Genomic DNA, 142,670 nt, shown 5'->3' on the forward strand with positions numbered 1-142,670 from the left:
TTAAATTCAGGCCTTGTGTGATTTCTGACGCTGTGGGAGAGACCTCAGCAAAACTGGATTCAATAATACTGCATTTAAATAATTGTAGCGTGATGGTGTGTGCTTAAATATTAAAAATACTCCAGGCACCCAATTGTACTTAGTTCTCCTAACCTGCCAATATGAAATACTGCCTGTTTATTTTTGATGGGTGAGGGAATGCCAAAGCATTGGATTTCACAGAAGGAAGACATCAATTAATAGTATTTACTGAGCACCTACTGATTGCAGAGCATTGTATTAAAAGCCCTTGGGAGAGTACAAGAGAAATTTGAGTCACAGTGAGTCCGTTGGCATTAGAGGAGCAAAGTGTACAGGCTGCGTTGTAATAGGAAATCAGGGGGAAAGGTAGGAGGAGGCAGGGTGATTGAGCACTTTCAAGCCGAGGGTAAGGAGTTTCTGTTTGATGCAGAGTTGGATGGACAACCATTGGAAGGTTTTTTTTTTCTTTCAGAAGTGGGGAAACGTGGCTTGTGTGGTTTTGTAGAAAAATGATCCAGGCAGCGGAGTGAAGTATGGGACTGGAGCAGAGAGAGACAGGAGGCAGGGAGGTCAGCAAGGAGGCTGATAAAGTATTCAATCAATCAATCAATCGTATTTATTGAGCGCTTACTATGTGCAGAGCACTGTACTAAGCGCTTGGGAAGTACAAATTGGCATCACATAGAGACAGTCCCTACCCAACAGTGGGCTCACAGTCTAAAAGATGGATTCAAGATGGATGTATTCAAGATGTATTCAAGATGTATTCAAGATGTATTCAAGATGGATTAAGGCACATGCTTGGATTAAGGTAGTAGCAGTTTGGATGGAGAGGAAAGGACGGATTCTAGTGATGTCGTGAAGGTTGAACCAGAAGGATTTGGTGACAGTGAATATGTCGGTTGAATGAGAGAGGTGAGTCGAGGATAATGCCAAGGTTATGAGCTTGTGAGACAGGGAGGACAGTGCTGCTGTCTACAGCGACTGGAAAGTCAGGAGGAGGACAGAGTTTGGGTGGGAAGATAAGGAATTCTTTTTTGAACATGTTCAGTTGAAGGTGATGGCAGGACAACCAAGTAGAGATGTCCTGAAGGCAGGAGAAAGTGCAAGACTGCAGAGAGGGAGAGAGATCAGGGCTGGAGATGGAGATTTGGGAATCATCCGCCTAGAGGTGGAAGTTGAAGCCATGGGAGCGAATGAGTTCCCCAAGGGAGTGAGTGTAGATGGAGAATAGAAGGGGACCCAGAACTGAACCTTGAGGGATTTCCACAATTAGGGAGTGGGAGGCAGAGGAGGGGGCCCCCAAAAGAGCCTGAGAACGAGCTGCCAGAGTGATGGGAGGAGAACCCAGAGAGGACAGCGTCAGTGAAGCCCAAGGTGAATAATGTTTCCAGGAGAAAGGGAGCGGTCGATAACGTTGGACACAATTGCAAGGTCAAGGCGGATTAGTGTGGAGTAGAGGCGGTTGGATTTGGCAAGAAGATCATTTGTGATCTGTCCTACCTCTGGCCCGCATCTCCCTCCCTCTTTGTATCTGACAGACGATCGCTCTCCCCAACTTTAAAGCATTATTGAAAGCACATCTCCAAGAGGCCTTCCCTGATTAAACTCTCATTTCCTTTTCTCCCCCTCCCTTCTGCAACCCCCTTGCCTTCAGATTTGCACCCTTAATTCACCCCTCCCTCAATCCCACAACACTTTTGTGCTTATCTGTAAATTATGTATTTTAATTTCTGTCTTCCCATCTAGATTGTGAGCTTGTTGTGGGTAGGGAGTGTGTCTACCAACTCTGTTGTATTCTTCCAAGCGCTTAGTATGGTGCCCTGCACACAGTAAGCACTCGATAAATATGATCGATTGATAGTAGGCATGATCCCTACGCTTGAGAAGTAGAAAGGGAGACTGACACAAAAATAATTACAGATAGGAGGAAGTTGTAGGTTCCGAGGATATGTACGTAAGTGCTCTGGGGCTGTAGGGTGTGTGGGTAAGAGGGAGGGGCAAGTCCCCAGTGCTTAGGTGGCATGGACTTGCTAAAATGACCGTAGGAGGGTCGGAAAGATGAGTGACTAATCACCTTTTGGAGGAGGTGTTATGTGTAGACATACAGGACGCGAGAAACAAACACAGATCAGTTCAGCTGATGATGCTTTGCGAAGTTCCCAGAGGGAGCGTTTTAAGCTATAGGTTATATAGCTGCCACTGGGCTCTCAACTGTTTGCATTACTACTCGAAGTAGCAGTAGTAGCCATCTGCCGTACAGAATTTCTCCTTAGCATTCCTGTTGGTGTGTCATGTGCAATCAATCAATCCGTGGTATTTATCAAACACTTTGAATTGTGCAGAGCACTGTAGTAAGAGCTCCAAAGCCTTCTCCCCACCTTTAAAGCCTTTTTGAGGTCCCATCTCCACCAAGAGGACTTCTCCTATTAAGCCTTCTTTTCTTTGGCTCCTTCTCCCTTCTGCGGTGTCTGCCCGTTTGGATCTCTGACTTTTGAGGGACTCGATATTCACCCCACCCTCAGCCCCACAGCACTTACATACCTATCGATAAATTAGATATTATAAATTATGTATGTCAATGTCCATCTCCCCCTTTAGACTGTAAACTTGTTGTGGGCAGGGAACGTGTCTACTGACTCTGTTGAACTATCCCAAGCACTTAGTCCAGTGCTCTGCACAGAGTGTGCACTCAGTAAATGCCGTGGCCCTTGTATGAGGGATTCCAAGGCTAGGCGTGTTGTCCGTAGCCTTGTGAAGTGAAAACATCTCCAGAGAATCACAAACCTTTGCCACTAGCTTCAAAATTACGCATTATATTCTCAAACGTGGCTAAGTAGACTGGTACAGAACTTGACCCCACTGTCTAATGGGAAGTGATCAGAGAAGGCCCCCTCAAACCTGACGGGGCCGGCCTCGCATTGCTAAAATCCTGATTAAACTTCCAAGTGCAGTGGAGTGTTTTTAATGGATGTCAGGGCGCGGGGCTGCTGCTGCCGGGGTCAGATGGGTTTGAGTCTAAAAATAGGAGCTAGGGAAGTTGGTGTCATTCTCGGAATGGTTTCTGGATCTGGTACCGAGCAGAGATCGTGCCTGCTGTGGCCTCTTGGGGTTTGTAATCACTTAGAAATGCTGGGACCACCTGGTCCTGATCAGGACCCTATCATTTTTTAAAAAAATGGTATTTGTTAAGCGTTTGCTATGTGCCAGGTACTGTATTAAGTGCTGGGGTAGATGCAATCTAATAATAGTGGTATTTAAGTGCTTACTATGTTCCTGGCAGTGTACTAGCACTGCAACAGATGATACAAGCTAATCAGGTTGGACACAGTCCACATCCCCCATTCGTTCATTCATTTGGTTGTATTTATTGAGCGCTTACTGCATGCAGAGCACTGTACAAAGCGCTTGGAAGGTACGATTCAGCAATAAAGACAGACAGTCCCTGCCCTCACCGGGCAGCTCACGATCTTAATCCCCATTTTACAGATGAGGTAACAGGCTCAGGTTTGTGAAGCCCCTTGCCCAAGGTAACATGGCAGACAAATGGCGGGGCCGGGATTAGAACCCAGATCATCTGACTCCCAGGCCGGTACTCTATCCATGAGGCCACCCTGCTCCTCACTCTGTCTAGCGAGTAGGCTTCCCAGCAGGCGAGAGCAAAGGCATCCCAAGAAAATTTCCAGTCAGCTTTCTCAGCTCTTGTAGAAGTCACCGTGTGAAGTGTGTCATTGGCTTGTGCCGTGGGAAAGACCCCACAGGGGAGAATTAGACATGGTCCCTGTCCCTCGGGAGCTCACTGTCTCAAATTCTTCTTGAAGGTAGTGACGGTGATGAAACCTTTAAAGTCCTGGGAATTTTCTCAGTATTCTTTATGTGGAGAGCCAGCAGACAACTAAGCAGGACATCACTTTTCCTCAGAAGCACCCCAGTTCGTTCATTCATTGTATTTCTTGAACGCTTACTGTGTGCCGAGCACTGTACTAAGTGCTCGGGAAGTACAATTCAACAACAAAGACAATCCCTTCCCACAACGGGCTCACAGTCCTGTCAAGTAATGGTGACTGGCACTTTAGTAAGCACTTGACGAATACTATTTTTTTTTTAATGGTAACATTGGATTATGAAAACTGCCAAGGCCAGGGATTATTCTTTGTTTGTCTTTTAACTTGGGGATGGAAATGTAATGCTTAACCATGGTATGAAATGCAGAAGAGTTCCAGGGAATGAACGAGCTAAGTGTGGTCATTTATTGAGCACTTAATGTATGCAGAACACTGTAGTAAACACTTGGGAGAGGAATATACAACAAAAATGTGACTGGTTTTGTGTACCCTGACAGGTCTGTTGCTGAGTAGCTGGCTGAGAAAATCAAAACAAATTCATTCGGTCGTATTTATTGAGCAATTGCTGTGTGCAGAGCGCTGTACTAAGCGCTTGGAAAGTACAATTCAGCAATAACGAGAGACAGTCCCTTCTCACACCGGGCTTACTTGGCCGTTGGCACCAGCCTATTCAATATCACCTTTGCTTCAGTCAGTGGTATTTATTGAGCACTTGTTATATGCAGAGCACAGTAGAGTAGATTTGATAGGCGTGTTCCCTGCCCGCACCGAGCTTCACCACAGAGCATCCTAATGTTTTGTGTGGCGAGCAGAAGCCACCCCTTATGGAATACAATGGTTGTTGGCCTTGGGCTGTGAACCCAGTAGCCCATGCCCTGAGTCAAACCAGGCTTTCTGATGAAGGATCGATCTCTCAAGGAAACAGGTGCGAAGGATATTTTCTCCTGGGGTGGTCGTTTCTCATCTCGCAAACCAAGGTTTCACAATTAGGCAGTACTTTAAATGCCATTATTATTATTATTATTATTATTATTATTATTATTATTATTATTGTTGTTGTTGTTGTTGTTGTTGTTGTTGTTGTTGTTAAGGATTCCAAACCTTAACATAGGTATGTGAGCAATACCTATAACAAGAAGCAGCGTGGCTTAGTGGAAGGAGCCCGGGCCTGGAAGCCGGAATCTGGGACCCCTGTCCCTCAGGAGCTCACTGTCTCAAATTCTTCTTGAAGGTAGTGATGGTGATGAAACTTTTAAAATCCTGGGACATTTTCTCAGTATTCTGGAGGTGGAGAGTCAGGCCATTGGTGGGAGGGCAGGTGGGGGATTAGTTAGGGAGAACCTCCTGAAGAGAGGTCGTTTTTTCAGAGGGCTTTCGGGGAGGGGAGGGCTCTGGTTTGGCTAAGAAAACGGTGGTCACAGAGAAGCAGCTGTGGCTTAGTGGAAAGATCATGGGCTTTGGAGTCAGAGGTCATGGGTTCGAATCCCAGCTCTGCCACTTGTCAGCTGTGTGACTTTGGGCAAGTCACTTAACTTCTCTGGGCCTCAGTTCCCTCATCTGTAAAATGGGGACTAAGACTGTGAGCCCCATGTGGGACAACCTGATAACCTTGTATCTTCCCCAGCGCTTAGAACAGTGCTTTGCACATAGTAAGCGCTTAACAAATACAATCATTATTATCTTTTAGACTGTGAGCCCACTGTTGGGTAGGGACTGTCTCTATATGTTGCCAATTTGTACTTCCCAGCGCTTAGTACAGTGCTCTGCACATAGTAAGCGCTCAATAAATACGATTGATGATGATGATGATGGTCTAGGGAGAGGAAAAGTTAGGACGGTGAATCTCAGTCAGGAGAGGTGAAAACAAGGCAGCCGCTTGGTCGTTTACTTGACAGGAACGGGTAGGTGAGAGTCTGGAGTCCTTGGCATTTTTCAGGGGTTGAATGTCATTTCTCCTTCCCAGTCTGGATTGCTGAAGGACCTGGGCATGGGGTTATAATTGCTTCCCAGTGGGCAAAACCTACAGAGAAGCTGTGAGACCTACCCCCTGAGCACCTTTAATCAGGGTTCCGGTTTCTACCCACTAGGTTGCTGGCTTCTTGCTTTAAAAAAAAATGCTTATCTGAAACCCAGGGACCGTCTGTGCCCAGTTTCCACCCTGTCCCCTTCAAGCTGTAAATGGGCAAAGGCAGGGGCGAGGTCGGAGAGGATTTAGGGCACAGAAGAGAAAGCCCATTTGACTGAAGCAGTAGACGTAACCGAATGCCACTCGTGGAGAAGTGTGGGAGTGCGGCCTCAGTAGAGGATGGGAGAGGAAATCAGATCGTAATGGGTCGGCCACAACGTCGTTGGACAGACAGTATTTATGCCGTGCCTTGAGAGCTTGGACAGAAATGGGAGCGGAGAAATGGGGTAGAGAGCTTGGTTAGACATGGGAGCAGAGAAGAGTGGTGATAGACGTTGGGTGCGGTGGAATCCCAAAGTGGATTCTGTTACCAAATACTTGGTTACAGAATTTATTTATTGACCCAATTGGCTATAAAGGTTTGTTCCAGATTTCAGAAGTCTCTGATATTGGTAAGCTCGTTATGGGCAGGGAACACGGCTGCTAATTCTGCTATCTTGTACTCTCCCAAGCTCTCAGTATGGTGCTGTGTGCGTAACAAGCGCTCAAGAAATACCGTCGATCGATCGGTGGTATTTGAGTGCTTACTGAGGGCAGAGCTTGGAAAGTACAACAGAATCAGTAGACATGTTCCCTGCCCACAAGGAGCTTACACTCGAGAGGGGGAGATGGATGTTAAAATCAGCTATAGGTATGTGCATAACACTGTGGAGCTAAGAGTGGGATGGATATCAGCGTGGCTCAGTGGAAAGAGCCCAGGTTTACGTCGTGAGTTCTAATCCTGACTCCGCCATTTGTCAGTTGTGTGACTTTGGACCAATCAATCGTATTTATTGAGCGCTTACTGTGTGCAGAGCACTGTACTAAGCGCTTGGGAGGTACAAGTTGGCAACATATAGAGACAGTCCCTACCCAACAGTGGGCTCTCAGTCTAGAAGGGGGAGACAGAGAACAAAACCAAACTTATTAACAAAATAAAATAAATAGAATAGATATGTACAAGTAAAATAAATAAATAAATAGAGTAATAAATATGTACAAACATATATACATATATACAGGTGCTGTGGGGAAGGGAGAGGAGGACGAGGGGGAGAGGAAGGAGGGGGCTCAATCTGGGAAGGCCTCCTGGAGGAAGTGAGCTCTCAGTAGGGCCTTGAAGGGAGGAAGAGAGCTAGCTTGGCGGATGGGCAGAGGGAGGGCATTCCAGGCCCGGGGGGATGACGTGGGCTGGGGGTCGACGGCGGGACAGGCGAGAACGAGGTACGGTGAGGAGATTAGCGGCCAAGGAGCGGAGGGTGCAGGGTGAGCTGTAGAAGGAGAGAAGGGAGGTGAGGTAGGAGGGGGCGAGGTGATGGACAGCCTTGAAGCCCAGAGTGAGGAGTTTCTGCTGATGCGCAGATTGATTGGTAGCCACTGGAGATTTTTGAGGAGGGGAGTAACATGCCCAGAGCGTTTCTGGACAAAGACAGTCCGGGCAGCGGTGTGAAGTATGGATTGAAGTGGGGAGAGACACGAAGATGGGAGATCGGAGAGGAGGCTGATGCAGTAGTCCAGACGGGATAGAATGAGAGCTTGAACGAGCAGGGTAGCGGTATGGATGGAGAGGAAAGGGCGGATCTTGGCAAGGTTGCGGAGCTGAGACTGGCAGGTTTTGGTGACGGCTTGGATGTGAGGGGTGAATGAGAGAGCGGAGTCGAGGATGACACCAAGGTTGCGGGCTTGTGAGACGGGAAGGATGGTAGTGCCGTCAACAGTGATGGGAAAGTCAGGGAGAGGGCAGGGTTTGGGAGGGAAGACAAGGAGTTCAGTCTTGGACATGTTCACTTCACTTCTCTGTGCCTCAGTTCCCTCATCTGTACAATGGGGATTAAGATTTGTGAGCCCCCCCTGGGACAACCCAATCACCTTGTGTGTCCCCCCCCCCCCCAGCACTTAGAACAGTGCTTTGCACATAGTAAGCACTTAACAAATGCCATTATTATATCAAGGGCTTAGAAGGTGCGGTTCCAAATGCGTAGGCGACATAAACTGGAGAGACAGGAAAATGAGGGCTAAGTCGGGAAAGGCCTCTTAGAGGAGTTATGTAGTTCATAAGGCTTTGAAGCTGGGGAGGGAGGTGGTCTCTTTGAAGGGGGTGCTGGGGGGGAGATTCCAGGCAGGATGCGGGCTAGGGGTCAGTGGCAAGACAGACGAAAGAGAGGGGTATGGTGAGTCGGTGTTGGAGAAGCAAAATGTGCAGGCTGGGTTGTGGTAAGTGGGAATACTTGCAGGTGTGATATCGCTTGATCCATAAGTATTAGTTTCAGTGTCACCTATTTGGTTTAAATGATGCTGTCGTGAGGATTTCATCTCTGTAACTGTGATGTGGAGAGATACCAGAGGATGAGTTCATTCTGCCTTCATGTTTCAAAGTGAAACATGCTGTAAACGTACGGTTATTGAAATCGTTGCAGTTGTTCCTTACTAATTGGCAGTAGAGAGTGACTGTCAAATCTTTTTAAAGGGTCCATGGTGTGAATGTTGACTACAAACACCAAGTTACAGGAAGCCGAAATGAGACATGTTTTGTATTATAGATAAAAACCTGAAAACTGAAATGAGCCACGTTTTGTATTACAGATCAGAAACCTGTAGCGGCCTGGATATTTTGCAAGAAAACTCCTTCTGAAGAACTGGAAAAATGGTACTTGGATTGTGGGTTTTTTTCTGTTCTCCGTAGATGTTCATACTTAAATTGCTGCGTTCACATGTGAGGTCTGGTTTTGTCTCGAATGGTGGTGGAGGTTTCCAGTGAACTGAGGGCCTCCCTGGCTTGATGGGAGAGTGGGGGACCCGAGAGAGTAAAATGAAGCCCTGGGGTTGGGTGGATTCTAGTAGTCGGTGGGATTTATTGAACACTTGCTGGGGCAGAGCACTGTACAAAGCATTTGGGAAAATATAACCCCACAGAGTTGGTAGGCACATTTCCCTGCCCACGACGAGCTTACAGTCTGGAGTTAGAACAACACAAAGCCATCAGGGCTAGAGGCAAGTTTGTACAATCTCCACCCACCTTACCAACCCATCCCCTGCTCCACACCTGCCCTGCCAACCCATTGCCTCCACCCCATCTGCCTAAGCAATCCATCCATGGGATTTTCGAGACCCAGGGAAGGGGGTGAGCAGCTCAGGGTCAGAGATTACGATGGGAAAATGGTATCCAAATGCTGTGTCTCCTTGGGGAGATGGGGTTTGATATGGTCACGGTGGTTTCTGGCTGGGTAGTAAATAATGTGTCCTTTTTACTTCACCCGAACCAGGAATATTGCCTAAGTGGCAGCTTCAGAATGGGCAGAAACGTAAAATAAGATGAAATGTTTCTGCAGGATGTCGGCTCTCGATCGCTCTGAATTTGTGCAGAAAACAAATCTCCACAGTGGCCCTGACATGCGCCCCTTACGATATTTGTTATTTTCTCGCCCTGTCCCCCTTTTCTACTTCTGGGAAGTCTGAGACCCATCTCAGTTTTATCTGTTTTGAAATCAGGAATGTATTGTCCTTAGAATAGGAACCTTCCTTTAAAGGGCAAGAAAATTGATTTTTTTAAAAAGTTATGAAATTTGTAAGTGCTATTATCCACAATTAACATTTGCTATTTTAAGTAGAGGAGAACATATGATACAGTTAACGGGATCAAAGTGGTAACTTTTGAGGAGTTCTAACTCTAGTTGTTGTTTTTTATTAGCTTGGCTAAGCCTACATGCAGCCCAGGTTACCAGCTAAACTGGTGTGACAGCCTATTTAAAATCAGTGACTCAACATTGTGATCACCCCGATGTCACCGAATGGCCACAGCTTGTAAAAGGTAATTTGGAAAGTTATTTCATAGTATTAGGTCTGCTCTCTCAACCTCCTGTCTCTCCCAACTTCAGTCTATATTTCACTCTGCCACCTGGATTATCTTTGTACAGAAATGCTCTGGGCAGGTCACCCTCCTGCCCTTCAAAAATCTCCAGTGGTTGCCTGTCAACCTCCATATCAAGCAGAAACTTCTCACTGTTGGCTTCAAAGCTGTCCATCACCTCGCCCCCTCCTACCTCACCTCCCTTCTCTCCTTCTACATCCCGGCCCGCACACTCCGCTCCTCTGGTGCCGCTAACCTCCTCCTCCAAGAGGCCTTCCCAGACTCAGCCCCCCTTTTCCTCATCTCCCCTTCCCCTCTGCATCACCCCAACTGTCTCCCTTTGCTTTACTCCCCTCCCCTCCCCACATGTATTCCACTTGTGAATATATGTACATATCTATCATTCTATCTATTCATATTAATGCCTGTTTATTTTGATGTGACTATAGCTATAATTCTATTTATGTTGATGATATTGATGCCTGTTTATTTGTTTTGATGTCTGTCTCCCCCCTTCTGGACTGTGAGCCCATTGTGGGCAGGGATTGTCTCTTCGTTGCTGAATTGTACTTTCCAAGCACTTAGTACAATGCTCTGCACACAGTAAGCACTCAATAAATACAATTGAATGAATGAATCTTTAATTAAACAACATTAAAAATATAGTGTAGTGACTTGCAGAAAATATCGATCTGACTGGTACAGTGTGAGGTTTTTTTGTAATGTGCTTATTTACTTCATATGCCCTTTTACTCTCCTCAAAATATAGTAGAACCATCTTCATTTCCCTTCATCAGTCAGTGATATTTGAACGCTTACTAGGTGTAGAGCAATCAGCGTTATTTATTGAGCGTTAGTATGTGCAGAACACAGTGCTAAGCGCTTGGGAAAGTACACGACAGTCGAGTTGGGAGACATGATACCTGCCTGCAGGGAGTTTGCTATCTTCTAGGGGGGAGACAGACATCACGGTAAATTTTGGATAGGAGAAAAAGAAAAGTATCAGAATATATACGTAAACCGTGTGGGGGTCGGGGGAGAATCAGTGCTTTAGGCAAACATTCCCAAGTATGTAGGGGGCCCAGAGAGGGAGGGCCGAATAGACCAAGTAAGGACTTAGTGACAGACTGCGTCCATCACACACCTACGTGCAGAAAGTGATGAAGAAATATTTTATGGAAGGAGGAAATCCCGGTGTGAGGTCTCCTCATTCCAAATAGCTCATCACGCGTGCTTTTTCGATCAGGTTTTAAGTTCGAAGTTAACTACAGTGATGGAAGCGTAATAAACCGCATCTTTGCAGATTTGGCCATTGTAATTAAAAAGAGCTGACCTTACCGTTCTCTTTGAGGGGAGGTGTAGTGGTCAGAGCAGAGGTTTGCAGGCTGACACCCAGAGCCCACAAGGACCCAGGCTCCCTGTCAGGGAGCCAGCAGGCAACGGGTTAGTCCCTGCTGTAGCTTGCCCACTGACGAGCTAGGCCATTGGCTTGGGATCCCAGTCAAAACAGAAAGGTTGGCCAGCTTTGGTTCGGAGAAGCTCGTCTTTCCGAAATGCCTGAGTGACTGCAGTCCTTGCTGGGTCGAAAGAGAGGGTTGGAATTTTTGTCACCTGCTGCTTCAATCGTTTTTGCCACAACCTGGTCAAAAGTGTCCTCTTTCCATGGGAGAAATCACAAATGCATGGTTTGCTTTGCCAAGGTCCACATCATCTGGCTTTCAAGAAGAAATGTCTCTCTGTCAAATAACTCAACTCTCCCAGCTTCTTCCAGGGATATTTGGAACTCCACGTGTGCTCCTTTAGGGCTGGGATCATGTCTAACACCTCTTTTGTAGTGTCTCCCAACCACTTAATACAGTGATGTGCACAAAGTGAGCACTAAATAAATACGATTGAATGAATGAATGAAGCATTCAGCAGTGACTCTCGATCGATTGGCCTTTGAAGTGAAATTTTTTTAAGCTGAAAACTGGAAAACTGAATGAAAACGATTGTTCAGATATTTTTCTATTATTATTCCATTTGAGCAAATATATTTTAAGAATTTTTTATCCAAAGTCGGGTAACTAGAAATTCACAGGAGTATTTATTCAGTGCTTATAGTGTGCAGAGCGCTGTACTGAGTACAGGGAAAGAGGGCACAGAGGGGAATTAGACATGGATTGTGTCCCTCAAAGGACTCGCATGCTATGAAATTGTGTTTATAAGTACTGGTTTTATATTATTTACCTTGTAAGTTGTTACCTAAATGGTAATCTTTTTCCCTCTTTCTCTAATGAAAAGAATCAAAATTTTCAAAAGCAAACCGAAGATTTATAACGGAAGAGTTCTAGAGTAGGCATCGATTTAGAAAACCCAGGTCAGGTCCAATGCAGGTAATAATAATAATTGTGGTATTTTTAAAGGCTTACTATGTGCCAAGCACTATACTGAGCGCTGGGGTAGATACAAAATCATCAAGTCCCACATGGGGCTCACAGGAGGGAGAACAGGTATTGACTCCCTATTTGGCAGAAGAAGGAACTGAGGCAACTGAGTGACTTGCCCAAGGTCCCACAGCAGACGCGTGGCGAAGCCGGGATTAGAACCCAGGTCCTCTGACTCCCAGGCCTGTGTTCTTTTCCACTGTAGGCCACTGGCTTCTCACAGATAAGTAATCAGTCAATCAGTGGTATTTATTGAGTGCTTATTGTGTGAAGAGCATTGTACTAAGCACTGGGGAGAGTTCAGTAGAGGTGGTGGACGTCATCTTTGCTCTCAAGGAGTCTCCCTTCTAAATATGATAATTTGTGAGTTAAGGGCCTCTGTCCTGTTCCCAGCTTCAGTTGTGACTGCACGTCATTCCCTCCTTGCTTGGACTTTCAGTGTATCACTTGCTTCCATTTTCCCATTTCTCTGGCTCTGTTGAACTCTCCCCACGCTTAGCATAATGCTCTGCACAGAGTATGCGCTCATCAGGTACCATCGACTGATTGACTTTTTTTCTGTAACGAGTTTTGCAGATTTTGCTGTCTGGTGAAGTACTTTTGGAATTCACTTCTCAGCGATCTTTCTGCTAACTAAGCCTGTGTTTATTTTTTGTTCTGCAAGCTCGCCTTGCCGAGTCCAGGATTTGATTTTGGCGGGTTCACGTTTACCTCCGTAAATCAGCCGATCCATGGGGTTATCAACTGAGAAGCAATCTTGGGGTTATTACCCGCAGAGCTGGTGGGACCCAGAAGTGACTTCCTTGACCATTGTAGAAAAAGTTAGAGTGAAATTAAAATGAATTTTGAACCAAACTAGGGTAGCTCTATTCCTATGAAGAACCGAGCTGGGAATCTCTTTTATATTTGTTCCTAATAGGACTTGAAAGAATGACTGCCCACCCTGGGAAGTAAACTCGTTTTTCAAAGTGCCTGAAGAGGTGATTCTAAAAAAGGCCAAGAAAAGTGGAAAGCACAGATTTGCTCATCTTTCTAGTGAGTGATCATCACGCCATTTGGATTTCAGATAAGAATAAAGGCTGATTCGAATCCTTTCACACACTTTGAAAACATATCTTTTTTTCAGTTCCAAAAAAGAGTGTTTTGTGTCTGGGCTTGCAAATACTGAAGTTATGTTTTCAGCCGAACCACATGGGATCATGGAATAGCTAAAGTTCTGTTCATTGCCACGAGTAGGATAAGAGGAAGCGGGATGAGACAAGCTAGGTTTGTGCCCTGAAAAAGAGGGCTTAGTATTTTCATATTTGCTGACATTCCATTCAGAAGCGTTATGAAAAGGATCGGTGATAGTCCTGTAACCGCTGTTGTGTTACACTCTTGTTAGTCACCAAGAATCCCATAACCAACGTAAGCTATGTATTTTCAGCCTGATTTTCAGGAAAATGCAGTACGCGTCGGGCGAGCCCTGAAAGAGTATGTTTTTCCGTCTGAAGACGTGTTTATCTGCTGGTCCCTCTAATGAGTATTTGTTTCTCTTTGGAACGAAACAGTTTGAAGACAGGTTTAAACAGTAGCGTTTGAAACGTTATTTCATTTATTTACTTTTGAAAGCAATATTTCTTTCCAGTTTGTCTTCCAAATCGATTGCATCCACTTATTTTGGAGGGAAGAGTAATAGGCTTAAATTGTCTCGATTTGCATCTTACAGATCACCAGGAGAACCTCACTCTGACGACATTGAAGCTAGCCGAATGTAAGTAGAACCAGTCACGTTATAAAGAACTCTAAAGCGCCACTCCACTGCAGGCCCTCAGACCGGAAACTCTCTTGATTCCAAAACAGTCTGATGCAACCTTCCACCTCCCCGTGGCTGGTTTGCTTACGCTGCTCACTGGAATCCATGGTCATTCATTGATTCAGTCGTGTTTTTTGAGTGCTTACTGTGTGCAGAGCAATCAATCAGTCAATCAATCGTATTTATTGAGCACTTACTGTGTGCAGAGCACTGTACTAAGCCCTTGGAAAGTACAGTTCAGCAATAAAGGGAGACAATCCCTGCCCACAAGGGCTTACAGTCTAGAGGGTCACCTCCATCTTGCCCTATGTCCCTGCTCTCCCTCTCTCACAAGCTTGGCAAAGGGCAAATAGTCACCATAGCCATCAAAACCTGGCATTAACAGACCAGCCTTGGGCAGCGGCAGGATGCCGCTTTTCTCTTGGGGAGGGTTTTCTCTGCCATTCTCCAACTCTCCCAAACCTCCGAGGTATTGCCCTGTGGTCTAAGAGGATACATCTAAACCTTTTCGGGGCTTGGGCTCAGATCTTGCAAAATGTGCGTCTCCAGAAAGTTGATCCAACCCATTATGGTCTAATGGGATTTTATTGCAATCTCTGTCAATTGGAGCTGATCCATGGAGTATGAGTGGCATAATCCTGGATCCCTTCAGCGGCCTTTCTCGTCTGGTATTCTGCTGCCAATGGTGACATCACAGAGCAAGGCCCTGGGAGTTGGAGGGCGTGGGTTCTAATCCAAGGCTCTGCCACATGCCTGCTGTGTGACCTTGGGCAAATCACTTCATCGCTCTGTGCTCCTGTTACTTCATCTGTAAAATGGGGATTAAGGCTGTGACCCCCATGCGGGACATGGACTGTGGCAAACCTGATTACCTTGCATCTACCCAAGCGCTTAGAGCAGTGCTTGGCATATAGTAAGCACTTATACCATTATCATTATTATTGTTATTATTATTATTATTATAAGATTGGAGGATCCGGGTGGCGGTTGACCTCCAGTCTCCTGGTTTTAGGGATGCACCTTGTAGCTTCCCAAACTTGCCCTTCCAACAGTCTGTTCAAACCAACCAAGGGAAACACTTGTGCAGACCTACCCTAGTAGATTCAAGAGAATCCATCCATTTATTCATTCAGTCGTACTTATTGAGTGCATACTGTGTGCAGAGCATTGCACTAAGAGCTTGGAAAGTACAATTCAGCAATAAAGAGAGACAATCCCTGCCCAACTGGGCTTACAGTCTAGAAGGGGGGAGACGGACATCAAAACAAGTAAACAGGCATCAGTAGCATCAATATGACAAAATAGAATTATAGATAGATACACAGCAGAACAAGTAAACAGGGATTAATGTAAATAAATAGAATTATAGCTATGAACATATATACACAAGGGCTGTGGGGGAGATCAAAGGGAGTGAGTCAGGGAGACGGGGAAGGTATGGGGGAAAAGGGAGGCTTAGTCTGGGAAGGCCTCTTGGAGGAGGTGAGCCTTCACTAAGGCTTTGAAGGGGGGAAGTGTGATTATCTGGGGGATTTGAGGAGGTAGGGTGTTCCAGGCCAGAGGTAGGACGTGGGCCAGGGGTTGATGGCGGGACAGGTGAGAACAAGGCCCAGTGAGAAGGTTAGCACCAGAGGAGCAGAGGGTGCGGGCTGGAATGGAGAAGGAGAGAAGGAGGTGAATTAGGAAAGGATGAGGGGATGGAGAGCTTTGAAACCAATAGTGAGGAGTATTTGCTTGATATGGAGGTTGAGAGGCAACCACTGGAGATTTTTGAGGAGGGAGGTGACATGCCCTGAACGTTTCTGTAGAAAGATAATACGGGCGGCAGAGTGAAGTGGGGAGAGACAGGAGGTTGGGAGGTCAGAAAGTAGGCTGATGCAATATTCCAGTCGGGATAGTATGAGTGACTGTACTGGGGGTGATCCATATTGGGTTACTAGAAGAAAAGTTAGGAGGTGCCAGGGATTGGGTGAAAGTTTGTGCATCCCTAACCATGAGGAATGTTGCCCAGAAGGGCATACCGTCTTACATTGCCTCCGAACAGCCTGTCATCGCTACCGACTCAAAACACCGGATCAGATGGGCCATTTTTATGTTCTTAAGGGGCCTCTTGACTGTCCCAACTGTTCTCAAATATACTGACATTTCCCTGGGCACAACTTCCTGAGGTAACAGCTTCCCTATGTTTACCACAACTTTTGACCTATTTGAAACCAACAAACAGTTGCGTGCTCCCAAGGGAACTGGCATTTCAAAAAAATCCATTGACTCTTGAAAGTAATCATCCTCTTAAAGACAACAACAAATATAACTTTTTACTCACCCTTCTGAGACATCTGGGCATCTGTATCCTTAAATGTCTTGGAGTTCCCTACCTTCAGTTCACATTCCCCCCGTCCCTAAATTCTCCCACTTTTTCTTCAATAGGGAAGAAATCCGTATTTTGCATCCTAGAAATGATAGACTGCTGCTTCTGGCCTCTAGCTCACAAAGCGAAGATGAGAAGTAGCAGCGTTAGGCTTTGGGTGCCCCCTGCCTCTGGGCAGACTAGGCTTGTGAGGGCCACCTCACTTTTTAAAAAATCATAGTTGTTAAACATTTTTTAAAAATCATATTTGTTAAGCATTTTTTTAAATCATATTTGTTAAGCACCCTACTATGTGGCACGCACTGTACTAAGCACTGGGATAGGTACAAGCTCATCAGGTTGGACACAATCCTTGTCCCACATGAGTCTCAAAGGTTTAGCCTCCATTATACAGATGAGGTAACCGAGACCCGGGGAGGTGAAGTGACTTGCCCAAGGTCATGCAGCAGACAAATGGCAGAGCTGGGATTAGAAGCCGGATCGGTCTGACTCCCAGGCCTATCCTCTGTTCACTGGGCCTCACTTCTTCTCGTTTAACTTGTCTGTGCCTCAGTTGCCTCATCAGCAGTCCTCCCTGGGGGACTGACTTCCCTGCCAAGGGGTGAGGAGGGCTTTTTTTTTTTTTACCTTTAATAATGATAATAATAATGATGGCATTTATTAAGTGCTTACTATGTGCAAAGCACTGTTCTAAGCACTCAGGAGGTTACAAGGTAATCAGGTTGTCCCACAGGGGGTTCACAGTCTTAATCCCCCTTTTACAGATGAGGTAACTGAGGCCCAGAGAAGTTAAGTGACTTGCCCAAAGTCACACAGCTGATAGTCGGCAGAGCCGGGATTTGAACCCATGACGTCTGGCTCCAAAGCCCGTGCTCTTTCCACTGAGCCATGCTGCTTCTTAATTCTGCCTTTAGATGGTATCTAAGTTGTGGTAATTTTTGATAACAGGTGAGCTTTTCATTTTCTCCCATGGGGGCTATTTCATACGGTCCAATCTTGTGTCTGCTGTAGCGCTCAGTACAGTACTAGTCACACAGATAGCTCTAAACAAGTACCATAACTATATTTCTACGTAATAATCACGGTACCCAAGTGCTTACTCTACACCAAGCACTGTATTGAGCGGTGGGGTAGATACAAGATTAACACAGGTCCCACATGAGGTTCACCATCTAAATACAGGAGGGAGAACCGGCACTGAATCCCCATTTTGCAGATGAGGTAAATGAGGCACAAAGAAGTTAAGTGACTTGTCCAAAGTCACACAGCAAGCACGCAGCAGAGCCGGGATTAGAACCCAGGTCTGCTGCTCCAAGACCCGTGCTGTTTCCACTAGGCTTTGCTAGGCTATGCTGCTTCCCACCACGTGAATGGCAAATGAGCCCTCAGAGGTATTTGAAATTTTTGGTGCGGTTTTCCCCAATGTTTTTCTCTGGGATGTAACATCCCATGATTTTTTTCTCAGTTGAATGAAAAGGAGGGATTTTATTTTTCCCTTTTCTGCTATTCGCTTAGGGAAAATTTGTCGCTGGATTGGATGATGGGAAAGAGAAATAAACCGTGTCTCCTTTCTGGTTTTAAAATAACCTGTGAGCAAATCCCATCACGAAAGGGAGGGCATGGTCTAGTGGGTTGAGCACTTGCCTGGAAGTCAGGTGACCCGGGATCGATCTTCTATGTATCCTTGGGCCGTTCATTCAACCTCTTTGACCCTCAATTTCCTTCTCTGTAAAATGGGACTAAGATGGTGAGCCTCCGCATGGGGCAGGGACTATGCCCGATTGCATAAATTTACGTCCACCCCAGTGCGTAGCACGTAGTAAGCGTGCCCACCTGGGGAATCTTGCAAGCCAGTTATCCTTCAGGCTAGGACTTCTTTGGACTTGAACATTTACTTCGGGAGCTGCTGGGAAGATGGGGACGTCCTTAGATTGCAAACCTCTGAAGGGAAAGCTAGCTAAATCCTGTTAATTAAGGGAGTGGGAAATGCCCCCTTGAAGTTTCTAGGCACTTTTCTCTTTCCACTAACTCACGTTCTTCTTCTCTGGATTGAGGTTCAGTTAACTTGTTCATATCCTCACTCCTAAAGTAATTTGATTGTGAGAGGTTGCCACTGCCCCTTGGAGGTGGTAACAAGGAAGGAAGGGTTAAGTGACCACAGCTTAATGTCCAGCCTATCTTAGAGGAAAGGGTTGACAAGACTCAGTCCTATTGCTCTGACTGTGGGCGGAGGAAGAACTGACTTTCACCTCCACATCCAACAGAAACGCCTCACCATTGCCTTTAAAGCAATCACCTTGCCCCCTCCTACCTTGCCTCGCTACTCTCCTGCTACAACCCAGCCCACACACATCACTCCTCTAAATCTAACCTTCTCACAGTACCTCCATCTCGTCCATCTCACCACTGACTTCTCGCCCACGACCTGCCCCTGGCTTGGAATGCCCTCCCTCCTCTTATCTGTCAGACAGTTTCTCTCCACTCTTTCGTGTCTGTCTCCCCCTCTAGACCGTAAGCTCATTGTGGGCAGGGAATATATCTGTTATATTGTCCTCTCCCATGTGCTTAGTACTGCGCTCTGCTCACAGTAAGCACTCAGTAAATTCAACTGACTAACCAACACTGGCTGAATCTCCTTTAGACAGTAAGAGGAGCCTGTTTAGTGCCACCTGGTTTTTATGAAGTAATGGGAATAACACTTCCCGGGCCTTAGTTTGAGGCAATGAAAAAAAATTGGAATTATGGACGGTCATTCTTTCCCCAGTGATTAGATAACATTGACTGCAACTTTGCAAAAGACTCAGGGAAGCTAGAAGAAGCAGAACACCAATTTCTTCGTCACTGTCCTCCAGAATTAGACATCGGAGTGTAGTTGGTGAAGATGGGCGTATTCAGAGTCTCAGGGCAAATCATTGGCAGAGTGTCTTAGAATGGATCTCCTAAACTCGCACGTAGTCTGGGCAATCCATCCTGCCTTCTCACCAACTGCACCCCGCCTTATCTTTGTCTAAGCAAAACCATTCCCCTCGTACCTGCCCGAGGATCTAAGTGGCTCTGTGGCTCAGAAGATACAGTTACCAAATGTTTTAGTCATCCAAGAAGACCTGGATGCAATACATTATTGCTTGGATTTGTTCATGTTTGGCACAACTACCAAAACGTGGTCAGTGTAGAGGTAATAATTGTTTATGCAGTTTGGCACAATTAGGGGTAAATGGCAGTCCTGAGCCAGGAGCATATAAAAAAGGAAAAAAGAGTGGTTGTGCCCACCCCCTACCCCCACCCACCATGTACCACCACACACACAGACATCTCTTTATTCCTGTTTCTACTCTCTTCTCCCTATTTCTCCCCATATTTTCTGCTTCCTCCCACTCACCTTCCTTCATCTTCTGGGGCCAAGAGATGCTCAGAAAGTGGTTGATTGCCCCCCTTCAACCGCCCCCCAGCAAATCTAAGCTTTTGACCCTAGGGTGGGATTACATGTCATTCACAAGATGGCAGCCGCCTTCGTTTTGACGTCACCGAAATTGGAGGGCTGATCAGTTTGGGAAAATACTGGTGTCCAATTCTATTTTAGTGAGATCCTGGGGAGATATTGGGTTATAAAGTAAATATACTGTAGTTCTAAGGAATGGGAAACTCTAATATCTGCTTGCTGTGTGTCTTGATTTGGTAATGTTGATCTTGGCTTGTAGTGTGGCTTTTGATATTCACATATTCCATCCTGGATGTGATGAAGCTGTTGAGGTTTTAATACTAGGTGCTGTGGATGTGCTTTATTAACCATGATTAATACCAGGTAACTCACAGCTTTCAGTCATTTTTCTGGGTCTAAAATGCTGTGTTTGACAAAGCAAGTTTGTTTTTGTGTTTAAGAAAAAGCAGAAGTTGCTCTGGGGTACCACAATACCGGCTGGAAATCTGGTTTTATATCTTTCTTATGTAACAGGATGTGTCATTGCTATAACTGGGCCCAGTGCGGAGTCAGTGACATTTCAGTCTGTCTGGTTCTTCTTACCTTACCAAAATCCCGCTTGGGTGCGATAAAGTTCGACCCATCATCGTTTGGTGTTGGTGTTTTTGATGATGTCAAGGTGTGGAAGATTAAATGTTTCATGTCATAGATTCAGTCAGTCAGTCGTATTGATTGAGCACTTACTGTGTGCAGAGCACTGTACTAAGCACTTGGGAAGTACAGATTGGCAACAAAGATCAGTTAGTACTTGGATCTTTCACATGATCAACTTGGCTAAAAGCCTCCTAGACAAGCTTTGTAAAGGAAAATAATAATAATTGTGCCAGCCACTGTACTAAACGCTGGGGTGGCTATAAGCAAACTGGGTTGGACACAGTCCCTGTCCCGCAAGGGGCTGACAGTCTTAGTCCCCATTTTACAGATGAGGTAACGGAGGCCCAGAGAAGTGAAGTGACTTGCCTGAGGCCACACAGCAGACATGTGGAGGAGCCGAGCTTAGAACCCATGACCTTCAGACTCCCAGGCTCATGCTGTGTTCACTGTACTGTGCTGTTCTCCCATAATAAAGAAGTTAGATTCATGACAAAACCTGTGTTACAGAGAGTGCGTGTTAAAGTTTACACGCCTTAACCAACTGCCTCTTCACAGATTTGTGAGGGCCTCAGGGGACAGGGTCACTGTCCAATTCCCACCTGTATAGTATTTCACGCCACTTAGTACAGTGCTCTATACTCAATAATCACTTCATAAATACTATTACTCCTACTTCGGACATGCACTGTTGGAAGAATGTTCGCTAATTCCCTAACAGCTTCCTATCCAAAATGCATAGCCAAAGCACATAGAGGGGCAGTGTGGCCTAGTGGAAAGAGTACGGGCCTGGGAGTCAAGACCTGGGTTCTAGTACCGGCTCCACGTCTTGCGTGCTGTATGACCTTGGGCTAGTCACTAAACTTCTCTGTGCGTCAGTCTCTTCATTTGTAAAATGAGAACAAAGGGCCTCTTCTCTCTCTTCCCTTAGATGTGTGTCCCACCTGGGACAGAGACGGTCCGACAGGATTATCTTGTGTCTACCCCAGCCCTTAGCACAGTGCTTGGCACTTAGCAAGTACCCCAATGGTGGGTGTCTTTGTTAGCCGATATCTTAGTTCTTCGGAGGAAACCAAGTACTTTGAGAAAGGCAGGGAAGAGAAGTAATTGAGAAGGTTGGGGACCATTGAATGTACTGTTTCCTACCAGTTGCCCAGCTCAACGCGCAACATAGGAAAAGACCTTCTATTGGTCTGAATAAGTTCACGCCCAAATAATCTGACAGAACACAGTTTTTTGGTTATATAGTTTAGTATTTGGGGTTTGAAGATTCCCAGTTCATCACTGTTATTCTTTGTCTTGGGCCTCATTTTAACTTCCCCAGAGGCCCGTCACATGCCAGTCACCCAGAAAATACGCTCCCAGCCTTGAGGTTGTATATTTTGCTCTTTAAGTGAGATTTCAAACGCTTTCACAGAACTCAAGTGTTCAGATGGGTCTATTGTGACATCCAGTTCCAGCCATCCCAGTTCGGAATAATAAAGCCTCCTGAAAGCCACAGGAAAGCAGGACTCTTGAGCTGCCTAAGCATACTTAGGTTCTGCTTTTGATATTTGTTTTTGATGGCAAACTCCTTCAGGGCAGACCCGTAGCCTGCATTTTCCATGTGAATCAATCCATTGGGGCATTTATCCAGCACTTACTTTGTGCAGAGCACTGGGCAAAGCAGAGTGGAGTTAGCATTATGGCTTCTTTTCAACTCCCTGCAAAAGCCACAGTCTGTTGAAATGTTATGTTCAGGAGAGCGTTGCATCTCCTTTTATTTTACTTTTTCCCCGCGGGTCTTCACAGGTAGTGCATTGGAGAGCAAAGCATCTAAGTAGTTTGTGAATTGTGTCACAGGCCTCGACAGTTTGGAGGTAGAGAAGCAGTATGGCTTAGTGGAAAGAGTATGGGCCTGGGAGTCAGGGGACCTGGGTTCTAATCCTGCCACTTGCCTGCTGTGTAACCTTGGACAAGTCTCTCCACTTTTCTGTGTCTCAGTTCCCCATCTGCAAACTGGGGGTTCAATTCCTGTTCTCCGTCCTACTTAGACTATGAGTCTCGCGTGGGACCTAATTATCTCATATCTACCCCAGTGCTTAGTGCAGTGCTTGGCACATAGTAAGTGCTTAACAAATACCATAATAATAATATTACTATTATTATTAGAGTTCTTCTGTTTCTTCGTCATGCATCGTCAAAAAACATAGTGGCTGCGTATCCTGGGCCAGTTGTAAAATTCACTTTGGGGTTATAAAGTTTGGTGGGGGCATAAGTCCTCAGTCTTGAGGTGTTTACCATCTACATTTTGCCGTGTGATTGATTACAAATATTGGTTAATAATAATATTAGTAATGATGGTATTTAAGCAGTTACCATGTGCCAAGCACTGTTCTAAGCGCTGAAGTAGATACAAGGTAATCAGATTGTCCCACATGGGGCTCTCAGTCTTAATCCCCATTTTACAGGTGAGGGAACTGAGGCACAGAGAAGTTGTGACCTGCCCAAAGTCACCCAGCTGACTTTGGCGGTGGCGGAGCCGGGATTGGAACCTACGACCTCCGACTCCCAAGCCCGGGCTCTTTCCACTAAGCAATGCTGGTTAATAGAAGAATCTGTGAACCACCAGAGCCACAGTAGAGGCTTTCTTGAAAATGCTGCTAATAGTGGGAGTTTTCTAGACCTGAGAGAATTTGGCAAAGAGTTTCTAAATCCTACTCCAGGTCACCTTTTACATAGTGGGTTTCTGCCCCGATGTGGAAACGCTGATCTTGGAAGTGCAGAGTTGAAGAGAAACTGGCCTGGTCTGGAAAGGCACCCTGGTGAAGCGCCGCTAAATGCCAAAGCCAGCCGTTCAGTGTGAATTAGGTGACGGCCCGCGCTTTTTTGTCTTCCGTCCGGCACAGCTGAGGAAGGGGCTGGCACTGGGGACTCGGTGGCTCCAGCGGGAGGTGGGACTCCCCTTGGCGGTTGGGTGGCCCTCAGAGTTGCTCGGAATCATGGCGGAGAAGGTCGGGTTCTGCCGAGGCCCCTGGTGTGCAACCGCAGGTTCTGTGTCGTCTTGCCCCACCATGGACCGATCAAAGCCTTCCCCAGGAACGGGCTACCTCCATCCCACACTTGCTCACTGCTGCAGCTGCTCCTGGGCCCAGGCGTCCCTGGAGGAAATGAAATTGGACTTGCACGCCCCCGTGGTTTCTCAGAGTGCACTCCCAAAAGATCCGCCGGGTTTCTATTTTGTAAACGATTTTGCCCTTCTCCGAGAAAGGTCTGAAAAGAAAACCCAGCAGAGGGAAGGTGAACTCACCTCTCCAGTGGAAGGAATAGAGCCGGTGGGGCTCACCCCTGATCAAAACAGCATCCCGGACCAGGCCACACCACTATCCTCTCCCTACCCGACATCTCCTGTGTGGTTGGAGGGACCAAGCCTTTACTGTTGCTCTGCCAGTCAGCCAGAGCCACTGCAGGCCTGAGGGGATCTGCCCCTCGGTGCCCTGGCACGTGGGCTGGAAGGCCGGGAGAAAACTCCCTGGGTCGCTACAGGGGGCCAGCTGTACCCCTGGCTTCTTCCTTAGGCATGTGGCCCAGCAGCAGGTGTGCAGTGCAGATCCCAGCCACTGCCAGAACACTTAGTGGGAAACCAACTTTTAGAAAATGCGACAGATGCCCGAGCCGTCATCACCTCAGGTGGAAAGCCCTCGGCGAACAGGACTCAGTTGCAGACTTGTCAGCCCACAAATCAGGAGCGTTTTAAGCAAATATATAATGTTGGCATTTGTTATGCGCTTAGTATGTTCCAAGCACTGTTCTAAGTGCTGAATAATGGTGGTATTTGTTAAGCGCTTACTATGTGCCGAGCACTGTTCTAAGCGCTGGGAGTGATACAAGGTGATCAGGTTGTCCCACGTGGGGTGCACAGTCTTAATCCCCATTTTACAGATGAGCTAACTGATGCACAGAGAAGTTACGTGGCTTGCCCAAGGTCACACAGCTGACACATGGCAGAGCCGGGATTCGAACTTATACCCCTGACTCCCAAGCCCGTGCTCTTTCCACTGAGCCACACTGCTTCTCGAATCAGTCGAAACATGTTCGTGCTGATGATTATTGTATTTATTAAGAGCTTACTATGTGTCAAGCGTCGTTCTAAGCACTGGGGCAGATACAAGATAATCAGTTGGGATCCAGTCCCTGTTCCACATGGGGCTTACAGTTCTAATCTCCATTTTTCAGATGAGGTAACTGAGGCACAGAGAAGTGAAGTGACTTGCCCAAGGTCACGCAGTGGACAAGTGGCAAAGCTGGTATTAGAATCCAGACTCATGCTTCATCGACTCAGCCATGCTGCTGTGATTGCTGACAGTTTTTAAGGGAGAAAATCTAAGCTATTTTAAGTCAAATTGTCAATAATAGTGGTATTTGCTAAGCGCTTACCATGTGCCAAGCTCTGTACACACTTTTATAAAAACACTGTACTGATTTAACTTGTAAATTTTACGTACTTTGAAGGATCCGGAATATGAACAGATTGAAGCTCAGACATGCTTTATTCAATTAAAATGTCTTACTGCGAACATTTTCAAGTTAATTTAATTTCTAATTACATCTAAGTATTACTCAGAGCTTGGACACCAAATCATGATAATGGTATCAGTTAAGTGTGTACTTTGCTAATCCGTGGAGCAGATATAAGATCATCAGTTTGGACACAGTCCCCGTCCCACATAGAGCTCACAGTTTGGAGTAATAAGTATCGAACCCCCATTTTACAGGTGACAACTGTTGGGGTAAAATATATCTTGCATTTAAGAATTCTTTCTATGTAGCATGTGGATTTTTAGGACTGTATATTATTTAACACGATTTCCACCTGTTTCATGCCCACCAAATATTTTTTTTTCCTTTTTCAAATTCTAGTTAAAGTCCCTCCCTCTCCCCCAAAAATAAAATTACATTTAAAAAAGTCAAGACCACCTTAACAGTGAAAATAGTAAGCAGAAAGTCACCCTGTGAATCAATCACTAGTATTTATTCATCATAATTCTGCCATGGTAAACACCCTCCCCGGGATTACTTAAAAGGATGGTTAGGACATTTGTATATGTTGTGACAAGTATCTATAGGATCATCAGTAAAATTAGTGTGTAATTTAGCATGTGATGGCTAGGACTGTTTTTTCTAAGTGCGTCAAAATACTTTTTTTGAGAGGTTTCTCCTCACTATTCTCTAAAGAGACAGGAGCTTCCTGGGGACACTGGCCACCATCATCAGTTTTACTTGTCTCTTGGAAGTATTCTTGTTCTCAACTCCAATGTAGAAGCCCTCTCCTCCAGTCCAAAATGCAAAGATGTCAGTAATAATAATAATAATAATAATAATAATAATAATAATAATAATTAATAGTAATAATTAGCACTTATGTGCTAAGCACTGTACTAAGTGCTAGGGAAGATACAAGGCATTCAGGCAGATCACAGCCTCTGCCCTAACCAGCGTTCACCTTCTAAGTATGTGGTTACCCAACCTTGCCAATGTCAGAAGAAACACAGATCAGTCAGTCATATTTATTAAACACTGTGTGCAAAGCACTGAGTTTAAGGCTTAGGGGAGTACAACACAACAGTGTAACAGACATGTTCCCTGCCCACTATTATTGTCATTATTATTATGACGGTATTTTGTTAAATGCTTACTATGTGCCAAGCACTGTTCTAAGCACTGGGGTAGATACAGGGTAATCAGGTTGTCCCACATAAGGCTAACAGTTTTAATCCCCATTTTGCAGATGAGGTAACTGAGGCACAGAGAAGTGAAGTGGCTTGCCCACACAGCGGAGCCGGGATTAGAACCCACATCCTCTGACTCCCAAGCCCCTGCTCTTTCCACTAAGCCACACTGCTTTTCAGTGAGTTTACAGTTTAGAGAAGGAGGATTCTTCTGCACACAGTAAGCGCACAATAAATGCGATTGAATGAGTGAATGACTCAAGAAGTTTAAATCCATCAATGGTATTCATTTAGCACCTGCTCTGTGTACAGCACTGTACTAAGCCCTGGCCAGAGTATAATTCAACAGAATTGCTGTCACATTCCCTGCCCTTAATGAGAACAAAGCCTCATTTTTTTTTATTTTAAATCTGCAAATCCAGTTTCTATTCCCCAGTTGCATATCTTCGAAAGCCAGAAAATTCCACCCCCATACAAGCGACTTAGAACCAGAAAAACGTCGGCCGCGTCCGTGCGTAACTAATTTCAGCCTTGCGGATGATCCGAATGAGCTTCGTGTTTGAGAGCTGTACTAATCTCTGCTTCCCTTTTGAACCGTTTGGTACAGGAAGCGAGCAGCTGCAAAGCATCTAATAGAACGCTACTACCACCAGTTAACCGAGGGCTGTGGAAATGAGGTCTGCACGAATGAGTTTTGTGCATCCTGCCCAACTTTCCTTCGTTTGGATAACAATGCAGCAGCCGTTAAAGCCCTGGAGCTTTATAAGATTAATGCAAAACTCTGCGATCCTCATCCCTCCAAGAAAGGGGCTAGCTCAGCTTACCTGGAAACCAACTCCCAAGCCACCCCGAACAAGTCCTGCCCTGAGAGGAGAATGAATCGGAAGGAAGCCCATGGCCCTAGAGATGACTTCAAAGGTGAGGCCTTTTCAAGCCGATTTTCATTCAGCCGTTTGTTCTGCGGTGGGGAGGGGGTTTGCAGATGAAGGTGTCCCATCCTAGGCTTGGGGTCACTCCATCCTTGTGTGGTACCCCAGGAAGAATGGCCTCAAAATCGGTCTGATTTTTTCCAAGCTGCGTCGCTTGTAATTTATCATTTTACCATCTTCTGGTCTTGGGATTTACTGCATTATTCAACATCCCCCCCCATGTAACAGTAATAATATTAATAATTATGGTATTTGTTAAGTACAGTGCCGGGCACTGTAATAAGTTCTGGAGTAGACACAAGCAAATCGGGTTGGATGCAATCCCTTGTCCCACTTGGGGCTCACAGTCTCGATCCCCATTTTACAGATGAGGTAACTGAGGCCCAGAGGAGTGAAGTGACTTGCCCAGGGTCACATAACAGACCAGTGGCAGAGTCGGGATGAGGACCCATGACCTTCTGACTCCCAGGCCCAGGCTGTAGCTCCTAGGCCATGCTGCTCCTCTTATCTCTGCTCCTCATTTGAAGGGTTCTCAGGAGCTGGTAGAGCTAAAAACAGATCCCCAGACTATGTCGTTTCCATTTATTTGGATTTGAAAATTGATGAGGCGTCACAATAATTTCTGGGTATTTGTGCTGTCAGCCCAATTATGGGGGAGGAGGTTAAATGAATTTTAAGTTCCAGGGACTTATGTCTCTCTGGTTTGCATTTCCAGGATCGACTGGGATGCTGGGATGCCCTTTCATGTATTAAGAGTGTGAGTCCCATGTGGAACAGGGACTGTGTCTAACCTGATAAACGCGTACCCACCCCAACGCTTAGAGCAGTGCTTGGCACATGGTGAGTGCTTAACAAGTGCCATAATTATTATTGTGATGATTACGCTATTACCAGTAATATTGGTATAGTTTCTCGTTATTTACTACTGTTAAATGCTCACCATGGCCTAAACGTTGGGGAAATTCTGTGGAAATCAGTTCTGATCGGGTCTGAATGAGAGAAGACGGGCACAGTGTGAAGAGAACCGTGCCTAGTGCGAATATATGTCATCGACTAAGTGACGCCGGCCAAGGGGCTCATCTTCAGGTGCCTTGCGAATTCGGGCCTGACTGGCCTCAGGCAGTTTGGCCACACCTACACCCAAATTGCTAAAGTTAGGGTGGCGGGCCTCACTCCCCACCATCAGCAGCATCGGTCGGAGAGGCGGGGGGTGGATGACGGCAGCCCACGGGCCATCCTTGGCACTTGGACTGGTTTTGGGGCGCCAATGGCAATCCCAGAGTGAAATCTGTGTGTGACAGCTCTGGCCTCTGACGGCCAAGGAAAGGTTTAAAAGAAGGTTGAACTCTGGCTTCAAGAGCAAGAACTGGGGGAGCTTCAGAAAAAAGATGAGCCGAAAGCATTTGAGACAGGTGTCATTGCGATTGTGTTCAAAACTACTTAGATAAGGTCGAAAGAAAAACGGGGCGAAGGATTGCTAAAAACGAGGCATCGACAGCCGAGTTGGTGACATCCTTGCGTTATTTCGAGCGGCAGAAATCAGCCGTGCGCATGGCATTTCCGAGCCTGAGATGGCAAGCGGGATCACCAAAAGGGGTGACATTCTCGAACCGGGGCAGCCAAGCCTCCGGAGCCCGAGAGCCGCAAACCCCAGACCTCATGGGGCCGCGAGCAGCAGGTTGCGGGGGTGGTGGAGAGCGGAAGGAGGTTTATTCATTTGATCGTTTTTGTTGAGCGCTTACTGTGTGCAGAGCACTGTACTAATCACATGGAAAGTCCAATTCAGCAGTAGAGACAGTCCCTGCCCACGCCAGGTTTATAGTCTGGAAGGTTCCCGGGGCATCCGTCCCAACCCAGGGCCAAAGGATGGGACTGGTGGCCCACTGCCGCCCACCGCCACGCTAGCGAAGCCAGAAAACTGTGGGTGAGCTGCAGCCCGAGAGAAGATGCCACAGGGGCCACCCCCATCCCGGGGCCCGGTCGAGGGAACAGCCTTGACGACACAACACAAAGAGCCGTCATTTCTGCTGAGTGGAGCGGGCTAGGAGGATGGGTGGTGGAGGAGCTCTTAAGCCCGGGGTGACTCTGTGCGAGGGGAGATATTCCAGAAAAGGAAACCTCCGGGGAGGCGACAGCTCGGGTCCACTGGGAGGAAACCATGGAAAATCAGCACTCTGTGGAACGGCCAGGGTTGAGGGTGGCAGCGGGTCTCTTGGAGCCAAGATTCCGGGAGAAAGAGTGGGTGAGAGCCCCAGGAATTTGAGATGGCAAAACGCCAGGGCGGCCAAGGTTTATCTACCCTGGTGCCCAGGTGTCAGAAGGAGTGTAGCCCTCTCCAGCAATAGTTCATCTTTGTATGCAATGACATCTTCAAGTGCAAAAGACAGATAATAATTGTGGTATTTGTTACGCGCCTACTTTGTGTCAACCAGTGTGGAGAAGCAGCGTGGCCTAGTGGATAGAGCACGGGCTTGGGAGTCTGAAGGACCTGGGTTCTAATCCCAGTTCTGCCAGTTGTCTGCCGTGTGATCTTGGTAAGTCATTCACTTCTCTGGGCCTCAGTTATCTAATGTGTAAAATGGGGATTTAGACTGTGAGTCCTTTGTAGGACAGGGACTGTGTCTGACCTGATTACCTTGTATCTACTCCAGTACTTTGAACAGTGCCTGGCACTTAGTAAGTGCTTAACAAATACCATAAAACAAACCAAAAAAAATTGTCCTCATGTTCCCAGATAGATACAACTCGATTGGATTGGACACATTTCCTATGGGCTCACCGTCTAAGCAGGAGGGAGAATAGACATTTAATCCCCATTTTAAAGATGAAGAGACTGAGAAGGCACAGGGAAGTTAACTGGCCCAAAGTCCTCAACAGAGCTGGAATTAGGAGCCAGGTCCTCTGACTCCCAAGCCCGTGTTCTTCCCGTTAGGCCACATTGCTTCTCAGGTTCACACCGTTTTTGAAGTAGGGACCCAGGTGACCACTGAGTCAAATCTGGTGGGGGGTTGGGAGGGGCCACCTGGGGATCCCATTTCCGATGATGGGGTGAAGCCAGAGAGGTAGATCCTTGGATTCACACCGGGGAAGACCCATTGCTCCTCTGCAGCCCCAGACAGCTGGCTAGGCCCATTTTCAGTGTAAAAATACAACAATAATAATTGTGCTATTCCAGTGCATACTATGTGCTAAGCACTGGGGTAGATACAAGGTAATCAGGTTGTCCCACGGAGGGCTCACAGTCTTAATCCCCATTTTACAGAGGAGGTAACTGAGGCCCAGAGAAGTTAAGTGGCTTGCCCAAGGTCACACAGCAGACAAGTGGCAGAGCAGGGATTCAAACGTGCTCTGACTCCCAAGTCCGTGCTCTTTCCACTAAGCCATGCTGCTTCTCTACCTCCTGGTCAGAGGGGCTGCAGGCAAGGAAGATTGAGAAGCAACATGACCTAATAGAAAGAGCCCGTGCCTGGGACTCGGAGGACCTGAGTTTGAATCCCTGGTCCTCCACTTGTCTTCAGTGTGCCCTTGGGCAAGCCATTTAGCTTCTCTGGGCCTCAGTTACCTTCTCTGTAATATGGGGATGAAGACTTGGAGCCTTTTATGGGAAAGGGACTGTGTCCAACCTGGTTATCTTGTAGTATCTGCCCCAGTGCTTAGTACAATGCTTGGCACAGAGCAAGTGCTTAACATATACCATATTTTAAGGGTTTTTTTTAAATGTCTAGGCCCCGGACCATGGGTTTTTTCCAGGATCTGAAACCTAAGACCATTTCTCAGTTTCCAGTAAGAGAAGCCCTGATGTAATGTGTAGGCAGTTTTGTTTTGTTTTTTTTCTAAACATAAATATTCCTTCCCCCCTTCTCTCAGGCATGGAGCAGTGTGGGTCAGTGGAAAGAGCCTGGGCTTTGGAGTCTGAGGTCATAGGTTCAAATCCTGGCTCCACCACTTTTCAGCTGTGTGACTTTTTTCGTCACTTCACTTCTCTGGGTCTCAGTTACCTCATCTGTGGAATGGGGATTAAGACTGTGAGCCCCCCGTGGAACAACCTGATCACCTTGTAACATCTCCAGCACTTAGAACAGTGCTTTGCACATAGTAAGCACTTAATAAATGCCATTATTATTATTATGCAGACAGTTTCCTAATGAGGTCCGTGACTACAGCCAGTATGCCAGCATCTCACCTTTGCCCAGTGGAACGTGTGAAATGGATTTTGAGTCTGCTCATTTTCATTTTCTTTTCCCCAGGGCCTAGTTCAGTTTGTGTAAACATGGCGATGATCGTCTTCTCCATGACTTCTTTTCTTGGAAAGAAAAGATCCATCAAGTTCTCCCTGAAATTTGGATCTTACCACTCAGTGCTGTTTTCGGGCAAGGGGAGAGGAAATGTTATTGTGCAGCTCAACTCGTACCTCTGGTCTTGACCACAGAACACAGATTAATAAAACAAACATTTGGCGAGGGCCTCGTCCCGAACTCCAGAAAAGAGCTTTTCAGGGCACTTTTAAGGGAAGCACAACAATTTAAGCACAGGAAACGGTGTGCCTATTTTTAAGGCCTTTCAAGCATCCTCAAAGGGTTCTGACTTCAAAACCAAAAAGGCAGCCTGAAACATTGATAAGTAAAGTTCCCCAACCCCTCCAAGTATCATGTTACAGAGTGCCATCTGCAGAGTCCTAGCAGAAAGGCTCTTTCCAGTTGAAATGCCTGCTAGGAAAAGTATTTTTAGGACATTTTTCAAGTCATAAAATCAAAGATGAATGAATTTTCATAGTGGTAGTGCTGTACAAATGGATCATCTCGTGGGAGCCAGCAGTTTTACATATATATATATATATATATACGTTGTGGGTAGGAGCGTGTCCGTTGTTATATTGTACTCTCCCAAGTACAATGCTTTGCTCACAGTAAGTGCTCAATAAATATGTTTGAATGAATGAAATATATATTTACACATAGTTGAAAGGTTTTCTGTGACCTGCAGTCATTTTTGTAATGCAAGTGTCCTTCTAAATCTGTTGTGGAATTCACTTTAGTTGCATCTCAAAGGGCCTTTTGCTGTTCACAATTCAGGCATTGATTATATAATCGTCAAATTAGGTGGGCCTTTATGAGATCATCAGATCCAGCTAAAGTGAATGTAATAGGCATAGCATCTTTTTTTATTTCTTGTGGTATTTAAGTATTTGTGCTTACTTACGTGTCAAGTGCTGTCCTAAGCGCTGCAGTGGATACAAGTTAATCAGGTCAGTCACAGCCAGTCCCCAGTGGGGCTCATGGTGTAAGTAGGAGGGACAACAGGTCTCAAATCCCCATTTGGCAGATGGGAAACTGAGGCGCAAAGAAGATAAGCGTGCCACCCAGACTTTGCATGCCAGGGCTTGCTCGACTCTGTGAGAAGCAGCGTCTTTGCCCATGTATCTTGAGGGTGCCATTCTACCCCGTTGACTTACAGCCCAGCTCTCTGATCACTCTTCCAACAGTCAATCAGTGGTATTTGTTGAGCACTTGCTGTGTGCAGAGAGCTGTACTACGCGCTGGGAGGGTACAGTATAACAGAGTTGGTAGAGGCGCTCCCTTCCCACTACAAGCTGGCAGTCTAGAGGGTGAAACAGACGTTAATCTAACTGACTAACTTCCAGCTACGTACATAAAAGTAAAAAAATTAAAAGCATGGTATTTGTTGAGTACTCTTCGAGTATCAGGCACTCTACTAAGCGCAACGGTGAATACAAGCAAATGGGGTTGGACACAGGCCCTGCCTCACATGGGGCTCACAATCTCAATCCCCATTTTATAGATGAGGTAACTGAGGCACAGGGATGGAAAATGGCTTGCCCTCAGGGTCACACAACAGACCAGTGGCGAAGATGGGATTAGGACCCATGACCTTCTGACTCCCAGGCCTGTGCTCTATCCACTATGCCGCATGGATAGAGAAGCAGCGTGACTCAGTGGAAAGAGCCTGGGCTTTGGAGTCAGAGGTCATGGGTTCAAATCCTGGCTCTGCCAATTGTCAGCTGTGTGACTTTGGGCAAGTCACTTCATTCCTCTGTGCCTCAGTTCCCTCATCTGTAAAATGGGGGTTAAGACTGTGAGCCCCACGAGGGACAACCTGATCACCTTGTATCCTCCCAGCACTTAGAACAGTGCTTTGCACGTAGTAAGTGCTTAACAAATACCATCATTATTATTATTATTATTATGCCATGCTGCTTCCCATAAAATGCACTACCTGCCTTCCCCATCTCCCCCTCATCATTCATTTCCTTCATTCAGTCGGATGTATTGAGCGCTTACTGTGTGCAGAGCACTGCACTAAGCCCTTGGAAAGTACAACAGCAAAAATCAGACGACTACTCTCCTCACCCTCAAAGCCTTATTGAAGACATCTCCTCCATGAGGCCTTCCCTAAGTCCTCATTTCCTCCTCTCCCACTCCTTTCTGCTTCACCCTTGCACTTTTTTTATGGTATTTAAGCACTTACTGTGTCCCAGGCACGGTACTGTAAGGTGCTGGAGTAGATACAAACTGATCAGGTTGGACACAGTCCCTATCCCGCATGGGGCATACAGCCTTAATTCCCATTTTAGAGGTGAGGTAACTAAGGCACAGAGAAGCGAAGTGACTCGTCCCAGGTCACATAGCAGACAAGTGGCAGGGCCAGGATTAGAGTCCAGGTCCTCCTGACTCCCAGGCCTGGGCTCTATCCAGTAAGCCACTCAACTTCTCAATTAATGTCTGTATCCCCTTCTAGACCGTAAGCTCCATATGGGCAGGGAGCGTGTGTACCAACTCCGTTATGCTGTACCTCCCAAGTGCTTAAGACAGTGCTCTGCAGCAGTAAGTGCTCAGTGAATACGATTGATCCTCTGCCCTTGTTGGCTGTCTCTGGGAGGTGTTGAGTATTTTGCTCACCAAACGGAACACAGCAGAGTAGAAAAGCATGACAGACAAAAAGGCCGAACTATCACAAAATCAGAATCCTCGAGCTCGAAGGGACACAGCCCCTTGCCGCTGTGGCGGATACGTGACTGGATAGAGCCCGGGCCTGGGAGTCAGGAGGTCGTGAGTTCTAATCCTGATGAGTCCTCCTCCTTCCTTTGTCATCACGGTCAATATTGCTTCTGTCCTCCCTGTCTCAAAGGTTTGTAGGCTGTGGGCTATTTTTAACTCGTTTCCCTTTCCACACTCAGTCTCTCTCTCTAAGTCTCTTCGGCCATAATGATTCCCAAGTCCACCCTTTCCTGTCCACCATTCCAGCCACCACCCCGGCCTCAGCCCTTATCGCCTCTAGGCTGGATTTCTGAATCCTCCCCCTCACTTATCTCCCTGCCTTCAGTGTCCCCCCGTTATCTTTCTCTGCTGCAGTCTGCTGCAGCTTCATCTTCGTAAAACGCCCATCAGAATATATCGCTCTCTGCCTCAAGAACCTCCTTGTGCTCCCCATTTTTCTCCAAATCAAAATCGTGACTGTTGGATTTAAGACTCCGTCAAACTACCACTTCACCTCCTCTGTCCCCTGCCACCATTCTCTCCTCCTGCTCCACTCTTTATTTGTGCATTTCATTCATTTTTGTGCTCTCGTGCAGGCTCAAAACCTCCTTTTGAGGAGGTTACAGGCTGCTTTTCCCCATCTGTGCATTCAACAAGAGCAAGAGAGAAACATTAATACCAACCGTGGACTGGGTCCAACCTGATTAGCTTGTATCTACCTCAGCACTTAGTACAGTGCTTGGCACGTAGTAAGTGCTTAACAAATCCTATCCATGTGTGACCCTGTCTCCTGCATGGAACTTTGTCTCCCCTGAAGTCTGCCAAACCACTTTTCTCCCCACCGTGAAAGCAAAATGTGTCCCCCACAGGAAGCATGCCCCAGGGAATGTGTATTAACTTTGATCAAGTTGTCATCAACGGTTCAGTTTCCACCTGGCCGCTGCTTCTCGGGCATTGCTCCCACGGGGATGGTGCCTCAGGTCATAACTGATGACCCAGACGAAGGGATTGAGACCCCGCTCGTCGAAACCGGGGCTGAGTCGCCAGCGCTTTAGATCTCAAGGACAGGGACAGAATTCCAAGTGGCTGAGCCAGTGTGGGAAAATGGGGTTGGAACATTGGGGCGAAGTTCCAGAGGAAAAGGTAGTATAAAGCAGTACATTTAGGGATGACAAAGAAATTCCACCTCTCTGGACGGTGGTGAAAGACGGGAGAGAGGAAAGTAGAGCCAAAGCCGAAAGCCAGCCAACAGTGCCGTGCTGTTTTTAAAACAGCCAGCATTCCACTGGGAGGTATTAATAGAGTTTGACACGCACTGAAGGACCAGGCCATCATCTTCCCATCCACTTTCGGGGCTGATCAGGCTCTCATTAAGAGTGAGTGTTGGTCCAGTGCTGGTCACCCCCCCAGCCGGAAGCAAAAAGAATGCGTTATCCCTGTGTTTGAGGAACAGGGATACAAAATGAAGCCTTTGAATCGCAAAAATGAAGGAATTGATTGTTTTTCAAAACTGTGTGTGTAGAGCGAACCACTCAATGACATTCTAGAAATGGACGTGGATTACACTTTTTCCAAAGTAGAAATAAATAAGTGAAGTTGTAAAAATATGTAAAAAATAAATAGTATAAATAAGTAGAAGGAAAATAAATTCTCTTTTGTGACCTGCCACTTTATACTGAATGTTGTTACCAAGAATCTGAGATTCTGTTATGACAGTAGAGTCCAGAGGTACGGTGAATGGCATACCACGGTTCTCTACAGCTTGGTTCGGGCTGTAAACATAGATATATGAACCGCTGAATTCAGAATTTTAAGAAGATAGTGATGGAGTATTTTAGACTAAAACATATACTCCATCAATTAATCGGTGGTATTCACTGATCCCTTATTTTGTGCAGAGCCCTGTACGAAGTGCTTGGGAGAGTACAATATAGCAGAGTTAGACGATACCCCTGCCCATAAGGGATTTACAGTCTACCGGGGAGATGGACATTAAAATAGGTTTTGGGGGGAGTTTTTTTCCCGTTTTGAAACCACCCAAGCTGCTCCATCCCTCTGCTGCTCTCCTTTCCTACAAAGAGCGCTTTCCTTCATCCACCCACCTCCTACTGATTGAAGATTGGATGACTCTCCAATCTGGGATGGCTCTTTAACTCTTTCTGAAGTTTTTTTGTGGGGAGGAGGGAGGGAGGGATCTCGCTTCCAGCTCTAATTACCCATGGTCAGGCCTAAAGGAACACAGGCCTGGGAGTCAGAAGACCTGGGTTCTAATTCTAGCTCTGCCACCTGCCTGTTGGATGACCTTGGGCAGGTCACTTATTATTATTGATAGCATTTATTAAGCGCTAACTACATGCAAAGCACTGTTCTAAGCGCTGGGGAGGTTACAAGGTGATCAGGTTGTCCCATGGGGGGCTCACAGTCTTAATCCCCATTTTACAGATGAGGGAACTGAGGCACAGAGAAGTTAAGTGACTTGCCCAAAGTCACACAGCTGGCAATTGGCAGAGCCGGGATTTGAACCCATGACCTCTGACTCCAAAGCCCGTGTTCTTTCCACTGAGCCATGCTGCTTCTCGGTTTCCTCATCTGTGAAATGGGAATTTGGACTGTGAGCCCTGGGTGGGATAGAGAAGCAGTATGGCCTAGTGGATAGAGCACAGGCCTGGGAATCAGCTGACCAGGGTTCTAATCCTGGCTGTACCACTTATCTGTTGTGTGACTTTGGGCAAGTCACTTCACTTCTCTGGGCCCCAGTGACCACATCTGTAAAATGCGGGCTAATCGGGTAGGACACAGTCCCTGTCCTGCATGGGGCTCACACTCTTCTCCCCATTTTACAGATGAGGGAACTGAGGCCTAGAGAAGAGAAGTGACTTGCCCAAGGTCACACAACAGTGTGACCAATGTGCCCAGACTGAGCCCCCTTTTTCCTCTCCTCCTCCCCATCCCCCCGGCCTTACCTCCTTTCCCTCCCCACAGCACCTGTATATATGTTTGTACAGATTTATTACTATATTTATTTTACTTGTACATATTTACTATTCTATTTATTTTGTTAATGATGTGCATCTAGCTTTATTTCTATTTATTCTGATGATTTGACACCTGTTCACATGTTTTGTTGTCTGTCTCCCCATTCTAGACTGTGAGCCCGTTGTTGGATAGGGACCGTCTCTGTATGTTGCCAACTTGTACTTCCCAAGCACTTAGTACAGCGCTCTGCACACTGTAAGCGCTCAATAAATACGATTGAATGAATTGAATGAATGAATAAATTTCAGATAGGGGAAGCGGCAGAGAAAGAGACTGTGTACTTAAGTGTTGTGGGGCTGGAGGAGGGGTGATAATAATAATGATGGTGATACTTGTTTGCTTACTATGTGTTAGGCAGTATACTGAGCGCTGGAGTGGACTCAAGCAAATCAAGTTGGACACAGTCCCTGTCCCATGTGGGGTCACAGTCTCAATCCCCATTTTCCAGATGAGGTAACTGAGGCACAGAGAAGTGAAGTGACTGGCCCAAGGTCACACAGCAGACGAGTGGCAGAGTTGGGATTAGAACCTGTGACCTGCTGACTCCCAGGCCTGTGCTTTATCCACTACGACAGGCCGTATCTGCCTAGATGATGCAGAAGGGAGGGAGAATAGGGTGAGGAAATACCGGCTTAGTCAGGGAAGGCCTCTTGAAGACGAGAGAATTCACATTCCTTTTGACTCCTTTTAGAAAAGTGCTTTTTGTAAAAAAAAGAAACTTTAACAGCTGGTTACTCTACGGCCTGAAGCGTACTGCTCAGTGAAAATTGTAGGTGATCAAGTGAATTTTTCTACCTTCTGCTAGTAATCTTCTGATTAGACTAGCTAGATTCCCTAGATTAATTATTTAATAGCTAACCTTCCTAATGCGGAAAAATCTTTTTGAATTGCCGGTTAGCAATAACCTCAGAGAATATCCCAGAGTAAGAATTGCAAACAGATTTTGAGCTCTTCTGTCGAAGGAGTAGCAAGCAGTCCCCGATTTTTGTCTGAGCTACAGCTCTTCAGACTGAAATCCGTAAAGTTTCAGAGGACTCCAAAGAAAGCGCAGAATTGCTCTTTCCCCTAGTCTGTCAAAGCGCGCTCCGAGATAGCGCAAAGAGTTTGGTTTGGGGATCATCAGTTGACGTGTGTCCAAAGTAATGTTCCATTGGTTTCAAAACGGTCCTCTTGTTTTTCCTCCCCGGTGGTGCAGATGTGACGTACCTGACGGAAGAGAAGGTGTACGAAATCCTTGAATTATGTAGAGAGAGAGAAGATTACTCCCCATTGATCCGGGTCATCGGAAGAGTGTTCTCCAGTGCCGAGGCCTTGGTCCAGAGCTTCCGCAAAGCCAAGCAGCACACCAAGGAGGAGCTCAAGTCGCTCCAAGGAAAGGACGAAGACAAGGATGAAGACGAGAAGGAGAAGGCAGCATGCTCTGCCGTGGCCATGGAGCAAGACCCCGAGGCGTCCTCCTCCAGGCCCGGGGAGAGCTCGCAGGGCAATAATGACCGCCACCGCCTGGGCCCCGACGAAGTGTCGGTGGACGTGGAAGCTGTCCGGAGGATCTACACCCGGTTGCTGTCCAACGAGAAGATCGAAACCGCCTTTCTGAACGCCCTCGTGTACCTGTCGCCGAACGTGGAGTGCGACTTGACGTACCACAATGTGTACTCCCGCGACCCGAACTATCTGAACCTCTTCATCATCGTCATGGAGAACGGCAACCTCCACAGCCCAGAGTACTTGGAGATGGCCCTGCCGTTGTTCTGCAAAGCCATGAGCAAGCTGCCCCTGGCCGCCCAAGCCAAACTGATCCGCCTGTGGTCCCGGTACAGCGCGGACCAGATACGGCGGATGATGGAAACGTTCCAGCAGCTCATCACCTACAAGGTCATCAGCAACGAGTTCAGCAGCCGCAACCTGGTCAATGACGACGATGCCATCGTCGCCGCCTCCAAGTGCTTGAAGATGGTCTACTATGCAAACGTGGTCGGTGGGGAGGTGGACACAGAGCACAACGAAGAGGAAGACGAGGAGCCCATCCCGGAGTCCAGCGAACTGACCCTGCAGGAGCTCCTGGGGGAGGAAAGGAGGAACAAGAAGGGGCCGCGCGTGGACCCCCTGGAGACGGAACTCGGGGTGAAAACGCTCGACTGCAGGAGACCCCTCATCCCTTTCGAAGAGTTTATCAACGAGCCCCTCAACGACATTCTAGAAATGGACAAGGATTATACTTTTTTCAAAGTAGAAACAGAAAATAAATTCTCTTTTATGACCTGCCCCTTTATATTGAATGCCGTCACCAAGAACCTGGGATTGTACTATGACAATAGAATCCGGATGTACAGTGAACGGCGGATCACGGTTCTCTACAGCCTGGTTCAGGGCCAGCAGCTGAACCCCTACCTGCGCCTCAAGGTCAGACGGGATCACATCATCGACGATGCCCTTGTCAGGGTAAGTCACCACGGGGAGCGGAGGGATCAGCTCACCGGAGGTCGGCAGCGACTGGTACTTTTTTCCAGGTGCGACATAGCAGTTCAGCCCAACGGGATAACCCCCGGTGGTTGCCCCACAATCAGACGATCGGTGGTGTCTGTGTACTCACTGTGCACAGAGCACTAGGGAAAGTGCGATACTGTAGTCGGTTGGCGCAACTCCTGCCCACAAGGAGCTGATAGTCTACCAGGGAGACAGATGTTGAAAGGAGTCACAGCTCAGGGCGGTAGAGTCAAAGGGAAATGGGGGACACAAGTGCTGAGAGAACGGAGTGGTTAGCAAAGTGCTTACAGAGCCTCCCATCCTCCTTTCCCACCCCTGGGCCTCCTCGTTCCCTTCTCTTGCTTCTTCGGCCCACGGAGGTCAAAGAAGTGGCAACTCTCCAAGTGACCTCCGTGGCTTCTTAAAGTTTCTCTTTTCTCCTGTTGCCTCACAGTGTTCTTCTCAGGTTGGCTGGTGGGATGGTAGATTTGCACCTGTCTCTGTCCCCGTCGGCTGAAGGGAGTAACTTTCTTCACCCCATGGCCACCCTGAGATAACCCCTCCCACCTCGCAGTCCGCAAGGATGTATCTGCCATCCGGGTGCCGTAGGGGTCCTCGAATAAGCCCTTCACCCCTTCTGACGGGCAAAGGCCATCCGGATCTTGGGCTGAATTTCCTCCCCCTTCTTTCTCTTCCATTACCTTGTGGAGCAGGGAGGCCTGGTGACTCTGGGGCATCAGAGCCAGGGGTGGAGTTTTTCCGCAGGACTAGTGAGAAGTCACCAATTCCCGCCCTGCCCTGGCAGCAGCAGGCTGGGCTGGCACCCTCTGTCCGCGTCAGATGCTTCAGCCCAGGCGGCCCCTTTCTAACTGGTGTTCCTGGGGGGATCGGAGGCGAGCCAAAATTCTTCCCTCACCGGGACCCCTCAGTTGCTAAGTCATGTTCCCTTGTGGTCCCGGCAAGCCACACCAAGTCAGGCTGCTTTTTACTGCCAGCCTTCTGGCGGCATCATCCGGGAGCCCATCACGTGGCTGGTCAAGTATTAGGGGAGGTGAGCGTGGATAGAGTTTGGCTTGCAGCAGTGCATCTCCTCAGTTTGGTCTGGGCATCTTTTGCCAGCTTTGGGGGGGCCCTAAAGTATTTTTGTTCCCATCCTTCCTATTTTCTCCATGGTTCCTTTGCTCTCTCCTCTCTGTGAAGGTGTGGGCAGAGATGGAGCATTTTCAGGAAAGATTTCCCTTCCAAGATAAGTCTGTTGATTGGGGACATAGGACAGTTGTCTCGCAGGAGCGGTGCCTTCTGCAGAATGGAAGGCCCAGGTCTGGTTACCACCGGCTGGGATTGGATTGGCAGGGTGAGCATCCTGGATTGGAGAAATTCTTGGATTTCAGCACACGGCTGACCCTAGCTGAATTCTGCCAAATATTCCCCGGGGCACGGTGAGGTGACGGATGTTCTGCCTTGTCCGAGAGTGAGATTCCAAGTCCACCTTCCCTAAGCCCGAGGTGGCTTTCTCGGTGTCGATCAAAGCCGGTGAAATCTGCTGAAAGAAATCATTGCAACAAACTCCTAAAAATACGAGTATCTTCTTTTTTGGCTTGACTGTTGACTCTCTAGAGTTTCCTCATCAGGAGAACACAATTTTTTTATGTGCACCCATAATGGTTTCTGATTTTTGATGGTATTTACCAGCACTGTATTAAGTGCTGGAGTAGATACGAACTAATCAGGTTGGACACAGTCCCTGCCCCGTTCTTAATCCTCATTTTACAGATGAGGTAACTAAGTCCCAGTGAAGTGACTTGCCTAATGTCACACAGCAGACCAGTGGTGGAACTGGGTTCTAATTTCGAGTTCTTTCTTTTCTCATAAATTGCAAAAATTCTAAAGAGATCAATAGCTAACTTAATGTGCTTGCATCAACATGAAAGTAGCAATAATTACAACTGTCTGTTGCATGTCCACTCTACTGATTTGTAAGGGGTTGGCTTTTTTGAATTTCACAGAGAACATATGTTGTATGTTAGACATATGACTGGGGGTATTAAGGAAAGTAAAGCCTTGAGAAATGCCGTTCTGGGTTGCACCAGAGTTCCATTTGAGGTAATATCATCTCCAACCTTGTTTTTATACCAACTCATTAGCTGAGAATTACAGCTAATTGTCCAGGCCATACCAGTCCTTGAATTAACACATGACATTCATCCAGTTGAAAGAATAACAGAGTTGAATTGCCAAGGGAACATCACCAAAAGAGGTATATTCCTGGTTTTTTTAATGATATTTGTTAAACACTTGCTTTGTGCCAGGCACTATACTAAGCGCCGAGGTAGAGATGAGAAGCAGCGTGGCTTAGTGGAATGAGCACAGGCTTGGGAGTCAGGTCATGGGTTCAAATCCTGACTGCCGCTTTTCATTCATTCATTCGATCGTATTTATTGTGCGCTTACTGTGTGCAGAGCAATGTACTAAGCGCTTGGGAAGTACAAGTGGGCAACTTATAGAGACAGTCCCTACCCATGTCAGCTGTGTGACTTTGGGCAAGTCACTTAACTTCTCTGGGCCTCAGTTACCTCATCTGTAAAATGGGGATGAAGACTGTGAGCCCCACGTGGACAACCTGATCACCTTGTATCTCCCCCAGCGCTTAAAATGGTGCTTTGCACATAGTAAGCGCTTAACAAATGCCATCATTGTTATTATTATCCAAGCTAATCACTCTGGATACAGTCCATGTCCCATGTGGGGCGCACAGTCTTAATTTTACAGATGAGGTAACTGGGGCACAGAGAAGTCAAGTGACTTGCGCCCGGTCACTCAGCATACAAGTGGCTTGTACTTCCCAAGTGCTTAGTACAGTGCTCTGCACACAGTAAGTGCTCAGTAAATATGATTGAGTGACTGAATGAACCCAGGTCTTTCTCACTTTAAGGCCCATGCTCTATCCACTAGCCCACACTGATTCTCAGCTGAACAAGAGGGATCTCTTCAGGTTGCCAGGTACGATTTGCCCACGGACAGACAGGCAGACCGCCAGGGACATCTCAGATTAGTATTGGCGTAAGGGCCGACCTACAAAAAGATCGGCTTTCCCTGGAGAAAGAATCCCAAGGCATTATTGCTCAGTCAAGTAGATCATTCTTCCCAATCGTCGTGAAATTAAGTCTTTAGAGACCCAGGATCAGCTTCTAGAATATGAACCTCCTGTCCCACCCGGAGCTCACAGCCTAAGTAAGGAATAATAATGATGGTATTTGTTAAGCTCTTAATTCGTTCCAAGCACTGTTCTAAGCACTGGAGTTGAATTTGTTAAGAGCTTAATATGTGCCAAGCACTGTTCTAAGCGCTGGAGTTGATACAAGGTTATCAGGTCGTCCCATGTGGGGCTCACAGTCTTAATACCCATTTTACGGTAACTGAGGCAAAGAGAAGTTAAGCGACTTGCCCAGAGAGTCACACAGCTGACAAGTGGCGGAGCTGGGATTCGAACCCACCACCTCTGGGCTCCCAGGCCAATGCTCTAAGCCACGCTGCTAGCTTTGTCAAGGGCATCTGCTAATTTTCCACTGCCCTCAGTGACTGGCTCGTAAAGAATTGGTCTGAAGCTTTAACCTCCAGGGAACAATCCAAGTTGGGTTTCACATCCCACCCTCCCAAGTTCAACCTCCTCAGGTCCCAACTGAATCCTCAGTTGAAGCATCTGTAGTGATCCAGCATGCATAGCTCAAGAGGAAAGCCCCAGCACTAAAAATGTCCTCTCTCATTCCCCCTTCCAAGTAGTTTTCAAAAGACGCACCATTGCTGCTGGATCCAGTCGGTCAACTGATGGTGTTTATGGAGCGTTTACTGCGTGCAGAGCTTAAAGCAGACCCCTGGAGATCTTTTCTTTCTACAGGCTGTGCATGTGAATCCCAAGCTTTAGCTTCAAGGGAACAGTGTCAAAACCAGTTTGGGTAATCCCAGCCCGAGTTAGTACTTTCAGCATTCTCCCCACAAATCCTTCTTTAAATGGGTGGAGAGCTCACTGTACTGCTCCTGTCCGTCCTTGGGAAGAGATAAAGATGGCTTGCTGAGGAACCCAAATCAAATGTGAATGTTCCACAGATAAAGATCATCTCTAGATACATTTTCATATTTGTTGAGCTTCTACTGTTTGCAGAGCACTGTACTAAGCCTTGGAAAGTACAGTTCGGCAACAGATAGAGACAATCCCTGCCCAACAATGGGCTCATAGTGTAGAAGGGGGAGGCAGACAACAAAACAAATTGACAGGCATCATTAGCATCAAAATAGATAAATAGAATTATACTAATTGGCAAGCAACAGTCAGGGTTCAAGGTTTTCTAAATTAACAAGAAAAAGCGCGTAAGATCTCAGCCTTTGGGTGAGCATGGAAATGTGCCATAGGCTTTTGGAATAAGGGCATCTGAGCTATCCGCATCACTGTTGGGGTGAATCAGGACCGTGTTCGGCTGCTCTCCCAGAGTATTCGAACACAAGATCTGCAGCCTGGCATCAGAACCTGCTTCCAGTTCGTAGTGAAACTTTTCCGGTTCGAGAGGCTATGATGGTCATCAAATGGCTTTGAGACGGTGATTCAACCGATCTCTGTGCAGAAGACTTGAGGCGTGTATACAAGCTGATGGGCAAGTAATTGTCCATTTTGCAAGTGTGTCGATCTATAAATAGTATGCATTGAGTGTCTATTGTGTGTAGAGGATTTTATTGAGCATCTGGGAGAGTACGGTAAAATTAGTAGACGTTATCCTTGCTATCAAGAATCCTCTAATCTAGCCCCACAGCACTTCGAACAAGTTTGAAGAAAACGATGTTAGATATCAGTCTCCATCTGGGGAATCGATTTTCATCCAATTTCTATCTAGATATAATAATAATAACGATTGTGTTATTTTTCAAGCACTTTTTATGTGTCAAGGACTGTACTAAGTGCTGGAGTAGATACAAGCTAATCAAGTCTCACATGGGGCTCACAGTCTAAGTAGGAAGGAGAACAGGTATTGAATCCCTATTACGTAGATGAGGGAACTGAGACACAGAGAAGTTAAGTGACTTGCCCAAGGTCACAAAGCAAGTACATGGTTGAGTCGGGATTAGAACCCAGATCTTTAAACTCCCAGGCCCTTGCAAGGAGGCCTAGTGGAAAGTGCATGGGCATCACCCAGTGATGCCAACTAAGTCAAAAAGGTCAGGAAGGCCTTGGGCAGACAGCAAGATAGTGTGTGGTGACAACAGCATGGCTTAGTAGATCGAGCATGGACCTGGGAGTTAGAAGGTCATGAGTTCCAGAAGGTCATGGGTTTTAACCCCAGCTCTGCTACTTGTCTGCTGTGTGAACTTGGGCCAGTTACTTAACTTCTCTGTGCCTCAGTTACCTCATCTGTAAAATAGGGATTGAGAATCTGAGCCCCACATGGGACAAGGGACTGTGTCCCACCCGATTTGCTTCTATCCCTCGCAGTACTTGGTACCATGCCTGGCACATAGTAATTGCTTAAATACCATTATCATTATTATTATTGTTATTATTATTATTACTATTAATATTAACAAGGCTATCAAGTTTCATAGCAAGTTGAAGGTATATAAATGCTGTTTTAGTCCCCCCAACTTGTATAGGCCTGAGCCACGTAGACCTAATAATAATAATACTAATAATGATGATGGTATTTGTGATGGTATGATGATGGTATTGGCTTACTATGTGCCAAGCACTGTTCTAAGCATTGAACAGACAATTTCCAGCTCCTAGGTGTTGAACAGGGAGGGATTCACCCCCTGGTCAGGTGAATCCTCAGTGCTCAGCATCAAATAGCAGGACACCCACCCCAGTTGAAACCTTCTAAGTCAGAATCACTTCTCTCACAGGAACAACCCTCTAAATGGGGAATTGGTTCTTGAACCCAGGTCAGGTATTCTAGTTTTACCCAAATTACCCAGAATCGTTGCATTCGGTTGTAAATGAGTAATAGAGTTGGTTCTGTGGGTTGAAGAAGACACTACAGATGAGTGATATCGGTACAGAGATGTCTTTATGTCGAGTCGGTTCTTCAATGAGGTAGCTGACTTTTACATCATTGGTGAGTAAATGGATGTGTTGACCTCCCCCGCCCCCCCGATCACCCACCTGTCCCCGAGATCAGTGCTTTGCACATAGTAAGTGCTTAACAAATGCCATCATTATTATTATTATTATTATTTAAGGCCTCCCTTTTCCCCTCACAACTTGGAGTTTAAAATGGCCTACCCACTTCCCTGCCCATCAGGTGAACATCCTGTCCCCAACCTAATTAATAATTAATAATGATGGTATTTGCTAAGTGCTTACTATGTGCCAAGCACTCTACAGGCAAATCGGGTTGGGCATAGTGCGTGTCCCACATAGAGCCCACAGGCTTAATCCCCACTTTACAGATGAGGTAGGTAACTGAAGACCAGAGAAGTGAAGCAACTTGCCCAAGGCCACCCAGCAGGCAAGTGGCAGAGCCGGGATTAGAACCCATGACCTGCTGACTCCCAGGCCCATGCTCAGTCCACTACACCATGCTGCTTCCCATTCCTTCCCCTCCCCACCTGCCCCACCCAAAGCTAGTGCCGTAACAGTGGTTAGCGTGGTAAAATCCAAGTCAATGTGTTGTAAAGCCAAAATGGTATAAATTTAGAAACACCGCAAGGGCTGTTTGCCTGAATTTGAAATGTTGGAAATTGAGGACGACCCGTAACTAAAACAAGGCCCTGGGACGGAATCAGCTCTTTAGCAGGAAAGCGGTGATCACAGCAATACAGCTGTGGATGAATAGAGGAAACCAGGATTCCCAAGCACTTACAAGCTCTCAAATATGATCGGTGTATTGATTGATTGATTGAAAGGGGCTACCCCAGCTGGGCGGACAAGAAACAAAAGTCGAAGCCTCGGTGTAACACATCGACTCAAACCACGTGAACGAGCAGGGAGACCCCCGCAGCAGGAAGATCAGCTTGGCAGGCAGTAGGCGGGACTTGGGTGGCTGGCGTCCCAAAGGTCCGGATCCCAAGAGGCATCTCCAAAACAGTCGGGCTCTGTGGCCCGCCAACCTCTGAGCACAGCTAGGATCTGTACTTATGTGTGAAGGTTGTGGGAGGGAGTGTGTGTGTCTGGGCTTCTCCTTTGCCTCTTTTAGCCCCACTCCTCTGCATGGATAAAAGCGAGGGTCATCTTCAAAAAACAAGACCCGCCTTATGCGGAACAAAGCAGGAGCTTTAGTCGGGGTGGGCCGCCCCACAGCTAGGCTTCTGATGTGAGTGGGTGGGCTACCAGTCACAGTTGCCAGCAGGCTGTTAATCCATCAGGGAACTTCTAGGGTGCATACGGCCACATGTGGTAAGAAGCAGCATGGCGTAGTGCGTTGGTTACAGGCCTGGGAGTAAGAAGGTCATGGGTTCTAATCCCAGCTCCACCACTTGTCTGCCATTCGACCTTAGGCAAGGCAGTTTGCTTCTCTGTGCTTCACTTACCTCATCCGTAAAGTGAGCCTTGTGAGCCCTGTGTGGGACAGGGACTGTGTCCAACCCCATTACCTTGTGTCTACCCTGGAGCTATGAACAGTGCCTGACACATACTAAGCACTTAACAAGTACCACAGTTATTGTTTCAGGGAATGAGAGCAAATTATCTTTGTGACCTGTATGAAATTTGATGGACTAGTAGTTTCTGGCATTTAGAAGTCATCCCCGTCTTTTTGGAAGAAAGTAGCCCTCCAGCTCAGCAGGACACTTAAAAAAAAAATCTTACCTGTTGGTTGCTTTTGATATTTGCCTTGCTAATTAAGCGCTTAGTACAGTGCTCTGCACACAGGAAGCACTCAAATAAATATGATTGATTGAATGAATGAATAATCCAGAATAGAAGGTGCTGGAAGCCCACTGGGACACCCAGAAGCAATTCGGAAAAATTTTCTGGGGGCCTGTGAAGAAGAAAAGAGATACCCAGCAATCCTTGTTACGATAGATCGACTGACCAGTCTTCATTTGCTTGCGAATACCTTGGCAGCAACCTTCAAGTGAAATTGGAATGTCCATTAAAAATAATTGAAAGGTGAAAGAGTTTTGGCAGAAGCCTGACTTGTCATAACCTTTTCCGTCTCCTTGATCTATCTATACTTTATTATCATGTATTCTTTTTGTGTACTAAGTACTGTGTACTAAGTGCTGGGGAAAGATTAACTGAATAATTCAGAAATATCCTCTGGCCCATAGAGGGTGCGCAGTCTAAATGCAGGTATATCCTGTGTTTGGCACACCCTGCCATATGACCTGTATTATTTGCTGGCTACCGAATCATGCTTCTGTTCATCTCCACCATTAAGGCCAATCACTGCAGGTATGTTATATGCCCTCAAAGCTGCTTTCCTCTCCTCCCACTAAATCATCCCATCTCCCGCACAATCCCAGTGAATTTTACAATATCTTCTTTTTCTTTTATGTCTTGAATTTTAATTCTAACAGCCTCCACTCCTCCTACCTTTCCCTGCAATCAGCGGGTTATGGTGGGGTTGATGGTGGCAGTGGCGATCCAGAAGGAGACTGCACTCTCCCCTATCCCCATTCTGCTTCAGTTGGTCCTTGTCCCCGTTCCTGTGACTTGGGATGGAGTGAAGGGGTGCGGCAACTGTAGTTAGGGCCAAAAATGAAAAGTTTTTTATGTTTTTTTTTTTAAATGCCCTCTAGAATACAGGTAGAGCAGGGCCGAGACCCATCAGCCAGAGGTAGGGTACAAATGAGGAAAATATTTATGGTGTAATTTTTGCTTGTGTTTGGTCATCACTTCAGACTTGGTTCATTTGTATCACGTACGTTTCTGGGAGAATGTTCCTCACGATTCAGCTATTCATGATACAGAATCTTAGCTTGTGGGTGAGGGACTGGAGCTTCTTCATCTATTTTTGGCCAGTTGCAACGGTGAACAGTGAGTCCTCTGAAAACCTGTCAACGTCTAAGCCTCCCATTTCTAAATTAAGTTGCCCACACATTTCAGGAACTTCATCATCATCATCAATCATATTTATTGAGCGCTTACTGTGTGCAGAACATTGTACTAAGCGCTTGGGAAGTACAAGTTGGCAACATATAGAGACAGCCCCTACCCAACAGTGGGCTCACAGTCTAAAAGGGGGAGACAGAGAACAAAACCAAACATACTAACAAAATAAAATAAATAGAATAGATATGTACAAGTAAAATAAATAAATAGAGTAACAAATATGTACAAACATATATACATATATACAGGTGCTGTGGGGAAGGGAAGGAGGTAAGATGGGGGGATGGAGAGGGGGACGAGGGGGAGAGGAAGGAAGGGGCTCAGTCTGGGAAGGCCTCCTGGAGTAGGTGAACTCTCAGTAGGGCCTTGAAGGGAGGAAGAGAGCTAGCTTGGCGGATGGGCAGAAGGAGGGCATTCCAGGCCAGGGGAATGACGTGGGCAGGGTGTCGACGGCGGGATAGGCGAGAACGAGGTATGGTGAGGAGATTAGCAGCAGAGGAGCGGAGGGTGTGGGGTGGGCTGTAGAAGGAGAGAAGGGAGGTGAGGTAGGAGGGGGCGAGGTGATGGACAGCCTTGAAGCCCAGGGTGTGGAGTTTCTGCCTGATGCGCAGATTGATTGGTAGCCACTGGAGATTTTTGAGGAGGGGAGTAACATGCCCAGAGCGTTTCTGGACAAAGACAATCTGGGCAGCAGCATGAAGTATGGATTGAAGTGGGGAGAGACACAAGGATGGGAGGTCAGAGAGAAGGCTGATGCAGTAGTCCAGACGGGATAGGATGAGAGCTTGAATGAGAAGGGTAGCAGTGTGGATGGAGAGGAAAGGGCGGATCTTGGCAATGTTGCGGAGCTGAGACCGGCAGGTTTTGGTGACGGCTTGGATGCGAGGGGTGAACGAGAGAGCGGAGTCGAGGATGACACCAAGGTTGCGGGCTTGTGAGACGGGAAGGATGGTAGTGCCGTCAACAGAGATGGGAAAGTCAGGGAGAGGGCAGGGTTTGGGAGGGAAGACAAGGAGTTCAGTCTTGGACATGTTGAGTTTTAGGTGGCAGGCAGACATCCAGATGGAGATGTCCTGAAGGCAGGAGGAGATGTGAGCCTGGAGAGACGGGGAGAGAGCAGGGGCAGAGATGTAGATTTGGGTGTCATCAGCGTAGAGATGATAGTTGAAGCCGTGGGAGTGAATGAGGTCACCAAGGGAGTGGGTGTAGATCGAGAACAGAAAGGGACCATGCACTGAACCTTGGGGAATCCCCACAATAAGGGGATGGGAGGCGGAGGAGGAGCCTGCAAAAGAGACTGAGAATGAACGACCGGAGAGATAAGAGGAGAACCAGGAGAGGACGGAGTCTGTGAAGCCAAGGTCAGATAGCATGTTGAGGAGAAGGGGGTGGTCCACAGTGTCGAAGGCAGCTGAGAGGTCGAGGAGGATTAGTATAGAGTATGAGCCATTGGATTTTGCAAGCAGGAGGTCATTGGTGACCTTTGAGACGGCAGTTTCTGTGGAATGTAGGGGACGGAAGCCAGACTGGAGGGGGTCGAGGAGAGTGGTGTTGTTGAGGAATTCGAGGCAGCGCGTGTAGACAACTCGTTAAAGGAGTTTGGAAAGGAATGGTAGGAGGGATATTTCTTTGGTCATCTGCCCTGGGATTTCTGGGAAAATCGGTCATAAATCCGAGGCCCATTCATGTTGATTGCTTGACCCTGTGAGGAGGAGTTTACTTAAACTAGTGGGGGTTTTGTATGAAATAGAATAGAATGGGTGGGCTTTTATTATTATTATTGTTAATAATTATAATAGGGACAGTGGTGGCATTTTTAAGTACTTACTATGTGCCAAGCACTGTACTAAGCACTGAGGTAGATACAAGATAACCAGGTTAGACACAGTCCCTCTCCCACGTAGGGCTCGCAGCCTAATAGAGGGAGAGCTAGTATTAAATGGTGGTGATAGTAGAGTGGCTCAGTGAAAAGAGCACGGGCTTGGGAGTCGGAGGTCGTGGGCTCTTTTCCCGGCTCCGCCACTTGTCAGCTGTGTCGCTTAACTTCTCTGTACCTGTTACCTCATCTGTAAAATGGGGAGTAAGACTGCCCCACGTGGGACAACCTGATTACCTTGTATCTACCCCAGCACTTAAAATAGTGCTTGGCACATAGTAAACACTTAACAAATACCATTGTTATTAATTAGTAGTAGTAGTAGTAGTAGTAGTAGTAGTAGTAGTAGTAGTAGTAGTAGTCGTCTTAGACTGTAAGCTCCTTGTGGGCAGTGAACGTGCCTTCTAACTCTGTTGTATTGTATTCTCCTAGTGCTTAGAACAGTTCTCTGCATACGGTAAGTGCTCAGTAAATACCACTGATTAATGGTGGTGGTAGCAGCAGCAGCATTTATTGTCTATCCATCCGATGCAGTGTATACTGCTTAGGAAGAACAGAATAATGAAGTGACATAATCCTTGCCCAAAGGGGGATTCCCCAGTCTACATCTCCAGTCCTGATCTCTCTTCTTCTCTGCAGTCTCACATTTCCTCCTGCCTTCAGGACAGCTCTACTTTGTGCGTCCGCCGACACCTCGAACTTAACGTGTCCAAAACGAAACTCCCTATCTTCCCACCCAAACCCTGTCCTCCCCCTGCCTTTCTCATCACTGAAGCCAGCACCACCATCCTCTCTGTCTCCGAAGCCTGTAAACTTTGGTGTTCTTCTCAACTCATCTCTCTCATTCAACGTACATCGTCAATCCATCACCGAATCCTGTCGATTCAACCTTCACAAATCGCTAAAAGCCCCCTTTCCTCTCCATCCAAACTGCTGCCACGTTAATCCAAGCACTTATCCTATCCCGCGTTGATTGCTGCATCAGCCTCCTTGCTGACTTCCCTTCTTCCTGTCTTTTCACCACTTCTGTACCTACTACACTCAGCCACCCGGATCATTTTTCTTCAAAAACGTTCAGGCCACGTTTCCCCGCCTCAGGAACCTCCAGTGGTTGCCCATCCACCAGAAACTCTTTACCATCGGTTTTAAAACACTCAGTCATCTTGCCCCCTCCTACCTCACCTCACTACTCTCCCATTACCACTCAGTCTGCACACTTCAGTCCTCTAATATCAACCTACTCACTGTACCTCCATCTCATCTATCTTGCTGCTGACCACTCACCCACATCCTGCTTCTGCCCTAAAACACCCTCCCTCTTCACATCAACAGATGATCCCTCTCCCCACTTTCAAAGCTTTTTAAAAGCACGTCTCCTCCAAGATGCCTCCCCTGACTAAACCCTTATTTCCTCTTCTCCCATTCCGGAGTTGCCCCCTTTGTTCACCCCTCCCTCTGTCCCACAGCACTTATGTACGTATGCGAAATTTATTGATATTAATGTCTGGCTCCCCCTCTAGACCATAGGCCCATTTCGGACAGGGAATGTGTCTACCAACTCTCCCAAGCAGTCAGTAAGTGCTCAGTAAATACGATTGATTGATGTCATTCAATTAAGGAGCTTATGGTCGTAACTGTTTTATTAATGGGGATGTTGCAACCTGGCATAAAATATCAAACGATCCTGGTGGTTTCCCCCCAGGTTCTACGTATTCTAAGGGTCCGTAAACTGAAGTAAATAATCAGTCAGCCTCGTTGTCCGAGCACTGTGTATCATGTAATGGGATATTCCTGTACTGCTGAAAATATAGTTTTATTGCCACTTTCAGCTGCTATTGTTGAACTCATGAATGGTACTTACCTTATTCTTGGAACAAAATATTTCTTCCTTTTTCTCCAGGTGGGTTACTTAAGTTCCCTTACTTCTCAAGACTGACTGGGTTAGATGTAGTATTGAATAAAGCAAAATGTTAAATGAGATGTACATCACAGTAAGTGACCAAAATTGTAACGTGCCGAAGCAAAGCTAACAACTTCGTAGTACCATTCTGAGAGTTCAGAATGAGAAGCAGCAGGGCTCAGTGGAAAGAGCCCGGGCTTTGGAGTCAGAGGTCATGGGTTCAAATCCTGGCTCCACCAGTTGTTAGCTATGTGACTTTGGGCAAGTCACTTCACTTCTCTGGGCCTCAGAGACCTCATTTGTAAAATGGGAATGAAGACTGTGAGCCTCCCATGGGACAACCTGATCACCTTGTAACTTCCCCAGTGCTTAGAACAGTGCTTTGCACAGAGTAAGCACTTAATAAAAATGCCATCATTAGATCCAGGGTGCCGAGAGAAACCCTGGAGGAAAAAATAGTGGTCAGTATGTTTTCCTTTCTTGAACACGTAACTTTTATTTGCTAAATGCTGTATTTTCTTGCACAATTATCCCACTTCTTTGCATTTTTTGTCTAACATTAAAACGGGCGGGGCTCTCACATGGGTCGCGGAAGAATTAAGTGTAGCAGTAACGGGAAGAGGATAAGGAAAGGAGGGAGAAGGTAAGAGGGCACTTGACAGCATCTCTGACTTGTATTACAGTCTCTCAAGTGCCGCCTACAGTAAGTACCTGATGTGTTGTACCTGCCCAGTGTTACAGGTTCCAGCCCTTCACTGAGTCTATAGCAGGGCCAGAACTCAAACGAGGTCCTAGCCAAACAACTGGGTAATTGGGGCTATTTTGAGGTTGGATGCCAGGCCAGGGCAGTCGGGATGATAGTAGTAATAATGATTCTGGTATTTGTTAAGCGCTTGCTGTTTGCCAGGCACTGTACTAAGTGCTCCAGACTCAGCTCCCCATCCCCTCTGCATCACCCCGACTCGCTCTCTTTGCTTTACTCCTCTCCCCGCCCCACATATATTCCACTTGTGAATATAGGTACTTATCTGTAATTATATTTATTCATATTAATGCCTGTTTATTTTGATGTGACTATAGCTATTTCTATTTATATTGATGACATTGATGCCTGTTTATTTGTTTTGATGTCTGTCCCCCCCTCAACCCCAGACTGTGAGCCCATTGTGGACAGGGAATGTCTCTGTTGCTGAATTGTACTTTCCAAGCGCTTAGTACAGTGCCCTGCACACAGTAAGCACTCAATAAGTACGATTGAATGAATGAATGAATTTGGTGGAAACAAGCAAATCGGGTTGGGCACAGTCCCTGTCCCATGTGGGGCCCCCCGTCTCGATCCCCATTTGACAGATGAGGAAAGTGAGGCCCAGAGAAGTGAAGCGACTTGCCCAAGGTCACACAGCAGACAAGTGGTGGAGCCGGGGTTAGAACCCCTGACTGTCTGACTCCGAGGCCTGTGCGGTATCCACTACACCATTCTACTTCATGTATGCTGGATTTCTGGTAGCCAATGGCAGGGTTGTGGCCTTGGCGAAACAGCCCAAGTGCCCTCTCCAGAAGGGTGCCAGTTCCTGCTGGGGCAGACTCCTTCCCCTCAGAGACCTTGGGAGGGAGAATGATGGGGGAGTCCTCGGCCAATTATAATCCTGCCCCACTCTGCAAGGGAAAGACTTAGTGGCGGCCTCTTTTCCTGGACTGGTGGAAAGTCTAGGCCATTGTGCTTCTGTCCAGGTGGAATCGATCGGTCGTATTTATTGAGCGCTCACCATGTGCAGAGCACTATACTAAGCAGTACGGTAGGTAGGCATGTTCCCTGCCCACAACATGCTGACAGTCTAGAGGAGGATCTCCAAGTGCTAAGGAGACTTTTCCAGACCTTGCTTCTAGAAGGCTAGAGCCGGGTGATGGTTGGGCACAGACGGGTGGCACTGGTGATTGTGTCCTCGGGTTGCCCAGATTTGTGGGAGGAACAGGAGCGTAAATGCCACCCCTCAGTCCAAGCCTTCCGGAAGCTGTATCTTCCCCAGCTTGAGACCAAAACAGGGTGGGCACAGCCATGCTAGCTTGAGCCTGGCCAAATTTATTCGGCCCACCTGAGGTTCACAGTCCAGGAGGGAGGGATAACGTTTTATAGATGAGGAAACTGAGACGCAGACCAACGCCACCCAGCGAGCAAGCGGCAGAGCCAGGATTAGAACTCAGGTCCCCTAACTCGCCGGGCTCATGATCTTTTCACTAGGCTACACTGTATAAAAAAAAAAAGACCAAGCATCACTTGCATCAAACTTTTGTGCCGGTACAAGCACTCCTGTGGTGGGGTGGCAGGAGGAGCCCTTTCTGTTGTCTTCTCTAGTTCCAAAGCCCAGGCACCACCCAAGAGGGATGAACTTAGCCGGAGCTGTGACTTAGCCGTGAGAAATTAGTGCCAGCCATCCTTGCGGCGTGAAAAACGCCCAAAGCCAGACCAAGTTGGTTGCCTGATCCAGAAAGAGGAAATATAGGAAGAACTAAAGCTCACTTTGACCAAATGGAACGTCATTACTTTGAGTGAGGCCTGAGGCTCGCTTTCCTGTGGCATTGCCCCTTAGGTCCTGATTGGGCCAGAGTAGGTACTAGGATTGAGTGCCGAGCAGTTCATCCATATTCAGTTTCAACTCTTGGTCTTGGGTCTCGTGGATCTTCTGGTGCGTTGGATGCCACCTGCTCCCAGCAAAGTCGCCTTAAACTCACAAATGGAGATGAAAACAGAACATCTGCATGCCTAATTTATGTTTTATCTGCTGGTCCTTGGCCTTCTTGCAGGTCGTTCTCTTGCCCGTCCGAGAGGCGGGGAAAGTCCAGCCAACAGAACTGGTTTCGCTTAGCCCATTGGTTTTCCGACTTGTCTATAGCCTTGTCTGAGCCTCTTCCTCATCAGGGAGGGACTCCTGAGTGAAATCCAACCACTGCAGCCACTGCTACTTTTAGAACAGAACCGCTGCTAGCCTCCTGTTCTAAAAATGGCACGTATGTTTGGGGGAGGGCCAGTAGGGTCGGGAATGTTTGGAGATCTGTGCTCCTCCCCTAGGGCTGAAAGACTCCAGGCCAGCTTCCCCCTGGTCCAGTACAGAGTCCCTACCTGGCCCTGTAGAAAAAAAGTTGGATTAACAAATTCAGAGCATCTGTCGCCTTACCCCTTGGAGAAATCAGTCGTGTAATCGTGTGAACTGCACCATTCATGTTTTTAAAAATCGACTACCCTACATGTTTCTCTCTCTCTCTCTCTCTCTCTCTCACTCACTCTCTCTCTCTCTCTCTCCCCCCCCTCCCCCCCCGCCAAATCCCCGACTTCGTTTTTGTTCCACTTTCACCTTAGTGCTGCAATCATTTTTTTTTCATGTGTATGTTGTTCACCTATTAGCTAGAGATGATTGCCATGGAAAATCCTGCAGACTTGAAGAAGCAGTTGTATGTGGAATTTGAAGGAGAACAAGGCGTAGATGAAGGAGGTGTTTCCAAAGAGTTTTTTCAGCTGGTTGTGGAGGAAATCTTCAACCCAGATATTGGTATGTATTTGGTGATGTGCTCACCCCGCTAAAGTGTAAATGCTAGGGTTCTCTCTGTATTGCTTCTCCTGAATTAAGGGAAATTTACCTCTGACTCCACTGTATGCTGTATGCATTCGCTCTGAAGGCGGGGGTAGCAATTCAGCCAACTCTCAAGTCAGAACTGGGTTGGGGTTTTTTGGCAAAGTGTTTCTTGGCCAGAAGTTTGGTTTCTCAGTATGGACAAAATTGTTCAAATGGTAATAATCGTAGTGGTAATCATTAAGCACTTACTATGTGTCAAGCACTGTACTAAACACCGAAGTCGGCAGTCACCCCAGCCCACATGAGGTTCACATTCTAAGAGGGAAGGAGAACATGTATTGAATCCTCATTTTATAGTTGAGGAAACTGAGGCCCAGAGAAGTTAAATGACTTGCCCAAGACCACCCAGCGGGCGGGTGGCAGAGCCGGGATTAGAACCCAGGTCCTCTGACTCCCAGGCTCATGCTCTTTTCAGTAGGCCACACTGCTTTAAAAAAAAAAAAAAAGACCCAGGTATGCTTGCAACAAACTTGTGCCAATACCAGTCCTTCTGTGGTGAGGTGGCAGGAGGAACCTTTTCTGTTGTCTTCCCTAGTTCCAAAACCCAGGCACCATCCTAAGGGAATGAACTTAGCTTTATTTCTTCTTCCCCTGGAGCAAGTGATGGTGGCAGTAAAGTGAGCAAAACGGGAAGAGGGGAGAGAGAGAAGGCATTGGAGTTTATGGATTAATGAGGCCAATGCCTTCCCTCCGTCACAGGATTCAGGTAAACCAAGGTATTTGATTACTAAAAAGAAAACATATGATGGAACTATTTTGGCTACCCACTCTCAGGACTGGATCAAGGTTTTCCTTTTGACCAGAGACTTTGTTATAATCACCATCATCCGCTCCTTGACTCAAAAAAAAAAATGCACATATGCACACTAGTCAAAGCCAGGGGGTCCATTTCCAATAGTTGTGATGGCAAGTTGATGAATATCAGCTCTTATATCTATCAATCAGTGGTATTTATTGAGTGCTTGCCATGTGCCGGGCACTAAACTGTGAGCACTGAACTAAGATCTTAGGAGAGGACAATGTTGATAGATTCATATGCCCCATGCCCACAGTGAGCTTACAGTGTAGGGGGGAGACAGATATTAATATGAATAAATAATTTATGGATACGTACGTAAGAAAGAATGCCTACCACTTGTTGGGGCCCAAAGTAGCCTTGAGACCAGTGATAGTTGATTGTGAATTTTTTTGTTTCAGTTGAAACACTGTCTTCTGGTTCTCCTATCTTTCTGGCCTCTCATTCTCAGTCATCCTCTGCCTCCCACCCCCTAACTGTGGGAGTCCCTCAAGGCTCAGTCGGGGTCCCTGTCTGATCTCCATGTATTCCCACTCCCTTGGAGGACGGAGTCTCTCCTGTGGCTTCAACTGCCACCTCTACGCAGATGATTCCCCAATCTACATCTCCAGTCCTGGTCCTCCTTCTTTGCTGCAGCCTCTCATTCCCTCCCTCCTTCGGGGCATCTCCACCTGGATGACCCACCGACATCTCAAACTTACCATTCCCAAAACAGAACTCCATATCTTCCCACCCAAAGCCTGTCTTCCTCATAATGTTCCCATCACTGTACACAGTACCCCCATCCTCCCTGTCTCACAAACCCATGACTTTGGCATTATCTTCTAATCTCGGGTTCTAATCCCAGCTCCACTGCTTGTCTGCTGTGTGGCCTTGGGCAAGCCACTTAACTTCTCTGCACCTGTTAGCTCATCCGTACAATGGGGATTAAGACTGTGAGCCCCATGTGGGACAACCTAATTACCTTGTATCTACCCCAGTGCTTAGAACAGTGCTTGGCACATAGTTACTGCCTAACAGATACCATTATTACTATTATCTCTCTCATTCAACCCACATATTCAGTCTGTCACCAAATTCTGTCAGTCCAACTTAAACAACATCTCTAAAATCTGCCCTTTCCTCTCCATCCAAACCACTACCATGTTAATCCAAGCATTTATCCTATCCTGCTTTGAATACTGCATCAGCCTCCTTGCTGACCTCCCTGTGTCCTGTCTTCCCCGCCTCCAGTCCTTACTACACTCTGCTGCCCGGATCAGTTTTCTAAAAAATTTTCATTCCATGTTTCCTCACTCCTCAAAAACCTCCAGTGCTTGCCCATCCACCTCCAGATCAAACAGAAACTCCTTACCACAGGCTTGCCCCCTCCTGCCTTACCTCCCTGATTTTCTACTACAATCCAGCCCGCACACATCGCTCCATTAATGTTACCTTAGTCTCCTGTATCTCACCACTGACCCCTCCTCCTCATCCTGCTTCTGGCCCTGGAACTCCCTCCCTCTTCATTTCCAACAGATGTTTGTTTACTCTCCCCACCTTCAGTGCTTCATCCAAAAATGCACACCTCCTCCAAGAGGCCTTCCCTAACTAAACCGTCATTTCCTCTTCTCCAACTCACCCTTGCTTTAGATTTGCACCCTTTATTCATCCCTCAGTCCCACAGCACTTTATATGCATATCTGTAATTTGTTTATATATATTACTGCCTGTCTCCCTTTCTAGACTGTAAGCTCATGGCAAGGGAACGTGTCCACCGACTGTGCTGAATTGCACTCTTCTAAGCGTTTAGCAGAGTGCTCTGCACACAGTAAGCACTTAAGTGCAGTGGATTGATTGAATCAGGCACAAAACATGCTGGAGGCTGGAAGTAGTAAAGGTAATGATAGTTGCTACCCTTTTAGTTTTGTGTATACTCCATCCCTCACTGCAATCATTCCAGTTCATTCACCAGGGGCACAGTACTGAGTTAGGGCCTGGGATTACAGAGGATAAACCAGAGGCCTGGTTTCTGCCTTTTGCTGGAGGCTTCCTAAATCATTGTTTTAATTGTGATACTATCCAAAGCACCCTCAGTAACATTTTCTCCAATGTTCTTCCTGAAATGCCTCTCCGATCGATGCATGGATAAATGGGTAATGCGTTTGTGCCTTTCTTCCTTGGAGCTGCAGAGAACCTCTTAAGAGGTGCCCTATAATGTCCCACAGCCCACTCCATAGGAAAAATGAGACACTTCAGATCTTGTCGGTAGCTTGTAGGTTTTCCACCTGACGATGGATGGCTATTTTTAATATCACCGCCACACCTGTCCTTCAGACCTGCAAAAATCCATTTTGGGGACTCATCGTTCATTCGCTGTATCGTATTTATTGAGCACTTACTGTGTGCAGAGCACTGTACTAAGCACTTGGGAAGTACAAGTCTGCAACATATAGAGACGGTCCCTACCCAACAACAGGCTCACAGTCTAGAATTGGGAAACAGACAACAAAACAAAACATGTAGACAGGTGTTCCACAGTTTTTATACAAAGTGCCTGTCCTCTTCCCTTCTTTGTGACTGAGACCTCTGTCACATTCCTTAATTAATTATTAAATTAATTAAGGAAATTTTAACATGTAGTTTCTACTCAGCCGTAAGTTGCCTTTTAAACTCTGAGGGAGAGAATTTATCTATTTTAAAGACATTAGGTTGGATTTTTTTTCCACCAGCTGAAGCCAATTTATCATCTCATTTTTTTCGATGAAAACCAGAGGCATCTTAAGGTTGTTTTCTTTTTACCAGAAAGAGGTTTAAAAAAAAAAGAGCCAAAATGGAAAGTTGAGATGTTCCATTAAAAGCGTTCCCCAAACCTTGATATAGTACCCTAAACAGTTCCCCTCCCAAACCATGGTTTTGAGTATCCATTCTCACTATTCTCTGTATACCATTTCACCTCCCATGGCCTGCCATTTTGGGTTAGCCTTGCTTTTGCCTAACCACGCTCCTTGCACAAAAAGGACCAGTTGCAGGTCTCCACATTCTTTTAAGATCTTTCCCCTCATCTCGGCCTCTAAGGAGAGAGAGAGGGAGAGAGAGAGAGTGTGTGCCCTTTGTGAAAAGGACCAGGGAGGGGCCACTTCCTCAGAAAAGCAAAGGAAACTTGTCTTCCAACTCTATTGTACTCCCCCAAGCGCTTTGTACAGCGCTGTACTTAATGCTCAATAAATGCAGTTGATTAATCAACAGAAAAGGACATGGAGTTGTTGGGCCGTTAACCCATGGAGAGAGTGAGCCTCTGAGAAGACATTTTGGGGAGAATTAATCCCCATAGGGGACCAGCAAGAAAAGTGAGGTTCCCCAGTGATCCCCCCAGAACCCGGAACCCCATTTGTTTAGAAAGTCCAAGGCAGAGGGACCTAGTCCCCAGCAGTTGGGAGTGGAATTTATGGTCTGTGCACTAAACAGCAACAGGTTCAGTGTTTCAAACCTCAACCTATTAGACCTTTTCCGGTCCAGTTGATGTAGGTGACGTGAAAAGCTTTCCAGTGACTATCAGTTGATTGGTGGAATTTATTTCTTTTTTTTTTTCCCAGTGGTATTTAAGCGCTTACTCTGTGCCAGGCACTATACTAAGTGCTGGGGTACTAGATCCAAGCTAATCAAGTTGGACAACATCTATGTCCCATAAGAGAAGCAGCATGGCTCAGTGGAAAGAGCACGGGCTTTGGAATCAGAGTTCATGGGTTCAAATTCCGCTCTGCCAACTGTCAGCTGTGTGACTTTTGCCAAGTCACTTAACTTCTCTGTGCCTCAGTTCCCTCATTTGTAAAATGGGGATTAAAACTGTGAGCCCCCCCATGGGACAACCTGATCACCTTGTAACCTCCCCAGTGCTTAGAACAGTGCTTTGCACATACTAAGTGCTTAACAAATACCATCATTATTATTTTTACTATTATTATTATATGGGGTTCACAGTCTTAATCCCCATTTTACAGATGATGTAACTGAGACACAGAGACGTGAAGTGGCTTGCTCAAGGTCACACAGCAGAGCAGCATGGCTCAGTGAAAAGAGCACGGGCTTTGGAGTCAGAGGTCATGGGTTCAAATCTCAGCTCCGCCAATTGTCATCTGTGTGACTTTGGGCAAGTCACTTAACTTCTCTGTGCCTCAGTTACCTCATCTGTAAAATGGGGATTAAGACTGTGAGCCCCATGTGGGACAACCTGATCACCTTGTAACCTCCCCAGTGCTTAGAACAGTGCTTTGCACATAGTAAGTGCTTAATAAATGCCATTATTATTAGTAGTAGTAGTAGTGACAGAGCCAGAATTAGAACTCAGGTTTTCTGACTCCCAGGCCTGTGCTGTATCCACTAGGAGCCGCTGCTTCTCACTTAATGATAATGATATTTGTTAAGTGCTTACTATGTGCCAGGCACTGTATTAAGCACTGCACTTAGCAGAGCACAATACCAAGTGCTTGGGACAGTGCAGTAGAGTTGATAAGCACCATCCCCGCCCACAGGAGTTTGCAATCTACAGGAGGTGATGGACGTTAAAACAGATTACAGGTAGGGCAGATAGTAGAGCAGAAGCCTGGCCCTGCTTATTGAGAAACTCTTCCCATGACCTGAGAGAGTTTAGGGGTAGAAGGGAGAGAAGGACATTAACTTGGAAAGGGAGGGTGGGTATGGCACTCCATAGTGAAATGAAGAAGCAGTGACCCTGCTCTTCTCACTCCCATCTCCTCACCCTTCTCATTTGGTCCTGGGTCCTTCCGACTGCCAACTACATTCCCATGCCGGGGCCTTTTTTCCATGCTGAGCCCTGAAAGATACAAAACATGACCTTGAGGCAGGCTGGCAAATACTGCTAGAATCACTTCTTCTGACGTGTTTTCCTCACCTCCTTGAAATTCCACCCCTCCGCCCTCTTCCCCACAGTAAGACCTTTTCTCTTCCAAAAGTTGACTGCCAGAACAGGATATTAAGCTTCACTGCATGTATATCTGAGAATGTCTTTAAAGCTCTAGATTTGTATAGGTCTCCCTTCGCTTCTTCCCCTCCCTCCTGCTGCCCTGTTCTTGAAATTTGGAAGTAATATCTGGTTTGAAATTGTTTCTTGTAGGTATGTTCACATATGAAGAGTCTACCAAACTATTTTGGTTCAATCCATCCTCTTTTGAAACTGAGGGTCAGTTTACCCTGATTGGCATAGTGTTGGGTCTGGCTATTTACAATAACTGTATTCTGGACGTACACTTTCCCATGGTTGTCTACAGGAAATTAATGGGGAAAAAAGGAACTTTCCGTGATCTTGCAGACTCTCACCCAGTAAGTACTTCATGTCTTTTGATTCTATTGCTCCGGGTTCCAGGGACCCTGAATAATTAGATAGCATGTAGAGTTCTCTCTACATCAGCGTTGAAAATGGAACGCGCATAGTGCCAAGACTCAGCACAAGCCCATCAATGGTGACACTTGGGGTCCCAGAGGGGGCCCCAAAGGCTAACAGATGAGGTGATTTTCAGATCATGGCAGCCATGCCCACAGCTCACACTCTCACCTCTCCCCTGCTTTGGAATTACACCCCCTCCCGGGCCCCGCCAATTCCAGCAGAGCAGAGCCCTGCACGTGTTTCCCAAAATGCTCCCTTCAACCAGCTGGCCCTGCTTAATTCCCAACACCCCTGAATCAGATCGACCCAAAAGCCACCACTAATCAGTGGTATTTTTGGAGTGCTTACTCAGTGCAGAGCACTGTCCTAAACCCTTGGGAGAGCTCAGTGCAACAGCATTGGTTGACAAGGTACCTTTCCACTCTCTAACACATCCTCATCAGCCCTTTTGTTGGATTATGTGGTAGTCCACACAGGTGAACACACCTTTCTTCTGATCCTTCTATTTGAATGTATTTTTATGCCTCCCTCCCTCATTAAGAGCCTAAATTCCTCACGGGCAGGGAAAGCGTCTCCAGTTTCCGACAAACCTACCCAGCCCTGATGTCTAGTATAATGCATTGGAGCCAGAGGGAGGTCAGGAAATACCATGATAAGTATTACTGCTACCGCAGGATGCTGACGGGGAAGGCTTCTCCGTGACCTGCCGGACTCCGATCAGAATGGGGGTTTGGACGATTCGGAGTCAGTCGTATTTACGGAGTGCTTACCATGTGCAGAGCACTGAATTAAGTGCCTAAGAGAGTACAAGATAACAATAAACAGACACATCCCCTGCCCACGACGAGCGTACAGTCTAGCAGTTCAGCCCCAGACTGGTAACTTTCCTTTCCTTCTTCCAAGCAGGGTGGGTGGGAGAGGTGTTCAATGACGATGTGATTCTTGTTGGTAATGCATCCAATTTTTGGTTTTGGTTGTCAGGTTCTGTATCAGAGTTTGAAAGATTTACTGGAGTACGAGGGAAGTGTGGAAGAGGATATGATGATCACTTTCCAGATCTCCCAGACAGATCTCTTTGGCAATCCGATGATGTACGACCTAAAGGAAAATGGAGATAAGATCCCCATTACAAATGAAAACAGGAAGGTAATTCCGAGTGGTTTGTTTGTTAAGGTTTTCTTATTTCCACGCCTTCCAAAACGTTAGTACGTCTACGCTGACTCTTCTTTAGACCGGCATCGCAAGTGTGAAGAATCTCGTGAATGAATATCTGATTCATCCCTAGTTGAATGGCCCGTCACATTTTCAAAGCGTTTTCTGGGGCTCTGCCAATGGGGTCACACTGCTAGAGTGAGCTGCAATTAATCCTTTCAAAGAACTACTTCTTGGAGTCCGTATACGTATCGCCGATAAAGAAAATGTACACGGACCCAATTTTTGAAGACCCCTCTATTGGTTTCCATATCGAAACCCCAAGGAAGCAATTTACTTGCCTTTGAAATGGTGACTCTTCTGAGTGACATCTAAACATCCTGGCTGATTTTCACAAGGATATTAGCCCCCATGGAAAGAAACCCCTTCTAACCAGCAAGGGACTCCCTTGGGCCTGAGGGGTTTTCTGTAGCTTTTAGCATCCTTGCAAGGTCATGGAAACCTCCAAAAGAAATTTCATTTGCTCTTAAGTTGCTCCTGACTATAAGATAGGCTGAATTTCAAAGGCAGGGCTGAGCTTGCCCAGGAGAGAGAGGAGAAGGATACAATTCAGAAAACCCAGTTCTGCCATAATGTACACACAGTACAGTTCAGTTCAGATAGAGCACAAAGGAAGAATCAGGGAATGGTCTTCCTGCAGTGAGAAGCCGTCCTGGGCCAAGCATGATTTACAAATGGGCAAGAGAAGATCCCGTGTGGGATGAAGCAGTTGTGTGCACATGTGTATAGGGAGCAGTCAGGATGTACTCCCGAAAAACTTCTTGATTGCTAAACTCGTTCTTAAAATTCCCTCCTAATTAGACTGAGAGCCCCATGTGGGACCTGATCCTTCTGCATCTATCCCAGAGCTTAATAGTACTTGGCATGTAGTAAGCGCTTAATAGATACCACTATTATTGTTATTATCATTATGATTCTCAGTTTTGCTGTTCCAAGCTGTATGGAACTATTGCTTGCATGTTTATAATATCTAATATAGTGCAGGGGCGGGTGGCACTGAAGCAAATTGTTCCATTCGTGGTGGGCATCACAAGAATTTAAGAATTCATATTGGGAAATATCTATCTCAGCAGTAGCCTGGCGCTCCCTGCCCTCTACACCAGCGAATCAGTGATTAACGCTAATGGGATTTCCCCCTAATAATAACAATAACAATAATAATAGCAGTTATTAAGTGCTTACTATGTGCAAAGCATTGTTCTAAGGGCCCTACCCCGAGGCTGTCTGGGAACTCCGCTCCCCAGTCACGGGAGAACTCCCTCGATGTGATTTTTCCAAAATTTTTCATTTCAGGACTTTGGCTCATCTTCTAGTCTGGGGAAGGGAAAAGAGATGGGACCTGGGAGGACGGTCACATGAGTGAAGGTCAGAGTTGGGATGGGGTAAGGGGCACTTTACCAAGCACCAGGCAAGGCAGAAGTGTGACCAAGAGAGACCCTGACCCGGGGAAGAGAGGTAGAAACATGCCAGTTGATCTCTACCGTCACTGCTACTACTTCAACCTCATCCCACAGAGAGAAGCAGCAGGGCCTGGTAGAAGGAGCTCCGACCTGGGAATGGGGCGGCATGGGTTCTCATCCCGGCTCCACCACTTGCCTGCCGGGTGGCAAATCACTGTACTTTTCCGGTCCTTGGTTTCCTTGTCCATCAAGTGGGGATAAGGTACCTGTTCTCCCTTCCCCAGAGACGGTGAGTCCCGTGTGAGGCTGATCTGACTGTGGCGTATCTAGCACAGTGTTTGGCAGAAAGTGTGTGCTCAACACATACCACAGTTATCAGCATTACTGTTATTATTGTTATTAGCTGAGGCGGGCATTCCCCAGACCCTTGCACAAGAGGGAATGAGGGAGAGGAGAGCAAAACCCAGTTAGGACACAGCATGGCCAGGTTTAAGCCAGGCTTACTGATACACATGCTCTGCTGTCATTTACCAGGCTGACCTCACCATGAACTATCAATTCCCCTGCTCCCAACTGCCATTCCCATTCCTCACCTTCCCTTTCCCCTCTCCCACGCAGCTCTTTCCCTCCCTTTCCCACACCACCACCCCTCCCCCTCACCACCTACCCAGGATCCCTCTGTACCAGGGCCAACCCTCAACTCCTCCCTCCCAGCCCCCCCACTCTCCTCCACACCCCATCCCAGTTCTCCTTTCTCATCACCACCCATCTTCCCAATCTCCCCGCCTAGGCCTCCGTCAACTCACCCCAATCCAAACCATCCCCACCTCTCGCATTCTTCCCCCTCCTTCCACAGCTGCTGCCTGGTGTGGCTTTTGGAACCACCATTCCATTATAGACTGTGAGCCCGTTGTTGGGTAGGGACTATCTCTGTATGTTGCCAACTTGTACTTCCCAAGTGCTTAGTACAGTGCTCTGCACACAGTAAGCGCTCAATAAATACGATTGAATGAATGAATACACACAAGCAGCGAAACCCCCGACTGCTCTGATAACTGCAAGTGATAAATGTGTGATACTGGGTTCACCTCCTTATAGTGCTGTTTCCCTCGGGAAGGACATTCATGTAATTGTTTCAATGCTCACCTTTGAGAGCGGCCTCCCGCCAGAAGATCAGTTTGCCTTTTACTTCCCTTCCAAACAGAAGTTTCTCTGGTTACTGTTTTTTCTCCAGGAGTTTGTTGGTCTGTATGCTGACTACATTCTCAATAAATCAGTAGAAAAGCAATTCAAAGCCTTTCGGAGAGGTTTTCACATGGTGACCAATGAGTCTCCTCTGAAGTATTTGTTCAGGCCAGAAGAAATCGAATTGCTCATCTGCGGAAGCCGGGTAAGAAAACTGGAACTTGGGGTGTACGTCGGATGCTGGGGGGTAGCAGGGGAGTGCTGGTTTATTGGCTGAAAGGAACTAGAACGTGTCTTGTGTTTTCAGAATCTGGACTTCCAAGCACTAGAAGAAACTACAGAATATGATGGTGGCTATGCCAGGGACTCTCTTATTATTAGGTAAGAGAACGATTTTGGTAAAGGTTTCTCTGCTGTGGCTGTAGGACATGTCCTTCATCGTCATCAGGCTTTTATCCACTGTTGCCTCCATACCTTTCACCCGTATCTTAAAGCGGGCTCTCTGCAGGCTCCCCACGGGCTCCTGTAGCTTCCGGGCTAGGGAGAGTGGCCAAGGGGTCTGGGGATTTTCCCAGGGGGCTTTAGGTCGGGGCAGGGACCCCAGCTAATCGGAGCAGGGCAACTGGACACGGTCTGGTTTGGAGATGAGATGGCCGAGGCATTCTCCTCCTCTCCGTTCAACCCTGCCAACAGCAATAGTCCTCAGAAGAGATGTGGTTGGCCTGAGGTGACGGAGTGACATGTGTTGGTGAAAATGGACTTTTCTAGTGGCCAGAGCCCAGGGATTTAGAGGCAGCAGAAGGGGGTGTCTAGGAGCAAGGGGGAAGGTTGGGAGCTTTGGAAGGAAGAAGTTGGCAGGAGTGAGGAGAAGGGGGTTCACCCCAGGAATCACGAGAGCCTTGTGCTGGGGGCTGAAACTGCTCCAAAGCAAGCTGTCTTGGAGTGGGAGTGGGGGTGTAAAGCCCAGTTCCCTGGGCTTTCTAAGTGTAGGTCTCGCCCTCTGCTCCAGCCCACAGGATCTCACAGCCAGATGAAGCCTAGGGTTTTCTCCTCCGGGCTCTGGATCCCAGAGAATGGAATGTCTTTTTGATTCTACCGAGTGGTGCCGCGAAATATTTTATTTAAAGCTCTTAAGCTCTGTGTTTGTGGGCAACAGGCACCCTGTGATCCGGCCAGTGTGTCTCAGGCAAGGAGGTGGGCCAGATACCACCTTGTTTCTAGGGGCCTGGTGAGGTCCAGTCCAGTCCTCACATCCAAGCTATCACCAAAACCTGCCGATCTCAGCTCCGCAACATTGCCAAGATCCGCCCTTTCCTCTCCATCCAAACCGCTACCCTGCTCTTTCAAGCTCTCATCCTATCCCGTCTGGACTACTGTATCAGCCTCCTCTCCTATCTCCCATCCTCTTGTCTCTCCCCACTTCAATCCACACTTCACACCACTGCCTGGATTGTCTTTGTCCAGAAACACTCTGGGCATGTTACTCCCCTCCTCAAAAATCTCCAGTGGCTACCAATCAACCTGTGCATCAGGCAGAAACTCCTCACCCTCGGCTTCAAGGCTCTCCATCACCTCGCCCCCTCCTACCTCACCTCTCTTCTCTCCTTCTACAGCCCAGCCCACACCCTCCACTCCTCTGCCGCTATTCTCCTCACCGTGCCTCGTTCTTGCCTGTTCCGCCATCAACCCCCTTCCCACATCATCCCCCTGGCCTGGAATGCCCTCCCTCCCCACATCTGCCAAGCTTGCTCTCTTCCTCTCCCCCTCCTCCCCCCTCCATCCCCCCCGCCTTACCTCCTTCCCTTCCCCACAGCACCTGTATATATGTATATATGCTTGTACGTATTTATTACTCTATTCATTTATTTTACTTGTACATATCTATTCTATTTATTTTATTTTGTTAATATGTTTTGTTTTGCTCTCTGTCTCCCCCTTCTAGACTGTGAGCCCACTGTTGGGTAGGGACCGTCTCTGTGTGTTGCCAACTTGTACTTCCCAAGCGCTTAGTACAGTGCTCTGCACACAGTAAGCGCTCAATAAATATGATTGATTGATTGATTGGTCCAGCATGGGTTACTATGCCTTTTTTTTTTCCTTCTGAGTTGCTCAGTTTGGCTCCCATCCAGCCTGCCCATGCCATTCGTTTCAGCTAGCCCCAGATCCTCCGTGTGCTCCCGGGGTACCCATTGAAGGCCACCAACAGTGTCACAGCCCCACATCTGGTCTCCCAGTGGCGGCACGCGGGGGTCCCAATCGATCATTCAGTGAATGGCATTTATTGAGTGCTTACTGTGTGCAGAGAGCTTGGGGGAGTACAGTATAACAGAGTTGGCCGACAGGTTCCCTCCCTCCGTTTCTAGTGTTTCTTTTGGTGTATTTTGTCATGTCTGTTATCCGTTCTCTTGGGTCGTGTGGTGTTTTTCCCACCTGCCCTCCCCTTTCCCACCTCCCCTGTTAGTCAGCCTCTGGGGAGCGGGAACGAGGTCTTCATCTTCCTTTGTCACCTTCCCACACTTCCCTAGTACAGTGCTCCGACTCAGTAGACACTCTTGATGGTAACAATGCTGAAAAATAACAGCCTGTTCCATTTTGTGGATAGCCTCTCATACAATTTGCCACAGGAAGGAATGTATGATTTCAGGTCTCCCCCTCCTGACTGTAGGCTCCTTGTGGGCGGGCACTATGTCCCCCCCCCATTTTGTTGTATTATATCACCCAGTCAATGGATGGTATTTATTGTACTCTCCCAAAGGCTTGTATATAATAATAATAATGGCATTTGTTAGGCACTTACTATGTGCCAGTCACTGTTCTATATATCTGCATGTAGCTGTTATCTATTTATTTAAATTAATGTCTGTCTACCCTTCTAGACTGTGAGCTTGTTGTGGGCAGGAATGTGTCTGCTGTTAATCATGCTCTCCCAGGCGCTTAGTACAGTGCTTTGCACATAGTAAGCACTCAGTAAATGCAATCGAATGAATGAATGAAAGGCTTAATACGGTGTTCAACACAAAGTGTTCAATAAATACCATTGGCTTCACTCCCTCCTAAGGGTGGGGTGGGGCCGGCAGAAGTGTCAGTAGTTTGGGCTTTTTTGTCTGTTTTAATGTGGTAACGCGACTCAGCCATGGCCTTTTACTTTGGCCTTAGTCAAATTCCTCAAAGACCCGGACATTAAGGATTTCGAACTGGTGTCGATCGAGATCCTCTTTAGCTCCAGAAATAAGAGATGGAGGAAACCTATTTGGGGGACCCTTGGTTTTGAGGTCAAGCCCGCAGACTGCGAACATGCTGCCGTTAGAGAGTTTGGGGTCCAGAGTCACGTTTCACCCTTGTGTTGATTTACAGCTTTTAGGGAAATGCTGCTTCCATTCCGATTGGGGTTTACTTCAAAGACCTAAGCTGTTGTTGGCATTACTGTACAACGTTCCAGTGTGAATTCATCTCTCTTCTTTTTCCTCCCCTTCCTCCCCCCAAATTAGAGAATTCTGGGAAATAGTCCATTCATTTACAGATGAGCAGAAAAGACTCTTCTTGCAGTTTACAACAGGCACAGACAGAGCACCCGTGGGAGGCCTGGGAAAATTAAAGATGATCATAGCCAAAAACGGCCCGGACACAGAGAGGTAAATATGCAACCAAACGCACAGTTGCGGTAGGGACTGTGTCATTTCAAAGATAGGCGCCTTCCATGAGGGCCTTGCAGACAGGAAGCCTTGGAGCGGGCTGGTCTGCCCCGTCCCCCACCGCAGAAAAGTGAAACAGGGCGGAGGAGGTTGCCTTACCCTCCAATTTTGTGAAATAATAATAATAATAATAATAATAATAATAAGACCCCCCAGTCCCTGCTCCAGCCACGGCTCGAGCCAGTCAGCCTTGCTTCCCCGTTGTTGGAATTTTTGCCGGGTCTTGATGTAAAGCATCCAATTGAAATCGATTTGTTCCGTTGAAGAACGAAAAGGTGAACCGCTCTTTTGCCCTTCTACATTTTAGTACATCACAGGATGTAATTTCAAAGCTTGATCAGAGCCTGCCTGGGAAGAAAAATCAGGGTGGTCTGGAGGATAGAGTGCATTCTTGGCTGAATCACTTTGCTTCTTGACCTCAGTTTCCTCATCTGTAAAATGGGGATTAAATACTTGTCCTCTCTCCCCTTAGCCTGGGACCTCCGCGAGGGAGAGGGACTGTGTCTCATTGTATCTATTCCAGCGCTTAGCACAGTGGTTGGCCCACAGGAACCCCTCAGCAAATATCGAGATAATTTTCACCACCCGGAATGAACGTGTGCCCTGCTGTTTTGATATAATGAGGCGCTTTCCTTGCAAACGAGTCTTCAGAAATAGAGAAAATAGGAATTTCCTAGGCAGCGATCTCCAGGGTTGGCTGTGATATATTTTTTTCTCCCCCCAGGACAGAGCACTTCTGATGAGTTTAGTTTTTGGCCTGATTTTTGTCTCCCCTTTTCCTCTCCAGGTTACCCACATCTCACACTTGCTTTAATGTCCTTTTGCTTCCGGAATACTCAAGCAAAGAGAAACTGAAAGAGAGATTGTTGAAGGCCATCACATACGCCAAAGGATTTGGCATGCTGTAAAGAAAACTGAATAAAGTGTAACCAAGGGGTAAAATTGGGTGGCGGTGCTGATGTCCCCGAACCAGACGGCTGTAAGGTAGCAAGCTGCCCGAGCCTCCCTCCCTTCTCTCTGGAGACCCCCGGGGCTGGAACAGCAGACACCAGCTGCTCATATGAACAAATTCTTTATTTTTTTTTTGCCCCTCCTTTTGCGTGAAAGCGTTATCTATCCTTTCACTTGTATGTACAGAGAGGTTTTCCTGAATATTTATTTTGAGGGTTAAATCACTTTTGCCTGTGTTTATTACTGCTTGAAGTTGAGCCTTTTGGAGTATTTAAAGAAAACAGAAATACCAACCAAACTGTACTCTCCCCGGGAAAACTACCGCCATCGTTTGTAGACCGTGTAACCTTCAAGTATGTGCTTCCCCCCCCTCGCCCCCGCCCCGGTCCTTATATCTAATCGAATCGGGAACTGTACTTTTTGGAACAGTTTGCTTTGAAAACTTGAAGTCTTGGAAACAGTGTGATGCCGTTAACTGCTGTTCAAGCCCCCAAAGAGCTTCTGTGCAAAATCTTGAGAATCAATAAAATGGAAGGGAGATCGCCGAATGTAAAGTGCAGCCCTGAGAACTTTACTTTTAGTCACAGCACAATGAATTAAACAAAACGAAACTCATTTCCTGGTATGTGGTCTTCACGTGTTTCGGGATGATGCGTTTCATTGGCCAGTCTTGTTTCTAGCCAATCGGGGTGGGGGCTGGGTGGGGGTCGGGATTTTTAGTTCTTCCAAAGCCTGGGTTTGGCAGGGGATGGGGACCAAAAGGCCGGTTCGGGGTTTCGGTTTGGAAAGTATATTTCGGCCTCATTGTGTCGAGGCTGGTGGGTGTCTTATGAAAGCTAGAATGTCGCCGCTTTGTGGAAACAAAGTGTGAGGAAGTGCACTTAAATGGAAATTCATTCTTAATCGCCTTTCACGTCGATTCTACCCAGACGGTCCCAAGTCTTCTCTGCGTGCTGTCAAAACTGTTTGTCTGTGAATGGCTGGTGTTTTTATCGAGACATGTGGCTGGCAGCGCAGGTTAAGCGGATAGGATAGCTTCGCCATCGACTTGCGTTTCATTTCACGACAGATCGACCTGGAAATTCGTGACACTGTTCATCTGGAGTCCTGCCAATACTGTCCCTCCCCAACTGCTCAATCTTCTTTTTCAAAGGAAATACCAAAGTGACTAGCCGACAACACAGAAAAGGCCCTTTGGGTTTCCAGTTCTGATGCTCTCACAAGTAACTAGTTTCCCTTTCTTAGCCTCCTGTGTCTGTACTGTTCCTTTTCCTGTTGCAATTTAAAATAAAGGGATTCTGTATTTTTTAACTACAGGGACATAATCGGTCAAATCTGTTTCCTTCAAGTGATAAGTCGTGGCCCAAGCTGGGCGTGGGTCTTTTGGCTTGCAACTAACTGTTCCAGACTAAATCATCTGGAATTGGGGGCCGGGGGGCTGGGCGTGCATATCATTGAGAATCCCTGCTAGCAAAAATGCCAAACCAGCGTGTCTTTGGGATCATTTTGATAAATTATTTCTAGGATGAGAAACAGAGAATTGTCATGTAACTATAACGATGAATAAAACAGATGTTTTTCACCATGATTCAAGCAGAAAAGCAGGTGGTCGTCTCCTTGCCATGAACCTCGTACTTTTGATGAAGGTATGTTTACAACTCGCTGGAGAATGTTAGAGCGGGTTTCGTTGGTTCTTCACAAAGTCCTGCCGACCGGATCCTTCTCCTTCAGGATGGCAGGCAGAAGCCACGACGGGAAGAACAGGAGAAACCTCAGTGGCTCCCAGACCCTTTACATGGTACGTGGATGATGCACCTCGTAGCTGCTTTCCCCCCAGTTGCGTATCGGCTCCGCAGGATCAAAATCCTGCCATTCGAGCAGGTTTTTTCTGCGATCGGGTGCCGGACCCATGTCAGTAATGTAGGTCACCCGTAAGCACTGTTTTCCATTTAACAGTTCAACTCAAAGCCGGGAGCGGGTTTGATGCCACGTCGGGGCTGATTTTCCTCCTGCCTCTTTCCTCTTCTCCGTCTGTACTAGCCACTTCCCCAGCTGGGGAAGGAGGAGGGCTAGGTCAGGACCTGTGGACTCTGTTCCGCCGTCGAGAGGAAAGGTTCAGTTGGGATAGATCCAGGGTTGGTGATCTGCAGGGAATCATCTCTGGTCAAGACCCCCAAGTCCCCGGGCTTTGTCAGGCCTGATGACCGGCGACTGTTCTAAGCACTGGGGAGGCCTTGATGTGCTCCCTTTGTTCCTCCCCTTCTTCCCTACAGCACTTATGTACATAGCTCTAGTTTATTTATTTTAATGTCAGTCTCCCTCCAATTCAGCAATCTCAAATATCTTCTGAATTTCTACTGCCTTTGCTTTCCAAAGTCTTCCCAATAGCATAAGTGTCACTTGGAGGGAAAGTGACACTGAGACTGAGTTTCAAATTTAGCCACTTCCCCATTCAAGGCGTGCCAGGAAAAAATGAAAACCACAATTGGCCCATAATTTTTCAAATGTCTTCAGCTTTATGAGTGTTCATTATAAAAATGATTAATGGGCTGTTTTAGTAAAGGGAACCAGAGGTTTTGTTGTTTGCCATGAGTAACCCCGGGGCAGGAATCACTCATTCATGAAATGTTTAAGTGAGTAAAACAGCATTTTCCAGAGGAAAAAATAAGTTCATGGAGTTAGAGTGGCACTTCATGCCTACAAGAAATTAATATCCTGGGGGGCGGGTGGGAAATGGTCCATAGTTTTTTTTTTTTTAACTGAACCTTTCCCCCCCTTTTTGTTCGGCAACCAGACACAGGCTGCTTGCATCAGCCACATTAATCTGGGTGTCCGGCCGAGGGCCCAGACCATCCCGTAGTTTTGGTATCTCCCGCCTCCATGAGTTGCTCACTTGGGCAGTGGTTAGCTCAGAGCTACAGGCCCACTTTGGGGAAGAACAGCCCCTCTTTCGAACTGGTCCAGCCCCAAACTGTCCCAAGTGGAGCCCACAGAGGATAAATTGGCCCCAAGCCCATGGTAGCAGTGGTGGAGGGAAGACTAGGGGGATTTACTGAGCATTTACTCTGTGCAGAGGACTATACCAGGGACCTCCAGCGGAGGGATGGAGTCTTTGGAGGTGGTGGGGAGAGAAGGCTCCATGGCAACAAGCTCTTTTGGGCCACAGGAAGAGGCTGATCTCAGAGCCAAACTGGTAGATGGCAAGGGTTTGGACCCCAGTGGCTGGATTAAAAGAGAGGCTGGATGTGGAGGGGGAATGACACAGAGACGTTAAAGGTCGCACAAACATCGTGAGCTTTTATGACCAGGAGGACAGGCTGGGGGAGGGAGAATGGAGCAGATTGGGGGAAACCGTTGACTGAGATGGGAAAGGTAGAAGGAATTGTACTTTCTAAGCGTTTAGTACAGTGCTGTGCACACAGTAAGTGCTCGATAAATACAATTGAATGAGTGGGATGCACATTTGCAGATGCCCTGGAATTGGGTGGAAGTGCAACTTGAAAAGCAAGTTAGGTGGAGAGGAGTGGGGGGGAGGGGAGTCACACGCTGGACTGTGATTTGGTAGGTGGTGGCTGGGCATTCCTGGGCATTTTGGGGGTCGGGGGATGGTGAAAGGGTCAAACAGGTATTTGGGGAGCGGAGAGATGGGCGAAGGTGGAATGAACTGAATGGAACACCAGAGGGTTAGAGCTGGGAAGCAGTGAGCCACCTTGTGTGTGTGTCAGGGTGGGGCGATGGTGGGGGAGACTGTTTTCACAGCAATGGAGAACCATTCATTCACATTTATTGAGCGCTTGCTGGGTGCAAAGCACTGTACTAAGCGCTTGAGAGCGTAAGATACAACAAAACACAGACACATTCCCACCCCACAACGAGCTCACGGTGTAGAGGGGGAGACAGGCATTAATGTAAATAAATGAATAAATATAGCATCGTCACAGCAACTGTGCTGTTGAAGTGCCTACCATGTGCTGAGCACTGGACTAAGCCCTGGGGTAGCTACAAGATAAACAGGCCAGGCACAGCCCCCGTGCCCTGCTCTGCCATTTGTCAGCTGTGTGACCTTGGGCAAGCCACTTAAATTCTCTGTGCCTCAGTTCCCTCATCTGTAAAATGGGGATGAAGACTGTGAGCCCCACATGGGACCTGATCACCTTGTATCCTCCCCAGCGCTTAGAACAGTGCTTTGCACATAGTAAGTGCTTAACAAATACCATCATTATTATTATTAAGTGGGGCTCAGTCTAAAGGAGAAGGAGAACAGGTATTTCATCCCCGTGTTACAGATGAGAAAACTGAGGCACAGAGAAGTTAAGAAAGCCGGGACAGAGAAGCGAGTGGAGAGGAGGCGATGGGGAGAACGTGCTTGGGGGTGGCGGGGGGGGGCTCCCAGAGGTGATGACCCCCAGACCAGGGCACCCAGAGCAGAGAAAGTACCTAAAATGGTCCTTATTTCTTCACTTAATAGCCAGGGAAGAAGCCCGGTTCCCAGCCTCCAGCCGGCTCTCAGCTCTAGCTGTGGTGAGGGGCTTCCATATCCCCCGGCTCCTTCGGAGGGTGACGTTTGGCTTCTAGGGCATTGGGCGGTGGAGCAGATGGGAGCATCGCCAGTGGTGGGATGGGGAGGTCCTGCTTGGCCTCCTCTCCCGGGGGGCAGTGGGAAATGCACTCCAGCTAGGTGAGCTGAGACGGAATCCTCCTCCACTGTGGAGTTTTTTGGCCCTGGCCCTGGCGGTAGGCTCCTAGCCTATCGTCCCAGCCACAGGAGGAAGGGAGGAAGGGGAATTAATAATAATAATAATAATAATAATAATAGTATTAAGTGCTCACTATGTGTCAGGCACTGTAATAAGCGCTGGGGTGGATATAAGCAAATGGAGTTGGACACAGTCCGTGTCCCATGTGGGGCTCATGGTCTTCATCCCCATTTTCCAGATGAGCTAACTGAGGCCCAGAGAAGTGAAGTGACTTGCCCAACTTCACACAGCGGACAAGCGGGGGAGCCCGGATTAGAACCCATGGCCTTCTGACTCCCAGGCCCGGGCTCTAACCACTATGCCACGCCGAGTTAGTTCTCCAACCAGGGTCTTGCTCCCCTGAAGCCAGGACGGGCCCCACGGCCACAGGACACATGCCACGGAAACCCGACCCAGCCAAAATGGATGCTTCCAGACTCCTGGCTTCCCAGCTCCCAGCTTTCTGCAGTGCTCACAAAGGTGGAGGGCGAGCCCAGGGTGGTGCACAGAAAGGGGGTGAGGCTCCGGGGATGTAGCCAGCCCAGGAGTGGGCCCCCAGAGAAGTAGCGTGGTGTAGTGGGTAGAACACAAGCCTGCCGGTCATGAAGTCGTGGGTTCTAATCCCAGCTCTGCCACTTGCCTGCTGAGTGGCCTTGGGCAAACCACTTCACTTCTCTGGGCCTCAGTTACCTCATCTGGAAAATGGGGATGAAGACTGTGAGCCCCATGTGAGATAGGGATTGTGTCCAACTTGATTTACTTGCTCTCTTAGTAGTAATAATAATAATAAAAATGACATTTTATTAAGCGCTTACTATGTGCAAAGCACTGTTCTAAGCTCTGGGGGGGTTACAAGGTGATCAGGTTGTCCCACAGGGGACTCACAGTATTAATCCCCATTTTACAGATGAGGTAACTGAGGCACAGAGAAGTGAAGTGACTTGCCCAAAGTCACACAGCTGACAATTGGTGGAGCCAATTGGCACGTGGCATGCCTGGCACGTAGTAAGTGCTTAACAGATACCATTATCATTATCGTTATTATTCACAGGCCCCGCTGCCCCCAACCAAGGGGAGGGGAGACGGCGGAGAGCGTCAAGGGTGCCGAGGAGCGGGACCTGGCTGCCGGCCGATGGACGCGGCTCTTCCCATTGCCCCATCCCAGGGGAGAGTCCAGCCTGCATTCCCAAAGTCCCCCACCACAGAGGAGTCCCCCGGAGGCTCCGGGACTGCTCACTGGTCCAGAGCCGGGGCCCCCTGGGCCACAGCGGGGGAGGAGGGGTCCGGCGGGCCTTCTCCGGCCACCAGGAGGTCCCCGCTGCCCTGCTTCCCGGCCGGGACCTCCAGCCTACTGAGCCTCCGCTTCACCTCAAGCTGGCTGGCGCCGAACTCGGCCAGCAGCCTGGCGAAGCGCGTCTGCAGGACGTCCAGGGCGGCCTCCAGCCGGTCTACCCTCTCTTCCAGGTCCCGGGGGCCGGGCCCGGCGCCGGCCACCTCCTCATCAAGCAGGTGGTCCTTCAGCAGGATCTGCCGCCCCTTCTCTTCCAGGGCCTTCTTGGCCTCGGGGTACTCGGCCAGCGCCTCCAGCAGATCACCCTTGGACAGGCAGAAGAGGTCCGAGTAGCCGATGCTGCGGATGTTGGCCGTGCGGCGGTTCCCGGCCCGGCTGCCCTCGATGTCGAGGATGCTGATCTCCCCGAAGTAGCCGCCGTCTCCCAGGACGACGAACTGGGTCACGCCGTCCTCAGCCACCACGGCCAGCTTGCCCTCCTTGATGATGTACATCTCGCGCCCGACATCCCCCTTCTTGCAGATGTAGTCCCCGGGGCCGAAGACGGCGGGCCTGAGCTTGAGCACAAGTTCCACGAGCAGCCCTGCCTCGCAGTCCTGGAAGATGCGCACCTTCTTCAGCGTGTCCAGGTGGACGTTGATGGCGATCTCGGCCCGGAGCTTGTCGGGGAGGTTCTTCAGGACCTCCTTCTCATCCACCGTCTTCTCGTTGGTCCTCAGGTAGTCGAACCACTTGACGACACGGGCCTCCAGGTCTCCGGTCACCTTCCGGAAGTGCATGTACCGCTTGACGGCATCCACCTTGGCCCGGAAGGCGGCCCCGGAGGCGTTCACGTTGGAGATCGTGGAGCCCACGTTGCCCACGATGGTGGCGAAGATCAGCACCCCCACCAGGAAGTCGGCCACCACGAAGAGGAACTCTTCGTCGCGGACCGGGGGCGGGGTCTCCCCGATGGTAGTCAGGGTCAGGGTGGACCAGTAGAGGCTGTAGATGTACTTCCTGGACAGGCGCCCGTACTCAGGGACGGACACATTGGGGTACACCCACGAGTCGGTCCCAAAGCCGATGAGCTTGGAGATGGCGAAGTAGATGCAGGCGTTCCAGTGGACGATGATGAGGATGTAGAGCACGAGGATGCCGATGCGGAAGGCATTGGGGTAATCGGTCCTGGTCTCGGTGCGGTCGAAGAACTCGAACAGCCGGGCCGCCTTGAGCAGCCGGTTGAAGCGCAGCTCCGGGAAGTTCATCCCCAGCCAGACGTAGGCCAGGTCCGTGGGGAGCAGCGACAGCACGTCCAGCTTGAACTGCCGGCTCCCCGTGTAACGCCGCCTCAGCCTCTTGGGGTCTCGGACCAACAGTCCCTGTTCCAGGAAGCCTGCCCGGCGAGGACGGGGGGGAGGGAGGAGGGCAAGAAGGAGGAAGAAGAGGAGGGTGAAGAGGAGCACGGTGAGGAGATGGAGGAGGAGGAGGAGGAGGGAAAAAAGGAAAAAAGGATGAGGATGGCAAGATGGAGGAGGAGGAGGGCAAAAAGGAAGAAGAGGGTGAAGAGGAGGAAGAGGGTGAAAAGGAGGAAGAGGAGGATGGTGAGATGGAGGAGAGGGAGGAGGTGGGGACAGAAGAGGAGAGAGACAAAGGGGAGGACAATGTCCTGTCAATCAGGGATGTGCAAGGAAGAACCAATCTCCAACTGGCCTTCTTGGACCGACGGTTACCCAAAGTCTAGAAGCTGTGCCCCAAGGGGCCCCAAGGTCTTCCGGCCAGGACGCTGAGACCGAAGATCCCCGTGACTCCAGCCAGCTTCTGGGGGTGTGGGGTTCGGCCGAAAGTGCCCGCTGCTGTGGGAACAGAGGTTCTCACCCTCTTCCATCCCCTCTGCCAACCCCAGACCGAAGCTGGAAGGTGTTCCAGGTGGGGAAGCAGAGGTCACTGGGCCAGCTGCTCTCCAGGATCCCATACCCCTCTGCGGGTGATGACCCCGGGTATCACTGGCTGCCTGCTGGGAAGGAGACCCAAATCTAGGAACCCTTTGGGCTTTTGTCCCAAACCCTAGCAAGGCCGGCTGGTCTTCTAAGTGAAACGGCAAGAGTATCCCACCTTTGGACTCTGGAGTGCCCGGACCCCCATCATCCCACATGCCCTTGTGGTACCGCAATCCTGGCTCCAGGAAACGTGAGATTCTGGACAAGCAGAGCAGAAATTCCATTCCAGCCAGGAACCCGTCCGCCCCGAACCCGGAGAAGCCTCACCCGTCCTGGCCCGGATGAAGAAGTCACAGATATAAATGGCGTCGGCCGCATAATCCAGGATCAGCCACATCATCAGGTGGTCGGTTTGAAGTTCGTCAAAGCAGGATCTAGACGAGCACAACCCCAGGTGAGTCATGCTCGGGCCAAGGGTGGACGGGATGTACTGGGGCCAGGTGTTCTCGGGTTATTGCTTAAGCACTGAGAAGCGGTGTGGATAGGACGCAGACTCGGGAGTCAGAGGACCTGAGTTCTGATACCTGTGTGTCCTGGGGTAAATCACTTCACTTCTCTGGGTCTCAATTCCCTCATCTGTAAAATGGGAGTTCAATACCACTTAGACCCTGAGCCCTGTGTGGGGCCTGACTAACTTGTATCTACCCCGGTGCTTAGTACCATGTTTGGCACAGAGTAAGCACTTAACAAACATCGCACGTATTATGAACACTGGCCGGGCAAAATCGAAGCATGCCACTTTCTGGATCTTCATTAATAATGATAACAGTGACATGGTATTTGTTAAGCACTGTTAATCGCTGTGGCAGATATAAGTTGTTTAGATAAGACGTAGTCCCCATCCCACATGGGGCTCGCAGTCTACAGGGGAGGGAGAGCAGGCATTTCATCCCCATTTTACAGATGGGGAAACTGAAGAACAGAGAAGTGGCTGAGGAACCCAGTTGTCCTGGCTCCCTCACCCCTGCCCTTTCCGCTGGGCCGCTCCGCTTCTCTCCGAGTAACTGGCCTGTGGACTGCTTTACCCATGACCTGAGCCCACCAGGTGAGTTTAGACGCCCCGGGCGAAGCCACACATCCAAAGCCGCATCCTCAGCTTCCATCTTCCCTGACCACAAAGCCTCCACTGTGTCTGAGCGAAGCAAGCGTAATAACTATGGCCTTCCCTCCGGCCCCCGGAGGCCCCTGTTCTCAGCATGCTCTGCGACCGCCACATTGGCTCCCCTCCACCCCATCGGGGTGCATCTCTAACCACAACCACAGCCCCCTGCTGATTGTGGTTTTTATTTTGCATCCTTGGGTTTTCTATCCCTTCAATGTTTTATCGTTCCATCACTCCAGATGTGACTGTCTCCAGGCCCCTCTCCCCTACTTAGACTCTTAGGTTGTGAGTCTCCTGAGAGACAGGGACTGTGGCTAATTCCTAACTGCGTATTACTGCGTATTCTTTCCCAAGGCTTAGTACATTGCCCTGCATGCGGTAAGCACTTAATAAATACTACCACACTTACCAACACTCATTCAAATGGGCTTCCCCGGGACCCGTTGTTTCATTCTCTGGAACCCAAACTCCTACCCCAGGGAGGACTTAGATTCACACTGAAGCAGCATGGCTCAGTGGAAAGAGCCCAGGCTTTGGAGTCAGAGGTCATGGGTTCAAATCCCAGCTCCGCCACTTAGCTTTGTGACTTTGGGCAAGTCACTTAACTTCTCTGTGCCTCATCTGGATAATGGGGATAAGTTTGTGAGCCCCACATGGGACAACTTGATTACCTTGTATCTAACCCAGCGCTTAGAACAGTGCTTTGCACATAGTAAGTGCTTAATAAATTACATTATTATCATTATTATTATTATTCCAAGTCCATTCCTATAGTGCACTGTGGTGGATGTCCGAGGAGGTGACAGCACTGTCCTGCCCTGCTGTGATCCACTGGGACGAGACATAATAATTATGGTATTTGTTAAGCGCTTACTATGTTCCAGGCAGTATTCTAAACGCCCGCGTCCCTTTCTTTCTTCCTCTTCAATGTTCATTTTTAGCCGAGAGTATTGAGCCTCTGGCCCAAAGAGGCCGAACTGAATCAGTCGATTAGTGCTATTTATTGAGCGCTTGCTATACACAGAGCACTGTACTAAGTGCTTGGGAGAGTACAATTGAGTTGGTAGACGAGAATCCTGCCCTCAAGGAGTTTTCAATCTAGTTAGGGAGACAGACACTAAAATTACTTACAGAACAGAGTATAAGGATATGGGCATAAGTGCTGTGGGGGTGGGGGACTATCAGAGTGCTTAAAGAGAAGCAGCGTGGCTCAGTGGAAAGAGCCCGGGCTTGGGAGTCAGAGGTCGTGGGTTCTAATCCCAGCTCTGCCACTTGTCGGCTGTGTGACTTTGGGCATGTCACTTCACTTCTCTGGGCCTCAGTGACCTCATCTGTAAAATGGGGATTAAGACCGAGCCCCACCTGATCACCTTGTATCCCTCCAGTGCTTAGAACAGTGCTTGGCACATAGTAAGCACTTAAACACCATCATCATTATTATTAAAGGGTACAGACCCAAGCGCATACGTGACACAGAAGGCCTCTAATCAATTCTCTTCTTAACGCTCATCCTCATGTCTCTCCCACTTCAACCCAGCCCTCACATTCAAACCTACTTAGTGCCTCGCTCTCGCTTCATCTGCTGCCTACCCTTTGCTAATGCCCTCCCTCCCGCCAGCTACGCTTTCCTGTGATTTATTTTACCAGTCAGGTCTCTCTTGCTAGACTTTAAGCTCCTTAAGGGCAGGAATCATGTCTAGCCGCTGTATTGTATTCTCGAAAGCTCATAGTACGGTGGTCTGTGTTCATTCAGTCGCTTTTATTGAGTGCTTACTGTGTGCAGAGCACTGTACTAAGTACTCGGGAAGTATAATTCAGCAACAAATAGAGACAACGGCTCACAGTCTAGAAGGGGGGGAGACAGACATCAAAACAAGTAAACAGGCATCAGTAGCATTATAAATAGAATTATAGATATATGCACATCATTAATAAAAAGTAAATAGAATTATGAGTATTTACATATATACACAAGTGCTGTTGGGGCGGGGAGGAGGGTAGAGCAAAGGGAGCGAGTTGAGGTGATGGGGAGGGGAGGGGAGGGGAAGCAGAGGAAAGGGGGGGGCTTAGTCTGGGAAGACCTCCTGGAGAAGGTGAGCTGTCAGTAGGGCTTTGAAGGGGAGGGAAGTGTGCTAGTTTGGCGATTTGAGGAGGGAGGGCATTTCAGGCCAGAGGTAGGCCAGGGGTCGACAGCGGGACAGGCGAGAATGAGGTGCAGTGAGGAGGTTGGCAGCAGAGAAGCGGAGGCTGCAGGCTGGACTGTGGAAGGAGAAAAGGGGCAAGGGGAGGGAGAGCTTTGAAGCCAATAGTGAGGAGTTTTTGCTTGCCAAAGTAAGGCAGTACTCCAATGCTAAGAATCAGGGTGCGGGTCAGACCTTGTCAGTCCAGGCCCAGGCCTGGGCCTTCCGGAAGGGATGAGTCCTTACCTGCACACCAGCAAGCCCCAGTTATAGAAGACTGGGGTGGCGATGACCATCAGCCATCTGTAATACAGGTTGCTGGATGGGTCGATCACAAAGATTTCTTTCTTCTTTCTGGAAAGCGAATGAGATTTCCTACACGCTGGCCCCCCCAAGTCGTTTCAGCCAGAGGTCCCGGCTGACCAACCGTTCCCGCCATCATCCCCCACCAGCTGGGGAGCCTAGACTCTCTAAGAGGAGGGGGTGGGTGAAAGGGTGGGTATTGCCCACCTGCCCCTCAGGGGAGCTTGTCCAGGCTCCTCCTGTTGGGTCGCAGTCCAAGGACAGTTTTCAGTGGCCATGGGCTGTGCCCTCCAGCGGGGCACCGAGCCGTCAAGATTCCCCCAAACAAGGCCCAGAGGCCTGACGGGTGGTTTCATCTTCCTTACCAGCCCCCGGGGCCACTGGCCCTGTAGTATGTGCCCTCTGGAGACATTGGACACTGGGGCCCTCTGGGTATGCTAGAGTCAGACCTCTTCCTCACTCTTTGCTATGGCCATTAGGACCCCAGCGACCTCAGTGCCAGCTTCCCTGGAAAGGCAGGCATCTACATTCCTGACCCGTCACCCACAGCCCACGCTCTGCAGGTCTCCTGGATGGCAGAGTTAGAAGGTGGCAGCTTCTTCGAGCTCCCTTCTCTGAACTGGGCAGAGAGCGCACCTCATCTTCTCCAACTGGTGCCAAGGGAGGAGGGCAGAATCACGCCATCTCGGCATATCCCGCCTGCTCTCCTGGTTTCAGGTACTGATTCACACACCCCCAGCAGGGAATAGATTCCCCCTGCAGCAGGCTGGGTTTAGGATGGTGGCGGGGGAAGAAAATGAGTTGAGACAGGGAAGACCCCATCCCGGGCAGTTCCTCCCTGGGGCCTTCCTAACCGGGGTCCCGATGACCGGACCCTCTACCTGGAAAGCCAGAATGGACAGGAGCCTGGTTACACAGTACACCTGCCAGCACTTACTACTCCTGTTTCTTTTCCTCTGTCTTCTTCTCCTGCTCCTTTTTGCTGCGGGATACATGGGGGACATTTAGCAGCTTTAGATCCCTGTGACACGACTCCAGGGACCAGAGCGGGGAGGGGTGGGTTAGGGGAAAGGGAGGAGGGAGTTTGGAGGTTGGACTAGCCAGGTGGAGCGGAGAAGTTTCAGGACATCCTGGTTGGGCCCTAGCATCAACAGATTGACCGATGGGATGGGGCAGGGCAGGCGGCCAGGCCAGCCTCACCTCCGATCATGCTCAGCGTTTAACCCGGTAAGCCTAAGGAGCCCAAGAGTTCAGACTTTAACCTACCCCCTAAGGCAGCCTAACCAGCATCATTTAGTGGCTAGAGCCCTGGCCTGGAACTCAGGAGGACCTGGGTTCTAATCCCAACTCCGCCACTTGTCTGCTGTGTGACCTTGGGCAAGTCACCTCCCTTCTCTGAGCCTCAGTGACCTCATCTGGAAAATGGGGATTTAGACGGTGAACCCTATATGGGACAGGGCCTGTGTCCAACCTGATTAACATGTATCCACCTCAGTGCTTAGAACAGTGCTTGACACGTAGTAAGCACTTAAGTAGTATTATTATTAAGGAGCAGAAGGCTCCTTAAGAGAAGCAGCATAGCTCAGTGGAAAGAGTGTGGGCTTGGGAGTCAGAGGTTATGGGTTCTAATCCCAACTCCACCACTTATCAGCTGTGTGACTTTGGGTAAGTCACTTAACTGCTCTGTGCCTCAGTTACCTCATCTGGAAAATGGGGATTAAGACTTTGAGCCCCATGTGGGACAACCTGATTACCTTGTGTCTCCTCCAGCACTTAACTAATACCAAAATTATTAATTATTATTATTATTATTGTCACCTGCTCAAGTAGAAGCTATGCAGCCACAAGAGGACATGTGAGACTGCAGGTGTAATGAGTCAGTCGTATTTACTGAGCACTTACTGTGTGCAAAGCACTGTGTTAAGCGCTTGGGAGAGTACAATATAACAATAAACGGACACATTCCCTGCCTTCAGTGAGCTTACAGTCTAGAGGGGGAGACAAGACAATGGTATAAATGAATAAATTACAAATATGTACGCGAGTACTGTGCGGGGAAGGGCTGGCATCCAAGTCACCTCCTTAGAAGTGGGAGCTGAAATCGTGGGAGCCGATTAATCCCCAGGGACCCTGCAAGCTCCTCGTGGGCAGGGAATATGCCTACCAACTCTTCTGACCTGTGTTCTCCCAAACGTCTAGTTCAGTGCTCGGCCTGTAGCGAGCGCCTAACAAATAACCACTGATTTGTTAGCTGAGATGAGGATAAAGTGAGGAGAGTTGGGAACCCAGAAAAGGCCTTTATTATGGTATTTGTTAGGTGCTTATTATGTGCCATTCATTCAATCGTATTTATTGAGCGCTTACTGTGTGCAGACCAAGCAGCATGGCTCAGTGGAAAGAGCACGGGCTTGGGAGTCAGAGGTCATGGGTTTGAATCCTGGCTCCACCACTTGTCAGCTGTGTGACCTTGGGCAAGCCACTTAACTTCTCTGGGCATCAGTTACCTCATCTGTAAAATGGGGATTAAGACTGGGAGCCCCAGGTGGGACAACCTATCACCTTGTATCCCCCCCAGTGCTTAGAACAGTGCTTCGCACATAGTAAGCACTTAACAAATATTATCATGACACCTTACTAAGGACTGGGGCAGATACAAGCTAATCAGGTTGGACATAGTCCATGTCCCACATAAGATTCACAGCCTAAATCCTCATTTTACAGATGAGGTAACTGAGGCACAGAGGAGTGAAGTGACTTGCCCAAGGTCACACAGCAGATGTGTTGGAGGCAGAATTAGAACCCAAGTCCTTCTGACTCCCAGGCCAGGGCTCTATCCACTAGGCAGCTGAGTGGTCAAGGAGGATTAGGATTGAGATGGTTGGATTTTCCAAGGAGGAGGTCCTTGGTGATCTTGGAGAGGGGGGATGGTAGGGGCCAAAACCAGGCCAAAGAGGGTCAAGAAGGGAGCTGGAGTAGAGGAAGTGGAGGTCACAGATTTGGCTAGGCAGCTGTAGCGAGAGGGAGCAGTGAGACGGAGGATTTACTAAGTGCCTTTGAGACTTCTTGAGTGTGCTCGACTTGGGAGCTCACAGGTTTGGGAGTCACAGGTCGTGGGTTCTAATTCCAGCTCCACCACTTATCAGCTGTGTCACTTTAGGCAAGTCATTTAACTTCTCTGTGCCTCAGTACTTCATCTGTAAAATGGGGATTAAGACTGTGAGCCCCACTTGGAACAACCTGATCACCTTGTATCTATCCTAGCGTTTAGAACAGTGCTTGGCACATAGTAAGCGCTTAACAAATACTATTATTATTATTATTATTATTATTATTATCTCCCATCCTGGGCCCTGGGGACCAAGCAAGAAAGTCACTTGGACGTGTCCATCCACTCAGAAAGAGGTGGATTGTGGGAGCAGTTCATTCATTCATTTAATCGTATTTATTGAGTGCTTACCGGGTGCAGAGCACTGTACTAAGCACTTGGGAGTGTACAATATGACAGTAAACACACACATTCCCTGCCCACAACGAGCTTACAGCCTAGAGGGGGAGACAGATAACAAAATAAGTTATGGATATGGGCAAATATGAAACTTTGTGGCAAATATGCAGTCCCTCCCAACCTGCCACTGGTGTCCCCGACTGAGCCGATGGGATGAGAGGGTGAAGGGACTCCCTTGAAGCAGGTGGCAGCCCCAGGAGATGGGGAGGAGCAGAGGTGGGTCTGCTGGACCTTGAGGAGTCAGAGGGGTGCTAGAGGAGGGGCAGGTATGGCGATCAGACTGCTCTAAGCGGGCACGGAGGTACTTACTCTTCGTTGGCATTGTGGCAGTTGTTGACATTATATGTGGCCAGAGGCCAGGGGCTGCTAGGGAGGAAACAGAGCAGAGAACCAGTTGGGGCTTTATAAACCTCCCACTCCTTTGCTTTCCACCTCCTGTTTGCCACTTGGGAGCGGTTTAGCCCTGCCCCTTTCCTCCTGCCTGAGGGAGCCTCGTTGGAGTGCGGGGGCGGTGGGGTGGGGTGTAGAGAGAAGGACAGGGAGAGAAAGGGAGAGAATGAATGCAAGTTGGGGTGGGCATAAGTGAATGTGAATGAATGTGTGTAATAATAATAATGGCATTTATTGAGCGCTTACTACGTACAAAGCACTGTTCTAAGCACAGGGGAGGTTACAAAGTGGTCAGTTTTTCCCACGGGGGGCTCACAGTCTTCATCCTCATTTTACAGGTGAGGTAACTGAGGCCCAGAGAAGTGAAGTGACTTGCCCACCACTGATCAGTCACACCACTGATAAGTGGCGGAGCCGGGATTTCAACCCATGACCTTTGACTCCAAAGCCCGGGCTCTTTCAACTGAGCCACGCTGCTTCTTTAGGTGTAGGTGAATTTGAGTGGAAGTGTATTAGAGTGTGGGAGAGCATTTGTGCGTGAATTTGTGAGCATGTGAATGTGTTAGAGGGCAGGAATGTATGCGTATCCTGAGCACAGCTGTACGTGGTAGTGTGTATCAGTATAGGGAAGCAGCGTGGCTCAGTGGAAAGAGCCCGGGCTTTGGAGTCAGAGGTCATGGGTTCAAATCCCAGCTCCACCAATTGTCAGCTGTGTGACCTTGGGCAAGTCATTTAACTTCTCTGGGCCTCAGTTACCTCATCTGTAAAATGGGGATTAAGACTGTGAGCCCCCCTGGGGGACAACCTGATCACCTTGTGCTTTGCATATAGTAAGCGCTTAATAAATGCCATTATTATGATGATTATTATTCAATTCAATCGTATTTGAGTGCTTACTGTGTGCAAAGCACTGGACTAAGTGTATGAGCATCAATCAACCAATCACATGTGTGTATGAGTGTGTACCTGTGTGTGTGTGGTTATTTCAGTCCTCGAGGACCAGTGCCTGCCCAGTGTGATGGCCACATCTAGGTGGGGCCAGGGTCGGGGCTGGGAGGCTGGGCATTCGGGGGAGCGAGGGCCCAGGGGGCAAACTTGTGGGGTGATTCGCCCCCCAGCCAGTTCTGGTTGGCTCTGGAGTTGTAAAGCTGCAGTCCCGGGGGAGAAAAAGGAACTAAAACATACCTAGGGGACCCTCATAGTCCCTGACAAAAATAATTGGGGTATTTGTTAAGGGCTTACCATGTGCCAAGCACTGAGTTACAGTCCTTGTCCCACACGTGGTTTACAGTCTAAGCAGGAGGGAGGATAGGTATTTTAGCCCCGTTTTTCAGATGAGGGAACTGAGAGACAGCTGTCAAATGACTTGGCCAGGGTCACACAGCAGGCAAGAGCTGGAACCCGAACTCAGGATCCCTGACTCCCAGACCCATGCTCTTTCCACTTGGCCATGCTGCTTCCCTCTAGACTAGAGAAGCGGCGTGGCTCAGATTAGATCAGAACCCACATCCTCTGGCTCCCAAGCCCTGGCTCTTTCCACTAAGCCACACTGCTGCAAGGGTGGGAGATCTGAGGGGGTCACAGGGAGGGGGTGCAGAGGCCAGGAACCCGGAGGGGGAATTCAGGGACGAGGTGGGGAGTAGGGGGAATGGTGAGGGAAGGGACCTGGGCTCCCGGACCCCCCACAGCGAGCCTCTTACCTCCACTGGCCAACGGGCTGGTGGCCGCCATCTCGCCCGGGCTCTTCCCTCGGCTCTGCCCCGCGAAAATGCTCCAGGAAGGAATCCAGGCTCCGTGCCGGAGGAGGAAGAGGCAGGCACCTGGCCAGCCAGGCCCGGAGCCAGGCCCAGGAGGGTAAACCCCACCTGCCACCCAGGAAGGAGCAGATTCAGTGCGTGCCCACTTCCCCAAGAGGCCCCGGCGGTAGTCCTGGGCCAGCCCAGGATAGACCAGGGATGAGCCCAAGATGGGCCAGGGACGGGGAGCCAGGTGGCCTGGGACAGGCCATGGGTAGGCCAGAGATAAGCCCAGGGACAAGCTCAGGAGGGGCCAGAGAGAGGCCAGGGAGAACCCACACAATCCTTCCTGCCCCCAAGGCTGGAGGCCCCAGCATGGCCCTTTCCCCGGGCAGTGGAGGTGGGTTCAGGCAGCAAACAAGCAGATTAGAACCCAGGTGTCTGACTCTTAGGCCCAGGCTCTTTCTGCTAGGCCTTGTTGCCGACCTCCCCCCTTCCTCCCTACCTCCCCGCCCCCCACCCCCTGGACAAGCCAGCTAGGCTCTGGTGGTTTGCCCAGCTGGTACCTGGTTGGAGTCCTGGCAGAGTGGGGGTCTCGAGGGGACTCAGATGGGCCCCGCGGCTCAGCGACGATCACCTGCCGAAGGGCCGGCGATGAGTCCTGGCCCACAGAAGGGGTCCTGTGGAGACAGCTGGCCATCAGGGACCATAGGCCATCCATTCTGGGAGCCCCCTCCCTGGATGGACCGCTCAAGGGAAGGGCTCAGGCCCCAGCAGCGGGGCAGAGGGAGAGAGGGAAGTGGGCAGAGTTGGAGGGAGAGGGAGAGACGGAGGGAGAGAGGAAGGGAGGAAGAGAGGGAGAGTAAAGGGAGGGAGGAAGGAAGGGAGAAAGGAAAAGAGGGAGGAGGACTGGAAGGGAGAGAGGGAGGAAGGGAAGAAGGAAAGGAGGGAGAGGGAGGGAGTGATAGAGGAAGAGGAGGGAGGGAGGGAGGAGGGAAGAAGAGGGGAAGGAGGAAGAGAGGAAGGGAGGGGGAGAGAGGAAGAGAGGGGGAGAGAGGAAGGGAGAAAGGAATGGAAGGAGTGACAGAGGGAGGGAGGGAGGGAGGGAGAGCTGTTTCCCTCTCCAGTTTCCAATGGACCTCCCACTGCCCAACTCAACTCTGCAGCAGCTCCGAGCCAAAAAGCCAGGTAGGGTGGCTACCGGTTCCGCCCTGCCCTGCCCTGCCCTTCTGCTCTACATCCTCATCTACTCCTCTCCGTCCTCCATCCTCATTCTGTCCCCAGCCCTGCTCCATCCCGACCTGCCTACCTACCCACCCTGCTCTGCTCCCCTCCATCCTCACCCTCACCTTTCCCTCATTTCTGCCACACCCCTCCAGCCTTATCAACCCTTCCATCCCCGCTTCTGGGGCCCGGGATTTGGTTCCCTGGAGAAGTTGCTACAGGGAGAGGGTGAGACCATCCCAAGCAATTCATGCCAGGATTTGCTGCCATGGGTCGTTAGACACTTATGATGTGCCAGGCACTGTTCTGAGCACTGGGGTGGATACAAGCAAATCGGATTGGACACAGTCCCTGTCCCACATGGGCTCACAGACTTAATCCCCATTTTACAGATGAGGAAACTGAGGCCCAGAGAAGTGAAGTGACTTGCCCAAGATCACACAGCAGACAAGTGGAAGAGCCGGGATTAGAACCCAGGTCCTCTGACTCCCAGGCTCCTGCTCTTTCCACTAGGCCACGCCATTCCCCCTACTCTATTAACTGTTGGGGTTGCTACAAGGTAATCAAGTCCCTGGCCCCCCGCCTATAAAGGAGGGAGAGCAGATACTGGACCTCCATTTTACAGATGAGAAAACTGAGGCCCAGTTGGGGTTAAGTGACTTCCCCAAAGTCATACAGCAGACTAGAAGTGCAAGCAGGATTAGAACCCAAGTCCCCTCAGGCCCCAGCCCATGGTCTTTGCAAATGACCACTGCTCAGACAGCCTGAGGCTGGGGGTCGGGGTTAATGCAGTGGTCAGTGCAGGGGAGACTGGCATCGATCATCCCCTCGCTCTGTACCCCTGCTAACTGCCGCTTCAGCCCCTCAGCCTCACCTAAGCCCCCCATCTTCCTCTCCCTGTAGCACACATCAGCACATCTTAAAACGCTGTTGATTCTCCCCACGCAGAGTTTAATTTAGTGTCTGCCTCCCTGACTCCAATGTAGGCTCCTTGAGAGCGGGAATCAGATCTGGCACCGGCCTGGGAACCAGAAGGTCATGGGTTCTAATCCTGACTCCACCACTTGTCTGCTGTGTGACCTTGGGCAAGTCACTTCAATTCTCTGGGTCTCAGTTACCTCATCTGTCAAATAGGGATTGAGACTGCGAGCCCCACATGGGACAGGGACTGTGTCCAACCTGATTTGCTTGTATCCATCCACCCCAGCACTTAGTACAGTGCCTGGCACATAGTAAGTGCTGAGCATATACCATCATAATAATAATAATAATATCTACTAACCCTACTGTATTCTCCTAAGCACTGAGGACACAGTGCTTGGAAAAGAATAAGCGCTTAGTAAATATGGCTGATTGTTTGGTCGTGTGTTTGAGCAACAGCTGTATAGAATGGTCTGGGGTTGGAAATTTGTGGAGGTGTGTGATTGTGGCTGAGATCAGACTAGTGCATGAAATCCGATCCCCTCCACATCACTGTCTCTTTCTGTATCTGTATTGCTCAGTCAGTCAATCGTATTTTATCGAGCGCTTACTGCATTTAGAGCACTGTACTAAGCACTTGGGAGAGTATCCCAGCTCTGCCTCTTGTCCGCTGCATGACCTTGGGTAAGTCACTTCACTTCTCTGGATCTCAGTTACCTCATCTCCAAAATAGGGATCGAGACTGTAAGCCCCCCTAGGACAGGGACTGGGTCCAACCCAATTTGTAACAACCTCAGCGCTTAGTAAAGTGCCTGCCACAAAGTAAGAGCTTAACAAATACCACTACTATAATTACTACGCTATTCATTCATTCAGTCGTATTTATTGAGTGCTTACTGTGTGCAGAACACTGTACTAAGGACTTGGGAGAGTACAGTATAACAATAAACAGACACATTCCCTGCTCACAACAGTGTACGGTCTGGAGGGATCGTACTCTGGTCCCGGATGCTATTTTCGCTGCTCCCTCACGGTGTCACGATCGCCCTGAAGACTCTGTTCCGAGACAGCTAACGCATGTCTGATGGTTGTGTACGAGGCCAGCTCTCTTTCCGCTGTGAGCTCTCTCTGTCCACTGCTCTGCCTTATTTTGCTTCATCGTATCTTTAGAGTGGTTCCCTTTTAGTTTGCCTGGCCAGAGTGGTCAGTTGGTTCTCTCTCCCGATCCAGGGTGAGAGATCCCAACATAAGGCATGTTTAAAATGAGTGTTTTTCCGGCCACAGTTCTCCTTTTCTTTCTCCTCCTCTCCTTCTTCTTGAGCTTACTATGTGCCAGGCACTGTACTAAGCACTAGAGTAGACACAAGATAATTGGGTTGAACGCAGTCCCTGTCTCCCATGGGGCTCACACTCTTAATCCCCATTTTACAGATAAGGTAATTGAGGCCCAGCACAGTTAAGTGACTTGCCCAAGGTCACTCAGCAGACAAGTGGTGGAGCTGGGATTAGGACCCAGGTCCTTTGATTCCCAGGCTCGTGCTCTCTCCACTAGGCCATGCCACTTCTCAGGTTCTGGCAGAAGAACCCGATGGGCCCTGAACCCCTTCTGGGAGGATGTGAGGTCTCTGGTTAAATGTCTGGGTGCCAACCATGGAAACTGGGTTCCCGACTAGGCCAGCTTGCGTGGCAGGCTGTGGGCACCACAAAAATTCCTTCCGCTGATGGCTGACACTTCCGGATGGGCAGGAGTGCAGCCAATGTGCAAATGGTGTTGCATTTTAGTCAAGGGGAAAATAAAAATGGGCTCTCTCACCATGATCTGTGCCAACAGGGTTATATTGTACTCTTCCAAGCGCTTAGTACAGGGCTCCGCACACAGTAAGTGCTCAATAAATAAAACAATGAATGAATCAACAGGGACTCCTCTCCCTTGAAGCAATGGAGCTCGTGGGCGGGGAATGTGTCTGTTTATTGTTGTATCGTACTCTCCCAAGTCTTAGTACAGGGCTCTGCAAACAGTAAGTGCTCAATAAAGGCTACTGAATGAAAGACTACGGGGAAACTTCCCCGTAGACAGGGAGTCTGGGAAAATGAAGCAGGCCTAGTGTCAGGTTGGGAGAAATGACTCTCGGTATCCCAGCATCTCCGCGGCTGATTATTTGGCTCTAGTGAGGGATGACTGAGCAGCTCGCATTTGCTCCAAGACAGACCGCACAAAAACACTCCATCAGCTCTCCTCCTCCTATCCCCCCTCGCCCCTCTCCCACTACTACCTAGCCCGCACACTTGTCTCTTCTAACACCAACCTACTCACTGTGTCTTGATCTCATTTGTCTGGCCACTGACCCTTGACCCACGTCCTCCTCCCACTCCCTCAGTCTACACCAAACCACCACTCTCCCCACCTTCAGAACCCTCCTAAAATCACCTCTCCTCTAAGAAACCTTCTCTGATGAACCCCCTTGTTTCCCCACCCTATTTGCCCTCCCTCCCGTCCATCTATTACCCTCGAAATACTTTTGATACTCACTCCACCTGCCATGACCCCACAGCACGTATGCATGAATCCTTATACACTACCGCTCTCCTTATCCATAATTTATTTGATTGTCTATCTCCCCGACTAGGTTGCAAACTCCTTGAGGGCAGCGCACGTGTCTATCAACTCTGTTCTATTGTACTCTTTCGAGTGCTTACTCTGCTCTACACGCGGTAAGTGTTCAATAAATTCCGTTGACCAATTGATCGATCAGAGCAGTGCCAGGCATTCTGGATCCCCCTTCCGAACGCGGATAATAATAACTGTGGCGTTTGTTAAGTGCTTACTATGTGCCAGGCACCATACTGAGCACTGGAGTGGATACAGGCAAATCAGGTTCAACACAGTCCCTGTCCCCCCATGGAGCTCGCAGTCTTAATCCCCATTTGACAGATGAAGTAACTGAGGTGCAGAGAAGTGAAGTGACTTGTCCAAGGTCTCACAGCAGACAAGTGGCGGAGCCAGGATTAGAACGCGGGTCAGTGCTCTTATCCACTTGGCCACAATGCTTCCGAGGATGTCTGGCTATTTGCCCAGTGCAGCCGTGGGGATGGAGCGGGGTCAGAGAGGAGGAGGATCCGCATTACCTGCTTCCTGCTGCAGCTGTCGCCCCTACCCAGTGCCCTGGCGTGGCCGGGGAGCAGGCCTGGACGCTGACCTTCGCCATCTTCACGCTTTCCCCACAGCCAGCAGCTTTCCCATGGCAGCTGAATAATGATGATAATAATAAAAATAAATGGTATTTATCAAGCCCTCACTATGAGTCAAGCATTGTTCTAAGCACTGGGGTTACTACAATAATAATAATAATAATTATGGCACTTATTAAGTGCTTACTATGTGCAAAACACTGTTCTAAACGCTTGGGCGGTTACAAGGTGATCAGGTTGTCCCACGGGGGGCTCACAGTCTTCATCCCCATTTTACAGATGAGGTCACTGAGGCCCAGAGAAGTGAAGTGACTTGCCCAAAGTCACACAGCTGACAAGTGGTGGAGCTGGAATTTGAACCCATGACCTCTGACTCCAAAGCCTGGGCTCTTTCCACTGAGCCACGAAGCTAGTCAGGTTGGACACAGTCCCTGTCCCACATGGGCTCACAGTCCTAAACCCCATTTTGTACGTGAGGTCCCTGAGGCCTAAAGAAGTGAAGCGACTTGCCCAAGGTCACAGAACAGACAAGTGGCAGAGCCAGCATTAGAACTCAGGTCCTTCTGACTCCCAGGCCACGTTGCTTCTAATAATATAATAATAATAATAATAATAGCAGTATTTGTTAAGTGTTTATGCCAAGTACTACACTAAGCATGGGTAGTTACAAAGATAACCAGGTCAGACACAGCCTAAGGGAAGGCTTAGTCAGGGAAGGCCTCTTGGAGGAGATGTGCCTTCTAAAAGGCTTTGAAGGTGGAGAGAGTGATTTTCTGTTGGCTATGAATAGGGAGGATATTCCAGGCCAGAAGCAGGATATGGGCAAAAGGACAGCAGCGAATTGGAGACTGAGGTACGTTGAGTAGGTTGGCATTAGAGGAGCAAGTGTGTGGGCTGGGTTGTAGGAGCAGAGTAGTGAGGTGAGGTAGGAGGGGGCAAGATGATTGCTTTAAAGGGGATGGTTAAGAAGACTGAAATTGTGCTTCTCTAGCCTCACCTCCCTACTGACTTTTGTTTGCGTATTGTGTGTTAGGCCTTGTTTCTTGTTGCTGTTTTAGTGTTTTATTGTTTTTATGCTCCCGATGTCTGTCCCTGAATACTTATACTCAGGGATTGGGAGCCCCTTGGGGGGCAGGGACAATGTCTAATTCCAAAGCGTGGTTGTCCCTAACACTGTCACCGGGAGTGTCACCACTGGGATGGCCCAAGCACTGTCGCCGGAATGGCACCACTGACAGGGTCACCAGGACATCAGCATCAAGATGGTCCCTAACTGTCGCTGGGCATGTGACCACAGAGCTTGTCCCCAGAGTCAGTAGTCACATCCTGGGCTAACGCCGTCTCCCGGACCATGGCCACGAGGCCGGTCCCCGCAGCCTTGGTTGAGCCATCCTCAGACTCTGCCCTTGGCAGGTGGGTCTTTGGCTGCTTGGATGCCTGTAGGGTTTTCCTGTCCATGCTCAGGGCAGCTAGTCCAAGCTGAGGGGGTAGTTGGGAGAAAGAGGTGGGGGGCGATGGTTGGGGGAGTCTCTTTGGCCCCTGGCTCCGGGCCCCGGGGCCACTTGGCTGCAGGAAATACACAGATGATTCTCCCAGTCGGGGCAGGGGTGGGGTGGGGAGGAGAGGCCAGTTCAGGGCAAGGAGAGGTGGGGAAGGGCAGGCAAGGGTTGGGTGGGGAGGAGAGGTGAATTCAGGACAAGGGTGGGGCAAGAAGGAGAAGGGAAAATACAGGCAGTGGTGGGGATGGAAGGGATGGGGGAGATGAGGGCAGGGTGGGGTGGGGCGGGGCGGCCAGCAATGGGAGGCCGGGGGCTGTGTCTCTGTCGGGGAGCAGGGGGCAGAGTTTGCTCCTCTTGGCTTCATCCATCGCCCAGGTGCCCCCCGCCATCCATCCATCCATCCATCCATCTCTCTGTCTTCTCTCTCTGTCTCCCCCTCCCCTGCCCGGTTAGAAGGTCGGGCCCATCCCGGGGGTCCCGGGGTGGTTTGGCTGGGCCCCGTTGTCAGAGGGGCCCGGGAGCAGCATCGCTACTAGTCAGGCTAGAGAGATCTTACTGGGAGAAACGCTGGGAGAAGGAACATAGGAGGGAACTAGATAGGGACGTTGTCCGGCACAGCGTTTGCAATCTAATGAATTGGGGCTGGGGGATGGAGGCTGGGGACTGGGGACTGGGGGCAGGGGCTGGAGGTTGGAGGCTGGGGACTGGGGGCAGGGGCTGGAGGTTGGAGGCTGGGGACTGGGGGCAGGGGCTGGAGGTTGGAGGCTGGGGGCTGGGGACTGAGGCTGGGGGCTGGAAGTTGGAGGCTGGGGACTGGGCTGGGGGCTGGAGGTTGGAGGCTGGGGAATGGAAGTTGGAATCTGGGGGCTGGAGATTGGAGGCTGGGGACTGAGGCTGGGGGCTGGAGGCTGGGGACTGAGGCTGGGGGTTGGGGGCCGGGGAATGGAAGTTGGAATCTGGGGGCTGGAGATTGGAGGCTGGGGACTGAGGCTGGGGGCTGGAGGCTGGGGACTGAGGCTGGGGGTTGGGGGCCGGGGGTTGGAGTCTGGGGGCTGGAGTCTGGGGCTGGGGACTGAGGCTGGAGGTTGGGGGCTGGAGGCTGAGGCTGGGGACTGAGGCTGGGGCTGGGGACTGGAGCTGGAGGCCGGGGGTTGGAGGCTGGGGGTTGGGGGTTGGGGGCTGGGGGCTGCGAGTCAGGCCAGGTAAGCGGGTAGGGAAGCCAGGGTTCCCGGTGACGGCAGGAGGCTTGGCCACCCGCGGGGTGCCCTACCTGCCCGTGCAGACACACCGCCGCAGCAGCAGCAGCAGCAGGAGGAGGAGAGGGAAGAGGAGGAGGAGGAGGACAGACCTCCCCCACCTCCCCTGTCCCGCCCCCACTGCTAGATCCGTCCCCTCCCTGCCCTCCCAGCCTCTGCACACTTAGGCCCTTGTCTGTCCATGTGCAGCCCCAAACCACTCATGTTCACATCCCTCAGTTTATTTCTTTGTATCGATGCCTGTCTCCCCTCCTCCAGACTGTGACTTCCAAGGGGACAGGGAATGCCACTCTTTATTGTTATACTGTACTTTCCCAAGCGCTTAGTACAGTGCTCTGCACACTGTAAGCACTCAGTAAATATGACTGACTGAATGAATGATATAATAATAATAATGTTGGCATTTGTTAAGAGCTTACTATAATAATAATAATGTTGGTATTTGTTAAGAGCTTACTCTGCGCTGGGAAGGATACAAGGTGATCAGGTTGTCCCACGTGGGGCTCACAGTCTTAATCCCCATTTTACAGATGGGGCAACTGAGGCACAGAGAAGTTAAGTGGCTTCCCAAGGTCACACAGCTGCCAAGTGACTGAGTGGGGATTCGAACCCATGACCTCTGACTCCCAAGCCTGCGCTCTTTACACTGAGCCACACTGCTTCTCCATGTCCTGCCCCTGCCCCCACAGATGGCCACGCATCGGTCCCATCCCTGCCCTGCTCCCGGACCCTTCCCACTCCCTGCCCAGAGGTGGAAAGTTTCCCAGTCATTCACACTGATTTGGGGTTGAAGATAGATGTCCTTTTGGCTTCTTGACTGGCGTTTAATCAATCAGTCGCTCCATCAATAGTATTCCTAGATTGTGATTCCCCCTTAGAAAAATGGATCCGTGTCTAATTCCCACCTGTCTACTCTTTCCCAGCACTTAGTAATAATAATAATAATAATAACAATAATGTTGGTATTTATTAAGCGCTTATAGTCCTCTGCCCACACAGTAAGCACTTATTTACTATGTATGGAGTGCTTGCTTTTGGCAGAGTGTGGGAACAGATGATAGAGTTCATAAACACGATCCCTGCCCCGTAAGGAGATTACAGCCTAGTTGGGGAGACAGATGCTACATCAAATCAATCAATGGCATTTATTTATTGGAGAGAGAGAGATCACTGTTGCTAATCTCCTGAGCTTTGGGAGGTCGCGGGGAACTGTGGCAGGGGCAGGGCTGGCTCGGTTGGGAATTACCTTGAAGGGGGAGTTGGAGCTGCCAGGAATTAGGAACTCTAAGTGGTAGAGGGGCTGTGTTTCATTTGCTTAATAATAATAATAATAATTACGGTGGTATTTGTTAAATGCTTACTATGTGCCAAGCACTGTACTAATCGCTGGGGTAGATACAAGGTAGACAAGTTGTCCCACGCGGGGCTCACAGTCTTAATCCCCATGATACGGATGAAGTAACCGAGGCCCAGAGAAGTGAAGTGACTTGCCCAAGGTGACACAGCAGACAAGTGGCAGAGCCGGGATTAGAACCCGTGACCTTCTGACTTCAGGCCTGTGCTCTATCCACCATGCCATGCTGCTTTCCTAATCCCAGCAGCTTCAGCCAGGGTGGAATGGGGAGAGCAGGATGGTAGGCAAGGGGTGGGGGGGGGGGGGGGGACAAGGTGAGAACTCAGGATGATATTGACAGGGGCAGCGTCAGGTGGTCAGAGCTCTCTCTGCCAGGCTTCTACCCCAGGCCTGTCTCTGCTGGGAGCACTGGGTGGAAGGCCTGGGAAGCCCTCTGGAATCACAGAGAAGCTGGACATGGTCAAGGATTGTCTGCTCTGTCCTCGGGGGATAAGGGGATTAGCTTGTTCATGTGCAGGATCTCAGGGGGCTTAAAAAAGCTATGGCCCCCCCTCCCACCCACTGCTAACTCCAGCCAGCCTTCTCCAGGGGCTGGAACTGGAGCTGGGGCCGGGAGAGGTAATTATAATAACAATAATAATAATGTTGGTATTTGTTAAGTGCTTACTATGTGCCAAATACTGTTCTAAGCATTGGGGTAGATACAAGGTAGTCAGGTTGTCCCAGGTGAGGCTCATAGTCTTAACCCCCATTTTACAGATGAGGGAACTGAGGCCCAGAGAAGTGAAGTGACTTGCCCAAGGTCACACAGCTGACAAGTGGCAGAGCCGGGATTAGAACCCATGACCTCTGACTCCCAAGCCCGGGCTCTTTCCACTAAACCACGAAGGGGGAACAGGGCAAAGAGAAAGAGAGAGGAGTCATTATCATAATAATAATAGTGATACTCTGTAAAGTGCTTACTATGGACTCACAGTCCGGCTCAGTGGAAAGAGCCCGGGGTTGGAAGTCAGAGGGTGTGGGTTCTAATCCTGGGTCTGCCTCTTGTCTGCTGGGTGATCTTGGGCAAGCCACTTCACTTCTCTGTGCCTCAGTTACCTTATCTGGAAAATGGGGATGAAGATGGGGAGCCCCACGTGGGACAACCTGATGACCTCTTATCTACCCCAGCGCTTAGCACAGTGTTTGGTGCATAGTAAGTGCTTAACAAATACCATAATTATTATGTGCCAAGCACTGTGCTAAGCACCGGGGTAGATACAAAGTCATCAGGTTGGACACAATCCCTGCCCCACATGGGGTTCACACTCTTAATCCCCATTTTACAGATGAGATAACTGAGGCACAGAGAAGTCACAGGACTCACCTGCTGTTGCCTTGAATAATAACTTCCCTGACTAAGCCATTATTTTCTCTTCTCCCACTCCCCCTCTGCATCACCCTTGCACTTTGATTTTCACCCTTTATTCACCCCAACCTCAGTACCACAGCACTTATGTACATATCCATAATCCTCCTCTAATAATAATAGTATTTGTTAAATGCTAACATTGTTCTAAGCGCTGGGGTAGATACAAGGTAATCAGGTTGTTCCACATGAGGCTCACAGTTTTAATCCCCATTTTACAGATGAGGTAACTGAGGCACAGAGAAGTTAAGTGGCATGCCCAAAGTCATTCAGCAGACAAGTGGCGGAGCAGGGATTAGAATCCATGTTCTCTGACTCCCAAGCCCGGGCTCTTTCCACTAAGCCACGCTGCTTTTCTACATTGTAAGATCCTTATGGGCAGGGAACATATCTACCCAGCTGTTATATTGTACTCTCCAAAGCATTCAGTATAGTGCTGTGCAAACCGTAAGCACTCAGTAAATACCACTGATCGATCCATGCGATATATTCATTACCCAGTGAAAAGATAGGGTCACAAACAACAAAGTCCTGAAATGTACTGAATTCCACCAGGATCAAAGCAATACTCATAATGTCATACCTGCATTAGTCCCAAAGTGTGTTAAATTAATTTTAAAAAATCACAAAGTAAACCAGAGTGTAGTGTGTTCTCTCTCCTACTAAGACTGTGAGCCCCTTGTGGGACAGGCTGCGTCCAAGATAATTCACTTTTATCTATCCCAGCTCTTAGAATAGTGTTTGACACATAGAACTATTAGAACAATTGCAGATGGAGTTTGGGGCATTCTGGAAGAGATGTGTCCTTGGAGTTGCTATGGATCAGAGCTTACCGCTTAGTACAGTGCTCTGCACACAGTAAGCGCTCAATATATACGAGTCAATGAATGAATTGGAGACAACATGACAGAGTAAAACAAGACAAGCGCTTAACAAATACAAGTACCATAAAAAAAGATTTTAAAAAAACTTGTGGAGAGAACAATTATCAGCAGGATACTTAAAGATGGTCGGTCACCTTAGTGCCTTAAATTCCCTCTGATTTATTTACTATTTTTAACCCCGCATCATCAGGCACAACACTGTTTAGGTTTACCATTGTTTACCATTCAACCTCGTTTCACTGACGTTAATTACTTATTGATGCATAGGCCTTCTGAGGTGCAGGACTTTTGACTTCCTCAGACCATCAGTCCGTAATGCTTTCCTGATTCCGAGAAGTAGTAGTAATGGCGTTTATCTCTTCATTTATTTAGGAACGGCTTACCTGATGCAATACACTCTACTAAGTGTTTTGGAAGACCAACAGAAGCCCTGCCCGCATGAAGCTTACACTCTTGGGTCATAATCCTCTGAATATCCTGCCCCCACCCAAGACTGCCCGGGATCCAGTTCCAAATCCTCCTGTGTATGTGAGAAATTCTTCACAACTAGATGGTGTATAACTTGACAGAGTGAGACTAAACACCTTGTGGATAATGTGTATCGGGTGACCGTACTTCTATGCTGTAAAACAAAGTTTGGCCCTCTTTTGGAAAGGGCCAATCCTATTTTTGTCAAGAAGTCAAGCGGTGCTGCCAAAACAAACAAAAAAATGAAATTAGTATGCTTGGCTTCCCCAACCTATGCTTGAATGAGAAGGGGACTCAGGCAGGTACAAATCTACAGATTCACTTACCCCTTCCGGTCCAGAGCCTGGGCCCCACTAATGTAGAAGCAAGAAGCCACAAATTTAGTTGGGCTAATTTTCACCAGTGCACGGCGCAGGCAGCCTTCCTGCAATGACATCAGTCGATCGGGCAATCAATCGCGACCTCATCAATGCCTCTTGTAAAAGACATCAGCAGTGCCCTCCCGGTTTGAAACAGTAAGTGTCACAATACAAAAATACTGAAACCCAGATTTCCAATACTGTTTCTTCCACTTCCCTTTTGTTAGCTGGAGACACTGGAGTGGATAAGGAAGCGGGCCCTGATGCAGGACACTAGGAGCAGACAAGGGAACGTCTGGGAAGAACAGCAAGGAACAAGTGGCAGGTGAGAAGAGAATGGGTGTTGGTGATGGGGCCGCAGAATTTTCCCAAGTCACTTCTCTGTGCCCCAGTTCCCTCATCTGTAAAATGAGGAGTAAGACTGTGAGCCCCATGTGGGACAGAAACTGCAGCCAACCTCATTTCCTTGTGCGCCCCCCGCCCCCAGTCCTTAATGCAATGCCTGGCACATAGTAAGCCCTCAATGAAAACTACCATTATTCTTCTTATCATCATTATTATTATTATTTGTTTAAGGGTTGTATGTGCCCAAGTTGGTTGGATACAAGATAGTCCTGTCGGACACAGTCCCCATCCCGCATGGGGCTCACAGTCTAAGTAGGAGGGAGGTATTGAAATCCCCATTTTACAAATGAAAAAACTAAGGCACAGAGAAGCTAAGGGACTTACCTAAGGTCACGCAGCAGACAAATGGTGGAGCTGGGATTAGAACCCAAGTCCTTCTGACTCCCAGGCTCAGGCTCTTTCCACGAGGCCACATTCCCAATCTGTCAGCCGTGACTTGTTTGAGAGGTCACCTACAATTTGGACCAATGCCCGGGAAGGCTATAGGGAGGTGAGCCAGCATCACTGGATCAGAGTCGGGTTTCTTCCGAGGCTCTTTTGGCAAAGAACAGTGCTTTGTACATAGCGCATAACAAATACCATCATTATTATTATTCTTAAGGGTAGTTCAGCCCCTGGGCGGCAGCCCCTTACCTTCTTCTTATTGTACTTCAATACATTGTAGAACAACGGTTCTGCCCCGCCAGCCCGGGTGTGAATGACCATTGCAGGGACGAAGAGATCTTGTCCCCTCGAGGTCCTGCTTCCGGCCAACACGAAGTCCCCAACCTGTTTGTGACAACATGATCATAAGCAGCTCACGCTCCCCGGGCATGGGTGCCCCAAAGGGTAGGGCCAGGGTTCAGAAGGCCACCGTTGCCCTCTCCCTGCTTCCGAAGCAATCCCTTTTGGGGTGGGTGAGGGAGGGTGACCCTCTGTCCATTTCCCAGTCCTCATTTTCCCAGAGCAGCAACTGGGCAGAGGTGGGATTGTTCCGGCCCCGGGCCCCAGACATCCCGCCAGATCCGGACCAAGTTAGGCAGGGACACCCCAGCAGGGGATTGATACCTATCACTTTTGCCCTCACATCCACCCCAGGCTGATGGCTGATTCCAGCTTTGGGGCCCCAGCTGGGTCAATTAATAATAATAATGATGGTACTTCTTAAGCTCTTACTATGTGCCAAGCACCGTTCTAAGTGCTGGGGTGGATCCAAGGTAATTAGGTTGTCCCACTTGGGGCTCACAGTCTTCATCCCCATTTTACAGATGAGGGAACTGAGGCACAGAGATGCAGAATGACTTGCCCAAAGTCACACAGCTGACAAGTGGCGGGGCTGGGATTACAACCCATGATCTCTGACTCCCAAGCCCGTGCTCTTTCCTCTAAGCAACGCTGCTTCTCGTTCTGCCCTCCGCTGTGTCCAGTGAGAAGCTGGGTCCCAGCCCCCACATCCCCAGAGTGGCCAGAACCCCAGAGAAGACTCCTGGAAGTCAAGCGAGCCACGGGGGGTCCCAAGGTCAGGACCCCAAGAGCATGGCAGTGTAGTATCACAGGAGTGGAGGAGCACAGTGCTGGGAAGAGAAGCAGCATGGCAGAGTGGATAGAGCACGGGCCTGGGAGTCAGAAGGTCATGGGTTCTAATCCTGGCTCCACCACTTGTCTGCTGTTTGGCCTTGGGCCAATCGCTTCACTTCTCTGGGCCTCAGTTACCTTATCTAATAATAACTATAGTGCTTGTTAAGTGTTTACTATGGGTCAAGAACTGTTCAAAGTGCCAGGGTAGCTACAGGCTAATCAGTTTGGACACAGTCCCTGCCCTTCATTGGGCTCCCGGTCTTAATCCCCATTTTCCAGATGAGGTAACTGAGGCCCCAAGAAGTGCAGTGACTTGCCCAAGGTCACACAGCAGACGTGTGACGGAGCTGGGATTAGAACCCAGGTCCTGCTTTGAAATGGAGATTGAGACCGTGACCCCCTTGTGGGACAGGGACTGTGTCCACCCTGATTGATTCGTATCTACCCCAGCGCTTAGAACAGTGCTTGGCACATAGTAAGCGCTTAACCCTCCCTGGCCTAGACAGAGGGTCTGGACCAACCTGGAGTGGAGGACAGGGTATGGCTCCCCCAACAGGAGTGAGGTCTGCAGTCGGGACGACTTCAGTCTCTGTGCCGGAAATTCACCAGGGCCTGGGTGTCACTCAGGCGCCGGATCACAGTGCCTGCAGAGGAACAGCGCTCAATGCCAGCCCTCTGGCTTCCCCCGCGTCCAGGCCACTGGCCTGGCCTCCGCTGGCTCCTCCGTTCCAGGGGGATCATCTCCCCTGTATCCCCTTCCCCCCGAACCTGTCCATCAGCCCTGCCGATCCGATCAAGGCTGCAGGCTCAGTTACTGAGCCTTCATTCATTCAGTCATATTTACTGAGCGCTTACTGTGTGCAGAGCACTATACTAAGCGCTTGGGAGAGTACGATATAACAAGCAGACACATTCCCTGCCCACAACGAGCTTACAGTTTGGGAACTAGAAGCGAATGGCCCCTCTCCACAGAGATCGATCCAGTGGGAAGAGCCTGGGCCTGGGAGTCAGAAGACCGGGTATCTAATCTCGGCTCTACCATGGGTCTGTTGGGTGACTTTGGGCAAGTCATTTCACTTCTCTGGGCTTCAGTTTCCTCATCTGTATAATGGGGATTAAGTACTTGTTCACCCTCCTACTTAGATTGAGTCCAGTGAAGGACAGGGACGGTATCTGATCTGATTATCTCATATCTACCCCAGTAATTAGTACAGTACTTGGTACATAGTAAGCACTAAACAAATCCACTATCATTATTAATAATAATAATAATAATAATGGCATTTGTTAAGCACTTACTATGTGCTAAGCACTGGCAAAATACAAGGTAATCAGGTTGTCCCACATGGGGCTAACAGTCTTAATCCCCATTTTACAGATGAAGTAATTGAAGCACAGAGAAGTTAAATGACTTGCCCAAAGTCACACAGCAGACAAGTGGCGGAGCCAGGATTAGAACTCCTCTGACTCCTAAACCTGTGCTCTTTCCACGGAGCCATGCTGCTTCTCTTATTATTATTATTATTACTACTGTTAACAAGGGGAAAATCCCTTCCTTTCCCATCTCCATTCCTCTCATACCTCTCCCTCTGCCCATCCCATTCCCCTTGCTTTTCCATTTCCACCACTTTCCTCCCAATTCCTCCTCTTTCCCCATTCAGTCCATAATATTTACTGAGCACTTACTGTGTGCAGAGAACTGTAGTAAGCCCTTGGGGGAATATACAGAGACCCAACCCCTGAACTCAAGGATTTTATAATCCAGTTTCTCTCTCTCTGTGCCTCTTTCCTTTTCATACCCCCTCTCCTTTCTGCCCAGATTACAGGGTTGCAGTGGCAGCCCTGAGGCCAGCCTTCAGGGGAATGGGGAATGGTAGTAATAATAGTATTTGTTAAGTGTTTACTATGTACCAGGCTCTGTACTAAGCACTGGGGTGGATACAAGCAAATCGGGTTGGACAAAGTTCCTGTCCCACGTGGGGCTCACAGTCTCAATCCCCATTTTACAAATGAGGGAACTGAGGCCCAAAGAAGTGACGTGACTTGCCCAAGGTCTCCCAGCAGACAAGGGGCAGAGCGAGGATTAGAACCCAGGTCCTTCTGACTCCCAGGCCCCTGCTCTATCCACTAGCCCATGCTGCCTCTCAATAGCGGACTGATGTTAAAACAGGCACCCATCCCACCTACTCCAGAACAGTCTGATCAGCTTTTCATGTGCTTGCCTGCTGTGTGACCCTGGCCAAGTCACTTAACTTCTCTGGGCCTCAGTTTCCTCATCTGTAAAATGGGGATTCAATACCTGTTCTCACTCCCCCTTGGACTGTGAACCCTGTGTGGGACAGAGACCTGGTATCTACCCCAGCCCTCAGTCCAGTGCTTGGCACGTAGTAACTTGTCACTTAACAAATACCCAGGAATTATTATTATTATTATAGTTATTATTATTATTCTTGATTATAGGGCCCCATTTACACCAGTTCCTGAGGGGGTGGAATTTTGCCCGGCCCTCACCTGGAAAATAAAAGCCACTGGCCTCCGACCGGGCGATCACCCTCTGGCCTCTGAGGGTGTCCGCCTTCCTTGCCGAGCGCTCTTTTCTGGTCTGGCTGGGTGTTTCTGGGATGGAATAGGGCCGGGAGGAGATGGGTCAGGGAAGGGGGAGCCTGGCCCACTGACCGCACGGAGTAGCCCCTCTGGGGGGTGGCTACTGGGTGGTGCAGGGGCAGAAAGAGGCCAACAGTCCTGCAGCTCAATGGCGAGAATACAGGGAGCCCAGGAAGTGCCCACCGTAAAGGGCAAAGGCCACCTCGACCTGAGTCCCTCCTGTCCTCACTCTCCGGGATTGTGGGCTCTAGACTGTGAGCCTACACAGTAAGCTCTCAATAATAATAATAATAATAATGGTATTTGTTAGGCGCTTACTATGTGCAAAGCACTGTTCTAAGTGCTGGGGAGGTTACAAGGTCATCAGGTTGTCCCACATAGGGCTCACAGTCTTAATCCCCATTTTACAGATGAAGGAACTGAGGCCCAGAGAAGTTAGGTGACTTGCCCAAAGTCACACAACTGACAAGTGGCAGAACCAGGATTAGAACCCATGACCTCTGACTCCAAAGCCCGGGGTCTTTCCACTGAGCCACACTGCTTCTCTATAGAGCACTGTACTAAGTGCTTGGGAGAGTACAACATAACAACAGACACATTCCCTGCCCTCAACGAGCTTACAGTCTACTTACCCCGTGCCAAGCATGGTAGTAAGTGCCGCAGTTGGCACAATATGATCACATCAGAACACAGTCCCTGTCCCAGGTGGGGCTCACAGATTAGGTAGGAGGGAGAACAGGTATTCAATCCCCATTTTACAGATGAGGAAACTGAGGCACTGAGATGTTATCTTGTATCTCCCTCAGCATTTAGTACAGGGCTCGGCGCATAGTAAATGCTTAACAAATGTAATAATAATTAGCATTATTACTATTGTTATCATTATGTTAAGTGGCTAGTCCAACGTTACACAGCAGGCGAGTGGTGGAACAGAGATTAGAACTGAGGTTCTCTGACCCCCAGGCCTGCTCTTTCTAGTAGGCCACACTGCTAACTAAAGTAGCAATAGCATTGCCCATTCAGCCATGTGGTGATGAAAACACTCAGCATGTCATCACTATCATAATAATAATAATAAAGTATCTACTAACGGTATTGGTTAAACACTGGGGAATATTAGTAATCTGTCAATCCATAGTATATATGGAGCACTTTCTGTGTCCAAAGCATTATACTAAGTGCTTGGGAGAGTACACTACAGTAAAGTTGGTAATAATAATAATAATGGCATTTATTAAGTGCTTACTATGTGCAAAGCACTGTTTTCAATGCTGGGGAGGTTACAAGGTGATCAGGTTGTCCCACAGAGGGCTCACACTTTTAATCCCCATTTCACAGATGAGGTAACTGAGGTCCTGAGAAGTGAAGTGACTTGCCCAAAGTCACACAGCTGACAATTGGCGTAACTGGGATTTGAACCTGTGCCCTCTGACTCCAAAGCCCATGCTCTTTCCCTATCCTTATTGAGCTGTGAATCCCATGGGGGACAGGAACTGTGTCCAGTGTGGTCAACTTGTTTCTACCCCAGTGCTTCGACCAGTGCTTGACACAGAGTAAGTCCTCAACAAATCCCAGGATAATTAAGGAATTAAGGACGGGGAGACTGACAGTAAAATCAATTCCAACAGCTGTCCGACAGTCAATGCTGCCCACTGGTGCCCCAGCTTGAGAGACAACAGATGACAAGAAGCCTCTTCTCTCACATCCATCCTTCTGAGAGGGGTCCAACCTCACAGCCCTCATGTCCTGAGACCAGGGCCCCCGTGGAGAGGATCAGGCAGCTAGGCAGGACACTTTTTCATTCATTCATTCATTCATTCATCCGGTCGTATTTATTAAGCTCTGACGGTGTGCAGAGTACTGTACTAAGCGTTTGGGAAAGTACAATCCAACAATAAACAGTGACATTCCCTGCCCATGACAAGCTTACAGTCTAGAGCCGAGGAGGCAGACATCAATGCAAATAAATAAAATTACAGATATATACATAAATTTGCTGGAGGAGCGAAGTATGAGAGTGAGGTAGCAGGGGGCAAGTGATGGAGCGTTCCAAAGCCAAGGTGAGGAGTTTTTGTTTGCCACTTCCGAAGATTCTGTCCCTGCCTGGCTCTGGCTTATGGTTGCCTGGGAGATTGGGCCCAGGCTGGGGACAGCGGGGCCTGGAGAGGTGAGGCCTTGAGATCATTTGTCCCCAGTGAGGAGGAGGAGGAGGCAGAGCTGAGCTGGAGCCATGCTTGGACTCGGCTTAATTGGCTCCTCTCTGCAGGGGGTGGGGAGGGGCTGCTTCAACATGCCCGGCTGCCCAGCCGGTGGTGGTCTCCCCAGGGAAGGCTCCACATGGGGTGAGCCTAAAATTTCTGCCCAAGCAGGCCTGTCCCCTACAAAAAGACCCCTTCGGGGACCCTCAGATAGGGAGAGGACAACGATGACCCTCCTGGATACCAAACACCTACAAAAACACCACAGTGGACTAATAGTAATAATAATAATTATGGCATTTGTTAAACACTCAGTATGTACCAGCCTTTGCTCCAGGGCCCTGTGACCCCCATCCGGCCCCCTCTGGACCCGGGCGCCACTTCTGAGCCGCAGAATTCAGCGACTAGGGAAGAGGAGTGAGGAGGACGTGCAAAATCCTGCTGGGCCTGGGAGTCAGAAGGACCTGGGTTCTAATCCCATCTCCGCCACTTGTCTGCTGTGTGATTTTGGGTGAGCCACTCTGTGCCTCAGTGACCTCTTCTGTAAAATGGGAATTAAGACTGTGAGCCCCACATCGGACAGGGATTGTGTCCCACTCAATTTGTTTGTATCCCCCCCCCAGTGCTTAGTACAGTGCCTGGCACATAGTAAGCACTTAACAAATGCCACAATTATTATTATCCACCCCAAGGCTCAGAACAGCATGGCTTAATGGAAAGAGCTCGGGCTTGGGAGTCAGAGGACAGGGGTTCTAATCCTGTTTCCGCCACTTGTCTGCTGTGTGACCTTGGGCAAGCCACTTCACTTCTCTGTGCCTCAGTTACCTCGTTTGTAAAATGAGGATTATTTGAGCTCCACATGGGACAACCTGATGACCCTATATCTACCCCAGTGCTAGAACAGTGCTTGGCATGTACTAAGCACCTAACAAGTACCATGATTATTATTAACAGTGCCTGGCATATACTAAGCACTGAAGAAATGCCATTAAAAAAACCTGGGCTATCCTGGTTAAAACCAGACCAATGGCCCCCCTAATAATAATAATGATAATAACAATAATCGTCTCTGCCCTGCGGAGGGGACAGTGCAAGAGGGTCATTCATTCATTCATTCTTGCAATTGTATTTATTGAGCACTTACTGTGTGCAGAGCACTGTACTAAGTGCTTGGAAAGTATAATTTGGCAACCAATAGAGACGATCCTTGCCCACAACAGGCTCACAGTCTAGAAGGGTGGCAACCAAGGAGGCAAGTAGGAAAGCTGACAGGGCCAGGGAGAGGGGAACCTCATTATATTGTAGTCTCCCGAGTGCTTAGTACAGTGCTCTGCACACAGTACGTGCTCAATCAGTACGGTTGATGGATTGATTTAACTGATTGAGGGGAAGCCCAGTTTTCAAGAGAGGCCCTTGAATTGTGTGTGGGGCTCAGCGATCCCGCTGTCCCTGGATTGAGTGACATGTCTGCGTTTCCACATCTCCTCCCCCGCCCATCACGGTGGGTCTCAGGCAGTTGGTTGTCTGGTTGTCGGCTTCAAGGGGGCAGATTAGCCTGCCCCCGGGTTGGCTCTGATTACCTTCCTAAAGCAGGTTAACTCAGGATAAATGATTGCACAATGTTAATCTCATTAAGGCCCGGATTGTCCTCCTTGGGCTGATAGAGGGACTGAGCACAGCTGAACCAAAAACCACTACCACCATGAACGAATTTCTGGTGGGGGCAGGAGAACCTTCCAGAACTTTTAAAGCTATAGCTCTCCTCCCCTTCAAAGCCTTCCTAAACCCCCACTGGTCTAGGAGTCTCTACTGCTTCATTACTATTTAATTTCTGCTGCCACTTTTTGTATGCTCTCTCAGCTGAGGGTGGCTGAGAAAGTCAGAAGGACCTGGGTTCTAATCCTGACTCCACCACACGTCTGCTGTGTGACCTTGGGCAAGTCACTTCACTTCTCTGGGCCTCGGTTACCTCATCTTTAAAATGGGGATAAGAGCGGGAGCCCTAAGTGGGACGGAGACTATGTCCCACCAGATTTGCTTGTATCTAGTACAGTGCTTAGTACAGTTTCTGGCACCCAGTAAGCACTGAACAAATACCATTATTATTATTAATTTATTTATTTATATTAATGCCTGTCTCCTCCTCTAGACTATAAACTGGTTGTGGGTAGGGAATGTGCCTGTTTATTATTATAGTGTACTCTCCCAAGCACTTAGTACAGTGCTCTGCACACAGTGAGCTCTCAGTAAATACAAACGAATGAATGACCTGGCAGGGGGCCAAGGGGCAAGGCCTTGGCCTCCAACCCCCCTCACCTGTCCCAGATTTTGGTCTTCCAGCTGGTCCTTCCTGGCAGCTTCCTGGAGGTCCAGGGCCTGCTCAAGGTACCCAGCCCCGGCTTCAATCTCATCCTCCAGGAGGGTCACGTCTTCATGGGGAAGGGAACAGTTGAGCCGCTCTAGGGCTTCCAGGAAGGCCTCCCGATTCTCCAGGTAGGCCACCATTCCTTCGGCATCAAACCTGGGCAGTACGAAAAGCCCCTGTGTCTGTCTCTGAGAGGATACCCTGGGGGAACCTCGGTGCCATTTCTTGCCAGGGGGGCCCCCTCACCTCACTCTCTAAGCCTTCCTTTTCCTCTGCTCCTCCTCCGCTCCCCATCGCCCCAACTCCCTCCCTCTGCTCTATCCCCTTCCTAACCCCACAGCACTTGTGTATATATGTACATATTTATTATTCTATTTTTTATTAATTATATTTATTTATATTGATGCTTGTTTACTTGCTTTGATGTCTGTCTCCCCGCCTTCTAGACTGTGAGCCCGTTGTTGGGTAGGGATTGCCTCTATTTGTTGCTGAATTGTACTTTCCAAGCGCTTAGTACAGTGCTCTGCACACAGTAAGCGCTCAATTAATATGATTGAATAAATGAATGAAGTGTCCCACAGCACCAAATCACTCGCAGTCACGAGTTCTAGTCCTGACTCCACTACCTACCTGCTGGGTGACAAGTGGTGGGGCTGGGATTAGAACCCATGACCTTCTGACTCCTAGGCCTGTGCTTTGTCCGCTACCCCATGCTGCTTCTCGTAATTATGGTATTTGTTAAGCGCTTACTGTGTGCCTCACTTTGTTGAGCTGCTCAGTGACTCACTCAGAGAGCTCATAGAGCCCACTGGGGAAACATCACCAGGGATAGAGAAATAAATCAAATCAATTAATCGATTGTACTCACAGCACTGAACCAAAGGCTTGGGAAAGTACAATATAATAGAGTTGATAGATGTAATCCCTGCCCAAGAGGAATTTACAGTCTACAGGGGGAGACAGACATTAAAATAAATTTCAGATGGGGGAAATAAGAATATACATATGGACACAAGTGCTGTGGGGCTGGGGTGAGTGTCAAAGTGCTTAAGCGGTAATCAGTCATTCTATTGCGTGCTTTCTGTGTGCAGAACACTGTACTAAAGGCTGGGGAGAATATGATACAACAGTGAACAGATACATTCCCTCCCTGCAATGAGCTTACAGTCTAGAAGGGACAGACATTAATATAACTCAGCCAAGTGCATAGGCAACACAGAGTTGGACTGTTAAGAGAATTGAGAGTTTAGCCAGGCAAGACCTCATGGAGAAGAGGTGAATTTAGGTGGGGAGAGCCCAGGATGGAGGCAAAAGAGGCCAGGACAACTCATCTGTCCCTCTCCTCTTGAGACAGTGCCTTCCAGACAATCAGATTGAGGTGCCTATTAGAATTAAAAATCAAATTAATCCCAATACAGTTCCTGCTCCCAGGGTATGGCGTAGTGGATAGAGCATTGGCCTGGGAGTCAGAAGGTTCTGACTTTCAATTCCTGCTCTGCCGCTTTCTGCTGTGTTACCTTGGGCAAATCACTTCTCTGTGCCTCAGTTACCTCATCTGGAAAATGGGGATTGAGACTCTGAGCCCCATATCAGCGCTTAGAACAGTGCCCAGCACTTAGAACAGTGCTTTGCACATAGTAAGTGCTCAATAAATGCCATTATTATTATTATATTGGACAGGGACTGGGTCCAACCTGAGTTGCCTGTGTCCACCTCGGGGCTTAGTACAGTATCTTCATTCATTCATTCAATCGTATTTATTGAGTGCTTACTGTGTGCAGAGCACTGTACTAAGCGCTTGGGAAGTACAAGTTGGCAACATATAGAGACGGTCCCTACCCAACAGCGGGCTCACAGTCTAGAAGGGGGAGACAGACAACAAAACAAAACTTATTAACAAAATAAAATAAGTAGAATAAATATGTACAAGTAAAATAAATAAATAGAGTAATAAATATGTATATACATATATGCAGGTGCTGTGGGGAGGGGAAGGAGGTAAAGCAGGGGGGATGAGGAGGGGGAGAGGAAGGAGGGGGCTGTACCACATAATAAGGGCTTGACTAATACAACAATTATTCTTATTCTTATTTTTAATTGGACATGTATTCCGCTACCCAGGAAGCCAGCAGGATGCAGCTAGATCCTCAGCACTTGCCTGGAAAATTATCCAGGCTCCTCCACAGTCCAGAGATTTGTTCCCAGTCTCCAGGGAGATCCAGGATTTCCCACACTCCATGGGGGTCCGGAGCCTCTGGCCTCCAGCCTCTGGGAGGGCCTGTGCCTTTCTCTTTCCTCATCTGTACAGGGAGAGTAAATACATATTCTCACACTTACCTAGACTGTGGGCCAAATGAGGGTCAGGGATCATGTGTATGTGGTATTGACCCCAACTCTTAGCACAGTGCTTGGCACATAGTAAGCTCTTTAGACTGTGAGCCCGTTGTTGGGTAGGGACTGTCTCTATGTTGCCGTTTTGTACTTCCCAAGTGCTTAGTACTGTGCCCTGCACACAGTAAGCGCTCAATAAATACAACTGAATAAAGGTCCTTCTGACTCCCAAGCCCATGCTCTATCCACTAAGGCACGCCGCTTCTCTCTTTACAGATGAGGAAACTGAGGCTCTGAGAAGCAAAGTGACTTTCCCAAGTCCCTGCCACAGCAAGAGGCAGAATTGGGACTAGAACCCTGGTCTCCTGACTCCCAGCCCTGCGGTCTTCGCATTAGGCCGGCGCCTTTGGTCTGTGATCTCCGAGGCCCAGAGAAGTGAAGTGACTCACCCAAGTCCACACAGCAGACAGGTGGTGGAGCCAGGATTAGAACCCAGGTCCTTAGAAAAGTTAGGAATGAAAGGTCAAGAGAATTTACTTTCGGGTCTTTCCAGGACTCCTCCAGGACCTCCACTGAGCAGGAAGGGTCACCCACGGGCCCGGCCTCCAACGACCAGATCCAGGCAATGGCCGAGCCGACAGACACTTCATCCACGGGGACTGCGGCCTCCTGCCACTTGGCCATGTCTTTTCCAGCCCTGAGAGGGATGGGAAGAGAGCAACGGACAGTGCGGTGAGCTGGCTCTCTGATGGTGCAGTAATCATGGTATTTGTTCATTCATTCATTCATTCATTCAATTCATTCAAATAAATGTATTTATTGATCGCTTACTGTGTGCAAAGCACTGTACTAAGTGCTTGGGAAAGTATGATACGAAAGTAAACAGTGACATTCCCTGCTCACAATGAGCTCACAGTCTAGAGTGGGGGAGACAGACATCAGTACAAGTAAATAAAATTACAGAAATGTACATCATAATCATCATCATCAATCGTATTTATTGAGCGCTTACCGTGTGCAGAGCACTGTACTAAACGCTTGGGAAGTACAAGTTGGCAACATATAGAGACAGTCCCTACCCAACAGTGGGCTCACAGTCTAAAAGGGGGAGACACAGAACAAAACCAAACATACTAACAAAATAAAATAAATAGAATAGATATGTACAAGTAAAATAAATAAAGAGTAATAAATATGTACAAACATATATACATATATACGGGTGCTGTGGGGAAGGGAAGGAGGTAAGATGGGGGGATGGAGAGGGGGACGAGAGGGAGAGGAAGGAAGGGGCTCAGTCTGGGAAGGCCTCCTGGAGTAGGTGAGCTCTCAGTAGGGCCTTGAAGGGAGGAAGAGAGCTAGCTTGGCGGATGGGCAGAGGGAGGGCATTCCAGGCCCGGGGAATGACGTTGGCCGGGGGTCGATGGCGGGACAGGCGAGAACGAGGTACGGTGAGGAGATTAGCGGCAGAGGAGCGGAGGGTGCAGGGTGGGCTGTAGAAGGAGAGAAGGGAGGTGAGGTAGGAGGGGGCGAGGTGATGGAGAGCCTTGAAGCCCAGGGTGAGGAGTTTCTGCCTGATGCGCAGATTGATTGGTAGCCACTGGAGGTTTTTGAGGAGGGGAGTAACATGCCCAGAGTGTTTCTGGACAAAGACAATCCGGGCAGCAGCATGAAGTATGGATTGAAGTGGGGAGAGACATGAGGATGGGAGATCAGAGAGAAGGCTGATGCAGTAGTCCAGACGGGATAGGATGAGAGTTTGAACGAGGAGGGTAGCGGTGTGGATGGAGAGGAAAGGGCGGATCTTGGCAATGTTGTGGAGCTGAGACCGGCAGGATTTGGTGACAGCTTGGATGTGAGGGGTGAACGAGAGAGTGGAGTCGAGGATGACACCAAGGTTGTGGGCTTGTGAGACGGGAAGGATGGTAGTGCCGTCAACAGAGATGGGAAAGTCAGGGAGAGGGCAGGGTTTGGGAGGGAAGACAAGGAGTTCAGTCTTGGACATGTTGAGTTTTAGGTGGCGGGCAGACATCCAGATGGAGATGTCCTGAAGGCAGGAGGAGATGCGAGCCTGGAGAGAGGGGGAGAGAGCAGGGGCAGAGATGTAGATCTGGGTGTCATCAGCGTAGAGATGATAGTTGAAGCTGTGGGAGCGAATGAGGTCACCAAGGGAGTGCGTGTAGATCGAGAACAGAAGGGGACCAAGCACTGAACCTTGGAGAACCCCCACAGTAAGGGGATGGGAGGGGGAGGAGGAGCCTGCAAAAGAGACTGAGAATGAATGACCAGAGAGATAAGAGGAGAACCATAAGTGCTTTGGGGCTGGGAGAGGGGAAGATCAAAGGGATAAATAAAATATATATGTACTTTGGGGCTGGGAGGGGGGCAAGAGCAAAGGGAACAAGTCAGGGGGATGCAGAAGGGAGTGGGAGATGAGGAAAAGTGGGGCTTAGTCTGGGAAGGCCACTTGGAAGAGATGTGCCTTCAGTAAGGCTTTGAAGGCGGGGAGAGCGGTTGTCCGTTGGATGTGAGGAGGGAGGGCATTCCAGGCCAGAGGCAGGACATGGCCCGGGGTCGGTGGCGAGACAGGTGAGACCGAGGCCCAGTGAGAAGGTTATCAGCAGCACCAGAAAAGTGAAGTGTGTGGGCTGGGTTGTAGAAGGAGAGAAGCGAGGAGAGGTAGGCAGGGGAAAGGTGATGGACAGCTTTCAAGTCAATGGAGAGGAGTTTTTGTCTGATATGGAGGTGGATGGGCAACCACTGGAGTTTTCGGGGGAGGGGGATGACATGTCCAGAACTTTTTCGTAGAAAAATGATCTGGGCAGCAGAGTGAAGTGTGGATTGGAGTTCTGAGCGCTCACTATGGGCCTAGCACTGCACTAAGAGTTGGGATTGATAACATAGAAAGAGACCAGACATAGTCCCTGTCCCATATGGGACTTGCAATTTAATGGGATGGCAGAACAGGTATTAATAGTATTAACAATAATTATTATGGTACTTATTAAATGCTTACTATGTGCTGAGCACCATTCTAAGTACTGGGATAGGTACAAGTTTATCAGGTTGGACACAGTCCCTGTCCCACATGGGGCTCATCCCCATTTTCCAGAAGAGGGATGGGGGAAGAACAAAGGGAGCAAGTCAGGGTGACACAAAAAGGAGTGGGAAAAGGAGAAAGAGGGGGGCTTAGGGCAGGCCTCTTGGAGGAGATGTGCCTTCAATAAAACTTTGAAGCAGGGAAGAGTAGTAATAATAATGATAGCTTCCTGGGCCACGGAGGCTCTCCCTGAATTTTTCGGTTTACATCTTGAAGCGGAAGCAAACCGAGGCGGGGGCCTGGACTTGGGTTGGTTTCCTCAGCTACCCTTGATGCCGGTTTTGAAGTCGACCAGTCCGTGTTCGAGATCTCCGAATCCTATCACATCCAAGACACTGGTAGAAATATGCACCTGCAAGATGAGGATTATGAAATCATGCAGTTTGCCATTCAGCAGAGCCTGCTGGAGTCCAATAGGAGACAAGTAAGTCTTTTCTTCTCGGGTATTTTGGGGTCTGTCCTGGGGGTTGGCCCATGAAGAGTTTGAGGAGCTGGCCTGGAAGTGTGTAGTCAGTCATATATATCGAGTGCTTACTTTGTGCAGAGCACTGGACTGAGTGCTTGGGAGAGGACCATATAACAATAAACAGACACATTCCTTGCCCATAATGAACTTGCAGTCTCGGTGGGAGATGAACGGTAAGAGAAAGAAATGTGACAGATATGGGTATAAATGCTGTGGGGCTGGGAAGGGGGTGAATAAAGGGAGCAAGTCAGGACGATGTGGACGGGAGCGGAGAAGAGGAAAGGAGGGCTTAGGGAAGGCCTCTTGGAGGAGATGGGCCTTGAAGAAGGCTTTGAAGCAGGGGGGAGAGTCATTGTCTGTTGAATATGAGGTGGGAGAGTGTTCCAGGCCAGAGGCAGAACGTGGGCGAGAGGTTGGAGGTGAGATAGACGGGATCGACCAGTGAATCGGTTGGCATTAGAGGAGCAAAATGTGTGGGCCAAGTTGGAATAGGAGAGCAGCAACGCGAAGTAGGAGGGTGCAAGGGGATGGAGAGCTTTAAAGCTGAGGAGTTTATGTTTGAGGCAGAGGTGGATGGGCAACCACTGGAGGTTCTCGAGGCATAGGGAAACATGGTCTGAACCATTGTAGAAAAATGATCTGGGCAGCAGAGTGAAGTATGGACTGGAGTACGGAGAGACTGGAGGCAGAGTGGTCAGCAAGAAGGCTGGTACAGTAGTCAGGGTGGGCTACAAGAAGTAGGTGACGTGCGGTCAGCTCTCTCCATACCCGCACGTCCTCGTCGTCTCGGAGGGAGCGTTGCCGGCCGGGGAAGGAGGGCCCAGTCTTCCGACCGTGCGCCTCTGTCCACCTGGAACGTGAAGCCTCAGGCCGGAGGCTCTGGTGTCAGGGCTTTGGGAAGGGATCGTGTCTGTTCTCTTGTTCTACTGTCCTCTCCCAAGTGCTCAGTGCAGTGCTCTGCACACAGTAAGCGCCCAATAAATATCATTGAATGGATGAAGGAATGAATGGGGAGCGGGGCCATCACCCGGGTCGTGACCCCAACCCCCAGAAAAGCCGGCCTGAGGTGACGGTCCTTTCGGTGGGGGCTGTCTCGGGTTGGAGCTCTGGCGTTCCCGCCCCAGGGCTTCCTTCCGACGCCCAGCTCTGTTCTTTCGGCCTTCCTCCGCCCCTAAGACTCCCCTCAGTGACCCCACCATCATCATCATCACTCCTTCCTTTGCCCCCTGCCCTCTGTGCACATCTGACCCACCCTCAGGGAACACTTTTTTCACTGTTGGGTGAATCCCCAGGAGTGCAGGTCGGTTAGGTTGTTTACAGGGGAGGGGGCTGGGGGTGTGTGTGTGTGTGTGTGTGTGTGTGTGTGTGTGTGTGTGTGTGTGTGTGTGTGTGTGTGTGTGTGTGTGTGTGTGTGTGTGTGTGTGCGTGCGTGCAGCCACAGACCTCCCGACCCTGCTGCCAACATTTGTTCCTATCTCCCTCCTCGGATCGTAAACGCTCCCCTCTGCTCCCCCTCAAAAGAGAGAACATCCGTGAACTCCCTCTTCTTGACAGTTTCCACACAGAGTTTATCCTGTGTGCTTCTGGTGTGAGTGACTAAGAAAAGTCTGCAGCGATTTAGGTTTAACTCATGGGGCAGTGGTTTGGTAAGGCGGTTGGTCTGAAGCGACCTATGGCACAGAATATTCACCGTGTTTTCCCCCAACTCCCCTGCAGGAAGCGCCTGGACTCTCCTCCAACGGGACGATCACCCAGCCACACCTGTATGACGCTCAGTATGAGAGGTAGGACTCGACTCTGAGGGTCTTTGCGGATAGTGTTCAATAAGGGCTCTCTCTGGGGTGAGCGCCACGCTGAGCTCAAGGGGTAGATACAGGATAAGATCCATGGAGCAGGTCCCTGGTTTTTTGGGTAGGGGTGAAGCGATTACTATGTGCCCAAGCCCTGTTGTAAGCACCGGGGTAGATACAAGATAATCAGGTTGGACCTGGTCTGTTTTCCACATGGGTCTCACAGTCTTAATCCCCATTTCACAGATGAGAGTAACTGAGGCCCAGAAAAGTGAAGTGACCTGCACAAGGTCACACTGCAAGCAAGCGGCAGAGCTGGGATGAGGACACCGGTTCTTCTGACTCCCAGGCCCAGGCTCTAGCCACTGAAAATAATAAAAATAATTGTGGTATTTGTTAAGTGCTTAGTACGTGCCAGGCACTGTACTAAGCGCTGGGGTGGATTCAACCAAATCGGGTTGGACGCAGTCCCTGTCCCACATGGGGCTCACAGTCTCAAGCCCATTTTACAGATAAGGGTAACGGAGGCCCAGAGAAGTGAAATGACTTGCCCAAGGCCACACAGCAGGCAAGTGGCAAAGCTGGGATAGGCCCCGCAGCTTCCATTTTGTGTGCTGGGCTCTCACTCAAAGAGGTGGGAAGAGCAGGTAACTTATTCCCATTTTCTGGAAGAGGAAAATGAGGCCCTGAGAGATTCAGTGACTTGCCCAAGGTCCCAAAGCTAGGCGGGGCAGAGCTGGAGTCTAGACACCCCGCTTGCCCTGACCGACTCCGAAGCCCCGGCTCTTTCCACTGGGCAACACCGCTGCTCATTGGCGGAAAATGCTAGCCCTTTCTCATATCCCATTTTGCAAGAGTGGAGATCTTTTTTCTTTTTTTTGTCCATCAAGGAATTCCTCGGTGACTTTCTGCTTCTTGGAAGAGGGATCTCTCCCCCACATCTTGTCCTGCCAAACCTCTAGATTAAGAATCAATCCATTAGTGATATTTATCGAGCTGCGCAGAGCACTGTACTAAGCACTTGGGTGAGGATAAAATAACAAAAATGTGGTAGACATCCTCTGCCCCATGCATACTTCCAACAGGTCTGGGCCTGCAGCCAGCACTCACCCGTCCAATACTTGCGGACGGTGACGTTCTAGTAATGGCTTCCCATGGAGAAATAGAGATCAATCAATCAATCAATTAATCGTATGTATTGAGCGCTTACTGTGTGCAGAGCACTGTACTAAGCACTTGGAAAGTACAAGTTGGCAACATATAGAGACGTTCCCTACCCAACAGTGGGCTCACAGTCTAGAAGGGGGAGACAGAGAACAAAACAAAACATATTAACAAAATAAAATAAATAGAATAGATATGTACAAGTAAAATAAATAAATAAATAAATAGAGTAATAAATATGTACAAACATATATACATATATACAGGTGCTGTGGGGAAGGGAAGGAAGTAAGATGAGGGGGATGGAGAGGGGGACGAGGGGGAGAGGAAGGAAGGGCTCAGTCTGGGAAGGTTTTTCACTTAGTCATCTGTCTCCCCTTAAAAATTGCCCTGTGACCCTCTTCCAAACTGCTCTCCTCCTTTCAAAAAAAATGGTATTTGTTAAGTGCTTACTATGTGTCAGGGAGTGTACTAAGCACAGGGGTAGATCCACGCCAATCAGGTCGGACACAATCCCTGTCCCACATGGGGCTCACGGTCTCAATCCCCATTTTACGGATGAGGGAACGGACGCAGGCGCCGAGAAATGAAATGACTTGCCCAAGATCACACAGCAGGCAAGTGGCGGATCCGGGATGAGAACCCAGATCCTGTGACTCCCCGGCCTGGTCCGGGCTCTGTCAATCAATCAATCAATCGTATTTATTGAGCGCTTACTGTGTGTAGAGCACTGTCCTAAGTGCTTGGGAAGTACAAGTTGGCAACATATAGAGACGGTCCCTACCAACAGTGGGCTCACAGTCTAGAAGAAAAATGGAGGCAGTCCTTCGAGCCGGAATCGAAGCAGCGACCTAAGGATGACTATAGGAAGTTCCACTACAGTCCTCCGCTCTACCAACTGAGTTATCGAAGGCCTCGCCTAGGCTAGGTCGTGCTACTTCTCTCCTCTCCTTTCTTCTCACCTTCCTAGGGACGAACCCAACCTTTTCAGGGGAGCAGAGCTAGCTGTAGTCATTGGCTCGAATCAGTATTTACCCCAATCCCAGACGGTGTGGAGTCGCCCCTATCATCATCATCATCATCAATCGTATTTATTGAGCGCTTACTGTGTGCAGAGCACTGTACTAAGTGCTTGGGAAGTACAAGTTGGCAACATATAGAGACAGTCCCTACCCAACAGTGGGCTCACAGTCTAAAAGGGGGAGACAGAGAACAAAACCAAACATACTAACAAAATAAAATAGAATGGATATGTACAAGTAAAACAAATAAATAGAGTAACAAATATGTACAAACATATATACATATATACAGGTGCTGGGGGGAAGGGAAGGAGGTAAGATGGGGGGGATGGAGAGGGGGACGAGGGGGAGAGGAAGGAAGGGGCTCAGTCTGGGAAGGCCTCCTGGAGTAGGTGAGCTCTCAGTAGGGCCTTGAAGGGAGGAAGAGAGCTAGCTTGGCAGATGGGCAGAGGGAGGGCATTCCAGGCCTGGGGGATGACGTGGGCCGGGGATCGATGGCGGGACAGGCGAGAACGAGGTACGGTGAGGAGATTAGCAGCAGAGGAGTGGAGGGTGCGGGGTGGGCTGTAGAAGGAGAGAAGGGAGGTGAGGTAGGAGGGGGCGAGGTGATGGAGAGCCTTGAAGCCCAGGGTGAGGAGTTTCTGCCTGATGTGCAGATTGATTGGTAGCCACTGGAGATTTTTGAGGAGGGGAGTAACATGCCCAGAGTGTTTCTGGACAAAGACAATCCAGGCAGCAGCATGAAGTATGGATTGACGTGGAGGGAGACACGAGGATGGGAGATCAGAGAGAAGGCTGATGCAGTAGTCCAGACGGGATAGGATGAGAGCTTGAATGAGAAGGGTAGCAGTGTGGATGGAGAGGAAAGGGCGGATCTTGGCAATGTTGCGGAGCTGAGACCGGCAGGTTTTGGTGACGGCTTGGATGTGAGGGGTGAACGAGAGAGCGGAGTCGAGGATGACACCAATGTTGCGGGCTTGTGAGACGGGAAGGATGGTAGTGCCGTCAACAGAGGTGGGAAAGTCAGGGAGAGGGCAGGGTTTGGGAGGGAAGACAAGGAGTTCAGTCTTGGACATGTTGAGCTTTAGGTGGCGGGCAGACATCCAGATGGAGATGTCCTGAAGGCAGGAGGAGATGCGAGCCTGGAGAGAGGGGGAGAGAGCAGGGGCAGAGATGTAGATCTGGGTGTCATCAGCGTAGAGATGATAGTTGAAGCTGTGGGAGCGAATGAGGTCACCAAGGGAGTGCGTGTAGATCGAGAACAGAAGGGGACCAAGCACTGAACCTTGGAGAACCCCCACAGTAAGGGGATGGGAGGGGGAGGAGGAGCCTGCAAAAGAGACTGAGAATGAATGACCAGAGAGATAAGAGGAGAACCATAAGTGCTTTGGGGCTGGGAGAGGGGAAGATCAAAGGGATAAATAAAATATATATGTACTTTGGGGCTGGGAGGGGGGCAAGAGCAAAGGGAACAAGTCAGGGGGATGCAGAAGGGAGTGGGAGATGAGGAAAAGTGGGGCTTAGTCTGGGAAGGCCACTTGGAAGAGATGTGCCTTCAGTAAGGCTTTGAAGGCGGGGAGAGCGGTTGTCCGTTGGATGTGAGGAGGGAGGGCATTCCAGGCCAGAGGCAGGACATGGCCCGGGGTCGGTGGCGAGACAGGTGAGACCGAGGCCCAGTGAGAAGGTTATCAGCAGCACCAGAAAAGTGAAGTGTGTGGGCTGGGTTGTAGAAGGAGAGAAGCGAGGAGAGGTAGGCAGGGGAAAGGTGATGGACAGCTTTCAAGTCAATGGAGAGGAGTTTTTGTCTGATATGGAGGTGGATGGGCAACCACTGGAGTTTTCGGGGGAGGGGGATGACATGTCCAGAACTTTTTCGTAGAAAAATGATCTGGGCAGCAGAGTGAAGTGTGGATTGGAGTTCTGAGCGCTCACTATGGGCCTAGCACTGCACTAAGAGTTGGGATTGATAACATAGAAAGAGACCAGACATAGTCCCTGTCCCATATGGGACTTGCAATTTAATGGGATGGCAGAACAGGTATTAATAGTATTAACAATAATTATTATGGTACTTATTAAATGCTTACTATGTGCTGAGCACCATTCTAAGTACTGGGATAGGTACAAGTTTATCAGGTTGGACACAGTCCCTGTCCCACATGGGGCTCATCCCCATTTTCCAGAAGAGGGATGGGGGAAGAACAAAGGGAGCAAGTCAGGGTGACACAAAAAGGAGTGGGAAAAGGAGAAAGAGGGGGGGCTTAGGGCAGGCCTCTTGGAGGAGATGTGCCTTCAATAAAACTTTGAAGCAGGGAAGAGTAGTAATAATAATGATAGCTTCCTGGGCCACGGAGGCTCTCCCTGAATTTTTCGGTTTACATCTTGAAGCGGAAGCAAACCGAGGCGGGGGCCTGGACTTGGGTTGGTTTCCTCAGCTACCCTTGATGCCGGTTTTGAAGTCGACCAGTCCGTGTTCGAGATCTCCGAATCCTATCACATCCAAGACACTGGTAGAAATATGCACCTGCAAGATGAGGATTATGAAATCATGCAGTTTGCCATTCAGCAGAGCCTGCTGGAGTCCAATAGGAGACAAGTAAGTCTTTTCTTCTCGGGTATTTTGGGGTCTGTCCTGGGGGTTGGCCCATGAAGAGTTTGAGGAGCTGGCCTGGAAGTGTGTAGTCAGTCATATATATCGAGTGCTTACTTTGTGCAGAGCACTGGACTGAGTGCTTGGGAGAGGACCATATAACAATAAACAGACACATTCCTTGCCCATAATGAACTTGCAGTCTCGGTGGGAGATGAACGGTAAGAGAAAGAAATGTGACAGATATGGGTATAAATGCTGTGGGGCTGGGAAGGGGGTGAATAAAGGGAGCAAGTCAGGACGATGTGGACGGGAGCGGAGAAGAGGAAAGGAGGGCTTAGGGAAGGCCTCTTGGAGGAGATGGGCCTTGAAGAAGGCTTTGAAGCAGGGGGGAGAGTCATTGTCTGTTGAATATGAGGTGGGAGAGTGTTCCAGGCCAGAGGCAGAACGTGGGCGAGAGGTTGGAGGTGAGATAGACGGGATCGACCAGTGAATCGGTTGGCATTAGAGGAGCAAAATGTGTGGGCCAAGTTGGAATAGGAGAGCAGCAACGCGAAGTAGGAGGGTGCAAGGGGATGGAGAGCTTTAAAGCTGAGGAGTTTATGTTTGAGGCAGAGGTGGATGGGCAACCACTGGAGGTTCTCGAGGCATAGGGAAACATGGTCTGAACCATTGTAGAAAAATGATCTGGGCAGCAGAGTGAAGTATGGACTGGAGTACGGAGAGACTGGAGGCAGAGTGGTCAGCAAGAAGGCTGGTACAGTAGTCAGGGTGGGCTACAAGAAGTAGGTGACGTGCGGTCAGCTCTCTCCATACCCGCACGTCCTCGTCGTCTCGGAGGGAGCGTTGCCGGCCGGGGAAGGAGGGCCCAGTCTTCCGACCGTGCGCCTCTGTCCACCTGGAACGTGAAGCCTCAGGCCGGAGGCTCTGGTGTCAGGGCTTTGGGAAGGGATCGTGTCTGTTCTCTTGTTCTACTGTCCTCTCCCAAGTGCTCAGTGCAGTGCTCTGCACACAGTAAGCGCCCAATAAATATCATTGAATGGATGAAGGAATGAATGGGGAGCGGGGCCATCACCCGGGTCGTGACCCCAACCCCCAGAAAAGCCGGCCTGAGGTGACGGTCCTTTCGGTGGGGGCTGTCTCGGGTTGGAGCTCTGGCGTTCCCGCCCCAGGGCTTCCTTCCGACGCCCAGCTCTGTTCTTTCGGCCTTCCTCCGCCCCTAAGACTCCCCTCAGTGACCCCACCATCATCATCATCACTCCTTCCTTTGCCCCCTGCCCTCTGTGCACATCTGACCCACCCTCAGGGAACACTTTTTTCACTGTTGGGTGAATCCCCAGGAGTGCAGGTCGGTTAGGTTGTTTACAGGGGAGGGGGCTGGGGGTGTGTGTGTGTGTGTGTGTGTGTGTGTGTGTGTGTGTGTGTGTGTGTGTGTGTGTGTGTGTGTGTGTGTGTGTGTGTGTGTGTGTGTGTGTGTGTGTGTGCGTGCGTGCAGCCACAGACCTCCCGACCCTGCTGCCAACATTTGTTCCTATCTCCCTCCTCGGATCGTAAACGCTCCCCTCTGCTCCCCCTCAAAAGAGAGAACATCCGTGAACTCCCTCTTCTTGACAGTTTCCACACAGAGTTTATCCTGTGTGCTTCTGGTGTGAGTGACTAAGAAAAGTCTGCAGCGATTTAGGTTTAACTCATGGGGCAGTGGTTTGGTAAGGCGGTTGGTCTGAAGCGACCTATGGCACAGAATATTCACCGTGTTTTCCCCCAACTCCCCTGCAGGAAGCGCCTGGACTCTCCTCCAACGGGACGATCACCCAGCCACACCTGTATGACGCTCAGTATGAGAGGTAGGACTCGACTCTGAGGGTCTTTGCGGATAGTGTTCAATAAGGGCTCTCTCTGGGGTGAGCGCCACGCTGAGCTCAAGGGGTAGATACAGGATAAGATCCATGGAGCAGGTCCCTGGTTTTTTGGGTAGGGGTGAAGCGATTACTATGTGCCCAAGCCCTGTTGTAAGCACCGGGGTAGATACAAGATAATCAGGTTGGACCTGGTCTGTTTTCCACATGGGTCTCACAGTCTTAATCCCCATTTCACAGATGAGAGTAACTGAGGCCCAGAAAAGTGAAGTGACCTGCACAAGGTCACACTGCAAGCAAGCGGCAGAGCTGGGATGAGGACACCGGTTCTTCTGACTCCCAGGCCCAGGCTCTAGCCACTGAAAATAATAAAAATAATTGTGGTATTTGTTAAGTGCTTAGTACGTGCCAGGCACTGTACTAAGCGCTGGGGTGGATTCAACCAAATCGGGTTGGACACAGTCCCTGTCCCACATGGGGCTCACAGTCTCAAGCCCCATTTTACAGATAAGGGTAACGGAGGCCCAGAGAAGTGAAATGACTTGCCCAAGGCCACACAGCAGGCAAGTGGCAAAGCCGGGATAGGCCCCGCAGCTTCCATTTTGTGTGCTGGGCTCTCACTCAAAGAGGTGGGAAGAGCAGGTAACTTATTCCCATTTTCCGGAAGAGGAAAATGAGGCCCTGAGAGATTCAGTGACTTGCCCAAGGTCCCAAAGCTAGGCGGGGCAGAGCCGGAGTCTAGACACCCCGCTTGCCCTGACCGACTCCAAAGCCCCGGCTCTTTCCACTGGGCAACACCGCTGCTCATTGGCGGAAAATGCTAGCCCTTTCTCATATCCCATTTTGCAAGAGTGGAGATCTTTTTTCTTTTTTTTGTCCATCAAGGAATTCCTCGGTGACTTTCTGCTTCTTGGAAGAGGGATCTCTCCCCCACATCTTGTCCCGCCAAACCTCTAGATTAAGAATCAATCCATTAGTGGTATTTATCGAGCTGCGCAGAGCACTGTACTAAGCACTTGGGTGAGGATAAAATAACAAAAATGTGGTAGACATCCTCTGCCCCATGCATACTTCCAACAGGTCTGGGCCTGCAGCCAGCACTCACCCGTCCAATACTTGCGGACGGTGATGTTCTAGTAATAGCTTCCCATGGAGAAATAGAGATCAATCAATCAATCAATCAATCGTATTTATTGAGCGCTTACTGTGTGCAGAGCACTGTACTAAGCGCTTGGGAAGTACAAGTTGGCAACATATAGAGACGTTCCCTACCCAACAGTGGGCTCACAGTCTAGAAGGGGGAGACAGAGAACAAAACAAAACATATTAACAAAATAAAATAAATAGAATAGATATGTACAAGTAAAATAAATAAATAAATAAATAGAGTAATAAATATGTACAAACATATATACATATATACAGGTGCTGTGGGGAAGGGAAGGAAGTAAGATGAGGGGGATGGAGAGGGGGACGAGGGGGAGAGGAAGGAAGGGCTCAGTCTGGGAAGGTTTTTCACTTAGTCATCTGTCTCCCCTTAAAAATTGCCCTGTGACCCTCTTCCAAACTGCTCTCCTCCTTTCAAAAAAAATGGTATTTGTTAAGTGCTTACTATGTGTCAGGGAGTGTACTAAGCACAGGGGTAGATCCACGCCAATCAGGTCGGACACAATCCCTGTCCCACATGGGGCTCACGGTCTCAATCCCCATTTTACGGATGAGGGAACGGACGCAGGCGCCGAGAAATGAAATGACTTGCCCAAGATCACACAGCAGGCAAGTGGCGGATCCGGGATGAGAACCCAGATCCTGTGACTCCCCGGCCTGGTCCGGGCTCTGTCAGTCAATCAATCAATCAATCAATCGTATTTATTGAGCGCTTACTGTGTGTAGAGCACTGTCCTAAGCGCTTGGGAAGTACAAGTTGGCAACATATAGAGATGGTCCCTACCAACAGTGGGCTCACAGTCTAGAAGAAAAATGGAGGCAGTCCTTCGAGCCAGAATCGAAGCAGCGACCTAAGGATGACTATAGGAAGTTCCACTACAGTCCTCCGCTGTACCAACTGAGTTATCGAAGGCCTCGCCTAGGCTAGGTCATGCTACTTCTCTCCTCTCCTTTCTTCTCACCTTCCTAGGGACGAACCCAACCTTTTCAGGGGAGCAGAGCTAGCTGTAGTCATTGGCTCGAATCAGTATTTACCCCAATCCCAGACGGTGTGGAGTCGCCCCTATCATCATCATCAATCGTATTTATTGAGCGCTTACTGTGTGCAGAGCACTGTACTAAGTGCTTGGGAAGTACAAGTTGGCAACATATAGAGACAGTCCCTACCCAACAGTGGGCTCACAGTCTAAAAGGGGGAGACAGAGAACAAAACCAAACATACTAACAAAATAAAATAAATAGAATAGATATGTACAAGTAAAATAAATAGAGTAACAAATATGTACAAACATATATACATATATACAGGTGCTGGGGGGAAGGGAAGGAGGTAAGATGGGGGGATGGAGAGGGGGACGAGGGGGAGAGGAAGGAAGGGGCTCAGTCTGGGAAGGCCTCCTGGAGTAGGTGAGCTCTCAGTAGGGCCTTGAAGGGAGGAAGAGAGCTAGCTTGGCAGATGGGCAGAGGGAGGGCATTCCAGGCCTGGGGGATGACGTGGGCCGGGGATCGATGGCGGGACAGGCGAGAACGAGGTACGGTGAGGAGATTAGCAGCAGAGGAGTGGAGGGTGCGGGGTGGGCTGTAGAAGGAGAGAAGGGAGGTGAAGTAGGAGGGGGCGAGGTGATGGAGAGTTTCTGCCTGATGCGCAGATTGATTGGTAGCCACTGGAGATTTTTGAGGAGGGGAGTAACATGCCCAGAGTGTTTCTGGACAAAGACAATCTGGGCAGCAGCATGAAGTATGGATTGACGTGGAGAGAGACACGAGGATGGGAGATCAGAGAGAAGGCTGATGCAGTAGTCCAGACGGGATAGGATGAGAGCTTGAATGAGAAGGGTAGCAGTGTGGATGGAGAGGAAAGGGCGGATCTTGGCAATGTTGTGGAGCTGAGACCGGCAGGTTTTGGTGACGGCTTGGATGTGAGGGGTGAACGAGAGAGCGGAGTCGAGGATGACACCAAGGTTGCGGGCTTGTGAGACGGGAAGGATGGTAGTGCCGTCAACAGAGGTGGGAAAGTCAGGGAGAGGGCAGGGTTTGGGAGGGAAGACAAGGAGTTCAGTCTTGGACATGTTGAGCTTTAGGTGGCGGGCAGACATCCAGATGGAGATGTCCTGAAGGCAGGAGGAGATGCGAGCCTGGAGAGAGGGGGAGAGAGCAGGGGCAGAGATGTAGATCTGGGTGTCATCAGCGTAGAGATGATAGTTGAAGCCGTGGGAGTGAATGAGGTCACCAAGGGAGTGCGTGTAGATCGAGAACAGAAGGGGACCAAGCACTGAGCCTTGGGGAACCCCCACAGTAAGGGGATGGGAGGGGGAGGAGGCGCCTGCAAAAGAGACTGAGAATGAACGACCGGAGAGATAAGAGGAGAACCAGGAGAGGACGGAGTCTGTGAAGCCAAGGTCAGATAGCATGTTGAGGAGAAGGGGGTGGTCCACAGTGTCGAAGGCAGCTGAGAGGTCGAGGAGGATTAGTATAGAGTATGAGCCGTTGGATTTTGCAAGCAGGAGGTCATTGGTGACCTTTGAGAGGGCAGTTTCCGTGGAATGTAGGGGATGGAAGCCAGACTGGAGGGGGTCGAGGAGAGTGTTGTTGTTGAGGAATTCGAGGCAGCGCGTGTAGACAACACGGTCAAGGAGGTTGGAAAGGAATGGTAGGAGGGATATGGGGCGATAACTAGAAGGTGAGGTGGGGTCAAGAGTGGGTTTTTTTAGGATGGGAGAGACATGGGCATGAGACAGAGCCCCTATGGACTCTGGGAGTCGTCCCAAGCATCCTAATGAAGTTGAGAGGGCGATTTCATTTCCAGGCATGTTTGACTCACGTTGTCAATCTGTTAGAACAGTTCTCTGATTCTTTAATGCTCAGAATGGTGCTCGGCTCATAGTAAGCGCTTAACTTATACCAACATTATTATTAATGGCAAACTGAGACTCTGTAGTTAAATGACACACGTATAGACATGCGTGCACACACACACAGGCCCAAACCATGGAGAACAGCTGGGCCACTCATTCACCCAAAAAGTAAAATCTTAAGGGGGAGAACCTGAAACGAGACAAGGGTACCTTAGGATTCCGTTTTAAACGAACTCTAACTGAAGCCCCACTTCCCTCATCTCCTGCTCCCTTCTGCATGGCCCTGATTTACTCCCTTTATTTACCCCCTGCCCCAGCCCCACACCACTTATGTCCACAGCTGCCATTTATTTATTTCTATTATTGTCCGTCTCCTCACCACCCTGAGACCGTCAGCTCGTCGTGGACAGAGATTGTATCCGTTTATCGTTTTATTGTCCTCTCCCAAGCACCCAGTCCAGCGCTGTGCACAGTAAGCGCTCAATAAATATGATTGAATGAAAGAATGAATGAAGTGGGGAGGCCTCCTTGTCTCCTTCTCCATCTCTTCCTTCGGTGCAAGGGAAGTGTCGTGGCTTAGTGGATAGATCGCCATCCACTGGGAGTCAGAGGGACCCGGGTTCTAATCCCGCCTCTGCCATTAATTCATTCATTCAGTCAGTCAGAGAATGAGTGTGGCTTAGTAGAGAAGCAGCGTGGGTTAGTGGAAAGAGCCCGGGCTTGGGAGTCAGAGGTTGTGGGTCCTAATCCCACCTCCGCTACTTGTCAGCTGTGTGAGTGTGGGCGAGTCACTTCCCGCAGCTCAGTGGAAAGAGCCTGGGCTTTGGGGTCTGAGGTCATGGGTTCAAATGCCAACTCTGCCACTTGTCAGCTGTGGGACTTTGGGCAAGTCACTTCAATGGGGATGAAGACTGTGAGGCCCCCTGTGGGACAACCTGATCACCTTGTACCCTCCCCAGCGCTTAGAACAGTGCTTTGCACATAGCGAAGCAGAGTGGCCCGGTGGAAACAGCCTGGGCTTTGGAATCAGAGGTCATGGGTTCAAATCCCGCCTCCGCCACTTGTCAGCTGTGTGACTTTGGGCAAGTCACTTAACTTCTCTGGGCCTCAGTTCCCTCATCTGTAAAAAGGGGATGAAGCCTGTGAGCCCCCTGTGGGACAACCTGATCACCTTGTATCCTCCCCAGCGCTTAGAACAGTGCTTTGCACATAGTAAGTGCTTAACAAATACCAAAATTATTATTATTATTCATTAAAGAAGCAGTGTGGCTCAGTGGAAAGAGCCCGGGCTTTGGAGTCAGAGGTCACGGGTTCAAATCCCGGTTCCGCCACTTGTCAGCTGTGTTACTTTGGGCAAGTCACTTCACTTCTCTGGGCCTCAGTTCCCTCATCTGTAAAATGGGGGTTAAGACTGTGAGCCCCCTGTGGGGCAACCTGATCACCTTGTAACCTCCCCAGCGCTTAGAACAGTGCTTTGTACATAGTAAGCACTTAATAAATGCCATCATTATTATTGTTATTAGTAAATGTTATTGTTATTATTATGATTCTTACAATAGGAGCGCTGCCAGGGGCGCCCCAGGCCCCTTCTCCTCGCCTGGGCCCCCGCCCTGGGCCCCGCCACGCCCACCCGCCTCTCTCCTGCTCCAGCCCCCGCCCCATCCCATCCCCAATGCGGCAGAGCCGCCGCCGCCGCCGGCCGGAGGAGCCCTCAGCCCGGAGGAGGAGCCCCCAGCTCGGAGCCGACATGGCCATCGTCCCCGCCGGTGAGCCAGCCACGGAGCGAGGGAGCCAGCGAGGGAGGGAGGAAGGGGCCGCCGCCGAACCCACGGGGGGAGCGGGCGGGCGGAGAACCGGGCAGGGGGGCTTCTCCTCCCTCCCCGTTAATAATAATGGCATTTATGAAGCGCTTACTATGTGCAGAGCAACTGTTCTAAGCGCTGGGGAGCTTACAAGGTGATCAGGCTGTCCCACGTGGGGCTCACAGTCTTCATTCATTCAATCGTATTTATTGAGCGCTTACTGTGTGCAGAGTGCTGGACTAAGCGCTTGGGAAGTACAAGTTGGCAACGTATAGAGACGGTCCCTACCCAACAGCGGGCTCACCGTCTAGAAGGGGGAGACAGACAACAAAACAAAACATTAACAAAGTAGAATAAATATGTACAAGTAAAATAGAGTAATAAATATGTACAAACATATATATATATATATATATGTATGTGCTGTGGGGAGGGGAAGAGAGGAAGAGAGCTACCTTGGCGGATGGGCAGAGGGAGGGCATTCCAGGCCCGGGGGAGGACGTGGGCTGGGGGTCGATGGCGGGACAGGTGAGAACGAGGCGCAGTGAGGAGATTAGCGGCAGAGGAGCGGAGGGTGCAGGCTGAGCTGTAGAAGGAGAGAAGGGAGGTGAGGTAGGAGGGGATGAAGAATTGAGCCCATTGTGGGACAGGGACTGTGTTAGACTGTATTAAGTTGTTCCTACCCCAGTGCTTAGAATGGGGCTTGGCAGGTACTAAGTGCTTAACAAGTACCATAACTCTTGTTATATGATTCTACTTCAACTGCCGGTATTTTGGAGGTGAGGATGCAGACGAACACACACACACACACACACACACACACACACACACACACACACACACACACACCACACACACACACACCCTTGAAGGTAGCAGCATTACTGACTTAAGAAGCCAAGTTTGCCCCAGTCAACAGCAATGATAGTCACCCATGGGGAATTTTTTATGTGTGCTTTTATGATATGCTCACCATGTGCCAGACACTGTGCTAAGTGCTGGGGCGGATACAAGCTAATCAGGTTGGACGCAGTCCCTGTCCCCCACAGGGCTCACCGTCTTCATCCCCATTTCCCAGATGAAAGAACTGAGGCCCAGAGAAGTGAAGTGACTCGTCCGAGGTCACCCAGCAGTCAAGGGTTGGAATCGGGATTGGAACCCAGGTCTTCCTGACTCCCAGGCCCAGGCTCTAATAATAATGATGGCATTTGTTAAGTGCCTACTATGTGCCAAGCACTGTTCTAAGCACTGGGGTAGATACAAAGTAATCAGGTTGTCTCAAGTGGGGCTCACAGTCTTAATCCTCATTTTAACAGATGAGGTAACTGAGGCACAGAGAAGTGAAATGACTTGCCCAAAGTCACACAGCTGACAAGTGGAGGAGTCGGGATTACAACCCACGACTTTTGATTCCCAAGCCCATGCTCGTTCCACTAAGCCATGGGCTCTAGCCACTGGGCAAGTGCTGTCTTTGACAGACAGGACCCATTGACGGCCGCGGTGACCACAGCCAGGCCGCAGCGCTGGCCCCGAGGGCGGGGGCCTCAGTAGCCACCACAGTCTTCCCTGCCAGGGTCAGTGGGCCCCTTCAGGCTTCCCGCTGGGCCTGTCCACCTTGCAGAATGTTGTTCTTTCCCAAGCGTTTAGTACAGTGCGTTGCAAAAAGTAGGTGGTCAAAAGTACTCTTGACTGATTCCCATCCAGATGGCAAAGTTCCAGAAAAATCAGCTGGAGCAACACAAAATCTACAGGACAATGGATTCAAGAGGCATAATCAAAGTAAAGCATGGACTGCTTAAAAAGAACCCTGCCTGTCCCATGAAGACCTAACCAGAAGAGAAATACTGCTGTAGACGTGGGTAAAAAAAAAAAATCAATAGCTATTTGAAAGCCAATTTCTAGAGAGAATAAACATCTAAACGACAACATGATTTCATTATTCATGAGAATTTCTTCAAGCTACAGCTTGTGTAGACAGTGGAGAAGCAGCTTGGCCTAGGGCTAGAGCCTGGGCCTGGGAGTCAGAAGGATCTGGGTTCTAATCCCAGCTCCGCCACTTATCTGCTGTGTGACCTTAGGCAAGTTGCTTCGCTTCTCTGGGCCTCAGTTCCCGCATCTGTTAAATGGGGATTAAGACTGTGAACCCCATGTGGGACAGAGACTACGTCCAACCTGATTATCTTCCATCTACCCTAGCGCTTTGAGCAGTGCTCGACACATAGTCAATGCTTAACAAAGACCATTGTCATCATCGAAACAAAGTGAGACGTAAGTCCGATATGACGAAAGAGAACATGGGCCGCAGTTCCACCTCATTTTTCCAGCTGGTCAACGGGAAATGAACTGCTGGGGCCTCATTAAGACAGAGGACCCCGTAACTGCCTTCTCTCCCACACTCAGAGCGACCTTCAGGCGCTAAGCAAGTAGAACCGTCACCTCAGAAAGTTCCCGCAGACAGGCCCCGGGGCACCTTTTACAGTGATGGCACTGCCTGGCCCTACTTAAGGATGGCGACCACCAGGTCCTAATCAAAGATGGTGGCCTACTAGCCCTATTTGAAGATGGCGGCAGGATGGAAAGCCCCCATTTGTGAGGAGTAAGTCGGGGTCCCAGAGCCAGGCTACATCAGATGATCGGTTGAAGGGGGGCTAAAGGGGGTGGGAGGGCGGTTAATAATAATGAGAATAATAATGATGGTATTTGTTAAGCGCTTACTATGTGCAAAACACTGTTTTAAGCGCTGGGGTTGATACAAGGTAATGAGGTTGTCCCACGTGAGGCTCACAGTCTAAATCCCCATTTTTCAGATGAGGTAACTGAGGCAGTGCTCAATAAATACGATTGAATGAATGAATGAATGAATGAATGAAGTGACTTGCCCTAAGTCGCACAGCTGATAAGTGGCAGAACCAGGATTAGAACCCACAACCTCTGACTCCCAAGCCTGGGCTCTTTCCATAGAGAAGCAGCGTGGCTGTGGAAAGAGCCCGGGCTTTGGAGTTAGAGGTCATGGGTTCGAATCCTGGTTCTGCCAACTGTCAGCTGTGTGACTTTGGGCAGGTCACTTTACTTCTCTGTGCCTCAGTTCCCTCATCTGTAAAATGGGGATTAAGACTGTGAGCCCCACGTGGGACAAACTGATCACCTTGTAACCTCCCCGGCGCTTAGAACAGTGCTTTGCATATGGTAAGCACTTAATAAATGCCATTATTATTATTACTGAGTGCTTTGCATATGGTAAGCACTTAATAAATGCCATTATTATTATTACTGAGCCACACTGCTTCTCTTACACAACTGCAGAGAAATTCTTTCCAACCCAACACTGAGAATGGCATCATTCTGTGACACACGTGATGTGTGGAACTTTGAAAGGGGCAGGGGTCGCCCTTCCGACCCAACATGAGTTGGGGGGGGGGGGGGGCGGCGACAGAATCTCCCAAGTATCATTCATTTAGTCGTATTTATTATGCGCTTACTGTGTGCACTGCACTGTACCGAGCACTTGGGCTACTACAATATAAGACCAAACACATTCCCTGCCCACAACAAGCTCGCAGTCTAGAGGGTCAAAACCAAATTTTCCAAGCAAAAACAAAAACATCATTTGACCAAATACTGACTTCTATACCTCGCTGATACGACAGAATTAACAATAATGTTCTTACTGTGTCAGGGCAGGAGCCAATTTGGTGTCAGGGTGAGACAGCACTTAGGTCAATATCTGTAATTTATTACGTCTATTCACATCTGACTTCCCCTCTAGACTGTCAGCTTGTTGTGGGCAGGGAAATTGCCTGGTTATTGTTCTACTGTCCGCTCCCAAGTGCTTAGTACAGTGCTCTGCACACCGTAAGTGCTCAAGAAATGACTGAATGAAAGAAGGGTGAGGATACCCTCAACCAGGCCTCTGCCCTGTGGGGGGGGTGGGTGGGGGTGCCGTTGGAGAGACAATGGGATCTCTAATCTGGAGACCTTGCTAATATTACAGGGATTAATCAAGAGTTCACAGGTCCGAAAGACAGTCTTTTTGTTTGTTTATTTTTACGGTATTAGTGAAGGCACTGTACTAAGCACTGGGGTAGATACAAGCTCATCAGGTTGGCATAGCCCCTGTCAACACCCCCATCCCCACCCCACCCCGGCCGGCTCGGGATCACAATCTTAATTCCCATTTTCCAGATGAGGTAACTGAGGCAAAGAGAAGCAAATGGACTTGCCCAAGGTCTCCAAGCAGACAAGTGGTGGAGATGGGATTAGAACCCCGGCCCGTGCCCTGGCTACTAGGCCACGCTGTTTCTCTGGGCTTCACATAGCTCATCTCAAAGGCATTTATTGAATGCTTATTGTGGGCAAAATACTGTTCTAAGTGTCTGGGAGAGTACAAAACAACAGAATTGGTAGAAACGTTCCCTGCCCACAACGAGGTTAGAGTCTAAAGGGGGAGTTCAGTCTACAGTCTCCTGCACACTCACCCCAGCACATAGCTTGCCCCCATTTTACAGATAAGGAAACTGCAGCCTAGAGTAGTGAAGTGACTATTTAACTGGGAAACAGCGTGGCCCGGTGGGTAGAACCCAGGCCTGGGAGTCAGAGGCATCTGGGCTGTCATCCCGGCTCCACCACTTGCCTGCTGTGTGATCTTGGGCAAGTCCCTTCACTTCTCTGTGCTTCAGTTCCCTCATCTGGAAAATGGGGATGAAGACTGTGAGCCCTATGTGGGACAGGGACTGTGTCCAACCTGACGTCCTCATAACCACCCCAGAACTCAGTACAGTGCTTGGCACATAGTAAGCCCGTAACAGATACCACAGTTATTATTATTATGAGAAGCAGCATAGCCTAGTGGCAAGAGCACGGGCTTGGGAGTCAGAGGACGTGGGTTCTAACCTCACCTCTGCCACTTGTATGCTGTGTAACCTGTGAGTCCCACGTGGGAAAACCTGATGACCTTGTATAATAATAATAATAATTTTGGTATTTGTTAAGCACTTACTATGTGCCAAGCACTGTTCTAAGGGCTGGGATGGATACAAGGTGATCAGGTTGTCCCAAGTGGGGCTCACAGTCTTCATCCCCATTTGACAGATGAGGGAACTAAGGCCCAGAGAAGTGAAGTGACTTGCCCAAGGTCATACAGCTGATAAGTGGCAGAGCCGGGATTAGAACCCACAACCCCTGACTCCCAAGCCCGGGCTATTTCCACTGAGCCACGCTGCTTCTCTACCTCTTGGATGTACCCCTAGTGTTTAAAACAGTGCTTGGCATATAGTAAGCGCTTAACAGATACTATAATTATTATTATTCTCTGTGCCTCAGTTACCTTGTCTGTAAACTGGGGATGAAGCCTGTGAGACCCACGTGGGACAAGGACTGTGACCAACCTAAGTAGTTCAAATCTACCCCAGCACTTAGTACAGTGCCTGGAACAAAGTAAGCACTTAACAAATACCCATAAAAAAAAATAAGTATCTAAAAGCCTCAGAGGCCACCCCACCCAGAGTCAATAAGGCGCAGCTCACCTCTACTCCTCCCCTTCCTGCTCCCTCAGCCGTCCCTGGGCCTCACCCCTTTGCCGGCTTTTCAGAAGCTGGAATTCTCATGGTCAGTTCACATAGCCCCTTCCCTGGGGTCAAGGTCTGTTCACGGTTCCGAAATCACTAACCCAGGCCTTCGGCAAGCTGTGTCCTTCTTTCCCCCACTCTGGAATTTATTTCTGTGTCTCATCTCCCTGGCAAGACTGTCAGATCCCTCTACTATCTCCTTCTCCTCTCCGGGGCTTAGCAGTGTCCCGCACACAGTAAATGGTAAAACCCTCGAGGACAGAGATCAGATCTTCAATCTCTATTGTATTCTCCCAAGCCCTTAATAGGCACTCAGATAAGACTGTCATCTGATAAGATTGTCCACATTTCGGGTGTCAGCAGGGAATCCAAAGGAAGTGGTCCTAAATACAGTGGAGCAGAATATGCACTTAATAAATGCCCTCATTAATCCTGGGGTGAAGAGAAGGAGCTCTTTTCCTTTTTATGGCATTTATTATTAATAACAATAATTGCAGTATTTGTTAAGCACTTACTGCATGCCAGGCACTGTGCTAAGCGCCAGGGTGGAGTCGAGATAATCGGGTTGGGCATGGTCCTTGTCCCACACTGGGCTCACAGTCTTAATGCCCATTTTGCAGACGAGGGAACTGAGGCCCAGAGAAGTTCAGTGACTTGCCCAAGGTCACACAGCACACAAGTGGTGGAGCCGGGATCGGAACCCAGGTCCTTCTGACTCCCGTTTCAAGGTGCCCCAACCAGGGGCAGGTTTTGGCGCGCACCCCGGTCCGGACAGGAGGACAATTCGGAACTCCCGGGCCTCCCCCGGAGTCCAGCGTCCAGCCGGGATCGGAAGGAAGCAGAGGCTGTTCCCAATCCTCCCCAGAGGGAGGAGGCTCTTAAGAGTATCGCATTTGGCTATGTTCATACAGTAGGGGCAATAATCAAATTCATAGAGCACCTCCTGAGAGCAATGTGAAGCTCTTGGGAAGGTTCAATGAGGCCCAGTGGAAGGAGCCTAGAACTGGAGAGCCAAGAGGCCTCCGGTTCCCATCCCAGCTCTGCTCTGCCACTGACTGGCTGTGTCACCTTGGTAATTCATTCATTCATTCATTCGTATTTATTGAGCGCTTACTGTGTGCAGAGCACTGTATTAAGTGCTTGGGAAGTACAAGTTGGCAACATATAGAGACGGTCCCTACCCAACAGTCTAGGCTCACAGTCTAGAAGGGGGAGACAGACAACAAAAAACATATTAACAAAACAAAATAGATAGAATAGTAAATATGTACAAGTAAAATAGAGTAATAAATATGTACAAACATATATACAGGTGCTGTGCACTCCATCCCTTCTCCCCTCCTTAACTTCCATCTTCAACCGCTCACTCTCCACTGGTTCCTTCCCCACGGCCTTCAACATGCCCATGTCTCTCCTGCCCTAAAAAAACCCTCTCTTGACCCCACCTCACCTTCTAGTTATCGCCCCATATCCCTCCTACCATTCCTTTCCAAACTCCTTGAACGAGTTGTCTACACGCGCTGCCTCGAATTCCCCAACACCAACTCTCTCCTCGACCCCCTCCAGTCCGGCTTCCGTCCCCTACATTCCACGGAAACTGCCCTCTCAAAGGTCACCAATGACCTCCTGCTTGCCAAATCCAACGGCTCATACTCTATCCTAATCCTCCTCGACCTCTCAGCTGCCTTCGACACTGTGGACCACCCCTTTCTCCTCAACACGCTATCTGACCTTGGCTTCACCGACTCAGTCCTCTCCCGGTTCTCCTCTTATCTCTCTGGTCGTTCATTCTCAGTCTTTTTTGCAGGCTCCTCCTCCCCCTCCCATCCCCTTACTGTGGGGGTTCCCCAAGGTTCAGTGTTTGGTCCCCTTCTGTTCTCGATCTACACGCACTCCCTTGGTGACCTCATTCGCTCCCACGGCTTCAACTATCATCTCTACGCTGATGACACCCAGATCTACATCTCTGTCCCTGCTCTCTCCCCCTCTCTCCAGGCTCGCATCTCCTCCGGCCTTCAGGACATCTCCATCTGGATGTCTGCCCGCCACCTAAAACTCAACATGTCCAAGACTGAACTCCTTGTCTTCCCTCCCAAACCCTGCCCTCTCCCTGACTTTCCCATCTCTGTTGACGGCACTACCATCCTTCCCGTCTCACAAGCCTGCAACCTTGGTGTCATCCTCGACTCCGCTCTCTCATTCACCCCTCACATCAGAGCTGTCACCAAAACCTGCCGGTCTCAGCTCCGCAACATTGCCAAGATCAGCCCATTCCTCTCCATCCAAACTGCTACCCTGCTCGTTCAAGCTCTCATCGACCCCCGGGCCTGGAATGCCCTCCCTCTGCCCATCCGCCAAGCTAGCTCTCTTCTTCCCTTCAAGGCCCTACTGAAAGCTCACCTCCTCCAGGAGGCCTTCCCAGCCTGAGCCCCTTCCTTCCTCTCCCCCTCGTCCCCCTCTCCATCCCCCACATCTTACCTCCTTGCCTGGCCCACGGCAACTGTATATATGTATATATGTTTGTACATATTTATTACTCTATTTTACTTGTACATATCTATTCTATTTATTTTATTTTGTTAGTATGTTTGGTTTTGTTCTCTGTCTCCCCCTTTTAGACTGTGAGCCCACTGTTGGGAAGGGACTATCTCTATATGTTGCCAACTTGTACTTCCCAAGCGCTTAGTACAGTGCTCTGTGCACTGTAAGCACTCAATAAATACGATTGATTGATTGAATGCCCCAAAACCAATGGAAGTTTTTGAGAAGTGGCCAGTCGGTTTTAGAAAAATCATCTGGGCAGCAGAGTGATGTATCATCTGGAGAGGGGAGAAACTGGAGACTGAGAGTGAGGATCCTGACACTCCTTCCTCTCCATTCAAACTTTAGCCCCACTGATCCAAGCAATTATCCTACACTACCTTGATTACTGCATCAGCCTCCTTTCTGGCCTCCCTGCCTCCTGTTTCTGCCCACTCACTCTGCTGTCCAGACCATTTTTCTACAAAACTGTTCAATCCGTGTTTCTCCACTTTTCAAGAACCTCCAGTAGTTTCCCATCCAGCTGCATTAAACAGAAACCCCTTACCATTGTAAAGCACTGAATCACGTTGCCCCCTCCTACCTTATTTCTCCGATTTCCTACTACAACCCAGCCTGCACACTGCAATCCTCTAATGCTAACCTACCCACTGTACCTCAGTTTCATCTGTCTCTCTTTCAACCCCTCACCTACATCCTGCCTGGACCTCCTCACTCTTGGCTTCAAGGCTCTCCATCACCTCACCCGCTCCTACCTCACCTCCCTTCTTTCCTTCTACAGCCCAGCCCACACCCTACACTCCTCTGCCACTAACCTCCTCACTGTGTCTCGTTCTCGCCTGTCCCGCTGTCGGCCCCTGGCCCACGTCTTCCCCCTGGCCTGGAATGCCCTCCCTCTGCACATCCGCCAAGCTAGCTGTCTTCCTCCCTTCAAAGCCCTACTGAGAGCTCACCTCCTCCAGGAGGCCTTCCCAGACTGAGCCCCCCCTTCTTCTCCCCCTTCTCCCCCTCCCCATCTCCCCTGCCCTACCTCCTTCCCCTCCCCACAGCACCTATATATATATATATATGTTTGTACATATTTATTACTCTATTTTACTTGTACATATTCACTATTCTATTTATTTTATTTTGTTAATATGTTTTGTTGTGTTGTCTGTCTCCCCCTTCTAGACTGTGAGCCCACTGTTGGGTAGTGACCGTCTCTATATGTTGCCAACTTGTACTTCCCAAGCGCTTAGTACAGTGCTCTGCACACAGTAAGCGCTCAATAAATATGATTGAATGAATGGATGAACCTCCCTCCCCCTTCTTCTACAACAGATGATCACACTGAGCCCCCTCCTTCCTCTCCCCCTCCTCCCCCTCCCCCCTGCCTTACCTCCTTCCCTTCCCCACAGCACCTGTATATATGTATATATGTTTGTACATATTTATTACTATATTTATTTTACTTGTACATATCTATTCTATTTATTTTATTTTGTTAATATGTTTGGTTTTGTTTTCTGTCTCCCCCTTCTAGACTGTGAGCCCATTGTTGGGTAGGGACCGTCTCTATGTGTTGCCAACTTGTGCTTCCCAAGTGCTTAGTACAGTGCTCTGCACACAGTAAGCGCTCAATAAATATGATTGATTGATTGATTCTCCATCTTCAAAGCCTTATTAAAATCACATCTCTTCCAAGAAGCCTTCCCTGACTATACCCTCATTTTCCTTACTCCTTCTCCCTTCTGCCTCACTGCACTTGTATCTATACCTTTGTTCACCCCACCCTCAGCCCCAGAGCACTTATGTACATATCTGTAATTTGTTTTAATGTCTGTCTCCCCTTCTCCAGACTGTAATATGGGAAGGGAACCTGTCTACCAACTCTGTTGTATTCTCAAGTGTTTAGGACAGTGCTTTGCAAGCGTAAGCACTTAAGTCATGAAAGCATATTGAAATTTTCTGGACAAGCATAATAGCCGCTTGCAAGGAGAGGAAGGAACATATTTTAGAAATCCTGTGATTGGAGAATTGTCAGGATTTGGTGACAGACTAGTTGTAGAGAGTAAAAGACAGGGAGAAGTCAAGGTTAATGCCAATATTGCAGACTGTAAATGGGGAGAATAGAGGTGTTGTGAACTATGTTGGGAAGGTTAGGTGGAAGAAAGGATTTGGGAGGTAAGATAAAGCGTTCAAATTTGGACAGATTGAGCTGGAGGCACACACATAGTATCCAAGCAGAGATGGCCAGGAGGAAAGGAAATGGAAGTTCACAGAAGAGAGAGGCCAAGACTAGTGAGATAGGTCTGAAAGTCATTTGCAATAAAGGAGGTAGTTGAAGCCTTGGGAGTGGATGAACTGCCCAGTGGAGTGAGTGTAATTCTTTTTTTAGTGGTATTTGTTAAGCATTTACTATGTGCAAACACTGTTCTAAGCACTGGGTTGGTTTCAAGTGAATTAGAGTCCTAGTTCCTCATGGGGCTCACAGTCTAAATCAGAGGCAGAACAGGAGAAATTGGGCTTGGAGAAGTGAAATGATTTGCCCAAGTTCACACAGCAAGCATTTGGCAGAGCTGAGATTGGAACCCAGGTCTTCTGACTCCCAGGCCTGTGATAGAAAAGGGTCTCCAACAGAGATTACGGGGACACCCACCGTTAAGGGAACGAACTGTGTTGGAAAAATCAAGGTTACTTTGTAGTATGTCCAGAATAAGGGACTGGTCCAGAATCAAAGGCTCCCAGAATGGACAGATTTCCTCAATTCAGGAAACATGCAAAATCCCTTATTTCTAAAATACTCCTGGAAAAGAGCTCATCACTTGAGGAAGCAGTGTGGCCTACTGGATAAAGCTCAAGCCTGGGAATCAGAGGACCTGGGTTCTAATCCCAGCTCAGTGACTTGCCTACTGAGTGATTTAGGCAATGCACTTAATTTACCTGGGATTCCTTTACCTTAACTGTAAAATAGGATTCATTCAATCAATCAATCAACCGTATTTATTGAGCACTTACTGTGTGCAGAGCACTGTACTAAGTGCTTGGGAAGTACAAGTTGGCAACATATAGAGACAGTCCCTACCCAACAGTGGGCTCACAGTCTAAAAGGGGGTTCACTACCTGTCCTCCTTCCTACTTAGACTGTAAGTCCCATGTGGGACAGGGACAGTGCTTGATGTAAAGTGCTTAACAAATACCATTTTTTTAAAAAAGGAAAATGTTAAGTGCGTTCCTTGTTGTGCTCTTAAGATTGCTGTTTGCAGCACCTGAGACTTTTTTTTTCCACCTTGTCTCTTGATCCTTACAAAAATTTGGTTCCCTTCTAGTTTGCAGTTCACCATACTGGTCAATCCCCAGCTATTGACTCCCAGTTTTCCCTCCCTTCAGGAGGATTAGTTACGGCAAAACATACCAGGAGAGATAGTCTCAACTCAGAATATGTTAGCAATAATGGTTTCATAGCTTCAGACAGAGGCTAATAAAGCAGCTGACCAATACCATCATCCAAACAAGCTATATTGAATTTTACCCCCAGAGAATAAACTGGGTATCCCATTGTTATTGCAGACATCTATTCTGAAATGTTTTAAAAGAAAACTGAGGTAAATCCAGTTGCCTGCTTCATAAAGGCAAGATCATGATTAGGAGGAGCAGAGAAATAGCAAAAGGAAATTTTAAATTTCACATAGTATTCACAGAAATAAACTCGTGCATTTTATGTGCTTCTCTTCTCAAATTAGGTTGTCCATCAGTCCTATTTGAGTGTTTACTGTATGCAGAGCATTGTACTAAGCGCTTGGGAGAGGACAATATAACATGTCTGCCAACTCTGTTATAATAGATTCTCTCAAGGGCTTAGTACAGTGCTCTGCACGTAGTAACTACTCAAGAAATACTATTGGTTGATTTAGTCAGGAACCAATTTTGTCAAAAAATTGAGGACTCTCTGTATTCTATTATATAAGCATTTATTGTTATCCATCATTTCACTAGCCTGTTATAAGTAGATGCACATGTCTCTTTCCTTTTTATGGTAAATAATTTCATAACTATCCAGGTCCAATGCAAGGGAAGCAGTGTGGACTAGTGGACAGAGCATGGGTCTGGGAGTCAGCGGACCCCGGTTCTAATCTGTTACGCCACTGTCTGCTGTGTGACCTTGGGTAAGTCACTTAACTTCTGTGCCCCTGTTGTCTCACCTGCACAATGGGGATTCAGTACCTGTTCTCCTTCCTGCTCAAACAGTGGGATGTGGGATGTTATTATCTGGTATCTACCCCAGTGCCTAGTACAGTGCTTTGCAAATAGTAAGGACTTCACGAATACCACAGTGATTGTCACTGAGTGGCACATTTCTTGAGGGCAGGAACTGTGGCTTTCATTTCTGCTTTACTCTTCTGAGGTCACGGTGATGTTGGAGCTGAGTTCTCCTGTTGTGAACAGCTGATGAACCTCATTGGAAGACTCAAGGCTGTGGATCCCCTCTTTTTCCTCAGCGCCCCCTCCTCTCCTCATCGCCTCAACTTGCTCCTTTTGCTCAACCCTCCCCCCCGCCCACCCTGTTCTACAGCACTTGTGTGTACACATGTATATATCTATAACTAATTAATGCCTGTTTACTTGTTTTGATGTGTATCTCCCCTCTTGTAGACTGTGAGCCCATTGTGGGCAGAGATTGTCTCTCTTTGTTGCTGAATTGTACTTTCCAAGCGCTTAGTACAGTGCTCTGCACACAGTAAGTGCTCAATAAATATGATTGAATGAATAAGCAGACACATTCCCTCCCCACAATGA

The 142,670-nt window shown here is 48.9% G+C and overlaps 3 protein-coding genes and 1 non-coding gene across 6 annotated transcripts; 2 read left to right on the top strand and 2 right to left on the bottom strand.

The window, feature by feature from the left end:
* The first annotated feature begins 8,611 nt into the window (after positions 1-8,611).
* Positions 8,612-71,345, top strand: UBE3A (ubiquitin protein ligase E3A). 3 transcript variants are annotated; one of them, XM_038760271.1, is made up of 13 exons: positions 8,612-8,677; positions 9,719-9,838; positions 13,223-13,338; positions 14,012-14,056; positions 26,851-27,161; positions 38,399-39,645; positions 55,883-56,027; positions 62,021-62,226; positions 63,272-63,436; positions 66,137-66,292; positions 66,395-66,468; positions 69,576-69,719; positions 70,567-71,345. In XM_038760271.1, coding segments are annotated over exons 4-13 (2,571 nt in total). In that variant the 5' UTR covers positions 8,612-8,677; positions 9,719-9,838; positions 13,223-13,338; positions 14,012-14,054; the 3' UTR covers positions 70,688-71,345. The 3 variants fall into 3 exon arrangements, with proteins under 3 accessions (XP_038616199.1, XP_038616198.1, XP_038616200.1); XM_038760270.1 differs by lacking the exon at positions 13,223-13,338; XM_038760272.1 differs by lacking the exons at positions 9,719-9,838; positions 13,223-13,338 and having other exon boundaries at positions 8,643-8,677.
* Positions 71,346-76,699: 5,354 nt separating this feature from the next.
* On the bottom strand, positions 76,700-89,312 carry CNGA3 (cyclic nucleotide gated channel subunit alpha 3). The gene is made up of 10 exons (XM_038760119.1): positions 89,302-89,312; positions 88,519-88,632; positions 87,917-88,081; positions 86,136-86,192; positions 84,140-84,154; positions 83,522-83,554; positions 83,262-83,303; positions 82,265-82,372; positions 79,004-79,110; positions 76,700-78,132 (listed from the first exon to the last, which is right to left on the bottom strand). The coding sequence occupies exons 1-10, from the start codon at positions 89,310-89,312 to the stop codon at positions 76,700-76,702; spliced, it is 2,085 nt and encodes a 694-aa protein (XP_038616047.1).
* Positions 89,313-112,525: 23,213 nt separating this feature from the next.
* LOC119940074 (ankyrin repeat domain-containing protein 13A-like) lies at positions 112,526-117,328 on the top strand. The gene is made up of 3 exons (XM_038760120.1): positions 112,526-112,706; positions 115,291-115,498; positions 117,257-117,328. The coding sequence occupies exons 1-3, from the start codon at positions 112,600-112,602 to the stop codon at positions 117,326-117,328; spliced, it is 387 nt and encodes a 128-aa protein (XP_038616048.1). The 5' UTR covers positions 112,526-112,599.
* A 1,989-nt stretch (positions 117,329-119,317) lies between these two features.
* On the bottom strand, positions 119,318-119,407 carry TRNAY-GUA. The gene is given in 2 exon segments: positions 119,318-119,353; positions 119,371-119,407. It is a non-coding gene; the product is annotated as a tRNA-Tyr (tRNA).
* Between the last annotated feature and the right edge of the window lie 23,263 nt (positions 119,408-142,670).

This window comes from Tachyglossus aculeatus, chromosome 18 (assembly GCF_015852505.1).
Source record: "Tachyglossus aculeatus isolate mTacAcu1 chromosome 18, mTacAcu1.pri, whole genome shotgun sequence".
Taxonomy (NCBI): domain Eukaryota; kingdom Metazoa; phylum Chordata; class Mammalia; order Monotremata; family Tachyglossidae; genus Tachyglossus; species Tachyglossus aculeatus.

Coding starts and splice junctions, on each gene's coding strand:
- UBE3A (XM_038760270.1), top strand. CDS start 9,819: ATGGCCACAGCTTGTAAAAG. Junction 27,162..38,398: donor CCCTAGAGATGACTTCAAAG/GTGAGGCCTTTT, acceptor CCGGTGGTGCAG/ATGTGACGTACCTGACGGAA. Junction 63,437..66,136: donor TTACAAATGAAAACAGGAAG/GTAATTCCGAGT, acceptor TTTTTTCTCCAG/GAGTTTGTTGGTCTGTATGC.
- CNGA3 (XM_038760119.1), bottom strand. Junction 86,193..87,916: donor CAGCCCGTTGGCCAGTGGAG/GTAAGAGGCTCG, acceptor TTTCCTCCCTAG/CAGCCCCTGGCCTCTGGCCA. Junction 78,133..79,003: donor CTTCATCCGGGCCAGGACGG/GTGAGGCTTCTC, acceptor CTCGCCGGGCAG/GCTTCCTGGAACAGGGACTG.
- LOC119940074 (XM_038760120.1), top strand. CDS start 112,600: ATGGCCGAGCCGACAGACACTTCATCCACGGGGACTGCGGCCTCCTGC. Junction 112,707..115,290: donor AGAGAGCAACGGACAGTGCG/GTGAGCTGGCTC, acceptor TACATCTTGAAG/CGGAAGCAAACCGAGGCGGG. Junction 115,499..117,256: donor TGGAGTCCAATAGGAGACAA/GTAAGTCTTTTC, acceptor ACTCCCCTGCAG/GAAGCGCCTGGACTCTCCTC.